The sequence below is a fragment of the Labrus bergylta genome, chromosome 12, assembly GCF_963930695.1.
Source record: "Labrus bergylta chromosome 12, fLabBer1.1, whole genome shotgun sequence".
NCBI classification, from domain to species: Eukaryota; Metazoa; Chordata; class Actinopteri; order Labriformes; family Labridae; genus Labrus; species Labrus bergylta.
The window spans coordinates 14,943,564-15,085,714 of NC_089206.1; the positions used below are offsets into that span (position 1 = coordinate 14,943,564).

A 142,151-nucleotide genomic window follows, 5' to 3' on the forward strand; every position below is an offset into this window, starting at 1 on the left:
GCCTGTTCCTGTCATTGTCTCCAACTTTAACTACTTCTACCACAGAGAGACAGAAGCAGAGGATAAGCTACCTCTGGCTGATGCAGTAGAAGAAGCCATGAAGGCTGAGGCCCGTAGCACACAGGGAAGCAACACCTCGCTTAATAAAGCTAATGGCATCTGACAAATTGACAAAGGGAAATAACTGTGGAAGGGGACAATATGGCACAAGAGACTTTGATACAAGGCAGGAAACACATTCTGTCTAGAAGAGTTTGCGGGAAATGAAATGTTTCGATTTCCCTCATGATAATGGAATCTATGACGTGTTTGTACCAAGTGAAACAAAAGTTTTCTAAGAATATGCAGAATGAACTGTATTAACCTTTCACGTGTCTATTATGAATTTGACACTTGATAACAGACAAACAGAATCATTTATTTAATGAATGTCCAAGACACATTTCGCTTTGTTTTAGTATGTATGTTTGAACGATGTATGACGATGACTATTTATCCTATTCACAACATTGTGAACACCACTTTCCTTTTTGACGTTTTTGGTAATAAGCTCTATTAACACAACTTTCACACTGTTTATTTCAAGGCCATGAAGGTTTAGACAAGTCAAATGTAATGAACGGTTAAGAAAAAGTTAAATGTCAACAATGTTTAGAAGATTGTTACTGTAAACTGCACTGGGGATATGCTACTTTGTAACTCAGCTTGTAGGAATTACCTTTCAAACAACTTTGTGTGCATTTACCACCCAATTCATTTTCTTACAAACACACAGGAAGGGACATTTATTGTAAAGCTAGACTTTTCTGTTATCTTAAAAACTGGTGCGGTTTCCAGGTAAAACCGTAATGGATAGGAAAAAGGTCAATCTGACACAAATTAGACAAAGATTGTACAAAGTAGCATCAACAAAAACACAAACACAATATCCCTGCAAGTGCGAATGAGTAACTTGTGAGTAGTGTCTAGAACACAGCTTTCCTCTATTTAATTATTTCAAATTGTATCATGATACTCTTGCATCTATTAATTTCTTTGATGAGTAGTGTTGGTTAGAACCCTTCACTGTTGTGAGCAGTCTGACTCCACAAAATTGACAATAATGGAGTGCCTTAAATAATGTATTGTTAAGAAACTGATGCATTTGCCATATTTAATCTTTCTGTGATATCTATGTTTTGTATCCATCTATGCTCAACTATTTTGATTCAGCTTGGTTGAAAATGCAGAAGTTGCACTCTCTCTGACCTTAACTTGTGCAAAGTTTGCTGGTCCCCCTATCTTTCTAAAGGTAGATATTATCCTTACAAGTTATGGATTTCTTTACAAATATCACACTTCTAGATTAGTAGCTTTTTTATCTTGTTGTTTGATTTAGGGAGACTAAACCTTTCAATGGCACTACATAAACTTTACCAAACCTACCTTCAAAGATTAAAAAACAGATGAATGAAGCCAAAGAATGATTGGTTAATGAGCAAATGTAATAAAGGTAACTGTTGCAGGCCCAGGGGACCCTATGTTCTGTGATCCATCGTACTTACTGAAGGTGTAATTGTAAATCATACTGTATCAGTGTAATGTTGTGATGGTATGGTTTTATCAGTATTTGGATCCAAGAATATGATGTTTGTAAGATAGATTTACAGTAGAACTGTGTCTGAATTTCTGGTAAATATATGGACAAGTAAAGATGTGCTGCCCAAGTGTTTGATCAGCCTTATGGTGATGATGACGATAAGGTATAATGTCTTTTTTTTTCAGTCCTTTGTCTCTGAAGTCACTATTGTAAAGTGACTTTAGAGACAGACTTGCCTGCATCATCATAGCTACAGCAGGTCAGAGTTAATAACCCCAACAAGACCATTACACTGTATTAGTATGTATGAAAATATTTCAGTATACAATTTACTGTAATGTATGCAATATATCCTGGGATTTGAAATCATATCTTCTCATGTTTTATATGCTTTAAGGTGTTTATAGAAAGACACGCATGTTGGCACGCATACACAGCGTGTGTGTGTGTGTGTGTGTGTGTGTGTGTGTGTGTGTGTGTGTGTGTGTGTGTGTGTGTGTGTGTGTGTGTGTGTGTGTGTCTGTAGGCTAGTGGGTGTGTCTTATGCCCTATGTACAGAGGCTATAGTCTGCATCACAGCAGCCGAGGGTACGAATGCAACTCCCTCCGCCCAACATTTCCTGCCTCTCTTCAGCTGTCCTATCTAATAAAGGCAAAAAGCCCTCAAATGTAACTTTAAAAAAATATTTACCTGCAAGTGCTCTCAGGGCAAAAACAATAATAAAACAACATAATAAGTAATATTGTGGTTAAAGACGTTGAAAGTATTTTCAACGTATTTTCTGTACTTACACTGACAAATGACCTGAAACACAGCTTTCACTGCTATGTGCATGCACACACACACACACACACACACAGTTAATAGAGGTCACATCAAAAACACGTGTCACATTGCAGGGAACATATATCTGGAAGTCTTCCAGACAGCAACAGGATGTCCGTGTCTGCTTGACAATGAAGTATCCAAACTCTTAATGCCCCGCCAGCTTCACCTGATACCTCTCTCTCTCTGTCTGTGCTCAGCTCAACACCTTGTCTCAGGCGGATAAAGCTTCTGTAAGCCTTATGGATTCAGTAAGTATCAGAAGCAATTAATTGCAGGGGAACTCATTTTATTAATCATGAGCTCTTTTCACATAATTATGCACTCCTGAGAATTTATGAAAGATTTCATGTAAATTGTTGGATGGGAGAGAGGGAGGGCGGGTCTGAGGAGGCAAGACATGTAAAAGGAAAGACGGACAGAGGAAGAGAGTCTGTTATAGAACGCTTTAATGAGAGGTGTTCTGTCTTTATATCAGTTCTACCTTTAGTTCAATACAATCACAATATAAACAAAAGAACAGAGATGGACACACTCGCCAAAATCTGTCTCTAATTCACATAGAACTGAATGTGACCATAATTTCGAGTCATCAGGACTGCTGGTTTATCTTCATAACTCAGGCTCAGGATGAAATCAGGCAGTGGGTTAAACTTCATGGGTTTTTGATGACACACACTTAACAATCCTAACTTTTTGTTTTGCAAGAAATGTCTCATTAGCAATGCAGATTAAGAATCTCAGTCAACTTTAGAGCTGAATCTCATTGTGTGTCACATCACAACTGTCGTGTTATTATTATTCAGGGTTGGGAACAATAACACAAAGTCGGTGATTCCTACAAGTAAGACTCCAAATGCTGCTGAAGAGAGCAGCTGACTTTTAGTAGATAAATCTTGCTCCCAAAATTGTTCCCTTACTTTTCATGTGAAAGCAGTTGCATTTCTCTGATAACCTGGTATCAGACATCCTAAACAGAGTATGCATGACCTAGATCACCGTATATAGGAAACGAGGGACATCCAAGGGCAAAGAGTGAAAACAGAGCTGCTGATGAAAAGAGAGAAAGGAGGGATGAATTACACTTTAGAGGAGATGAGAGCAGAGTTCACATGCTACCCGGTGTCTGCTCATCAGCTCTCAGCTGCAAAGACTTGGTTACAGTGTGTAAATGGGTCACGGTCATTGGTGGAGCAGGGGAAATGTGTGCTCATGCTTCAGACCTGATTAGTCTTATTTAAGCACTAATTGAAGGTTTTTAAAATAACTACAGCTCTGTGTTATTTACTTCAAGGCTCTTTGGAGAGAAAACACATTTTGTTTACTGGGGAATTATCACCATATTCAACCCTCAGCGATGTAGACCTATTGATAGGGAAGTAGGCGATAGGAGTCTTAAAGTGTCGTCTTGTTGTGTTGTGTGCCAAAACTGAAGGAGTAATAATAGTCATGTCTAAAAAACAGAATTTCTATCGTATTCCAGCTGACACTTGTCAACAACATGTAACATAACATAGCTTACATAACAAGCATATTAATATCCAAATGAAATGATTTAATCGAGGTAAAACCATAACAGTTCTGTCAGAGTTTCCAAGGTAATATAAGGTTTCTGGGGAGTGTATTGTATTTAAGTATCAACTTGGAACATTACATTAATCCCATAATTGTGTTGAAATCTTTAGTTTTATATTTCATGTTTGGCCTTCTTGTGAGGTTTATGAAGTCTGTTCAGTTCAGGTGTTAAAGCAGTAAACATCATTCTCTCATGAGTCTCTCATCTTTTACATTTAGACATATTTTATGTCATGTCTTTCTCTTCGTACCAAATAATGAAGATTAGAACTGACAAGAGTGTCAATAAGTATCAGAATCTATAACAGTTTCGATATTATCTTAACAATACAATAATTGTGATTCCTCTAAAAGGTAAAAAGGACTAATAGATTTAAAGAATACTTTCATACTTTTGTTTATTTGCAGATTTAATTTTTGTACCTGACAAAAAAATATTGGGTTGTTTACAAACCTTATCCTAAAAGACTTACCAACGTTAGTATATTTACAAGAATCATTGAATTTGTACAGAAAAGGAAAAAAATATGTTTCCTTTGAACAAGCTTGTAAGGATGAGGTATTGGGGAAAAAATAACATGTCTGCCCTTTGGCACACACATATAGGCCTATGTCTGTTTGCACACATTGAGACAAAAGCACACCACATATGCGGATCAAACTGATGTTCTAATGTGACGCCACAGCTGTGACTGGTGTAGTGTGAGGCAAAAGTAGGATAAGACTTGTTTGTTCGACATCCTCCCCTGAAAACATATAATAAGACGCACTGTTACATCAACTACTTTTAGAATATCCTTTCTCACAAATGATCTTAAATAGAATTTGAAATTGTGAAAAACTGAAATGGAAAATGTATTCAACTATTAAGATTGGGAATAACAAAAAGACGATATTATTTGAAGCAGTTTGAAGTAATACTTATTCTATTTATAGTCTGTAATACAAAATTATAAAATAATTATTTGCTTAATTTGTTTGTTTATTATTTATTTTTTCTTTGTGCCTTTGTACCTGTTATGTGCAACATTAAGTGTATTCTTCTTGATTTTTCCATTGAAGGCTTGTCTATAACAGAACCTCTACAGGGCTCATCTTAGTAAATACAGTAACTATACCATCTATTCTAAATATGCACCCAGCACCTCCAAACACATACCGCATGTTTAACAAACTGAAAGGCATTTATCCAAAGAAACCAAAGTTCTTTCTAGGCCAAAACACTAAAAGTCCCATTTTTTGTATGTGACAGTAGAAGTGTTATCTTGTGTATGCAGTGTGTGGAGTTGTTCTTGTTAGCATACCTGATGGCTTTCTTGCGACATAGACCCAGACATGTAGAGTGACGTATTCACAGCTACATAACTAATTAAAACTTCCAAACATGTACCGAAAGTGTGAACAAAGATTTTTAGCCCAAAAGTGTTTCCCCAAACTCTCACTTATAATACCTACTTCTTCAGTTTAGTTTACCTTTTTCATTATTATCCTTGGGCTCTTTGTTCAGATGAACAATGATTACATTATTCACTTTTTGAAAAGGTGTACAGGTGGGAATTCTTAGTTTAAAGTCAGAATGTTGCCTTTTTTCTCTATATATTGAGTCTTCTATGTCAGAATCCTATTTTTTTTTAAGAATGCTGATTTGAATCTCAGAATCATTTTTACAGAAACACTGTACTTTTTTATATTACATTGTCAACCTCGATTTAATTTGATATTACCTGATAGGTGCATTAGAACTGATATGTAAGAATGGTAAATGAACTTGAGCTAGTTTTTTTCTAAGTTCTCAAAGCGCTTATAACACGGCAGGTCACATTGACCACATTCACATTCCTAATGGCAGAGGCTGCTATGTAGTGTCCATCAGTATTAACAAATATTAATCATACATGTTCACAGGCGAGATATTGGGGGATCGAAATGTGACTGCAGGAGCTTGGGATCAAACCACTACGTACTGGTTGAAAATCCTACAACTGATCGACAGTGCCCCACACACCCCTGGCAATTACTTTAAGTAAGACGTGGAGTCAGAGTGGTCAATGTTCAAAGCCTCCAATGTGGAAGTGGCTGCTAGGAGTTGGTCAAAATACCATCGCTGCCTGTCATGGTGGCAACCTAAGAACCCGCTGGTGGACACCTGGGTGGCGGATGCCGTCAGGCTAAAGAAGGAGGCCTTTCCGGCTTGGTTGTTGAAGGGTTCTCTGGAAGCAGCTGACAGGTAGTTCTGAGGGCTGTGGCTTCAGTGGTTGCGGCTCCAAGGCTTTGGAGAAGGACGTTCGGTTGGCCTTCGCCAGGGTTGCCCCTTGTTACTGATTCTGTTTGTGATTAGAATGCCTCCTGGATGTCTCCCTTTGGAGATTTTTCTGGGATAGACCCAAAGTTAGCTAGAGGGTTTTTAATTCCTGTCTGGCTTTGGAACACCTCAGAATCCCCCAAGAGGAGCCAGAAAATATTACTGAGGAGAGGGAAGTCTGGGTTGACTTATTGCGCTTGCTGCCTCCACGACAGGACCTCGGATAAGAAGATGGATGGATGACTAGTAGCGCTGACGTTAATTTTTTACTTCACATTGGCTTAGCCGAAAATTCAATGTTTACAGCATAGGAAGGGCAGGGGGCTGGTGGTCCTACCTTCAACACCATAGATAAAGGCGTCAGTTCAGTTGATGTATCCTTTTTTTAATCCTTTTTTAATCCTAGAAAATGTAACAGCGCAACTTTGATATGTTTTCAGGAAAGCACTGGGACACAAATAACGTTTCTCATCCATTTAGCTAACTTTACGATTACACTGACACTGCTCAAACTTCCCATCCTGAGAGTGACATAACAGGAAATAGCCACTATGGGAATATGGTCTATTACCTTGGATGCCAAGATGATCTCCTCTTTTCCTATAATGAAGCTCAACTTAAAAAATAAAGGCCAAATGCCTTCTAAAAAAAAGAATTTGCCTCTTGTTTATATTGAGTACAAAATGTTGTTCTTAAAAGAGCTTATATCCACATCCTCACCACTGTGTTGTCCTTAGGCAAACACTTACCCCCCAAATACAGCACTGGAGCATCTGAGACAAATTAATCAGGCTGTGGTTGTTCTTGTAATTATTGTGTGAACTATGAAAGTACCTGTGTGAGCATGGTGTAAAAGGAAACATGTTTTTCTTTTCAAGCAGGGACACAATCATCCTAACTGTGCACTGAAGAAAATTTCCACCTAAAGCACTGATCAGCCTATCATGAGAAAGAAACATCATCATCAGTGTTGGTTAAACCATATGCTTGAACCAACAATTCAGAACAAAACAGTTTTTCATTGGAGCAAGTCATGGGATACATACCAGTGGTCTCATCTGAGAGGGTTCAAGACCAATATCTACTAGTCTAAAATAGTTATGTTTAACCTTTCCTTGGAGCCCAAGTTTATTCATGTACATAGTAAGCAAGTAGCAGATACTAAACATCACTAGTTAAGAATAAGGGCGGTGCCAGGGAGGGGCTAGGGGGCGCTGTAGCTACCCCTAGGATAATCATAGCATCCCCCTAGCACCCCCAAGAAATGTATGTGGTTTATTTCATATTTGTAATGTGTGAATACTGAATAATGAATAATGAATAATGAATAATGAATAAATACATGAATTAAAGATTTATATTGTAGACTAAAAACATATAACCAACATAGGTTATCTGGCCAATAGGCGGCATGCATTGAACTTTTGACCTTACTTTGCTCCACTTCCTCCTGTTAGCCAGAGCGCAATTTCACAGACGTTTGAAGAAATACTTAAGTAGAAGCAGTGGGGCATCTCGAACCTGTTACCTGGCACTTCTGGATAAAAACACTGAAAGAACAAGGACCCTGGACAGCGACAAAATAATCGTCCAAATGCTTTTTATTGAATACAATACTGGGTTCATATTGACAGCCACACTGTTTGATATGAGCTTTAATCATCATCATTGTATAATAATGCTCTAGAGAACTGATTTAATCCTGGACCATTGGGGATTACATTCTCAATCCTAATTTGAAGATACTCTCTAAACTGAGCTATAGTTAAAGTCTAATAAGAGCTAGTGATGATTTTAGTTGAGAAATTAGACCAATGGAGGCTACCAATTTGTTTTAATAGTTTTTCCTTATCATCAAGACAGTATTCCTTTATCGAATCCACTGGGCCCTACATTTGGAGAATGGCAGGGGAGGAGTAGTGAAGGATTAGAAACAGAAAACTGTCAATCTGTTGCTGTTTATCGCTCGGCTGGATCACATGGTCCTGCTGACAGTCTGAGAGAACCAAGGAGGACACTCACACACAAACACATCCATTCATTAAACATGCAAGTGAGTTATGCTCCCTAGTGAAACCTGGTAACATCTGTTTAGGTCTGTTGATTGAGTGGACAGAATTAATCTAAATGATCTCTCGTAGATTCCACAGATTACCTTTCGGCAAGACAGACAAACAAAGTCAGAATGATGGTTGGTTAAATGAGGCCTAAGTTTTCTAGAAATAACGAACCTTCTCAATATTTTTTGACATGTTCTTATCAATATGATGACTCAGGCCAGCTGCTTGTGCTGCTATCGTCAGAGCTGAGGCTGTACTAGTGCTTCGAGCCAAATGCAAACTTGCTTCAAACACGCCAAAGGTAAGCTTTTATAGTGTTTCTCATGTCCAATATTGCAGTTAGGCATTATGTCTTACATTAAATAATTTGCAACAAACCTAAAATGTGGCTTAGGCTATAAATTGAAATTTAAACTGCACAACAGGAAAAGTGAAGCGCACTCAGTGATCCTTCAACTCTAATGATATCTACCAAAATATCTTCCAAATTTCTTGAGATATTTTGGTCTCAATAAACAATGTGGTGAACCAATTGAACTCGGTGAAATTCCCCTCCAGCTTCTCGAAGAGACAATTGTGTAACGGATAAACCAAAATTGTCAGGAAAGAGAGGAGAGGAGATTAAATTTGCCTGTTTTTTTATTTTTTATTATTTAATTCAGAGAATCTGCTCTTTTTCTGCAAATCCTGATTGTATGAGCCCCCACATGTTTCCGCTGTGCAGACACCACTCTGTGTGTCTCCTCTCTGTTATTACAAAGCCAGCTGGTTGCCGGCTGACTGGCTGGATCAGTGGCTGGTGTAGGACAGCAGCAGATGTGTTTGTTATCCGTATGATCCATCCACCCCCGTTATATAAGAGGATCTGACCGCAGGTAACAGGCCATCTGCATGAAAGAGTACGTGGAGATCAAATGGTGTATTCAAGCTCTGTGATAACACATGCTAGTATCCGGGCAGGAGTGTGAAAGGTGGATAAGCACAAGTGAGTGTATTGTAAGTGGTGCACCTTTGGGATTAAAACACAAACCATGCCCTGTAGTGTCAGGAGTTCATGCTGGAGACCTGTGTTGTTGTAGGCAATCTGTGTACTGTCTGTGATTCACACGCTTTAATACACTTACAGCACATCCTGTTTTATCGATGAAAATGTTATCTAGATGACAGCTACACACACTAATGCAGAGAATACAAAATCTATATTCCCTCTTATCAGTTAACAACATTTTCATAACCGAAGTGACACTTCTGATTGAAGAGCTCATCATCATTTTTGTATCAATTTAAACGGTTTATTATTGTATTGTAGGAGTATATTTCAATAAGTGGATACAGCATATATTTTTGCAGAAGGTATAGGTTAAAAAATTTAACTTTTTGATTGAAGCTGTAAAACATCTGTATTTATCTTGACAGCAAATGAGAAGATTCACTGCACAAAAGAGGCTGAGGATAGTTTTGTATATTTATGATCTTGTGCATAATTATGTGCAATTATTGAGGTAATGTTTTTTCTACTTTAAAATAACTCTACCCTAGGTAGGGAGTAGAGAGGAAGGACACTCCCTCCCTGCCATCTCCTATACCCCTCTTTAGATATGTAGTAAGTACTCTTATATTAACTATTCATTTGTTTTTCTGGTTTTTATGAGCATAATCCGACATGTATTTTATGATTTTCTTTATATGGTGTCACTAATTAGTTAATGTTCGTTTCCTTTTTTTGACAGAAAATTAGACCAGGAGGAAGAAAGACACTCCCTCTTCCCCTCTCACTACCTTCCCTCACTTTCCCCTTTATTTAGGGATACATTGTTATCTTTTAAGGATGTGTTGGTGTGTAGAAATAAAATTATATTATATGAAATGTAATATTTGATGATTTCTAGTTGTATGCAAGAACTTCTGGCATGGAGAAATGACTGTATAGGGAAACTTAGAAAGCTGCTGCTGATTGGATTGAGTGCAGCTGCCCTGTTTAAAAACACCTGTGCATTCACAAACCTGATGAAGCCATGCGGAAACGTGCTGTTTGTTTGAGTATGTTATTAAATAAAAATAAATAATTCAACCCTCTTGTGTGTGGTGAATCAAGATGATGTTTTCTTCCATCACATTGCTTCACCAAGATATAAGGACTGACAGTGCTGTGCACAGGGCATCCACTTTATACATTCTCTTTAGACCCCTGTTAAGTTTAAAGATCAGGTAGACTTTTTATATCATCGCGCGTTAGTGTGCCAGAGAACCCAGTTGTACTGTGCTCCACCCTTGCGATCAGTGCTCCCTCTTGTGGCTGCTATAAGAATTGGCATTTCAGATGCCCGAACAATTATTGAACACATCCTGAAGACAGTTGACACAGTGCTAATATAGAAATAAAAACAGAATGGACACTTTTAATAAGGGACTGTGATCATTATTGTGTGGAGAAGATACTAAATCTTGTATTTAATAATAAAGAGGAAAACGATTTTTTTAGACCTTCACTTAAAATTTGAAAAAACAAGAATGTCATTCTACCCAGTAGGCTTATATCAAAAAAGTACAAAAAAGTTGGTGCTAAAAACTCTCAAATTGAAACTATATATCCAAGCAAAAGCCTGAAGGCATTCACACTTAATTTAATAGAAATGAAAATGCATTGTACAAACAAATAAGAGGAGCCAATTTTATTAATTAACATTAACAAAGTACAGCAAGACAAAGTGCCAAAAGTGCTTTCATGTTTTGTTACAATATGGAGCTAAAGGACATTTAAAGATTTTACAAACATCAAAAGCATCAGTAGATTTACACAGTAGACTTGATATTTTATAATATTTGTAAGACTTTCCAGCCAATCTGGACGAGGAAATAAAGAAATGCCAGAGGCCACTGAATCTACACGTCAAATCAATGAACATAAGTAGTGAAAGATGCTGTGAAATGGACTAGGACTGAAAGAGTGCAGTGTTCACACAGCACATCACAGGACCGGACGTCACCGCTCCTGTGGAAATTAAATTAGAGACACCCCAGTTCATCGCCCTGAAGCTAAACCATTACCTTGAATTTCAGTGTTTTTGGCAGCAATGTTCCACTAACACTTAAGATGACTAAGAAACTTAAAAACAATAATAAACTATGGCTGTCTTGGAAGGTCCTAAGTTGTTTTTTTCACATATGATAAGCCACATCAATCCAAACAAGCAGATCTCCTGACAACCACAAAATATTTGTATGTTTTCGCATACTGCAGGAATATAAATAGCTTTTTATAAGTCCATAATGTCATTCATTTATTCCACATTTAAACAAATATGTGATTTTCTTTTTTCATATGTGATATGGCTTGTTAATTTCATGTCTGTTTGGCAAGCTTCGTGTACGATTTTTACACTGCCATTGTTCGCTTCTAGCTCTGTATACAAGCTGTTATCTGTAAAGAGGCTTTATGTAAGGTTTGTCTTTGCCGTCTATGCTAGGTTTTCTTCTGGCACTAATCAGACTGGATATTTTCATCAATCAATTTAATTTGATCAGTCAATTTTATTTGTATTGTGCAAGTTCAGAACAGATGCTATCTCAAAGCACTTTACAAAAAGAGCATGTCTCGACCATAGTCTTTGTAAAATTATTATGATATTTGCATTATTTTTTTCTTCCACTCCTTGTGCTAATCTACTTTCATACATTAAAAGTCACATATCATCCTTCTTTTCAATGAGTTTAAATAAGTCTCAGAGGTCCTTGTCTGAGAAGTTTCTGAGAAGTTTCTTGCTAAAAATCCACTTCAATCCTGTATTTTAAAATGTCTATAAACCCTCTATTTCAGCCCTGCTCAGAACAGGCTGTTTCTGTGTCTGTAGCTTTAAATGCAAATGAGCTGTGTCTGACCACACCCCCTCTCTGGAAGGGCTTGGGTGACTCAGGCTTTTTTGCAACATGCCCGATTGTTAACAGTGAGAAGGCAGACTCAGAGGGCAGAACAAACACCTAGCTGTGGGAGTATCACCCACCTGGGGGAGGGGTTACTGCCCTGTATGATGTCACAAAGTGAAAACCTCCAAATGGCCTGTTTGAGCACAAATTTTCTGAAAAGCGGAGCAGGCAAAAGATGGAGAGGGACTTTTCTCATAAATGGAGGGGGGGGGGGGGTTGTACACAAATAAGAACACATATTAATGTTAGAAAAACATGGTAAAGTGTATTATGCATAATGTGACCTTTAACCTTAAACCTAGGTGAAGATCCAATTTTTTCCACACTTTTGGCCAAACATCAAAACACTGCTCTGATCTGACACCCTGAAGCGATTCCTGTTGCAACTTAGCCCTGCACTCTGATACAGGTTTACAATGAAGAATTCAAAAGATATACATATTAACCAAACAAGATTTTTTTAAAGCCACTGCCTTCAACTTTTCATTGCTGTTATGTGAACAGCTGAACAAAACCCACACTGGTTACATATCTTTCTGTTTTCCAAAGTTTAGAGGCTCTCTATACATACTCTGTATTCTTGTATTCCAGTGAAGACGTGATGAACTTTCAAAGTAAATTCCCATGTTTGTCACCTTCTGAATGGAGAAGAGGATGCAGAAGAGGGAAACCATTAGTCAGGCGTAGCATGGTTCTTTCCTGATCGTGCCTCATAACCGGCTTGATTTTTCAGCCACCGAAACAATAGGATGGTTGGTATTATCCTAAATCACAGGGATAAGTCGATTTCAGTTGAATGCAATCAAGTCCGGTCAGTTATGAGATGACAATTTACAAAGAGAAAGAAAAAATGTCAACAACTGATACCAAAAAAAGAGCTTATCAGGTCGGACTACTAGGGTCAAGTTCAAAGTTCATTATTTACAGAGGGGTTGAGGTAGAGAATGTTATAAAAATCAAAATGCTCCAGTAAAGTGCAAAAACATTGATTTTGTACACACGGTATAGAGTACAGTACTGTAACTCTCAAGAAATTATGACATTAAGGATGCAGTCTTACCGGTCTTCTATGTTCTTCTTGAGCGTATTGACAACTATTTCATAGAAGAACATTGTAAAGTGTCTCAGAGCATGCCAGAGCCAGTACAAAAACTCAGGCGCCTGTCTGAACAACAGCTCCAACCTGACAGAGAGAATCAAGACTCCGTTATTGTTCACAATACATTTCTCTTTTGTAAACAGATGTTGTTGTTTTTTAGTATAAGGATGTAAATCAACAAACACTACAACCGTAACATAACCATGATATACAATGTGATTTGACTCAGTCTGAGATAGTCATCATGTTGTGTTCTAGGTGTATTCATTACCTCGTTCTGCTCTGGAGTATGGCATAAAATGAAACCATGAGAGGTAGGAGCAGGTGGGATAAGATTCTCGCAGGAAGTCCAAACATGCTCAGATAGGTCACCATGTTGCTCAGCACAACTGAAATATAAATACAGACTACAGCAATTCTACCAAATACTTGTGTAAACATCTTTTTCTTTTGTGGGGAGGAAAGGAAGAAGGCATACTGTAAGTGTATACTGTGACATAGAAGCACATTTACGACACGTAGTACAGTCATTGCTTAAACTGATTGCTAGATCTATATCTACACATAATTTGAAAGACTTTGTGTGACAGACTTACCATGCTTCGAAATATCATAACGTTCAGCAGGTTTTTTAATTGGCTGATTTTGGGTTGATTCAGGCTCAGTAGGGCTGCCATTTGTAAGTCCAGTGTCTGTATAAGTGGTCAGTGTAATGGTCTCTTTTTCCTCCTTCACCTCCTCGTCTTGCTCCATGTTGTCATCCTGGTCCTTCTGGTCCTCCCCCTTTTTATCTTGGTTGTAGTAAAGTGGCCCATTTTGCGAAACTGTGTTTGAAATCGAATGATTGGCAAGATCTGCATGTGAGGAGGAGAAGACATGAAAGAAAAATGGATGAACATCTAGATTTTTTTCTCGAGCTCGTGATATGTTTTCTTGCAGACCCAGATTAACCCACTGTTGTTGAGAAGGTAGTTGAATGCATCTCTGTAACCGCTGTGAAAAGCTTCATCCAGAGTCTAAAGAGAGAGAAAAAACATTATGTAACATTATGCTGTAGGCAAGTGACCTTAATTTACACTGATTCATTCACAAGTGTATAGTAAACAGTCAATTTTTCTATACTCATTATACCATTTTTACCAGGTAGATTATATGAAAAATGTTAAGTGAGGAGCAGGTCTATTACTGATTACATGTAGCATTTTACTATCCAACATAAAACTTTCAAATTATATTCAAAAGAAAGTAAAAGTAGCTTCTGATTGTGTTTTATTGAGTCACAACCATTTTCAAAAATAAATCCAAATTCCTTTACCGCATTTCTCATAACTTAAAAAAGTAAGCTACGGGATTCATTTTGACCAACCTAGGCAGTAGCAAACATAGCACACATACAGACTAAAAACAAAAGTCAAAGGGAGAAGAGGTCTGACCTCTAAGGCCATGGGATACAGAGCATTGAGAATCCTGAAGCTGTTCGCCATGTTTCCCTTCAAGGTGGTTCCACTCACGACCATGTCCCACATGGACGGAGCATCCGAGGGACAGATGTCCACATCTCCAGAGAATGGACACACCGTCAAGATTGAGTTGTAGGTTACAGGCAAAGTGGGCTGCATGCTCCTGAAACCTCCATCCACGTAATGCTGTGAGATAAGATCACATATTTAATCAAACAGACTGGGTTATGTGCCCAAGTTTATATTGTGAATAGACAACCAAATACCCACTACTCCTTTGTAGGACGGAGGCAGCAGACCACAGTATCCGGGCACAAAGCAGCTGCAGAGCAAAGCCTGAGGACATAGTGGGAATAAATGTCAATTTAACACGCAGGACAACATTTCTTATAAACATTAGGATTTGAACTCACCTGAACCACATCCTCTTTGGAATGGAACTCCGAAATGATGGTGAGTTTGCCGTCAGTCAGACGGGTCATGGCCACAGCGAGACGCCCATTAGCCAGTATGTGCGCATCAGAAGTGAGATATTTGTTCAAAACACTCTCTAACCATTTTAAAACATTGATTGAGGGGTTCAGTGGTCCAAATGTAAAAGACTTCATCTGTTTGGCAAAGTTCAGCACTTCTTCCCGAATAGTAACTGCAGAATAAAAAACAAATTGAGTCAGAAAAAAGTGTAATCCCATTCTAGTAGGTACAAACAACTGTCACTTACCTGGGTTCATTTCACAGACAACAGCAGCAGCTACTAGAGAGCCAGCCGAGGCTCCTAGGACACAAGGTGCTGTACGAAGGATCCAGGGTGCATAGTTATGAAAGCACTGGGTGACCCCTAACTGGTAGGTGGACAGGAATCCAGATCCAGAGAAGGAGATGGAAGGAGGACTTTCTAGACAATGACAACTGGAAATCCCTGGAGCCATTGTGAAAGTGTCAAACGCTCCTCTCCGTCTTTAGTAAGCAGCCGTGGTTCAAGCAGGCTGAGAGGAGTTATGAAGTGGACGTTTCATGAAGAGTGTTATTTAACTAGTGTCAATTAGACATGCCATATTGGCCATGCCCATGTGACATAGCTTATGCGCTCTAAATGACTTTTTCTTTTGCCCTATTCCAAAAAGCTTACGTGATTTTCAGTTTTGTTGGCACCGGCTGTCTTCCATGTGACACTCCTAAATAAACAAGAAGACCCAGAATTTCATGAAGCTGAACAAATTAATCCAAAGTGTAAATCCACAAAAGTATACACCAATAAAAGCAAACTTAAAAAGGCTTTTCTCAGATGGTCTAAGCTCCAAGAAGTGTTTTGTCAGGATTTAAAAGTAACAATTCAGGGAATTCAAGGTAAACACTCTGGTTATAAAATTACACAAACACACAGATCTTTGAATTGTAATGCTGACACTTGCAAAAATGTTTGACTGCATCTTTTGTTAAACTTTCATATTGTTATGTTAGAGTTTGTCCCTCAAACTAGCCGAGGAAAGAAACATCTTCACTCTGACTAGTTTAATATAAAATATACCTAAAACAAGTTTAGGCTTCTTTGGGATATTTCTCTTGGAAATGTCCAAAACAGACTAACAAACATGTGGCCTGCTCTTCCACAGAAATATATCGGGTTTTTTTATCAAGCTAGTTTCTTTATACCTTTTTTCCATTATGTGTGTCCTTACAATCTATGGACAAAGTCAGCTGACTGTACAATTTTAGTCTCAGGGTTTCCGTTGTCTATGGCAAAGCTCCCAGACTTTGCCCTGCCAAGGACCCCCTTATAGAATCAGCCTCTTTTGGGGACCCCCCTCTTGCAAAATGTCTTCATTCCATATTATAATGGCAAATCTCCAAATTAAACATGTCTTTAAAATAATTGTATTATGTGTCTTTTCCAGTTTTGATGGCTTTAAAGACTTGTAGGTGAGGATCTCGAGGCAGAGAACACATCTGGGCACATCAGGACCATTCTTAACAGTAAAGTAATATATCTTTATACAGTACAGTATGCTGGCTCATACAGATGAGTTTTAGATACCCAGGTTTTAATATGTAGTTGTAGCTCTTTTGCAGCTCACGTCAGTCTGGTCGCCTGTGGTCTTCTGCTTTTGAGAAATGTTTCTATTTCAACAGCAGTTAGCTAGCTTGTTTTCACTGGCACTGCAACTTTGGGATCTATCAGTGTCTCTTAAAAAAGCTGCTCGAGTCAGATGGTTAGAGTGGTGTGTGTTCAATTGAAAGATTGTAGGAAAAGAACCCATTTCGATATGCAGGTTTTAATAACTTCGAAAAAGATATACATGTTAATGTCACAAATTGTTTTTTAGTTTCATTTGTTCCTTTCCCCCCAGTGTTGCCCTTGAGGCATAATATGGTTGGACTTTTATTTTGTTATTTTGAAGAGTCTTTTATTTTGACGTTTGTTGGTCATGCTTAGAGACCTATGCCCCTTCTTGTTAGCTATTTTTGAGGAAGCCTGCTCAATGTTTTATTTTTATAAAAGCCTGCTGAATGGGACCACATGCATCACATGCAATCCATACTGTAGACACCACAGAGGCAATGTTGTGAGTAAATTAATAAATATTTAATATTAACACTTATAAGTTCACGTTAAAAACACAATTTACATATAAAGCATTGCATTTGTTGTGATTAAAATACATTTATTTACATTTATTTACACAGCAAAAAAAACACCATGCTGTCATCAAAAAGGTTCAAATATTGTATTTTGTGTGTTACAGTTTTTACTTTGTCTTTGTATGTAGATGAGAAGAGCCACAGTAAACAAGTTAACTACAACTCAAGTCATCATTTTGCAAGGAATAGTATAGCTGGATTGATAGCCGCAGCTCCTACGCTGTAGTGAAGTCAACATAACCCCGTCATTCCTCCAAGTTTCCATGAACCCCCCCAGCAACCCCTGGTAACCTTCCCTTGGGGTCAGGACCCCCACTTTAAAAAAGGACTGGTCTAGGTCACAAGGCTTTTTCTCAGCAGCTGACACCCTGGTTACCATGATACCACAGCGCCCTCTGCTGGTTTAACTGCCAGCTTTGCTTGAGGCAAATGGATTCATGCAAAATGTGTTTGTCTGGAAGGTTGCTTATATTTTGTAAACTTGCTAATGCTCTGGGTTACTGTCAATACTGAGCATATCTGCAATACAACAATATTGTTGTAGTAACTTGTCTAACACTGCACCTAAAAATCGAATGAATTTAAATATATCTGTCTGACGTAAAAATATATGTTTATTTGACAAAGCAAAAAAAAACATTGACAATCAACATAGAACTTTACAGAATACCTCACCTTGAAGTTATTTTTAAAAGCAATTTTGACATATAGTGTACGATGTGTACAAACTGGCAATAAGCCTGCATCAATATACTTTTGTGAAAACATGAGAAATCACAAAACCAACTGAAACAATGTCACAGTAATCCCCAACACATGTGCAGGGCTTCTTATAAAGTCCTGTTTATATGTCAATAAGTGCATCTATTGCATTTGAATGATGTTAGCAAGCCAGAGATATGTAAGTTCTGATGATTATTTGGTTTTCCCATTAAATTAGTGTTCGTTATGATCAGTAATACACTTCGCAGTACTACGCAGTAATCCACACTTAAATTCACAGCAAACTGATTCCCAAAATTACGGTCAAACTGCAAACAATCTTTGCCTAATTATGTTATCATTTGTCTTGTTGGACGGCTTTTAAGGACATCTAGTGCAGTTTATTCTATGGAGGAGGCTGTGGAGAAGCACGATCAGGAGAAACCTCAAAATAGTCCTCGCTAGTCTTGTATGTAGGACTGCTGTCGGGAAATAATTTGTCATGAGGTGAAGTGCATTCTGGGAATTCTGCATGGTCCACCTGTGGTTTCTTCAAGTCCAGTGGGAGTTTCAGAAACCTGAGAGAAAAGAGTAATGATGATAAATGTGTGTTGGAAAAGACGGGAAGAGAATAACGTGAGTGAAAAGGACAGAGACCTGAAGAGGAGTTTCTGTCCTCGCTCCTTTTTAATGATGTTCAGCTTGTAGTAGTGACGGAGCGCACGGGACATTTTCTCATATGTCATATTGTCTCTGTTCTGTAAAAGGTACGACATCATTATTACTCTGATCCTATCTCCTTTGTACTTAATTCTTTTGCTCTCAATCTGTGTACGCCTGCTCACCTTGTGGTTTCCCCAGAGACGTGCCAGTCCGTTAGGGTCAACCACCCTGAACACATGGCTGTCCCGGTCTTCCCATCGGATGTATTCCTGGTACCGGTCGTCACACAGCAGCTGATACACATAGTCCCAAAGCAGTCTGCACTCTGGCAAATAGCAAAAAGGACACATGTTGACAAAACTTTTATGTCTATCAACATTTTGTCCATAGAAGAAACAGTACTGATAATGTATTAAAGGCTCTATGAAGTATCCAGAATATAATACAATAAATCTAAATACTTTCAAATACAACAACACAATGTAAAAGCCTTGTATAATCATGTGTATGCTAAACGATGCTTGACACTAAAAAATAAATAAAACATTTTCTATTGTTTATTACCCATTGCTTAGCCTCACAGACAAACCGGAGTGACATAGAGAACAGCAGAAGTAATAATGTGGCTGAAAGAAAATATTTCCGAAAGCCAAACGTGTATTTTTCAAAGCCTGGGGCTGTAGAGTGACTGAGTGAGTGATAATTGATTATTATTGAAAAGATATAAACACAACTTGATAAGCTAATTGCTTTCCAAGTTTTTCTGCCCCCTAGTGGTCTGATTTGCATGATACAGTTTTAGGAGTGACTATTTAACATATCCATGCATCCCCTCCAGAAAAAAGCCCCACATTTGTTAGTGTATACTTTCAGAGAAAATACTGCTGTGAAACTGTTGATTGTTAATCTAACGTCACCTGGGATGCGGCCATTGGCTTTGTGCAGTGAACTCTTAGTTTTCTCTCGGCTGGACAGGTTGAGAGGCTCATTTATGATGCTCTCTGCTTGTTTAGGACACTGAACTTGGTTGTGGGCCAACGCAAAGACAGCAGTTGATCCACCTAAGACAACAAAGAGGGATGAATTCAAAGACAGAGGGACAGAAAATCAGGCATCACAAAAACCGACAAAGGTGGGGCAATAAATGTATGTTTCTGTTTGGCACACTAACTCATTTCTGTGAGTGGAGAAGGGTAGATAATCAAGGGGCGATCTCTGGGAGGGGACACGGGCTCTGGCGTGTGGGTCACACTGGTTACAACAGCCGCCGACACTGCAGTTGTGAAGGCAAGGGAAACTACAGGAGAGACATATGAGGAACAAAGAGTAAACCGAAAGCAAAAGTGATTTTACAGCAACTCGAAGATATTCCTTTTTATTGGTTATACTATAACTATAAACAAATGCAATGTATAACACATAGAGGCAACGTTACTACTTTACTTTTATAGAGTATTCAGAACCAAGTTAATGTTTTGGACTTTGGAGTTGTAAGACCGTTGGTTTTCAAGTAATCAAGGCACACCCACTGGCACACATCCTACTTTCTACTATGGCAGGAGCAATGAAGTTTTTATTCAGGCTTCAGATAAAAAGAAGCAGAGAAACAACTAGTACTCAATACTAGGGAACTGTTTAAGACACTTGATATTAATTTAGACCTTAAATGAAAAAAAAAACTCCAATATCTATTTGATGAGTGCAGCTGTGAATAATGTTTTTACATACACAACATGTAAAACATGGTGGGTTGATTGTAAACTACATATCAGCCTAGGCTATATGATGTAGTGAGACCATTCAATCAGTCAATAAGCTTTCTTCTGTTTTATTCACATTTCTGAATGCAGGACTTTCACAAGTCATAAACTGTTGTTACTTCCTTATCTCCTGGTCCTCACATGTAAGGAGAAAGTAAAGGTTATTTTTTTATTATTTTTGATTAGCTAGGGTCAGACATGCATCAGTCATGGTTAAACTTAAGAGTTAGGGAAAAAGCAGCCAATAAACGTCTTCGCAGATACAGTGAAAAAAACAAAATGAGGTAAGAACACAAATTCCTGAGAGATGTGTTTGCACATGTACATGTGGATAATCAGGATGTGCCTGCAACAAATCTAACCAGGAAAAGCTCTGTTTTATTTGCTACGCAATAAACTCAACCAACTGTGTGTGTACACAGAGCATGCACATGTGTGTCTTAAGCACTGGCATTCACTCTTGCACTATCTGCACCTCTACCATGTGCACATAGCATGTCAAATCTGAACTTGCTTTCAGTAGATCATTGTCTCGATCCTTGCTGTACTGAATGCATTATGCTTTGTTTTTGGCGCTGTAGAAATAATGATTGATTGAGTCTGGGAGAGAGTCAAATCCTCAAGATAAAACTGATTCTATCTGTTTCTGTATGTGTCTGAAGTAACGTGTCATTATTACTAACCTGGGATGTCACAGACTGTGTGAGGCTGCAGCTCTTTTACAGTTTGACTGGGTATGGGATTTCTGACCGGGCACTGGACCTGGATGTGTCCAGTTGACAGGGAGGGAGATGTGGTCAGGGGTTCAAAGACAACATTCCTCCTTTGCTGTTTTACGCACTGGAGGATTTCATATAGAACATCACCTGTACAGGAAAGGGGCCACAAATGAAAATGCGGGATCAAAAACCAGTCATGACACTGAGTTTCTGCATGCACACAAATTTCTACCTGAGCTGGGACAGCGTCGTCTGAAGTCTTCTTTGGTGAGAAGGCATAGAGCTCGACCATTCATCTCGAAACGTCCTTTTTCAGGCCTTCGCAGTGAGTATTCCTTCTGAGCCCAGTGGAGCCAGTGTGCAACATCCTCCTTATCCCACAAAGATGGGTTTATTCCTAGAAAACAGTTGTAGATCATTCAAAAACATACGTTTACTGTGGTATTTATGATCTGTAGTATTTGCATCTTTGTTGTTACTTCCAGGTAAGCAAAGTCTTTATCAAAGAGAGAAGAGACTTACGTAGCTGTCCAGGTAGATGCCACAGGTCCTCCTGGGTGGGAGGACTGACAAGAGGAAGCTGGTTTGGGGAAGAACGAAGCACACTGGGAGACATGTTGACTTGCTCTACATGCATTTTAGTTGCGGGACTGTTTGCTCTGATTTCTTGCTGCAAAACATCGACAAGCAGTCAACACACTTCATGCCAAATTGAAAAAAGAAAAACAAACAAACAGTGCAGAGATTTTAAAAACTACCAATAAGATAATAAACCTTAAAAATGATCGTGTGCGCCCTCTTTGCTTTTAATTGTCCAAGTCTATTCTAAAGAAGACTTAACTTACCTTAACCACAAGTGACGAGGAAGTATTTTCCATGGGGACGTTCTTTACTTGTTTAATCACATGAGTAACCTGGATGATTTCCTTGTAATCCGATGGCCAATAAATGAAATAAACTGCAGGTCAAACCTCTGCGAACTCCATTTAAATAAGCTACAGAACTTTAAGTATAACCTTCGAAGAAATATAAGTTCACTACTTTCACATTCGACCTTTCCGGGAAATGAAAACGAAAGAAATATAATCCTTGCAGGAGGTGTGGGCGAAACAGGCTGATTGGAGGAAGCAACCTTAAAAATAAAAGTCTCCCTGCACAAGAGCGCAGTCCAGCGGCATGTTAATGGGCGCGTTGCATAAATGATCAAACATAGCCTACGGGAAAACTGTTGTGATTTTTTTTCCACACATTCGCAATATAAACAATTCAATGCAGAAAGCATTCGGAAGCTAGTTATTCAAAGCATTGGTAAAGAAGCGCACGAAAGACAACAAATGAGCCGCGCATGCACCTTGAAGTAGTTCTCGTAGCTCCTCCCCTTTAACTCACTTTACAGGAAGACCAAACACAAACGACAAGACTACACACAGTGCGAGGTAAGAAGTTTATCCAGGAGACGTAAAGTTTTGGCTTGTAGTTCACTGAATACAGCAAGCAGGCTACTATTCAGCAGGCTGTAAACATGTAATGCAGCCTGCTTTAGGCTACAACCGATAACCTGACAGTAGACCTATAGATTATAACCCGGTAAATGATTATGAGCATTATATTTCCAATAGCCTACTTACAGGTACTCGTCGTGCACACTGTTGCCTTCTTACTGTACAAAATAATTGCAATTTCAAAACTCTTTACCGATTGCAAACTTTAGAGTGCAAAAATGCAACGTTTGTTTCTTTTTTTTTCAGATCTATAGGCCAGGTAGAGTAGTAATTCCAATTATATTTAATATCTAAATATTATATATAAATCTATATACTGTGAAATGTTATGTTTGATATTTTTAGTTGTATACCTACAAGAACTACTGGCATGTAACCACGACCAGAAACAAGAAACTCAGCACTCTGCTCACTGCTAAAAAAAACAAAAAAAAACATGTGTGCATTGTCTTCTATCACAAATCCAATGACATGTCTTTTTTCCCCTCATTCTCTGCAGTGATGTGGGCTGAAAAACTGGGGAAGCAGTTGGGCAACCCGACACGATCAGTGGCAGGTTATCTGGTCAGCAGGTTTCTCGCAGTGCGTAACCGTCTCCTGGAGGAGAATGCTGTACGGCTGAGCGGGATCAAACCTGGGGACACAGTGCTCGAGCTGGGGCACGGCCCAGGACTCGGTCTGCAATCAGCAGCCAAACTCCTCACAGAGCCCTCAGGCCGCCTTATAGGGGTGGATTACTCAGAGTATATGCATAAGGTGAAGTATAAATACTAAGAGAATGGGATAAGTTGGAAATTCAATTGTAACAAAACCAGTGACTTAACATTTTTGATATTATAATTGTATAATATTAGTCTCTCTGGAGGGTCATTGATTCAGAAAAAGTGAATAAATAATTAGGAAACAGATGGACAAAAGGTGAGAACACCTTTCTACTCAGCAGCAGCAACAGCATTATTAGGTGGTTGCATTACTTGCTTTGGAATATTATTTTCCTATTTCTCTTCTCTCACAGATGGCAAGTGATCAGATGAAGGAACTTGTGGCGAGTGGGAAAGTGACCCTTCACCACTGCGATGTAGCAGCAATGCCTCTGCCAGACAGCTCTGTGGATAAAGTCTTTCACTGTAACTGCTACTACTTCTGGCCTGACCTCAGGAAAGCAGCGGCAGAGATATGCCGGGTAATGAAACCAGGTAAGGTACAAGGTTGTTTCTTTCTGTAAGTAAGACAAACTTTATTTTTAGTGCACATTTTGTCATCCAGTAGAAAAAAAAAACTTTTTGTAAACTGACTTTTAAATTTGAACTTTTCTTCTTCTTTTCACTCTCTTAGAAAAACACTGTGTTAAAACAATTATTGGGTACACAAGTCATTCTTTTTTTTCTCTCTTGAACCACACTAGGAGGCCTAATGGTGACCACACTGAGGCTCTCCATGGTGGCTACTATGGCAGCAAAGCGAGTGATGCCAGGTGAGAACTGGCGCCCGCAGAACTACATGGCTGCTCTCAGAGACGCTGGCTTCACTGATGTCAGAATGGAAGATAGACAGCACAAACACATTACTTTTCAGGTTATCTATGCCACTGCCTTAAAATGTCATGGAAATCAAATTAGAATTTAGAAACTGTATAGCCGTTTTCACATATGCACTCTGGATAATATCTAGATATTTACAGGAGGACTTTTCCGGAGATTCTCCTGAACTATATGTGTAATCCAATGGAATGACAACATACTGACGAACAGAAAACAGAATGCAGCCGTTTAATTACGTGCACGGAGATCGTAGTGGTCGCTTGCAGACACTTTAGCCGGTCACTATATAAACGTCATTCTCTTTCCATTGGCTCAAATTGAAAATCTGCGGAGTATATTCGGCCGCGTTCAGACATCAGCTCACTCGGATATTCTGCGGATAAAGTACTAGGGGTCTGGCCAGAGAAACTCTGGGTAAAGTCCGCGCAAAAAATGCGGCTGTTTGCGTTCACACATAGCCTAAAGACCCTCCGGGTAGCCAAATCTCCGGAGTTTTTCATGAGATTTCCGTATGTGTGAAAAGGGTTTATGTGTTCTATACCGTTTCTGTGATTGTAAGGACTACATTTATATGGACTGTATGGAAATGTTGTAATTTCTGATAATAAAAACAAATACCTGATCAGAAATGTTACTCTGCTGACCTTTTGGTACCAAGTTCATCAAGTTGAGCGTTTGAAATATAACAATGTTTTGATTTCTTGTTATCAAAAACAAATGCCTGATCTTTGAAGCTCTTCACTCTTTAAATAGGGAATGCTGTCACTTCATGTTGTAAGAATGCTGACCTGATCAGATATTTCTGAAAATACTGACTGAATACTGACTTTGTCTGGCTCTTGAGTAAAAAAACCATTAAAAAAAATACAATTCTGAGATTTTGATATTAAAGTTGTAATTTTACGTGCATAAAGTCGTAATAACCAGGCAATGATTTCCAATGGCCATTTAAAAAAGGTTTCATTCAGATGGTTTATTTTGATTATCTGTTGCGTGTATGCTCTTATTGGGTTATTGTAATTGTGACAGTTAAAAAAATATATTAATATCTTGAGTATCATTTATACTGAGTTACATGAAACATGGGTTTCTTTTGAACAATTCTAATTCTGGTATATGGCTGCTGTGGGCATTGTGGAGTCCTTGACTCAGTGTTACACATTCTCATGCAGTGTCCACTTTATTCTGGAGCAAGGAGGGAGTTATTCATTGCACTTTCAAAAATTGGCGTTAAGACCTTCTCTCTGAGAAAAATGTTAGGAAGTGAAGACTTGCAAAGAGAGAGAGCTAAGGCAGTACTTTGCTTCCTAAAAAAACACAGGTCTACATCCTAGGATATAGATCTGATAGTGGATCGATCACAGTCATCACACCGGTGGGTGGCAGCAATGCACAAGTGTGCCTAGTCTGCCGGGAGGGAACAAAAAACGAGAAGAAGAAGAAGCTATCGACGCTAGGTGGCGGTAGGCGACTGTCCGACTTGATAGAAGACGCGTTTCAAACCGTAGAAGAAGAAGTTAAACTCTGGCGGTTTGATGAAGCGAGGGAAAAGTGCAAACTAATCTCAAACCATTCTTTCGGACGCTCCTGTGGACCTTTTCATTGTGGATTTTAAGATCAACAGCGGTTTTGGAGTTGAAGACGTTTGTTAAAGTAAGAGAAAAGTAAGTGATTGTGGTTCTTTATCGAACACTAATGCTTCATTTTTTACTACAATGTTGTTATTGGACACTACACATACAACTCATGGCCTACTGACATTATTAAGCTTTAATGGATATTCACTGTTATGTCAGTATAAATTACACCAGCTCACTCCTTACTTCCAGGCGTCTCATCGCTTGACAGGATGCAGAGGGCTTCCCGTTTGAAGCGTGAACTTCAGATGCTCAGCACCGAGCCCCCTCCCGGGATAACATGCTGGCACACCGAGGAACAGATAGACGACCTTCGGGCACGTAAGTATTCTTGGCTTTTCTTTTCAGCTTTCAAAGTATATCAATTATCTGCATTTTTTTTTTCTTCCCCCAGAGAGAATCTATGACATGTATGTTGTGCTCCGTGTTTGTTGAACCTACCTTCATGTTTGTTTCCCTATCACCTTTTGGTTTACAGAGATTGTGGGTGGGACAGACACTCCATATGAAGGTGGACTCTTCTCCTTGGAGATCAAGGTCCCAGAGAGGTACATTTTCTCAAAAGTTAAATAGTGAACTTTTAGTCCCCCCCCCCATCATGATAACTTTCTGCTGTCATGTATAAGTGATGTGCTCTGTTTTCCTCTCATAGGTACCCGTTTGAGCCACCCAAAATTAGATTTCTGACCCCAATCTATCATCCAAACATTGACAATTCAGGCAGAATCTGTCATGATGCTCTAAAACTCCCTCCAAAGGTTGAAACATATTCTAATTGAATTAACATTGCTCTGTTACTCCTACTGTTTGGTTTTGTTTCTCTAATGTGAAATAACTGAGAAAATAACTGTAACGTGTGTTTTGAATGTATATTAATTAATTGTATTTCTTCTATGTATGCAGGGTGCCTGGAAGCCATCCCTTAACATCTCCACTGTCCTTACCTCCATTCAGCTTCTCATGGCTGAGCCCAATCCAGATGATCCACTCATGGCTGATATTGTGAGTCAGACAGTCTTCATAATTATCATAGTTTGTGTTAGGATCACAAAACTTTTAAAAAGGAAACACAATGTGGTAGGAAATATGGATGTTTATTCTTTCTCTTTTGGACGTTGGAATGATTGTGAGGTAAATAACTAAGCCTGAAGTGTGCACCAGAGAAGAAATTAAATGCACTCTTCAGATTCTGTTTTTCATAATGTTTTATTAATGCCAGAGTAACTGGTGTAGGCGTCCATTTGACACAACCTTTCATTTTGTTAAAAAGAAATCCCCGCCTCTTGCAATCTTAAAATTGCATTAGAGAGAATGTTAATTGTGATGCTGTGATCAATCAATAACTCTACTGCACTGTTCTATAAAGAGATGCTTATATAAGGTATTTTGAATGTAGTCATCAGAATTCAAATACAACAAGCAGCTGTTCATGGAGAAAGCCCAGAAGTGGACGCAAGAACATGCAGTTCAGAAGAATATGGTAAGTGGCTGTTGGAGTGTAACAGCTGTTGTTGTTTTCCTCCTAAACCTCTATGGTTTCCATGTGTGACCTTACTGACCGGCCTTCCAAAGTAGACTCCATTGCTATTATTATTTGTAAGTTCTTTTTTTTTTTTTCTTTTTTTTTTTACATTTACAGTATTTGAAGTAGCAGTAGTATACTTTTTGTAATAGCAGAAGTATTGTGCTCGGCTCTACAGTAAATCATTTTGTTTGTCTTTGTATTAACTTTGTTTAGTGATAAAGTTTGGCCACAAGGTGGTGCTATGCCCTTCAATAGAATTGTGTCTACTAATGTGATATCAGTTTGCAACAAGGTGAGGAGGACTGTTTGAGTCTCACCAAAAATGTGTCCTTGACATTTCAAACATTTGGATGTGAGTAGCATTGATAAGCAATGTTTTTTGGCATCAAGTAACCTTCTAAAGTAGTTTGAATCTGTCTGTGTTCAGGGAGTTGTGGATGGCAACAAAGAAAATAATCCAGATCAAAAAGCTTCATTCCGCAAAAGAGAGGCACAGCAGGAGGCAGAGGAGCCAGCAAAGAGGACCTGTCTGTAGTTTGTGTTTCACTTGGTAGAACCTCAAGTGTCTCCATTCTGTACTACCTTTCCGTTACACCGTTCTAATGTAAAGAATGACATTAAAATCCTTCTTTAGCTCTCCTAGCATCCATATACTCTGCATATATTCCTATTCCTAAACCAAACATTGAGACATATTTATTGTTGTGTATGATTGTGTGATGATATTAAAGTTTCTTCTGTGTCACATACAATGTCTTACTTTGTTTTTGTTGCAATGTTGTGTCACACTAGCAGTATAAGAAAAGTGATGTACTGTATCCATTAGGAAGATAATCATTTTATTCAAATATATGCTTACCAGTTGTATACAAAGTATTTACATCCTAAATAGCAAGTTGTTGTTTTTTACAAACTAAAGATTTATTTCTTAATATATAAAATTATATATTTGCTGTGTATCATATAAAAAAAAGGACACCATCATAGGGCTTTAGTGGGTCAATACCATGCTAGTTCAGAGGTAGTTACATTGTATGTACATATTGCTAGCCTACTTTAATGTCTGTAGAAAGATAGCTACACCAAATTCAGTCTGTATCTGCTTCTTTGAGACAAAACAACCTGACAAACCATATGAAACTATGTGCAATATGTTTTGTTTTGCATTTCCGCTACAACAAAATAAAACACATTTAATACCAGCTTTAACTCAGTTGGAAGAATATGACATTTCTGTGAATGGAGAATGTTAGCTTACTCTGGCCAGATGTCCTGGTGTGTGATTATCTTCTTTGAAACAGACATTTGCAATAGGATAGCACTCATATTTAAAAAATAGATAACTCCACTTAAAATATAACCAAACATTTTGTAACCACTAAGCTGCAAGTCTCATGATCACATTCCAGTATAAACAATTACATTTAATATTATGTGTTCTACCTAAATACCCCCTTGCTACACAATTGATTTGTCCGATGCGTAGATTTCCAGGTGGTAAACAACCTTTATTTAAGCTTTCTTATTGTCATGCAAGTCTCTGACTGAGGCAGTCCATTTAGTAGTTTCTAAAATGTTCCTTGATTTTTATGTCATGTTGGTCAGTGGTGTTTCCTTTTACTGTCTCTATCATGAAGGGAACTTTTTGTTACTCTCCGTTTTCATAGGCACTTTGTAGAGTCTAGTCTCTAGAGTACTCCGAAGTCTCTGTATCGTCTCATTCTGAGGTGCTTGAGGATTGATGACCCAGAGCTGGTCTTGCTGCTGCTGAACAATGATGAGTCCTTGAGTGTCCACAGTGTCCCAGCAATTCAGACAGCTAGCTTAAAGGTTCATGGATGTGAGTTGAGTGAGGGAATCATGGAAGAGTGATAGAGCAGGCAAGTGTTATGATTCACCTCTTGATCCAAACTCTTCTGACAATCATTGTTGCTTAAACTCCCTCGTTCTGCCACCCTGTCTCTATCTCTGGCAGTTGGAGTAGGTATCTGGCAAGGGATAAGGGGAACAGAAGACGTAGAGGAGCAATGGGAAAACCTTATTGGATCCACTTGGGATTGCAAAGGGGTCCCCCCACTGTATAGGATGTCAGCATCAGCAAGTGACACCTGTGTTGACGAATCAGAGCAGGAGCTCTTCTCTGTCTCCACAGAAACAAGTGAGTCCAGGGTTGGATCCCGGCGTAGCTGTGGACGTGCTTTAGGGTGAGGCCAGAAGAAAAACTGGGAGTGGTCCCTTGTGAAAAGGAGGAATAGTAGGGGGTTGAGGCAAGCAGGCAGGGGCTGAAGAAGCAGGAGAACTGATTTTAGCACCTCCTCCCCCAGAGAAAGGAGACCCAGGAGGGAGCAGAGGGAGAGGAAAGCTACCGGTACATAGAGCAGTCCATTGGTGAATATTAGCCATGCAATATGTTTGATCATAGCACAGTCCCACAGACCCTCACACTCTCCCCTAAGTAACTCCCAGTAAAGGCGGATGTAGGAACCTGTGACTATGAGCAAGCACAAAGTGTTCATCATAATGAGCGCCAATGGAAAGCCCAAAGAGGATGGGAGTTGAGAAGGTGAGGGTGGCAGGGGTGATGGGAGACAAAAAGGTGAGGACCCATACTCCCCAACGCCTACAAGTGGTAGAGAAGCAAGGCTGAGGGAGAGAGCGAGGCAGAAAAGTGCACATGTGCGTACACTCCCAAGGGATGGAGACTTCCCGTAGGCACGAGCACATGTCACACTCACGCCACACTGCACAGCTGCCAGAGTCAACAGCAGCACACTTGCCTCAGATGCAAACACCCAAACCCAACCTGTAGCCTGACAACCAGGACCCCCCTCCCAACGAGCACCGTGGTGACCAAACTCCCCCAGGGTTAGCGAGTCTACAAGAGCTAGGGTGCATGTACAAACACCCGTCAACAGGTTGGAAGCACCCATGCACGCCACGGTGAAGCGGAGCGGTGACAAGTATCCGGGTGAGCCAAAGAGGGACAGTAGCAGGAGGGAATTCCCCAGAAGAGACACCAAGGAGATGGACCACAAGCCCACTCGAACCAGCCAGCTGCCCAACAGTGAGTCGCAGGGACGGAAAGGACCTGAAAAAATAGAAATCATCAACTATGGATAAGAAGAAATTTAGGTTTGAAATGATGGCTCCTCCTCTACAATACTCTTAATAAGTACTAAACCATAATCACTTAAGATGTAACTTTGACTACCTGGTGATGGCGTGCATTGAACACTGGCTTGCAGTTTGGATTCCTCTATTTCGAGTTGGAACTCCTCCAGGTCAGGGTCATCTGGAATAAACCATTGTCAGGGTAAAACATTTGAGGTTCATTACCTGTGGGCAAATGTGTTTTACCAGTCCTGTCTAATTTGAGAAGGATTCTAACTAAAGCTTACTTTGAATGGATACATTGTATACAGTATTTGCACAGAACAGTATATGGGCCATTCTACTGAATTGGTTCAAAGTCAGGTTGGAAATATTTTGCATTTTTTTTTAGTTTTATTCCCTAATTTTTTTCCCTATATATATATATATTGTACCATATCTGAAGTACACATATCTAGCAAAATAACCGTCAAATTTGATATTGTATTTTTAGTTTGTTTTGGAATGTATTTCCTCTCCCCAAATTTGTCACTACGGAAACATATTAAACTATGATAAAAACAATATTATGTTAACCTGTTAGTATTATGTTTACTTCCCTTATGCAAAGATTATTTTTTACAAATTTTTATTGAAGGTTTTCACAATAAAATCAACAAATTTCAAATTTCTATTTTTAAAATTCTTGAAAACCTATGTGCAATCTTCCAGTGTTTCGGTAGTGACCAGTATTTTCTTTGTAGTGTTTTATCATATTACCTCAACCTTATTGCTTAATTTAAACTCATAACATGCCTGATGTTGGGAATATTACAAGCACGTATGTTTAGTGGTCAATAAAATAATTTATTTTTGAAGAAAAATGTTCATCCATGACCATATAGTACAAATATTACTTATCAATTTCTTATTTGCTGTAAATAGATGATTGAAATGATGATACTTATAGAAACTCACTGATTCTAAGACTTTGGAACACATTTATTTCAAAATGATGAGATTTAACTACTTACCATTCCATTTTGTCACTGCCGAAATGATAATGTCACTACCGAACTTGACCATATGATTCTCTAGTGACTGTTTCAGTAGTGACAATTCTAGCTAATTTTGAGCATAATTAAAGAATGTTAGCAAGCAAATGGAAAGCAAACACCTCTTTGAAGAGGTGTACACCCATAGAAACATAATAATTTGCATAAAACCCCAAAACGTTTACATAATTGAAGAGAATGTGTGTTCGGTAGTGAACATTTTTGAAGTTACACACTGATTTTCAGACTTTGGGAACACATTTATTTAAAAATTATGGGATTTAGCTGCTTATCATTCAGCCAGGGGGGGACAGGGATGCAACGTCACTTCCTGGTCAAAAATTCAGGGGTGTGGCTTAAATCTATGCTCAGCCAAGCCACTAGAGCTCTTGTGTTTCGGTAGTGACATGAAAACAAGGGACATGATTTTTTTGAGCATAGTTTTTTAATTTAAAAATGAAACCCACAATAAATCTAAGTCTTTCAACCTTTGTTTAAACTTAATCATAAAGATCTTTTAAATTACACAGTTGAAACAAATCAAAAAAATGTTTTAAGTGGTATTTACATAAATTGAAATTTAGGGGTCAGGATTGGGGACAGCTACTTCTTAAAGAGCCCATATTATGCCCTTTTTGGGGTTCCTATATTTAATCTATGTACCTACTTTTGTATGTTCACAATAGCTAAAGTCCGAAAAAAGTGTCTGTTTTCATGTACTGCTCCTCCTTGCTCCCTCTCCTCTCCGAGTCCATCAGCTACGCTCTGCTGAGCCCCCACTGTTAGACCCCACGTGGGCCAAGTCTGCTCTGATTGGTCTGCCGATCCGCTCTGTCGTTATTGGTCAGTTGCTCAGCACAGTTCTCGGAAATGTCGAGGGGGGCTAGAACCGAGCGTTACATGCGACTAATGCTACAGCTAACAGGAGGAGGTAGGAGAAGCCGCTTTTCTGCGGACTTTGAATTTTTGCAAGTACATGTACAGGACACTTGGAAAACACACTAAAGAGCATATAAACCCAGAAAAAGCATAATATGGGACCTTTAATAGAAAGTACCCTATAAATGATATTTTTATTTATTTATTTAGCTTATGACTATCTCATTTAATGCCCTGGGTTTAAATAGATCATAATATAATCTCAGTAAATATCCATATCTGAACACTTAATTGTGTTGTTAAACACTTTTTTTTTGTAATGGGACTGCACTTTGAACTAATTTGGTTGAATGCCCCATATAAGGAGAAGGTGAGGTGTTTGACATTATTTTGTTATGACATAAATTAAATTTCATCGACATGACTGTTTTCTCACAATGGGGAATAAATTATATGTCATGGTATAATCATCTGTTGTTTTTATTACCTTGTGGTACATGGGGCATTTTTTAGCTTACCGGTAATTTTGGTTTATTGGTGTTTATATTTCATCATGTCCAGATGAATGCCGTTTCAGAGACTCTTGTCATTTTTCAAGAGGGCTTGCGTCACTAATTCGGCAGTACATATGCTTGCATAAAGTAATCATACGTTTTCTTACAGTGTGTGTCAGCATGGATAGGGTACATGGCCACAGTCTTCTTGTGCAAGTCTTCATCAGTGTTGCTTTGCTCCGTGTCCCACTGGCTAGTGGGCTTGTAGTTATCACAGGCACCATACACACAGCACTGGTAGGCATAGGGCATTTCTATTACCCTATATCAAACAGAAATATTATTAGTTAGAGCATAACCAATAGATGCCCAAATGATAGTGAAACAAACAAAAAAAAATCATAAAAACTAAAGACTTGCTTATAACACTTGAGTACATCCAAAATTCATTTAAAAGTGTTGTTCTTCTTCAGAAACAACTATCAGATTTCTAAGTCTAGATGTGGATGGTTGTAAAATACAAACTTAAATGTACAGTACAATGCTTTTTCGATTATTTTCTGCAGTGAGTTCTTTTTTGGATGATGTTCTATTGTAATGCCAACATAGCCACTTGATCATTGGCCAGCTCTTATGAATTCACACTCCAGTACTGTACTGTGTACTTCAACACCTCTCCAGACATTCAGGGATCTTTGTAACAAGAATGAACCTGCTGCTGATAAATGCTTTTTATTGTTGAAGTTCCCAGATGGCTTGCAGGGATACACTGTAATTCGAGTATTGTCATTGTTGGCTGCTTTCATTAAATTAAAGATATATATTAGGAGAAAATTGCGAGTGGAAGGGTAATTGAAGGGATGGGAAGTGAAGCATTGTTCCTTAGAGCCAGAGGATACACACCTGGGTAAGTCGGCAATCTTGAATCAGTTTTTTTGTGTGTGTGTGTGTATGAAAAACCCAAATAAAAATGTCAGACTGGGTACAACATGAAGTAATAATGAATAAAAGAATGTGTGTGTGTGCGCATGTGTGTCTTACCTCATATGGGGGAAGTAATCAGGACTGAAGGCCTCAAACAGTTCTGTGTTTCCCCTCAGCTTGAGATGAGTGAGACCCCCCAAACCCACTACAGGCAAAGAGCTGAGACGGTTCTCAGTAAGGTCCCTAAGATAAATGCAGAAAGAAATTTAGAAATAAACGAAGGGGTTGGGGGTCAGACCAGGCCAAGTCAGTGTTTTAAAAAAAAAAAAGTGTTTTCATTTCAGATCTTGCCGAGGGTCATCTTTCAGGAACAAAAAGACCTTGTCTCTTAGATATTTTAAAACTGTTCAGACAAGGCTCTTTATCAAACGTTCACCAGATAACACTTTTCTTCAGATGTAGCATATCTGCTTGTTTAGACAGACATACTTTAATCAGTCTACACACAATGAAGCAGTTTATATTGGCATGAACCGAAATTAGTCTCCTTGCCACACAGAGGAGTTTTCATAACAACGAATGCAATTCAGTGTTCTCTGTAGACTCAGCCAAAGGCAACAGGTTTTCTGTGGCACACACAGTCAATTTAAACTTGTTTGTATAGGGCGGAGGCTCTGACATACAGCTAAACTTTAATTAAAGATGCTCAAATTCAGCATGCCTTCTTGGGAAGAAAGGTGACACAGCAGAAGGGTGAGATGGAGGGGGAAAGAGTTGAAGAGATGGTTATGTTTATGTGTTTACTCACAGTTTTGTCAAAGAGTGAAGGGCAGCGAAAGCATCCATGTGGATCCACTGTATCATATTCCAGCTTAGATCCCTGGAAGAAAGCAGAACCAAAGTGGACTAAGCTTGACTGGAAGGAATTACATTTCCACATTGAATCTTTTTTTTTTCTCAGTCACCACTAGATGTCAGTGATTGGTCATGCGTCTACATGACTTCATCCTGACCCATGTGTCCAAACCCTTTGATGGTCTCCGTAAGATACAATTTCAGTGATTTTTCCCTCCAAAGATTGATTCATTTTGATACTTTGAAAGCTGCCAAGAGGAAAAACATTTGAACCACAACACCCTCCACCCCCAACACAAATCTTCACCTGTTAATCAAATGCCAACACTATATCACACACATTGACACCTCTTTCTGGAGTAATGGCCCCAAGATTGAGCACCGCTTATCTAGAAAATGAGTTACCGTGAAAAATGTGACATGTGATACAAAGTGACAACTGGTGACTTACAGTGCTCTTAGAGAGGTGAGTTGCTGGAACGTGCTCGACTCTATCCTTCTGATTTGGTTATGCTGTAGCCCTCTGGTGAGAAACATAGACATACAATACTGCAATGGAATTTGTGTGGTGGAATACATAGAAAAATACAATAGTTTTGATACATGTTTGTGTGCCAGTGTGTTTGGGGTTGAACTAACATCTCTTGCAGAGCAGAGCAGTGGTAAAAGCTGGGCAAATCCTCTATCTCGTTGTAAGACAGCTCCCTAAAACAACATAAAAAGCACACACAGAAAGCAGAGATGAACACAGTGACCAGCTGTGAATTTGTTCATGGGAAATTATGAGGGTGACAGTATTATTTGGGTGAAGTCAGCTCTGTATGCAAGGCGATATAGCAGGACAATTTGGAGGGGGGATGATTGGATTTCATAGCTCCGTGATTGTACAAATGATTGCTTGGGGGCACAGCTCTCCATAGTAGGGTATCATTTTTTTTTGTACCTCTTACTCCCCCCTCCCTGTGTGTGTATATGTGTACTCACAGCACTCTTAGACGAGGCAGCTGCTCACATAGATCCAGAGGGAGAGCTGAGAGACCCGCTCGAGTCAGCGTCCTATAGAGAAAAAGAGAATCCTCTGATCATTGTTGAAGTGCAAGCAAGCGAAAGGATCCCCCAGTCCTGTGAGTCTAACTTGGTTGGACAGAGAGCTGTGTAGGTTCGCCAAACCTGTCAGCGGCTGGCATAACTAGCTTACCCCTTTCTTTCTTTTTTTCTGAGTCTCCTGTTCTCTCTCTTTCTCTCCTGGAATCCCAAAACACATACTCTCATCTTGTCTATAGTCTTTTTTTACGAGGGTCTACCTCACGCTTCTCCCTATGTTTCTCCATTCTTCTTCTGTCATAAACTCTGATTCCACTCTTCTTCATTCATCTACTTTGACTCCCAGGATCGTACTTTTTATTATATTTCTGTCGTTTCAAATTCGGTGTTGTGTGACAGTTAAAGGTGACACACTCACAAAATTTCCAGACTGGTGGTTCCTTTCAGATCTGGAAACTCTTGAATCTGGGTTGCTCCATTAAGGGAACTGTGGCCGAACAGAGAAAAGTGTCAGAAAATTCTCCTCCTTTACTTTCCCGCTCTCCCCATTTTTCCTCACACTCTGTCACACACACACACACACACACACACATACACAGACGCAGACACACATTTGTGTGCACACAGACTTTTTCTAACAGCTCATTTCAGCCATCAAACTTTTCCTCCAACATCAACACAAGCTGTTTTGGCTGTCTCACTAGACATCATAAGTCACACCATTCAACATGTTCTTACAACACACTTTCTCTTACCACATCAGCACGCAGCACAGCAATACTCTAACACAACATAATTCAGTAGGCCATTACACATGTCCACTCAACTCTCCCTGCGAGGGGCAGAGGGTGATTTAAACAGTGTTTGGGCTAACTCACTGGAATGGTTTCCACTGACCACATACTTACAGTGTGTGCAGCTTAGGTAAGAACTGGAAAGCGGATTTTCCCACAAACTGGATGGGGTTCTCATAGAAATGACTGCAAGAAATGAAAGGCAAATTGATTTTGACATATTTTGATGAATTTGTTTTGGGGAATGAGCTGTGTTATACATGATGTTGACATGAAACAGCCAGTATGTGTTTATCTAATACATTGTAGCATTAAGCTCACATGGTTTGAAGCTGTGGGTTTCCCACGAAGGCTCTCTCAGGGATGGCTTTGATATTGTTGTTATGAAAACCCCTGCAAAAAAATACTGTTAGTCAAAACGTCTATCAATATGGTTCTGATTTTTTTCTTTGCGAGTGTGTGTATTTAGAGGACAGACAGAGTGTGTTTATGTGCAGGAGTCAAGTCATATGTCCTCATGTTGCACCTGCCATTGCACAGCTGAAAAACATTTTTGGATAAATGAGATGTAAACATGCGCACACAGGCTGTATTAGTGACACATATACACGCTGCAGAACATCTGCTGAGGCTGAGGGAAAACATTTTTTTGTGTATGCGTGCATGCACGTCTGTGTGTATGTGCAGGCAAGCGGGTGCGTGGGAGGCAGCACCTGCTTAGGGCGAGAGAGATTGTATCCGAGTGCCACATTAAAATCACTTAACAGGATTACTTGGGATAACAGAACCATGATAGTCATGTCGGGCAGGTGTGTTTTTGTGTGTCTGTGTGTGTGCCTGTGTGTGTGTCTGTTAGAGGTGGGCGATATGACGATATGAAGATTCAAGGTATTTTTTCATGTGCTTTTTGCTATAAAGCAGTATAACGTCATTAAAAAAAGATCACGCATTAGAACAATTGTGTTGTTTCAGGACCAAAACATTGCCAATTGTAATTTTGCAAGTTAAAGTCATTCCAATAAATGGTTCAATAATTGATATTTATTTGTGTGATTTTGACCACACATACAGTAACACTTCAGGCCACCCCTGCAGAAGTCAGTGCCCCAGTTGGGCCACCCCAGTCAAACAATTCTGGACACGCACCTGCTGGTGTTTCCACTAATGTGTGTGTGTGTGTGTGTGTGTGTGTGTGTGAGATAGAGAGAGAGAGACGGATAGAGTGTGTAGACTCACAGTTCTTGAAGCTTACTCAGTGTCCTAATGGCCACAGGGAACTCCTTCAGATCATTGTAGTTCAAATCCCTGAGAGAAACACAGTAAGATACAGTTTCAAACTCCAGGTCCAGGGCATCTTGGAGGTTTTATCTCCCAGGTTTTTATATCTTAATCAACCATATGCTGATACTTTGTGTTTCTCCGTGTGAGAAAGTGTTTCTGGATGCATATGTAAAAGAAGCAATTTCCTCTCCACTCAAAGAGCCTGACAGCTGTTGAGTGCGAAGTTTGGATCTGACCCTTGCCCTTTGCTGCACTGAAACTATTCTTTATGTCTGTCTCTGATTAGTTTCCCAGGAAACGCTGTATCAAAACAAGTGTTGCTGTAGATGAGAAAGCTCATATTCCGCTCTCAGGAAAAGAGATTTCATTGAATCTCTTGTCTGTATATCAGTACTGCAGATGTGCTTGTTTGCATACTGTGGTAAAAGTCTTGTATGTTGCTTGCCATGTTAAGACCTCTCTCTGCACTGCATGTGTGCATGTTTGTGTGCTGCTTTTGAAGATCCTAAGTTATTTGTCTCCCAGGACAGAAGATATCTGATAGTACTACGTCAAACAGATTTATTTGACTCTTTTCAAGTTCAGGACAACACAAATGCTTTTGTGAAGTACTTTGAGATATTTCCCATGAATCAGTGGATATTGTGAAATATCTCTCCGTCTTTTATGCGTGCTGAGTTTTCTGACCATATCCTGGCCGGCTTTTCTTAGTAATGATTTTATAATACGCACTAGGGGTTGGGGAGGGTGGCGGTGATGCAGATGGTGGCGATACAGATGGTCTCTCGTATTTCTCATGTGCGAGGCCGTTGTGGGGGATTAACCCCTCATACCAGCTCATTCCCCACGTCAGTGACACCTGTCATCTTATCCCGCTGAATTGTTTGTGTCCTGTAGCCGCTGACGACCTGAACACTTTAACACACACTATTCTGGTCCAGTGAGCTCCATCGCTCTTTTTCTCTTTCTCTAGTTTCAATTCATCCCCTTAACCATGGCTCTGACTTACATCCTCTTCCCTCACAATTCCTTGCATGGATGATAGCTTTAAAGTTTCCTGCTAAGCTTGCCATATGCCTGTGTGTGCAAAATGCACAGACAGAAGTACTCGTTTATTTGCACACTCATGCATGTGCCCACACACATGCTCATAAAAAGGAACGCATAATATTTTACACTTCAACAGGTTGTTAAGCAGCGTGCCAGAAACTGTGTTTTCATCAGACCACCATGAAATTTTGCAGGAGGAACAGTTGCACTGTCTTTGTTTCTCTTGCTTTCTTGCTCCATCCCTTTCTAAAGACTTGGGAAGTTTCTTGAGGTTTCCACATTTAGTTTGTGGTAAGGACCTAGTCATGGAAGCTACGGCGCATATATGCCCCAACATCTCTCCTGTAGCCTTTCCGAGCCATATTTGCCCTCAGTACGGCTTGGCAGTCACTTCTACAAAACACAAGAATCGTTTGATGTTGCTTCAAGGTAATCAAAGAGGAATTTATTGGTTGTCGTCTTGAGAAACGTCCAAGCACCTGCTAAAATTACCGGGATATTAATCATTATGACTGAACAATTTAGCACCACACTTTATTATTCTTTGGCACACTTGGTTTATATGATCTTTAAAAACATTGATTTCAAGTGTTCCGAGTACCACCAAAGACTTCAACACACGATTTGCAAACAATATCATAATGACTGAATGTTTAATGCTAATACTTCTCATTACAAAGCTTATATCAATATTTGGGGAAATAATGAAGGAACTCATTTGCAGCTTTAGGGTGTGTGTATATGAGGCTGTGTGTGTGTGTAATATAGGGAACATGTACAGTATTAACCACTGTCATGTTGGGGTGTGTGTGTGTGTGTGTGTGTGTGTGTGTGTGTGTGTGTGTGTGTGTGTGTGTGTGTGTGTGTGTGTGTGTTACTTACAGTGTCTCCAGACTGTGTAAACCTTCAAAACATCTTTCACCCATGCTCTTGATCTGGTTGTTATGGAGATGCCTGTAAAGAGGTTTAAAAAATGTTTTAAAAAAAAATCCAAAGTAACTCTTTCCAAAACATTTCGTCACTGCAATCACTGTTCTCACAGAAACAATCATATCTGTTGAAAATTATGAAAACCAGACTCGAGAGTTTTAAGTAAACATATCAGTATTTCACTCACAGTACAACAAGGGCAGAGAGGTTGGTAAACGCATAATCGGGGATGTGTGTGATTTGGTTGAGGGCCAGCGTCATGGCCTGAAGGGAGGGCAGAGAGTCCAGGGCTGTCACTGGAATCTCAGTCAGGGAGTTATCGTCCAACCACAGGTGTCTTAGAGCGCAAACCCCTCGAAAGGCCCCAGCCGGAACCTCAGACAACAGGTTAGCATCAAGACGCCTGCAGGGTTAGAGGGATTGAGTTTAGCAAGGTAATCATCAAGTCTAGGCACAGTAGTTTTTCGCATGTGTATTATGCTTGGGCGTGCTTACAGGTTAGCGTTGTTGCATTGAAACACTTTGGCTTACAGGAAGGTTATTATGAGAATTATGAATCCTTAATTCTCCCTCTTTCATCTTTGCTGCAGCGTCTTAGAAGTGGCTCGTTATGATTTATTCCCATGCTAAATAAGCCATGTCTAGCGTTACCAGCACAGACATGTATGAAATGTAAGATGAGAAAAACAGACACAAGCGTGTAGGATTGGTTGTGGCAGGCCTTTTTAATTCTAACATGCTTTATTAATGTCTTATAAAGTCCACCTCCTTGAAGTCTTGAAAACAGGGACGCCTGAGAGAAGGACATTAAGATGCATATTCAAATCTTCCCAACTCTTTCTTTTGGATTCTCACTGCGACCATCATTCCCTGACATTTTCAGGAACTGATAGCGGCACACATGCTCTCATTAATACATTTTCATCCCTGCAACCACACCAAACTTAATAAACCCCTCTTTACTCCAAACCCCCTCAAACCTCAGGCTCGGAGGATTGGACTGTGACACATAAGCACACCCATGTAAATGGTTCTGTCCACAGTGATGAATGATCCCTTCGGGGCAGAGTTGACAAGCTTTAACCACTTCCTCCTTCTATTCTTCTTCCTGTGGCCCTTCACACTCATTCATTAATCTCCTTTTCCACCCTCCAGCCCCTCTCAGGCACACATTTTGTTTTTTTACATCGTCACTGATGCACTCCCAACTGCTTGAAACCCCAATGAGTCTCACTCTCTAAATCTTGTTTGTCTTTCAAACATTCTCCCTTATCAATCTTTACCCGTGGCTCTTCCATTCTTGTGCTACAGCTTCTCCTAAGCATCCTTACCCCTCGGAGGCTTCACCAAACAAACAGCATCATCAAAGTGAAATCTGAACTTGAACTCTGAACTCTGAGCTCTTCTCCCGAGGGAAATTTTCCATCAGGAGAGGCAACTGTATACACTGGCAGATGCTCACACACATGCACACAGGAAAACACTCTTTGGCTCATATGTAAATACACAGGAGTGTGCGCGAGTGCACACACTAACAGCCTCAAGAAATTTTCTTCTTGTCCATTTCCTGAGCACACATTTATTCCATTGCTAAACACCATCCTTGTGCATCCTGTGCTCTACAACTGTGGACATTGTTTGTCCCTGAACCAAATCGTAGGATGAAAGCTACGGAAGACCCTTCAACTTTCTGGTCTGTTCTCCAGGGCAAAATAATAATTGCTCCTTTGGGTGGACCTGCCAGGTCTCCAGAAGGTCCAGACAGAACCAGGAATGTTCCACAGAAGCCAATAAAGCAACAACTATTTCCTGTCCATCACATCAAAGTCTGAGGTACAATTACAGGAGAGTGAAATAAACGGGAGAAAAAAAGAAAGTTCTCTTAAATGATCCAGGAGATCTGTGGAAGTGCCTCCACTGGTTCAGTTCTCCAGATGGCCAAAGCTTTACTTAGAGAAGGGAACTTAAAGAAAATGTTTTACTTCCAGCGAATCAAATCTAAAAACATGGGTCATGTTGATTAACGTAGCTTCTGGAGCTCATCAGTGTTGATTATCTTTCTTTTTCGGGACCCAGATCACATCTGTCTGCTCAAGATGGCACCAAACTAAGCAACAGCACTCGCAGTGTGTGTTGTAATTAGCCTGTTCCAAATACCGAGACAAATTTGTTGACTCAGTTTCAGTTCTCTGCTGACAAAGGATTCATGTCGTAGATTAAGACATGATTCATTTTGTTTGAAAGCCTCCTTTGTACATTTATATCAATTTAAAACCCATGTGTAGTCTGAGATGCAGCGTGTCTTTTTTTTTTTACCTGGTGTGTTTTATGTCGGTGAGAGGCGCCGACAAGCTTCACTCTCCAAAGCCTTTCCAGTAATCTTTCTCCGCTGGGCTTATCATTACTGTAATGACAAGGTGCGTCTCTATACACTGGCTGAGCTAGTGTGTGTTTTTTCAGTACTTGAGACCATCACTGTGTGAAAAGACCACACACACCCACACTAAGGCACACCAAGATATAGATGGAAGACAGACAGAGACATCATGATTGTGAGGTTAAAGGTACACATACACATCCTTAGCTTAGGTGCGTGTTAAATGAGAGAAGGCCTGTTTCATACCAGAAAGGGAAAAGTTGTAGGGTAGGTGTAGTGTTTAGTGTATTTATCAATTGGAGTGTATGTGATGAAGAATGAATGTGATGAATGTTTATGGATATTTACAGAGGAGTATTAATTTGGAACAGGTGGATGTTGAGTACGTTTGCTGAACAGAGTCCGGAAGGATGAAATTACAGATGAGGTGGTCTACATGCATCCGCCCAAACATAGATGCTGTTAAACACACACACAACACACATGCACTCAAACAATGACCCTACAGATGAGTTAATTATGCCACCAAACACTCTTAATCGCCAGGGGGATAGCGGTTTGGGTGGTGGGAGAAGAGCAGAGGAGGAAGAGAGGGAATTGATGGAAAATGGGGTTGTTTCACAGCTCATTGGAGATGCTCTCCCTGGCCTGCAGTGTCTGCTGTTTCCCTCATGGCTTCCAGATGCTACCATGAACTGCACTGACACAGTCAGGCTGTGGTTCCTCCATCAGGGAGTAGAGCGCTAAATGTAGAACTATTGGTTTATGATCTATAATATGTGGTACTCTATACCTTTTATTGAGGTTAGAGTTTAGAAGTGTGACATCCTACTCTACCTCTGGGTGAGTTAGAGTAGCATGTCTAATTTGGTTCTGCATGTATATCGCACAAAAGAGAGAAACTCACAGGGACAGTAGGTTGGGTAGGTCCCATGGAGCATCATCAGGAAGTCTCTCCAGTTGGTTATTTTGTAGCATCCTGAAAGAGAAAAAAAGATAATTCAGTTAAAAGTAATACATCTATTTGTAGTAGAGTGTATGCGCTGTGCGTGAGGGCACATCAAGCAGAACAAATAATTACAACATGAGGGAAATCTGACTCAAGGAAGGAATGGGCCAGTGAAAGCTTGAAGAGAAGCAGAGAATGAAGGCTAGAAGGAAAGAGGAGCTCCTTGGGTGGGCTGCTGATGTCATCCTCAGAAGAATGGAGCAAAAAGCAAAGGAGGAAGTGTAGAGCACAATTGCCCTCTTTCTTCCCCTTACCTTCTTCCCTTTCTCTGTCTTTCTTTTCCCTTTTTTCTAAAAGTTGTTTCATTTGTTTAAATAACTCTGTGTCGCATGCTCTCAGTGTTTTTCCCAAATCTCTGTAAGATATGATTGGTTCAGTGTTGAAAAAATGCTGCTCAGGTTTGAGAGAATCAGGGGAACGTTACCTGTAATGATACCATGATATATACGTCAACCTTTGCTGTGTAACTCTGAGTTTGTAATCTTCTCTGCATGTGAGTGTGTGTGACTTTATGAGAATCAGAAGGGACCTGCAGTCACCCCACACAAAATCTGCGGTTCATTTGTTTCTTGACATAGCCTGACTTAAACTTATAACTCTAGGAAGGAAACCAACAGCTTTGTTGCTCTAAGGTCAAAGAGACTGTCCAAAGTTTGAAGGGGTGTTATTGTATGAAGCATGAATGCTTGCAGGCTTGTATGAATTCAGGATACTTTTGTCCTTCAGCTTTAATGACATAATAGTGTCTTCCAAGGCTGGTTTATTAAGATGTTCTCTGTTTGATTCACAACACAAGGTAAGAATAAATTGTATCCTGGTAATCCTCCAAATTCCCTCAAATTACAGACCACAATGCTCAAGCTAAGTTTATATTCAATGGCAAGGCCCTTCAAACTTTTTCTCAGCAAGGGTGCAAAATGACTTGAGTTGATTGCCAAGGCTCATGAAAATGTCCTTTTCCCTTCTCTTGCAACGACTAGAATCAGGGTCACAATTCATTAGACGCAGCTCTCACAATTCAGGAAGAACCATCGCTTTTATGGTTGCTTTGCAGTTCTTGCGATTTTCATAACTGCACAGAATTGCCAACAGTTGGTGGCCATGGATCATATGGCTATGAACACCCAATGAAAAATAGGGTGTTTGAAAATCAATTTAAGTGTTTTTTTTTTTTGTCACTTGCTGTAATCTTGGTGGGTGGTGTGACTGGGAGGTCCCTGCATTACACCTGTGTTTGTGTGTATGTGTGTGTGCGCATGCTTGCAACTGAAACAGGGCTTTTTCGGGAATGAAGGAACTGCAAGCAGAGCAGGTCTCCCCCTAGCCCATAAACTTTAACTGCAGTTAATGATGCGTGGCCTGTGTGTTTTATTCAAGGCAGGAGCACAACTCTATCACCCCAGAATGCAGCATTGGAATAACCCGCCTGGGATGGACCAGAGTGGGATTGGGTGGGTGGGGTTGAGAAGGAGGTTACTTACAGAACTTTAAGGTTGTGGAGACCCTGGAGAGCATGGCCAGAGATATACCTCAGCTGGTTTCCTGAGATACGCCTAGGAAAGAAACAGAGATCAAAAAGAGAAATCACTATACAAAAGTGAAAAATGAAATATAAGAACACACATATAAAAAGTTACAGGTCTCATAAGGGAAATATTGCCTTTTGCTTTATTCTACGCTCTTGGATTGAGCTGTGATATGACCTCATCCTCAAGTTCCTGCTTTGGGGTTATTGTTGGGGCAGTATGCAAATAACATTATTCTATTCCCTTCAATGTGGTTGTTATTGGCCCAAAGCACAGCCTGAAACCTTAACCAATCCTGGGAGCTCTGATGAGTGAGCAAAGACTGAATTGAATGAGACTGCGACTGGGTCAACAAGTGCAGCGTGAAAGTATATTTGCTTACGCGCATGTGAGCGTGTTTATGGGTGTGTATAAAGAGGAGTTATACTATGTATGTAGACATGAGAGCGTGCATGTTTTCAGTGTGAATGTGTGTGCTATTTTCCATGTCCTTGAGGTAAATTGGCCCGTTCTGAGGGGCCTTGAGGACAGCGAGGGAGAAAAACCACACACATTCGCACAAGCAATCCAATCAGTTTGTTTATCAAACACACCACCTAATGGTCATTTGTGAGTGTGTATAAGGAGTCCAAATAAATAACATTCTGTCCAACAGAGGAACTCTCAAGGTCACGAGCTGGAAGCACACTTTAAACACAGATTTGGGCTACACACTCTCAGACCACCCACTTCTATTAAACACAGGAGTTAAAAGTTACTCAATGGCATCCTCCTTTTCACACCATTGCTTAACAGGTGACATTGTACTCTTTTTTTCTAAGCAGTCTGCCTCTGGTTGAGTTGTTCCATCGGTGCCAGGATATTGAAATATAGTTCTGCCTGCCCTTTCCAAGCCTCTATCATCTAGATGGTAATGGATGACAGCTCTCACATACTCCCTCCGACATCTGATATTCATGTCAATGTGTCTCATTCTTCTTACTGTGCAGTGGCAAACCACACAAAACTACACGCCTGCCAAATCTCACACTGAGCCCAGTTTATAAGTCCTACAGAGTTTGTTTTTGAAAAACACACATAGATACAAAGACACACACTCATATCAGCATTCTAGAACACATAAGGACTGATCGTTATCCAAGGCATTGTGGAGCCATTAAGTCATGCGTCTCAAACCACAGTCAAAACTCATTCAAACTTCAACTAGGCCACATGTCTTAATAAAGAAATTCACAGAGATGGAAGACTGACTACAGTTTTGACCCAACAAATTCCAATGACAAAAGACAAAAGAGTTCAGGCCCGATTTAGACACTAAGTTTTAAGTCGGTTGAATTTCAGCTCTATGGCAAGTCATTAGTTGTGCAGTGTAAACTAAGGCACAACAGCCGATGACGGCCCGATGTGCTGCTCCCATTTGGTCCGATGATTTTTTTGACATGTTTGATATTTTGTTTGTACAACTTTACACACTCGCACAGTGAGAGGAGAGCCTCGTGCTGATCCCCGACTATGGGACTTCTGTTTCTGATTGTGCCTGCACAAACTGTAAGACAGCATCCAAAATCACCATGGCAACAGCAGGTATGCCTTTTAATCTGTCTTCCCCCTCCTATCATGGAAAGAAATGTTGGCAGGAAAAATCTGCAGACCTCCAGCTGGCAGGGAATATTTATGATTTAGCTGCTAGTTAGCTTGTGTATATTGGTGATGAAGATTGTTTGTGTGTGAGAGAGAGAGTGAGGGCGTTTTTTGCTGATGTGTGTATTTGAGCAAACCCCCGGCACAAATCAGACTTCAACCTCTGTGGAAATGTTCTTTCTCAATTTAACTTGTATGAGCTCTTAGGTCGTGTCTGACATTCGGACTGTGCAGTGTGAGCACATAAACTCTGAGCTTTGTGCGTTGTAATCTAAACTAGTTGAAGAGTGTGCGCTGACATTCCATCACGACTTGTTGACAATCATACAGTGTATGCCAGGCGTTACAATGGAACCTGCCCATTTGTCATCTCCAAGAGCACGATAGCTATATTGCCATTTCAGTTTTGACCACTGCACTCAAGCAGGTCAAGGGACCATTTTGCTAGAGGTAACTGATTCGATAGGCCTTGTTGAGGTCCTGATATCAGTAAAAATAGATCGAAGCCTCTTGCTACAAAGACCCCCAAGTTTTTGTTCTTTGGTTCATGTTCAAATGCAGTGATCAGTTACGGGCCCATTGCACAGAAAAAAAGATATAGGTAGCACTAAAATGATAAATAAAATAAATGGCTTTTCACTTGGGATATTAAGGCGAGCAGTAAAATAGAGTTTTAGAAAACAAACAGTTAAGGCCATGGTATTATGTTCATGTCCTATTGCCAATCAGCCTTTCTCCATTATCCGCACCACGCCAGCCAAAAAAGCATTAAAAAGGAATCATGCCTCTTTTTGCCGACTTCATTTGTCAAATGGATATTTATGCCAAAGAGAAGATGGATATTAAAAAAGGAGAAAATAATCAGTGCTTTTTGAAAGACATCTACTGAACACCAGCAGTTGCCATTGACCGACTGTTTCCATGATATCAGTGAGTGTTTATGGGTGAGTGTGTGTGTAAATGATGTACGTATGAGTGAGCGTTCAGCACTTAGCCTCCTAGTTGTTCCACATCAATCTCGCTCTGATGAAAGGCGCCTTGCTCTTGTCAAACCCTGGCTCCAACTGTTTTTTCTTTTAATTTGATTTGGGGGTTGGTTACAAATTCTTCTTGGCTCCTGTACTGTGCAGATAAAAATTCCACCTCAGTATTTCTCAGCTCTGTTGAAATAATTCATATATAGACTAAAAGAGGCCAAGTTCAAATGTATGGGAGAGAAGTGGGAGGGAAGAGACAACACTGCTATCAGAGCTGATCAGTAAGGGCTTTAGTGAAGCATACCAACTGCAGATTATCATATGTATCACCATGTCTTATTGCTCAAGATGATAAACAAAAAGAAGGATTAAAGACCTAGACAGCAAACAGCATCGCATTTTGGAATACTATATCAGGTAGTGATAGGACATCATGGTGGTAGCAGAACCAGGATGGTAGATAAAAGTGGATGATGAAAGAACAAGGAGAGGATAAACAGGCCTTATCAGAGAGAGAGAGCGCTTTGTGTGTGGGTGTGTCTGTATTTTACATGTGCATGTATGACCTTGTTCACCCTCAGTCCATCAATAGAAATGTTCTCCCTCCTTCTGTTCAGAGGTCCAGCCTGAGGGTCAGCCACTTAACCTGACATTAACCTCTGAAATTATTGTAATAAGATACAAACATAGAAGAGTGTGGGTGTGTGTGTAGATACATGTGGGTACGTGTTTATGGGAGAGAAAGAGACTAGCAGACAAAATCAATGTTGGCAAAGCTAAAAGGAAAAGTTTTTAATTGATAGTCCCAGCTGTAAGATGCACCTGGAGCATCAAGAAAGCCAACTTAGTAACCCCTTAACCTTCGCCTGCATCATACTCCTGGCCTATCAGCAGACAATCTTATCGTGAAGTGGAAGACAAGCAGGGCAGCTCTGGCCTCTGATCACCACTTCTCTCCTTGCACATTTGGATAACATATTTGTGATAGTCAAAGAGCACCTGGGTGTACCTTCACAGAGTTGCAGAAGCCTAGGCTAGAGGGATATTCAAGGTTTGATACTGCAAAAGACCAGATAACAGTTACTTTCAGGAATTTTGAAGGGGTCTAATTTCAACTCTGTATTTTGCAGGTTGGGGATGAGTACAGAAAATGATAAGATGAGCGTTAGAGACTCGGATAATTAACCCAAACAGCTGGTTATGAATTAGGAAAGAAGAAAAAGGCAAAGTGAAACATGATCTCCTGAAATACAAACAGCATGTACTTTGACACTGATGATAGGCAGGAAGCACTGTCGCCATTAAAGTGGTTTTCAGGAAAGGCTTCTAGGTTTCACCTCAAACCCTCTGCCAAGTCATAATTAGATCCAGAATATATGCCACATCTTTGATATTAGAGCATTTGATTCGAAAAAAAAAAAAAAAGTGGCTGTCTTTGATATGTCAGGTAAATGAGTAACCAGTCTTAATCGGTACCAGAAAGTGAGCATTACTGCCTTCTAATTAATCCATAGACATGCAGTCTGACTCTTTATGCTCGTCTGACTGACAGTTGCGTGCAGGTATTTTTGTTTTAATGAACAGAAATTTCACTGATCAAAGCACCAAATGAGAGGGATCAGGGATCAATAGATTACGATTCAAAAATGAAAAGTCAACAGGTAGAGAAAGGGCTGGAGGGCGGGGCGATTTCACCTACATCTTTCCTTTATTAATATTAATGCCGCAGTGAATCAAAGAAAGGTACGCTGCATGCTTTGAGAATCAATTTAATCACTTCATACAAGATTCAAAGAGATAATCTGTTTGCCTTTTTAAACTTTAGAGCTGAGCAGTAAATCGATAGGAGGCAGAATGAGATGGATTCAAAAGCAGTGCTTCTTAAGGATATGCTGTAAGTGGCTCATGAGATTTTATTTCCTCTCCTTCGCATCGTGCAAAGATGGATGAAAGGTGAAAATCTTGTCATGAGCAGATTTGTTTTGGTTTTTAAGAACGTGGCCAATAAGAGGAAAAAAATAACTCAAAGGCAGTGAGTGCAGCTTGCAATAGCCTGAAGTAAAATGGAGATTGGGGTCTGTAGGAATGAATTGGATACGAGGGAAACAGGTACAGCGAGAGAGACACAGGGAGGTAGAGCCCAACATCAAACAATTTATCACTCTACCAGTCACAACCTGCCTGGCCCTTGCTTCTTCTCCCTGTGGTACCAACAAGTGCTGTAGATCCACATCAAACGCTCTCAAACCAACCATGTTTGTGTTTCGGAGTCTCAGTTGGTTTTGTAAGCGCTTTAAACTGTTATAATTATAATGTGTTTACCATAACCTGCTATGCGTCATCCCACTAAACCGTCCTGACAGGAGTGAATGTAAGAAATGTGCTTCTCCCTGTCTTGGAACAGCATTATCATCTCAGCGTGTTTCCAGAAATGGTCAGCGGGCTATAAAAATTGGCTTTGGGGCAGGAACATCCTCTTTGGATGAGTTACAAAGCTACAGAACATCTCCATAAAGTGTCAGCACATGAGCGCAATACAGAGGAAGCAAGATCAACAGGGCTGTAAAAAATCGGAGGATTGAATCTGGACAAGCACTGTAGTAGGAGCTGTGCAAGACCCCCAGTAGCCTTTTCCCCATCGCAGGCAAATGTTGGCATTGCTGTTCAGCATGATTCTGCAACATAGTTCCCATAACCATGCCATCTGAAATATCTAACATATACGCCTTTTATGACGAGAAACATTCAGGTCAACAGTTTTATAAAAGAATACAACTCCTAGTCTCCCAAAACAAAATCGTTCAGCTTTGGCCTGTTCTTCAAACCAAATTTGATTGTGACTCAAAAACAACTGAATTGTTATCCAGCTGACCTTTTACTTTCATCATCATTAGCCCATGCCTCACTGGCTACAGCTGCAAGAATTAGCAAGGAAAACAGCGGACTGTTCAAACACCCCATGCACACACACAAAGACTCACATACACACAAAAAAAAAAAGAAGTAAAGAATCAGGTGAGGGCTGACATACACACATAAGCCCCCATGAGTTTCTACACGCTTACGCACACATTCTTACCCTGAGGCGAAATTTCATGGCAGCCTTTTGTCAAACCAAGACTTAGGGTAGTTCTGCTGAGTGGTCGAATCAGATATCAGCCCGGTGGACCAAGAACATGTTGTAAAGAAAAGTTTGTGGTTTTGCTGCTGCGTGCATGTTTTCATCAGCCTTGTGCAAATGAAACCAATACCTTCTACTTTGTGAAGCACTGACCAAAGTGTCAAGGCACGAAAATCAGAGGCTGAGTCATATTACTTGGATTTGTTTTTTTCTTTTCTTAATTTAACAAATTGTGAAAAAGTATTTCCAGCCAAGAGAAGTGTATTGAATCCCATTTGTCTTGGCATTTAATTCATTACGTTTCTTGGCACCGAAACATTTCTAACGATATCCTACCTTACCGGTACTTAAAGTGATAAAAGAGAATATAAACCCCATAATTCTATCCTGATGTCTCCTATTGTGTGTTGCTTGTCTTGGCAAAGGCTTTCATCTATGTGTGTATTGCTCCTGCTGTGCTGTCCAGCTGAACCAAAGTCAAAGAGGGCAAGAAAGCATGCGGCTTGGATGCTGAGCACAGAACCTGCTCTCGAAATGCTTTAAGGACTATATATCCCCTCTCTGAGCAAGTATTAAATTCGCTTCACCTCCCTCTTTTGTGCAGCCATCTCAAGATCTACTAGCCTATTGCTGCAGGCAGTTTCTTGGTAGGAGAGATCAGAGGCAGGCCAGAGTCATCAATCCCCATTGCCGAGTTCTGCTCATATCAGCGGCTCGGCGATTCACTGTTTTTTTTTTTTGTCATGTGCGTTGTGACGTCAAAGCTTTATTAATTGGATGTGAAGTGAATGATTTTTGTACTCACAGTTCTGATAACAGGTGCAGTCGGTGGAAAGCTCTGGGCTGGATCTCACTGATGTTGTTCATGCTCAGATCCCTGGAGAGAAAAAAATGGGGACCATCAGTAACAAGAAGTATCAATCTGTGTGTATGTTGTCGATGGTCTTTGAAGATACTCCGGACATGTAAAATGGCAAATGTTAAGAGCACATTTTTCACTCTTCCATCCATCATTGGGACTAGGGAAAAGTACGCACAGTGAGGTTAGAGGGTAAGGTAGAGAGATTGGAGGACAAGAGGGAGGAGAGGGAGATGTAGAGAAGAATTTTCCCCAATGAATCATTGTTGGGCAGCTGTAATTTCCTCTTCGTCCCAGTTACTCTTTCTCTTTTCCAGATGTCTCACTCTACCTTCTCTAGGATCTGACCCTTTGTGTCCCTTCATATCTATCTTTCTTTCTCTCATCATCTCTCCTCTTCTTTTTTTTTTTCTTCCTCAGGTTTCCCTGGAGACCAGCTCCCCTCCTTCTTTATTCATTGCCATAACATAGAAGCACTCCATTTCTCTGCATCTCTGACACACTCTGACGTGATGGGGTGTGTTATGGGTTGAGTGTTGATGCAGCTGCATTGGGTCAAAGAGGGAGAGGTGCAGGATGCTGAAATACACGCACACATTCAACACACACACACACACACGTATCACTTTTCTTTTTTTGTAACACTTTGGATAATATGAGCACAACTTGTGTGTCAGCCTCTGGTAGAAAACATATCTAACCTTGTGGCCCCAGTCATGTAAGGTCATATCTTTGATAAACTCAATGAAAGGAAGGAGGTGTTACGTCACCTCTTCTTTGCTTTCATAGCCCTTGGGGTCTTGCATGAGTCTTTAACAGTGAGGCTCGGTTGTGCGTGTGTCCATGTGTGTGTATGACACTAACCATTGCTTATGAAGCCAGACCACCGGGCTTGCAAGTGTAAACTGTGCTCTCAGAAGCCCGTTGCAGTGTGCAGTTTTGACACACTGGTTGTTTGTTTGTAAAGTCAGCCAAGCCGACAGGGGGCTGGATGAATTTATCCGCAGGCATGATCCATATTCAGCTTTCAGGGAGATGTGGAAAAAAAAAAGCTACATGGCAGTATTCTGGTGCACCAATTTGGGTCTATTTAGTAGATGTTACAAGATGAATTAAGTGAACCAATAGTTTGGGACCCTGTCAAGGATAACATTTAACATGTTGTGCTTGCAATGTTAAGTGTGTCCTTTCCTCATGAGAATTTGTAGGTCAGATAATTGTGGAGTTTTTTTCTTTTTGCAGCCTCTGCTGACATTGAATATTTTCCCTATGAAAACATAATTATAGCATGTTAGTTTCCCTGCATGGGAATTTCTTTTTACAGATGCTGAGGTCTGACTACAGAGAGCTGGGTTCAAGGTGTTACACAGGGACACACTGAGGTCATTGTTGAGGTAAGAGAGAGATAAAGATATCTGAACAACTCTAACTGCAATCTTAGTATATAATGGAGATGTCTGAAACTTTCAAAAAGACTTAGCAAATATTTTTCTAAACAAAGGGCTTTGAGGATAATGCAGTTAGGTGTTAAGCATTAAGTGTAACAATGTTTGTTCACAATGAAACCCCCACATGGTACCTTTAAATATTGTTGCCTCATTGGATGGACGTCTGTAAAATTTCAATTGTATTTTCCAGCAATATATATGAAATATTAGATTATTGTACAATACATGTGTAAAAAGAAAATACAGCCTAAGTAATTGTTTTTCATAATTAAAACAAGTTTTTTGTTTAGATAGATTTTAAGCAAATTAACCAATATCTGCGGACAAGGGTATCCTCATGGGACCTCCTGCTCAACAAAATGACTTTAATTATGTCATGTGAACTATGTACTGCACGTTTGTCCCGTTTCCGCTCTGGGCAAAAACTTGTGAATGATCATACCCAGTGTAATGCACTATTGCTTGATTAAAGTCAGAGGGAAATGATAACAAAGTTGCCATAGAGATAAAACAGCCGGCAGTAATAGCGAACCAGTTGACATAATCAAGAGTGGGTTACATCATTTACAAAACAAGGAGCACATCATCACCTCATACTGCCTCCTGAATACTACAAATACACCTTAATCCTTTTTCATTGTCTGTGCACTAATAATCTTTGGAAGAAATATTTGATAAGCAATTATGTTGGGATTCTTGTAGCAGCACACAAACACACTCAAAAATCATCCAGCTTCTGGGGATGCGCCCAGGGATTGAGACGAACTCTGCATTATCTGGTCCTGATTAAAGAAGCCATAAACAAACGTTGTGTGAAGTCCATAACAGCGGACTCACTCAGACAGAATAAACACGCAGACATGGAGAGAGAAAATGTTTAAAAATAAAGACACAGTGGTGAGTCATAGGGAAAGGTTGAATGCAGCTCAGCTCGACTGTGCTCTCCAACCAACTTATTGGGAAGCTGGAGAGAGAGAGAGAGAGAGAGACATTTCTGCTGCGCAGGCCAAGGCCTCCGCTGACAACTTGACATATCGTTGGAAGGCACTGTGCTATGGCTTGTTTTTAAAATCAAATAACAGCTGTGGCTTTTTTAAACCATGATAATTATGATTGATGACTACCACATGTGCATTGTGTTGGCTGGCGTGGTGACGTGCAGATATTTTCAGCGCAAATAAATGGTCGCAAAAGAAATGAGAAGGAGAGCGCCTAAAGCTCCTGCGGGCTGTGCAGTGTATGAGAGTTTCACAATCAGAATTTTGGTTTTGTCCTCGTTTTATGATCAACTCTAACGTGAGTGCATGCGCTTTTTTGAGACAGAAGGGAGACTATGTGCAAGTGTGTGTGCGTGTGTCTGTTAGTGTCTATGCCTTTGTGTGCAGTACAATCCTTTTTCCATTTATAGGTGCCTGCGGTGTGTGTGGTAAGATGTCTGTCGCTCATTTTCACACCCCTATTGTTTCCCAGTGAGCCTGCAGATGTGGTGGGTACAGATCTTGGTCGGGCTGTCACCACATCATACATGGTCGCTGCCGGGGCATGGAAATGAATTGCTGTGTGGGTCTTTGTGTGTGTGTGAGAGAATGTAAGCTCATTTGGTTCCTTTTTTTTTTTTTTTTTTTTACTCATGAGAATATAGTAGTAGTAGGTCGATTCCTGCCCTATTCTGGCCATAGCAGACCAGAAAGTAGCCAGACAACACGCCTCTCATCTGACAGGGGCAGAGGGCTTCTCCTCCCCTCAGATCTGCCTGCTGCTGAATGACAAACTAATACTTTTGAGCAGTACTGGAGCAGAGGATGCAGTCACAGAGACCCATGCTCATCCCTCAACAAACACACTCACAAATGTGCCTCTTAACCGTTCCTTTTTATCTCTGTCTGCTGTGAACCTGCAGGATGACTGACAAAGCCCCCGGTGATCTCTTTTCTGCTTCCCTAGAGGGTAATTAGATCTTCATGTGCGTGCATGTAATTTTATGTTCATGCACAGTAGCATTTGAGGATTTGTGGCCATTAATGCAGCAAGTGAAGAAGTCAAAAGAAATTGACATTTTCCCATTCCAATTCCCTTTGTTGCTCTGTAATATGCAGGAACACAATGCACTCTGATGGATCGTCTGGTCTGTCCTCTTCAAAGTGTGTACAAGTTTATGTGCATGTGAATGTGTAAGAGAAGAAGGTTTGGCACAGGAAGAAAGGTAGAGTACTGGATATTTGACTGCTTTATTCTGTGATTGATAGAGTAACCATGGCAAAGAGCTTGTCTTAAGGGGGGAACGGAAGCATGAAGAAGCAGAGGTACATTTCCATTCATTGGCCTTGGCCCTTTCTCTCTCTCTCACTCTTATGCCACTCCATCGCTCACACTCTTTTTCTCTACACCTCTGCTTCAGATTTCAACTGGAGCATGGAGTTACACAGTCCGGTAGTAACAATAATGTGATTTATCATATTTCCTTGTTGCCGTCAACAGAACTACTGAAGTATGTTATCGCCTCTTTGATCAAAGGCAGTGTGTGTGTGTGTGTCGGTGTGTGTCGGTGTGTCAATGTACCCCTAGCGCCATTGTAGCAATTTTCAAACTGAAAGTATTTCTCACAAGAGCTGGTGATATAGCGCTCCAAAACAAGTGGCCACATCTTATGAGAAACACCCCTGTTTACGTTCATGAGCGTACACACCCACCCCACGCTACACACTCACACACACTCCATGCTCTGGGTGGCGATTGTTTGGTAGATGGTGGACCACCCTGGTGATTGAATATACCCTCAGAGCAGGGCAGATGCGATCAACAGTCAGGTGTGTTTTTCTGCCATGAATGGTGAAATGAGCTAGTCAGACAAAGCTGCACAGGAGCAGACTGAGGAGAGATGACTTGATACATTTCACTACGGAGGATTCCATTGTCTCAAAGTAAAAGAAAAAAAAAAGCTCTATGGAAAAAGTTTCTGGCCTGTTGCTGGAGCATGAAATTGCATGCAGGTACACAGTGCATAACCATGCAGGGAAAGGCATGTAAACAAACATTGTTGCTCTTGAGAGGGGTGTTTTTAAAGAATCTCTCCTTTACATATACACTCACAGACACACAAAAATCTATCCACAAAAAAACGTACCCTGAGATCCCCACCCCCCAACTTCCTCCTTGGCTCTGTCTCTCTATCTCTCTTTCACTCGCCTGCCAATCCCTTTGTACCTCTCTCAGATTGAGACGCTTACCAAACAAACAGCCAATAATGGCGGTAAGCTCTGCACCTTTGAAGGTGGCTTATCTGTGAGCAGCATTAGAGTAATAGATCTTTAGTGGAAATCAACAACCATAGCCTTGCCCAGAGGGCAGGACTTGTGCATTAGTGCTGCTTGAGCCACACCTTGGCTGTCTTTTACAGTAACTATCACAGTAATGTCTTCAGTTGGATTCAGCCAGTCTGATCCTCTCCGCTTAGCTCTTTGAAACAGTTAAGGCCATGATGAAAGGTGATCTTTTATCCAACACAATACAACTGGTAGTCAAAGCTCGGGCACCGCCTTGAAGAGGGTCTAAATGGTTGTGTGCTGTAGAGTGTGTGAGCAGAGTGTGTGTTTGTGTACGGTGTGCTATAGGCTCAGGTCTAAGTGTGTTCGCTTTTTCCCTCTACATTGACAGACTGCTTTCTCATGCAGTCACACATGAGCTTACACACACCCACACACACACACACACACACACACACACACAGACATGCACACACTCACAAACATACACAAAGAGTCAGGAAGGAGGGTACAATGCTGTCCTCCCCTCCTCCTTCCTCTAAAGATGTGTTTTTTTTTCCTCCCTCTTGCCCAGACTTCCTGGGAGGGGTACACTGCCCTTTGTGTCCTAAGGCACTCTCTCTTTATCATTCCCTCTCTTGTTCTCTCTTTCACTCATTCATGGGGCACAAAGAGGGAGGGAGAGGGCGAGGAGAAGTCTTTCACCTGGACAAGGAGGGCCACGGGGAGGACCCCGGCTACAAAAGAGCCGAGAGGGAGGGAGGGAGAGAGGGAGGAAGAGAAAGGAGGAGATAGTGAGGCAGAAAAGGGAGATGCGTCTGTGTATTTGTGTTCCCAATGTTTTGTACTCTTTTCCGCTCGCTGCGGTTTGAGGGAGAATGACAGGCGGATGTCTGGGTGGAGAGAGCGGCTGTTTTGTCTGAGGCCATGTCATGGGAAACATATTCGTGCCCTCTGGGACTTATTCATGCCCTAGAATACCATGCACACACATACACGCCTGCACATACACACTCTGCGTCCGCTCCTTTTCCTCCCACACACACACACACCCTGTCATGAGACAGAGGGGAGGGGGGTGAAAGGTCAAGCACTTCAGTAATGGAACAGGAAGTGTTGGAACAGTCGGTGCTATACAACATACAGCTAACTGCCTGCAACATGTGGACAGGGCTGACAGGCAGCTGTTGTGGGTAGCACATAGCTGTGGAAGGCAGAAAGGCTTTAATAGCCCTGCCCAAAGTCCACTTATCAGTTTTTTTTTTTTCTTATTTTGTCTGACTCAGATGTGTCTGTTACATGACATGTGCCAGAGAGCAACCTTTGTTTCCTTCTACATCAAAGCTCAAAAGTAATTCTATAGGAAGGAAATGTTTCAGAAATCTGCTGAAATAAGACGTGGAAAAGGGTTACAAATGTCCCGACTCTTCCACACATCCTGAAAAGATAGAAAAGAAAAGGTGCTCTTCCTGCACAATGATTTAGAGGCAGTGAATGCAACAGTAAATGAAACCTCATGAGTATAAGTGTAAGGCTCTATTATGACTTCATTTGGTTGAATGGCAGAAACAGCAGGAAACGGGATCTAGTTAGAGGTATTTTCGAATCCAATTCTGGCTCCCTCCGTCTTTACTGCTCTACTCACAGATCTACGATCAGCTCATCTGCTCCGTATATATTTAACAGTACCCAAGGATAACATCTAGACCTGAACTTAGATCTGCGCTCGATGAAATCTTACCCTATACAGATGAGGACATGTGGCTGCAGTTGGTTTAAAGAGATTTAGTTTGGCCTCTTGCCATGCATGTAAAAAGTCCAGATTTCCTCTTTTGCTCCTTCTCAGACATGTAATAGAGACGTGAGTGAGCCATGGCTACAGATGCGGACGCTCTACAGAGGAAGAGTTCCCTCCAGCTTCCCTTTACGGCAGATTGAAAATACACCTGTGAAGTCCAGTCTTAGAAAGAATGACACCACTGCCTCATGCCATCATCCCGACCTGACTGCTGTTTCTCCGTTCAGATCAGGTCACTTTACCCTCCAAAATAAAGAGTACAGAAAAAAGATTTTATTAAATTCACTAATGTATCTACCTTCTGTTTTCTTCATTCCCCCTTCCACTTTTTTTTATCTGCTTTACCCCTAACTTTGTTGTTGCGTGTGTCTGTGTGTCTGTGTGTCTGTGTGTGTGTGTGTGTGTGTGTGTGTGTGTGTGTGTGTGTGTGTGTGTGTGTGTGTGTGTTTTCCCTGAGGTGCGTGCACATGTGTGTGACATTTAAGTGTGTCTGTGATTGCTTCTTTGTTCTCTTTAGCTAACTCCCGTCCCAGTGGTCTATTCTCACAACCTAATCCCTGTTAGCATCGCTGTATCAGCACCGCTCTGTGGGACTCTTTGATGCTGCACAGGGGGATTGGATAGGGCATTAACCATCATTAAGTCAGTGTGTTTGCGTATGTGTGTGTGTGTGTGTGTGTGTGTGTGTGTGTGTGTGTGTGTGTGTGTGTGTGTGTGTGTGTGTGTGTGTGTGTGTGTGTGTGTGTGTGTGTGTGTGTGGGTGTTGACTTGCTCACTTGCTCAAGCGTTGTGTTTCTCTGTCTCTAATGCGCATATGAGGGTCTTGTGGGAATGTGTGTGTGTGTGTGTGTGTGTGTGTTGTCTGATAGGGCATTAAGTATCATTACCTCTTACTAGTCATCACCTGCACAGTGCCAGCCCCACATGAGCCACTTTAGTTGGCAGGCCTGGCCAGCGATCACAGATAGGCAGACAGAAGCAGAGAGACCCATTTTTTGTAGTTTAATCACGTGTGAACATTCTCTTTTTGTCAAGAAAAAATTGACAGTTTCATTTGTATCTTCTTAATATTAAAAAGGGTCCCCTTTTGCAACATCTAAAGATTATTTTGTTTACCTCAAACTGCGGTAAAGCAGGCCTTTTTGCAACAGTAAAACAAATGACTCCCGAGTAAGAGTGTGTAGGCATAAACAAACAAAAAAAAAAAAACTTTCCTCTTATGTGATATCTGACCGCAAGCTCATACACATACACAAATGCCAGTGTTCAAGTCCATGTGTACGTGTCCTCACTAGGCATGGACATGCAACAGAGCAGTAAGGGACATTTGTCGTGGCCTGGCCCAAGATTAGACAATGCCTGCTCTGTAGTGGAAGAGAGAGGGCTACTGCACTTGCACAAATCCATGCACACACACTCATACACACACACACACATACACACACACACACACACACACACACACACACACACACACACACACACACACACACACACACACACACACACACACACACAAACATCCAAACATTCCCATGGATTCCCAGGGTTGGATAGGGTCTGAATAGGAATCTGGGCCATGCAGGCATTCTGAATACTTTCAATCAGAGGCAGCCCTTAACCCCTCAATCACACGTCACAGGGAGCACATTCCTCGCCCCCTGAGACACACTTGCGTTACACTTCTATCACACGGAACATACAGATTTACATATTCGGCCAGTGGCAATAGGTCTGACCCCAACAAATACAAACAACTGCTGTGATCAGTCCACATGCAGGGCTCATGTGCCATATGCCTCTAACACATTCTCCACTATACTGCCCTGATCTCCAGCTCCTCCACTCTTGTTCCCCTCAAGATCTTGTCTCGTGATTGCTTTCTACTTGTTTCTAAAGGACAGGATATGGAGTGGCAGAGCACACTATGGCCTCTGTGTCTTCTCTGCCTGCCACTCCTGAGGGAATTGTCATTGTTTCCATTGTTGTACTTCTACCTGCCTACCTGCCGTCTGTCCCTGAGGAAGATTTAAAAGCCTCCCAGGTTGATCTCAGGAAACCACAAACCAAGGCACTTTCCGGCACTAACTGCCTTTCCGTTCTCTCCAACACCCTTCTGGCATAAATATCACTTCTGTAGCAGGCTCAAGTGGCTTTTTCTTCTGGGGTTCACTGGAGAGAGCAAAATAATGGACACTTTGAGGCAAACATTTCAAATGTGTATGAAGGAAGGAAGAAGGGAGTAAAGGAAGAGCAGACAAAATTAAGAATGGACTGGGAAATGTGCTGTTAATTTCCCGTTTTTGTGTTTTCTTAAGCAGAACAGATTACCTATGACAAATGTCAACGTTTTCTTCCTCTGTGAAATCAGAGGTACACTGCTCTTTTACCCGGACTCTGATCGCCCCTGACAGTTAGTTGGCTTGTAGCCAAAGCACCTCTTCAAACTGACACACACCCATACACACGCACCTTGAAAAATTGTGAACACACCCTTCACTTCCTCACTTTGCCCTGAGCTAGATGCATTTAGTTTGATTTTCCAAGAAACACATTGCACATCAGTGATCATACATTTACACTTAGTGCTGCATGAATGGCTACAACACCTGCTTTGAATACAAATACACACACTCGCACTCACACTCACACACAGGCATGCTCGCTCAAGCTCTTAAAGTATACAGAGTATAAAGAGACTTGTTCTATCCTAAGGAGGGCAGAGGAAACAGGTGAGGAAAGGAGAATAGCTAGCTGAGAGAAGATAGAAAGACTGTGCTATGGGAGGGAAGTATAGTTGAGGTGGGGGGCAACCATAGACGTCTGGAGCCAGAACACTGATGCTGGAGCTGATAACTGCTCTATAGAGGACCCTCCGCTGACAGCACACACACACACACACACACACACACACACACACACACACACACACACACACACACACACACACACACACACACACACACACACACACACACTGTTCATTTTTCCTTTGCAGTGCTTTTATTTTTATCATTTTACGCCTCAGACGCCCGCCTCCGCATCTTTTACAATTTCTCTCTCTCTCAAGCATGATGTTTACAGTGTGACCCCCGGTCGCTTATGATAGGAATCATTCCATCAACATAATGGCTAAATGACACGCACACAACTGTTACAGTCGTGCCCACCATACAGGGGCAGGATGTTTTCTCTTGCATGTGTATGTACGTGTAAGTAGGTGTGTGTGTAGGTGTGTGTATGTGTTGATCTGTGTCTATGCCCACTCAGCTAAAAATATTCATTTTATCTCACACCAATTTCGAATCCTTGGAATCTTTGACCCTATTCTTGTATCCTCCATGTTTTCATTTTTTTTTTTTTTTTTAACTTCATCGCTTCAACTCCAGTGGCTAGAAAAAAAAAAACCTCAACACACTGGGTGGTCTTCGCACACACACACACACACACATCACCAGTGTGCACACTCACACACTCCTTGGTTTTCCTCTGTCTGGTAATGCGCTAGCTGTGGTTTCCTGGCCTTGGCAAAAAAAAAAAAAAAAAGACAAAACGCTGCTCACCGCTACCACAAAGCATCACCTAATCACCGCTCAACTCCAGTCACAGACCAGCCCCGGACACACACACACACACACACACACACACACACACACACAATTCTCATATGCACTTTTCCCACTTCTCCGCACACCCAAGACCACTGTAGGAAGTGTGAGATGTTCGAAGCACCTGACAACGTAAGAAATATATGTGCACATATATCATACCAGCTAAATCATGAACATATTAGTTGTTTGTTTTAAATATGTAGAGGTCAAGGCCTTAGCTCACTGATCCAAATGCTCCCAACTCCACAAGCTACTTATTGTCAATGTGAAGCCATATTTTATGACAAGTAACCTCACATGAAGCAACACATAAAATAGCACCTGCCCCTGATGCGCATACTGTACTCAGTGTTCTGAATCTTAACACACATTTACACACTTTTACACACTTTTACACACACACACACACACACACACACACACACACACACACACACACACACACACACACACACACACACACACACACACACACACACACACACACAGGCACACACCCTTGGGCACTGTCTTTCCTCTCTAATCTGATATCAAAGAGAAGGTCTTTTCAAAGCGTCTCACATGACAGCTCATTTCATGTGTTGCCCACGGAAACGATTATTGTCATAAATCTCTACCTACTCTCTGCAGAGTTGCTCTAAGCACCTTTACCTCTGAATGAGATGAATTCCTTTGCGGAGTCAGCCTCTATTCACCTCAGCGTTATTATACACAAGCGTAGGTAATTAGTATTCACTTGTGCATTCACCTATACGACATGGGATCGTTGAAATGTGTATTTAAATCCTACAATAATGAGTGAATCATGCATAGCCTGGATTGCCCTCTCGGTCACTACAGCACATACAGTTTCGCTCACTTTGAAGAGTTCTCCGATGACACTGATGGATGATGTCATATACTTTCACAGCACTGTGCGGACGTGGTTTGTAATGTGGACTGTTCCCAAGCAAATCCGTGTGACCTCGGCAGTCTAATCCACCCTTCATAGCACAGCAGGGAGTGCTGGATGGTTCAACAGATCCTGGTGGGGATTGTACTGGATCTCTGCTGTTGTAACCTTTCATACTCCAAGACAAAATGAGACATTGTAGCAAGCTGTGTTCAATTTGGGGTAATGTGTGTATGTGTGCGAGTGTGCGAGTGTGCAAGTGTGTGTGTGTGTGTGTGGGTGTACGTGTGTACAGGCATGCATATGTGCAGGGTTAGGTAGGGAGGTTATTATGATTGTTTTTTCAGAAGGCCATCAGACAAATTTGTGATTTTCTATCATATCTAAATTTTCTGCAGTCAGGGGTAGAAAGTATCAAATTACATTTACTCATATCACCTTAAGTGAGTGGCTGTTTTGTGTACTTGTACTATTTTGAGTAGTTTTTAATATCTGTAATTTTATTTATATAGTATATTTTGTGTATTGCGTATTGTACAAGGCATTCGTTACTGAGTAAAAACTCCATTGAAAAGAATGAAACTGGCCAGTTGTTTGGCTAATGTCCACCACGACTGTCAGGTTTACAGACATCTCACGGAGGAGAAGCACATGCATGCTCACACCTATCACAACGAGAAAGACGGGACAGGACGACTCACACCAAAATGTGCGCCTATAGCTGAAAGCATCAGATCGAGTTGAAGATGAACTCGAAGAACACTGAAGCGACCAGTTCAGCTTCAAGTGCAAGAATGACCAGCAGCTTTTCAAACTTTACGACAAGTTCAGAGTGAACTGCTCAGAAAGTGGACACAACACATAGGGAATACTTTTTAGGATTTAATGCTACAGAGCAAGGTTTATGACTCATCATTACAGCCAACATTTGCTGTTGCCTTGCACTTTGTTGTAAGTGTGTTCATTTAAATCAAACAACCTGGTTTGACATTCATACCCTCTTTTCACCACACAGAAAGGAAAGATATCTTGTTGTTTATTTCTACCCCCTCATGATAAAAGTAAGTACTCATTAATCAAAGCATTTCAAGTGAAGCACTTTTGACTTCTACTTGAGTGGATTCAAAGACTGGTCATTGTACTTGAACTTGAGTAAAACATTTTTTTATCAAAGTACTCTTTTTGAGTAGACTACATCAGTACTATTTCCAGCCCTGGCTGCAGCATCTCTCCTGCCTGTATACCCTTCTTCTCCCCACTGCAGCAACTTGTGTTTCTGTGTGTGTGCGGTTGGTCGCTGAGTATATTTATCTTATTCTTAATCAGCCCTCAAACTCACTAATTGGTCCAGTTCCACTGTTAGGTAAGAAGGGGAAATGAGCAATTACTCTTGTGTTTGTAGGGAGTGATGTGTGTTTGTGTGTGTATATCTGTGCGAGTGCGGCTGTGGTGGAGCAGTTAGGAGGAGTGGCGGCTTTCACAGAGGGACTCTCAGGTCATCACTCTTTTCATTTTAGCGGAGAACTGAGAGCTCAACATTCTCCGATACACCTCTCCCTGTGTGCAAGAGTGTTAGTGAGTGTTCTGGCTTGGTTGTGTGATGTTGCCTCATTGTTGAGTAAACCGCCTGATACTCTCATAGAGTGATTCCTGGACGGAGTTGGGGTCCAAATTTCCCCTCCATAAACTCTTCATGTTTTTTAACTTCAAAATGAACACTCTTAGATCTAGCAAGCAGGCTTCCCATGACAGCCAAAGTCCAGCATCACTCAAGTAGGGTTGTCTTTTATGTGTGTTTTTTAGCCTCGTTTCTTACATAAACTGTTGATCTTTGCGTACTCCCGTCTGAATTCTGTCCCTCCTCTCTTGTAATACTTGTAGAGCCCCTAGTGAGCAACTGCTCTATCACACCCTGTTTCCTGGATTTGACTTCTATCACTTCAATATCAGTTATCGCAAAGTGTTTCTAATCTGTCCTCAGAGGCAGTGAAGCAATCGGTTGGGTCTGGCTGTAAGCCACAGCAGGGTGGTGTAAGAAACTCCTCAGATCGCCATTTATTTCAATGACTAAAAGTTTCTCTTATAGCCGCTTAAAATTCATGGCTTAGGTGGAATTTATTCTCTGAAACTATGCATGCTAAAAACTGATTATTATGTTTGTAATTTGGATTTAAACTCTGGGCCACTTATAGCCAGCCTGTAAAACTGAAGGAAAAAAAACATTTTATTCAATCAATGCAAGTCCTTAAAATAGATAACTATATTAGATTATCAATTAAAAGAAAATAGACCATTAGAACACTTCCCCTTGCCACAGTGGACCAATGTCTACCTCTTTAACCATTCACTTTTAGTGTCCAAGAACAATGGCACAGATTGAAGGCATTAAACAGGTGATTAACTCACACACTTTGATACATCATACGCACAAAAACATATGCCTGTCATGTGCTTGCAGCTTACAGACTCACATGCATGTACACAAGAGGCATACACATGCGCACACCCGGTCTCTCTCACGCTGAGTCTCCAGTTGGCGCTGGGAAACCTGATACTAAAAGAAGTGGTCCAATCATTTTTGCCATATTGTTCAACACACAAACACAAACACACACAAACACATGCTCCTGATCGACCCTGCTGTTTCTATCTTCATCCAGGTTGTGGTGCTGCTTCCAGGACGCATGTAATTAAAATTTGTTTTAAAAGAGGAACCTCTGATACCATTCAATGACATTAAATTGAGGCATTTGGACAATATATAAAAATGATAAAGATTGATAAGTTGAAACTCAAGACTGGTGGGCAAATTTAAGGACCTAAGAGAAGTTCAGGGGTTTCGGTAGAATGATGAAGTAATGCAATACAAAGTAGGAATGCAAGAAAAAGTATAATTAAGGTCAAAGACACTTTAATGACACAGTGAGAGGCGTGGAGGTTGAATGGTTAGTGTGAAATGGGACAGGAAGTGCGTTACTCACAGGTAAGTGGTGAGAGGGCTGAGCTCAGTTGGCACAGACGATAGTCCCAACTCGGAGCAGTCCACCATGACAAAGATCCCATCTTCCTCACATTGGCACGGAGACGGGCACAGCGCTTTGGCCGGCTCCTGCCTGTTCGGGGTCTCTCCATACCCCCACACTTCAGGTGCAGAACCCCAAACTCCTGGAGCCATGCAGAGAAGCAGAAGTGCAGAAAGCATATCTGACCGATCACCTGTCTGCATCTACACCTGTTGGGATTTCTGTCTCACAGCGGCTTCTTTATCCTCCTGATGTTTAAAGAGGCAGCTCTTATGAAGTGAGGAAGCTCCAATGTTTCTTTCCCAAATCGTCCTCTCCTGAAGTCCCTTTACTGCCTTTTTTTCCCCCTGTGCAGGTTGTCCACACAAAAAAAAAACTGCCCCTGTCCCAAGTTCTATCGCTTCATCACTTCTTCATCCCTGGAGGTTAACTTAACTCAAACTTCTTTTTTCCCCCCTTTCCTTGTCTTCCCTTTCTCTGCCTTCTCCTTTCTCACTGTCTTTCTCACCCAGACGCACTCACTCCTTCTCCCTCTTCTGTCTCTCTGTCCTTGTATATATCTCTTGCCCTCTCTGTCTCTCTCTCCTTACCTATTGAAGAAGGAGCGCATGAGTTGTGAATGAGCCACCCTCATTGGCCCGCAATTTAGGGATGGGCTGGAGCATCTCCGGAAAGTGGGAGTGGTCTGTGATTCTCAAAACTCTTCCCTCTCTTTTCCCCTCTCTTCCCTTTTCCCCTTGTTTTACTGTGTGCCTGGAAGCTCCGTGTGAAGAGAGAGAGTAAAGGGTTGAGTTTGAGGAATCGAAGAGAAGAGAAGAGAAGAGGAGGACGGGGTGGCACCGGGAAATGGTGGAAGACAAGATTCCTCCTTGTGAGAATTAATGAATGGAATTGTGAGAAATATAAAGCTGAGAGAAAAGAGAAAAAAGGGAGATCTTGAGGATAAGAGTGAAGGCAGAGGAGTGTGTTTGGCTGTATTAGAGAGATGCAGAGGGTCAGAGTGTGTGACTATGAGTGACTATTTGGAGGAAATTGGAATTCTGACACTTCAGCACCCCTCAGTCCCCAGAAAGAGCAGAATCCAGTGTCTCGTAAGTCACACCTTCTCAGGTTTCTGTTGCTGGAATGTCGCGATCGCACACGCGGAGACACACGCACTTGCCTGCACACACACACATGGACACCCATAGCAAATAACAGATTACTCACATACGAGCACTCGCGTATCCATTTCACATACACACACACTCCGGTCTATAGAGGGAGAAGTGTGGATTTGTGAAGAAGTGTCAGCTGCCCCGGGCCAAAGCCTATCTGTATTTCACAGTCTATCTGTGCTCACTTGCAATTTTTCCACCCAATCTTGAAAATAGGCGCCCTTCTGAGCCTCTTTGCTTATATTGCAACACACAGTTCATGTTTATGTAGAATGAAATATGAAAACCCAGCTTGTGTGACATTAAGGAAAAATGAGGTCAGCAAACAGCTGGACAAGAATACCCATATAATGTGACTGTTTTCATATCTTTCCCGGCTAACCTATACATGCTTTGCACCTGTAAGTACAATCCACCTACTGATGAACTGTAATTATATCAAATCAAAGACAGAAAATCTGGCTTCCCATTTAAAGCAGTGCCGACTTCATTCTGTCTTGAGTCCTGCTTTTATTTCAGGCGTAACTCCCGGCAGCACAAGTACAAAGCAATAAAAAAGCTGCAGTAGGAGACCATGAGTCTTTCCAATTGAAGGTGATATAACAATAGTGCCCTGCATTCACTGATGCTAGCAATATATTTGAGAAATCCCTAATGGAGTTAGCTTGAAATTACACCCCATAAGTCGAGTGATTTTCATGTTTTAGTAGAGGGATTACATGGTCCTGATAAAATCTGACAGCCATTTGGGCTCATAAAAATATTTTCAAACCCCACTGGATTAACTCAAAAGTGCCTGTGGGTTGATTTGGGAAAACAAGGCTGTTCTCTTAGTTCTTGGAAAGCAAGGCATGAGGAACTGAGGCTTTCTATTGCAGCAGCAGAATGATTCAAGCACCCAAAAAGGCACATTCAAAGCCAAGAACAAAGATGCCAAATGTACATTTAAGACAAACAAATTCCCTTAAAATACTTTAGAAATACACAGTTGAAGAAAAAAAGAAAGAAATACCAGAATGTGGGCTCACTATGCTATTTGACATGTTAAAACTGCACAGTTCTTAAAGTCTTTGCACCCAGCATGAGTTTGACTACCTTTCTGGTTTGTATGTTAGTCTCTGTACTTCCCTGTCTTTTTCTTTCTACACCATTCTCTGTAGGCTGAATAGTTTCTCATTAATTAATTAACATTCCTATGCCACTGTGTTTTCTGAGGGGCCTTTGTTATGGCCCCACAAAAACTCTTTCAGAGCTGTTCTTCACATAGTATCTCTCTCGCTCTCCCTCTCTCTGTTCTTCACATAGTATCTCTCTCTCCCTCTCTCTCTCTTTCTCTCGTGTGCTCTCTCGTGTGCTCTCTCGTGTGCTCTCTCCCTCCTCTTTGTAGTGGAATGTCCTATGCTGCACTCTCTGTCTATTGTCAGAGCAAAAATGTTGCGTGAATTGTTTTCAAGTGATTAGTTATTTTTTTCCCTTGCACCGGGTTTCCCTACCTCAGACTCACGCAAGCAAATGTTCAGACTCTCCAGACAAATACCTTGCATGATCCTTTCATACACCTACATAAAGTGGAAAGATACACTAATTCCCATGGGCACATATACACACATACAAAACTGTGCACATGCTCTTCATACACCTGCAAACTCCACCTCTCCCCTTTCTTAGTTGCTGAGCTCTGTCATCTTTTTAAACGCTTTTTAATTGTCTGGCCCCAGGGGAGCCCTAAAACACACACTGTAAAAAAAACAACTTGCATGTCTGGTCTTCTGTCTTTCTCTTTAAATCTTTTTCCCTTTTAGGTCTGTCAATCTTCATGTCATTTATTCTTTTACCCTTTTATCCCAATAATGCAGATAACCATACATGGCGCTGCTTGCTGTAATAAAAAAGTTTTTTGTTTTTTTTCAACATGCATCTGTTCTAAGAGTCCTGATAAATGGGTGTACAGTTAAAGGTTATTGTATTATCCACATTTCACCATAGGAGGAGAAATAGTTCCAATATCAATCTAACACTGAAGCAGCAGATCTTTCTCAAAATGAATTTTGAAACTCGCTTCTGTAAAATAAGTTAATCAAGCAGATATACAAATTACAAAGACATGGTGATGATATGTTTATATAGTACATATATGTATGTATTTGTAAAACTGTTTAAATGTGTTAGAACTAGTGCAAACAAAGCAGTGGATGTGTATTTTTGTGCATAAGTACTATTGATCCCTTAGCGTCAGTTATTAGTGTAAAATAAGGTTATCTCAGCACAGCAAACTGAAACCAGAAACACGATGATATGATATTTAAATAAGTTGGCCTTCTTAAAAAAACAGAGTAAAAGTAATTAACATTGGTTAAATATCTTCAAAATGCTGTGTGGGAACACTTCCCATTTTTACACACTAGCTGCTGTGGCATGATGTCTGTTAGTTTGATATGATTTTGTTGTGATGTGTTGATCTTTTTTCTATACTATGTTTAATCTTTTTTTGCTTAACTGTTGATAAAAGGCTGTTATACACGTGTAGTTGACAACACAGTTTGGTAGGTTAGAATCACTTCCTGTATAATTATGCTACACTGTTTATGCCAGAGGTGACGCATCTCAGGTACTCTGCAACTACTTGTTTTTGTACTCATCATTATCCCTTTGGATGTGTAACGTGATTACTGACTTCATTGACAGGAATGCCTCAAAAATTATTATTTTAGATTGAAGAGGGGATCAAAATCAATTGATTGGACGAATGGCCCGAACAAACACGCTCACAGTTATCAGACATTTTGACATGCCACTGACTGAAAGTATGCATGCACTCGTATTCTCCATCGCTCTCTCTGCCTTTCTCAACTCGCTCGCTCGCTCACTCAAACACGCTATCAAACAGTCTGCATCAGATCAAAGACAAGCGCTCTCTCCCCTCTCCTTCCCCCTCTCTGCTATGCTCTCTGAGCTGTAAACATTATCCAAGCATCGGCAGCCTTGAAGACACAAAGACAAGTAGCTACCTGACACCTGACACTAACTTGAGAGCACTCACCGTGGTCTACCTGGGAATAAAACACACACCAACACACACACACACATACACACTCACAAGGCTACCTGAGCTCCTTGCAGCAAGGAGAGTCCATTCAGCGGGAGAAAAGACAAAGTAGCCGTGCAATCAACCTACCCAATACATACAACTACTCCCAAAAGCTCCTTTCCACCTTACCACTGGACATCCAACACAACCAGTAACCCTACAATCAATTAGGGGAACCAAACTTCAACAGAAGTGTGTGTTTATTTCTACACACTTGAACAGAAATACAGATGAAATGCCTTGTTAATATTTGTGCATACTTGGCAATAAATATGGATTTTCCGATTTGGGCTGCACAGAAGCAACCCAAGGCTAACTCAGGTATTCTCAGTGGAAGCAAGTGAGACGACTTGGGTCACCAGCGGCGGTAACCTAGGTGTGTACTCTGGCTTTTCATGTGAAACCACCTGAAAGCCAACAAAAGGTCCCTCTCCTACCCTCCCACCGTCCCTCTCTTCCTCTCTGCATCTCACAGTACAAAGGAAAAGAATGAATGAAAGAGCAGCAGAGGAAGGGGGATGAGGTAAGGGGATGAGGATGCAAGGGTGGGGCAGGGTGGCCTGGGTGGAGGGGTGCTGGCGAGTGGGCAAAACAAGCATAGAGGTATTTTCCCTTGTGCTTCGGGACAAAAGCAGGCCTAGGGATATAGGCTATTAGTCATAGAGGTCTGCAAAGCAATCCATCACAGGCTGGTCAAGCTCCTCACCTGAACCTGAACGATGCTGTTGAGCCACTATTTGTAAAGTTCATTCTAAAATTACATTGATTTTTTTCTTTTAAATGATAACTGTTAAATAACAGGATGTTTGTTTCAGTAGTTAGAACAATTACTTGGTGTATTGAATTTAATTTGAAAGGGGTTTTGCTAAATTGAATACAAATTCCCATTTGAGGTACTACAGCTTGTTACTGCGAGGCTTTACTTTGGCTTGAGTGAAATGCTAACATTAATATGCTAACTCACAATGACAATGCTAGCATGCTTGTATTAACAAGTACAATGTTTTTTTGAATAAAAATAATACTATTCAAAGAGCCTAGCATGGCTTAAAAAAAATCAATCAGTGATTAAGGAGGAAAACAACATAAAAGCAAGCCCCACGCCCATTGTACATTAGCTTAGAAAATATTCAGTTTTGCAAAAAGTTAAGAAATTTTTGTTTCTTGCAACGTCTCCTCAAACAATGAATGCTGAGTTTTCAAATCCAGTGTCCAAAAAATTTAATCTCAGACAAGATTGTACAGGATTTAAGTTTTTTTAGTATAAACTTCAATTCTAAAGGTTCAGTTATTCAGATAGTTTTAAAAATTGAAGATGTTTAATATGAAATTTTGTAAAAATTACACTTGAAGAAATTTTAAAGGTTAAAACCACTCAACTAAAGATATGTGACCCGAACTATAAAACAAAAAGTAATAACCAAGAGTAAACACATTCTTCATTACTTCTTTTGTTAGGTGCAATAACTAACAATAAACATAAGAGGGAGCCCCCACACACACTGCACACTGAGGACTGAACATAGCAACAGATACTGTACATGAGGCTGTTTCAAGAAGTTTTACTGCTAAGAATAAAGAAAGTAAAATTTGAATCTGCAGATGAAAGGTAGCAGCCATACAGAAGAAGTAGATGACTATGTAACCACAAATTGCACTCGCTCTTTGTGTTCTATTGTTGTTGAAGGAATTTCATCTGAATTTATTAAACATTAAGATAATATTTTTCACTGAGATAGTGTCAGCAAAGATTATTTGACTGTGACATAATAGATTCCTTTCATACTGTTATCTGTGTATGATAATAAGTCTCAACAATAGACAAACACAGTCTGCTTAAACTAATACCACACAAACAATTATATGTGTTCATGTTTTTGTTGAACACAACATGTAAACATTCACAGTGCAGGGTGGAAAAAGTATGTGAGCCCCTAGGCTAATGACTTCTCCAAGAGCTAATTGGAGTCAGGAGTCAGCCAACCTGGAGTCCAATCAATGAGACGAGATTGGAGGTGTTAGTTAAAGCTGCCCTGCCCTATAAAAAACACACTTCAGCTTTGAGTTTGCTACTCTTAAGAAGCATTGCCTGATGTGAACCATGCCTTGCAATTAAAGAGCTCTCAGAAGACCTACGATTCAGAATTGTTGACTTGCATAAAGCTGGAAAGGGTTACAAAAGAATCTCTAAAAGCCTTGATTTTCATCAGTCCACGGTAAGACAAATTGTCTATAAATGGAGAAAGTTCAGCACTGTTGCTACTCTCCCTAGAAGTGGCCGTCCTGTAAAGATGGCTGCAAGAGCACAGTGCAGAATGCTCAATGAGGTGAAGAAGAATCCTAGAGTGTCAGCTAAAGACTTGCATAAATCTCTGGCACATGCTAACATCTCTGGTGACGAATCTACGATACGTAAAACACTAAACAAGAATGGAGTTCATGGGAGGACACCACAGAGAAAGCCACTGCTGTCTAAAAAAACATTGCTGCACATTTGAAGTTTGCAAAAGAGCACCTGGATGTTCCACAGCACTACTGGCAAAACATCCTGTGGACAGATGAAACCAAAGTTGAGTTGTTTGGAACTAATACACAACACTATGTGTGGAGAAAGAAAGGCACAGCACACCAACATCAAAACCTCATCCCAACTGTGAAGTATGGTGGAGGGGGCATCATGGTTTGGGGCTGCTTTGCTGCATCAGGGCCTGGACAGATTGCTATCATCGACGGAAAAATGAATTCCCAAGTTTATCAAGACATTTTGCAGGAAAACTTAAGGCCATCTGTCCACCAATTGAAGCTCAACAGAAGATGGGTGATGCAACAGGACAACAACCCAAATCACAGAAGTAAATCAACAACAGAAGAAAATACGCCTTCTGGAGTGGACCTGTCAGAGTCCTGTCCTCAACCTGATAGAGATGCTGTGGCATGACCTCGAGAGCGATTCACACCAGACACCCCAAGAATATTGCTGAACTGAAAAAGTTTTGTAAAGAGGAATGGTCCAAAATTCCTCCTGACCGTTGTGCAGGTCTGATCTGCAACTACAGGAAACGTTTGGTTGAGGTTATTGCTGCCACAGGAGGGTCAACCAGTTATTAAATCCAAGGGTTCACATACTTTTTCCACCCTGCACTGTGAATGTTTACATTTTGTGTTCAACAAAAACATGAAAACATGTAATTGTTTGTGTGGTATTAGTTTAAGCAGACTGTGTTTGTCTATTGTTGTGACTTAGATGAAGATCAGAACACATTTTATGACCAATTTATGCAGAAAACTAGGAAATTCCAAAGGGTTCGCATACTTTTTCTTGCAACTGTATATACATATATATATATATATATATATAAACATTTAAAAAGTGGATCAATTACTTCAAAGGTACACAAACACTTTACATAAGAGGAATATGTAACTGTTAGACCAGGACAAAGCTTTCTTGTGTTTGGATCTCCTCTCTGCTTGTTTTCTCTGTAGTGTCAGTGTGATATACGAGGGTTAATATGGTGAAATAGGCTGACTAAAGCAGACAGGTCTGCACCTGCATACAGCCAAAGAGAGAGACGCTCCACTCTGTTTGATGCTATTCCGAGCGACGCCAGTGGCGCTGCAATCAGAGGGTGTCTACTTTGAAGGGAGTTTGTAGTTGTGCGAGTTTGTATTACTTTTGCACCTATAAATACAAAAAAATAAGAAGTTGATTGACCTAGGAATAAAGTAGTGATGACTTTGCTGAAGGCTGCCAAGTGAGGCCTCTGTATTCTTTTTACAAGTTTGTAGTTGTGTGTGTGTTTTTGTTTGCATGTGTAAATGTTGAATGTTTGTGCTGTCGTATTCAGTTCTGCATGATACTATCAGCCGTGTCAGTGCGGAGGGAGATTGATGTGGAATGTTAACAGTGACGGAAAGTATTGGACTGTCTCCATAGAGTCCCATTCATGCAGAACTGAGATAGGACGAGCAGGAGACTCAACACAATACAGAGAGGGATGAAGAAAGGGAGCCTTATTATTGCAGGTTTCACACTCGCCTCCGAGAACTCCAGTCATCTGAAAAGAACATTACAGTTATAAAAACAACATTAAAGCACCTGAGAAGTATGAAGCGTATCATCACTGAACCACAGATCACAATAATCATACTCAATCGTACCATTATACTTTGGGAACTATTCATTACGGGCTCTAGAGTCTGCTCTGGGATTAGCTGATGATGTGGCGCCATCTTCAGCCAGAAGACAAGAACTGCAGCAGGACAGAAACAGAAACCACAAGCTGATGGTGACAGCTCACTCTTTGAAAATCTTTTGATAAACCAAAGCCTCCATTGACTATATCTCTATGACTCTTTTGTTGCATATTTAGTAGTCTTATTATTGAAATGCCTGTTCAACAAGTATGTTGTTACTGAAAAATGTAAACTGTTAATAATACAAAATAAGCTGTAGCAAAACGGCTCATTTTGTTACACTTTCAACACATTATTTTTAGATAACTGTTACATTTCCAAAATGACCCCTTTAAGAAAAAATCTGGTTACACTTTTAATTATTTAAGACAAATAAAAAAAATGCTTCTCAATATAGGAGATGTCTTTTGAAGATTTGGTCTCATCCATCTCTTCAGTCAACAGCTGAGCTGGTGTACATTTAACGTGATTTTCCTCTGGTCAGAATTCTCCCTGCCTTATTCTGATTCTCTTTCTGCTTAGACAGCATTTTATTGTGAAGTGTTAGCCAGGAATTTCCTTTCAGTACATCTCAGTAAGAAATTGATGCAATCAGCAGCGTGAGAGCCCTTTCCACTTCCAAGTGTCTGAGATTGAAGTCGATGTTGCAGATTTCGTCAGAAAAACTTCAACAAATGTTATATACATAATCATAATAATTGTGCTCTTTTATATTGTTCTTTTGCTAAAACTACATTCACTTAAACGTAAGGTTTAAAATAATGAAATGAATAAGCACTACAGTTACTCCCAGAGCTCTGACGCTTTGTTTCTTTGACTGGACTTTTAGCTCTGAATCTCAAACCACAAACTGCTGCGTTGTGTATTTTGCTCTGGTCATTGAAGATTTTTTGCAAAGCAGAAGTGATATCCGACTGTCACTCAAATATAACGTGGTGTTCTGTGGAAAGAGGAAGGCTTCTCCTGCCGAGATATTGCAAGCTCTTTTCAGAGTTTTCCGACTATCAAAAAGGGGATTATACTCAAGCTGACACTATCCAGACTCCGCTGGATACTCCTAAAGGTGCAGAAATCCCAGCAGAACAAAAACCCATCTAGATGTAGTTTCCATGGATTCAACATTGAACAAATAATACTGTGAAGTGCATTGTTGTGATATGTTCCTTTTGGAAGATGTTCTTCCCTTTCTGATCATGTTTTCTCATGACCTTTGTGTTTTTGTGTAAGGGCTGTTAAATTTGTCTGCTGAGCGTGAGACCATGATACTGCAGATTTAAAGCTGTTGTCAGGCCTAAACAAAATGTTAACAAACGAATAAACTAATGCACCTCCACTTGTAATAGCAAACATATCTCATATCTCACTGTTTACAGTTGCAAGAAAAAGAATGTGAACCCTTTGGAATTTCTTAGTTTTCTGATTAAATTGGTCATAAAATGTGTTCTGATCTTCATCTAAGTCACAACAATAGACAAACACAGTCTGCTTAAACTAATACCACACAAACAATTACATGTTTTCATGTTTTTGTTTAACACAACATGTAAACATTCACAGTGCAGGGTGGAAAAAGTGTGAACCCTTGGATTTAAAACCGGTTGACCCTCCTGTGGCAGCAATAACCTCAACCAAACGTTTCCTGTAGTTGCAGATCAGACCTGCACAACAGTCAGGAGGAATTTTGGACCATTCCTCTTTACAAAACTTTTTCAGTTCAGCAATATTCTTGGGATGTCTGGTGTGAATCGCTCTCTTGAGGTCATGCCACAGCATCTCTATCAGGTTGAGGACAGGACTCTGACAGGTCCACTCCAGAAGGCGTATTTTCTTCTGTTGAAGCCATTCTGTTGTTGATTTACTTCTGTGCTTTGGGTCGTTGTTCTGTTGCATCACCCATCTTCTGTTGAGCTTCAACTGGTGGACAGATGGCCTTAAGTTTTCCTGCAAAATGTCTTGATAAACTTGGGAATTCATTTTTCCGTCGATGATAGCAATCTGTCCAGGCCCTGATGCAGCAAAGCCCCAAACCATGATGCCCCCTCCACCATACTTCACAGTTGGGATGAGGTTTTGATGTTGGTGTGCTGTGCCTTTCTTTCTCCACACATAGTGTTGTGTGTTCCTTCCAAACAACTCAACTTTGGTTTCATTTGTCCACAGGATGTTTTGCCAGTAGTGCTGTGGAACATCCAGGTGCTCTTTTGCAAACTTCAAACATGCAGCAATGTTTTTTTAGACAGCAGTGGCTTTCTCTGTGGTGTCCTCCCATGAACTCCATTCTTGTTTAGTGTTTTACGTATCGTAGATTCGTCAACAGAGATGTTAGCATGTGCCAGAGATTTATGCAAGTCTTTAGCTGACACTCTAGGATTCTTCTTCACCTCATTGAGCATTCTGCACTGTGCTCTTGCAGCCATCTTTACAGGACGGCCACTTCTAGGGAGAGTAGCAACAGTGCTGAATTTTCTCCATTTACAGACAATTTGTCTTACCCTGATGAACATCAAGGCTTTTAGAGATTCTTTTGTAACCCTTTCCAGCTTTATGTAAGTCAACAATTCTTAATCGTCGGTCTTCTGAGCGCTCTTTTGTGCGAGGCATAGTTCATATCAGGCAATGCTTCTTAAGAGTAGCAAACTCAAAGCTGAAGTGTGTTTTTTATAGGGCAGGGCAACTTTAACTAACACCTCCAATCTCGTCTCATTGATTGGACTCCAGGTTGGCTGACTCCTGACTCCAATTAGCTCTTGGAGAAGTCATTAGCCTAGGGGTTCACATACTTTTTCCACATTGCACTGTGAATGTTTACATGTTGTGTTCAACAAAAACATGTAATTGTTTGTGTGGTATTAGTTTAAGCAGACTGTGTTTGTCTATTGTTGACACTTAGATTAAGATCAGAACACATTTTATGACCAATTTAATCAGAAAACTAAGAAATTCCAAAGGGTTCACATACTTTTTCTTGCAACTGTATGTAGGCCTGAGGATGCTCAGTGCAGAACAGACTTTTTAAGAAAATATTGGATATTTTCAGTCTGTTTGACATGAGAGTGGCCCAAGTCGCTCATTGCAAGTCTAAGTCAAGTCTTTCAGGGCAGCCGCAAGTCCAAGTCAAGTATCTTATGGCTTATGGTTTTAATATTTATATTTGGATAACATAGATAAAAACTAATGTTTCTCAGGGTTACAGAGAAATACTTCTACCATTATTAGTCATGCAGTTCTAAACATCTGGTGAAAGTTGGTGAAGACCTGATGACATGTTCTCCTGGTTGAAAGCTGCAGTCACAACAAGTGACTGAAGGTGCAGGCATTTTGATGTATCCTATAATATAATTAAGTTTATTTATAAAGCACATTTTAGCAAAAAGGCTATTCAATTCTTCACCCAAGGCTTTAAAAAGAAAAATAAACATTGAAATAGAACATTTTAAGACAAACCAAGAGACTGTACTGTATAGTTACACTGGGTCCCGACAGCTTATTATCTATATGTTAATGAACAAACCCCTCTAGTCTCTCAAAGGCATTGTAATGGTAACCTAATAAGCCAGTGATGTTACCTTTACGTGGTCAACTATGCACCTGTAACCTTGACTTTACTTAAGCAGCTGTGAATAAATATAAATAGTATTATTATTGGTAGTAGTAGCAGTGGTTGGCCTATTAGTTGTTGTGGAAGTGGTTACTCACGTTTTCAGAAACAGTTTAAGCAGAGCATTGTGCCACTGTTGAGCTCTGATCAACTGTCACTGTGTATAATTAATCTCTCTCCATCAAACGCTGCTGCCTGCCTGTCTGCCTGTCTGTTTGTCTGTCTGTCTGTCTGTCTGTCTGTCTGCCTGCCTGTCTGTCTGTCTGTCTGTCTGTCTGTCTTTCTGCCTGCCTGTCTGTCTGTCTGTCTGTCTGTCTGTAAAAAAGGAACGCAGCAGGATCAGACACATATTGGCCCGTTAATTAAACTACAGAACTCTCAATGAAGGTGTAAATCACATTATAAATCTGCCTTTAATGAAAAGTAACCACTTTCAAACACTAAACCCCATAGAGCAGATAAAGCATCATCAATCTTAAGGAGGGCAATCTCGGAATTTGGATGGATGATGCACCCAATAAAAAAAGCATATACATATTACTCAGGCAGATTCTCAACTTACAACAGATTGGATTATTTTTTCATGTACAAAATAGACATAGAGTTATTAGAAACATGCTTAATAGGCACAAGAGACTTATCAGATCATGCCATAGTGACATTAAATTTAAAACTTAACTTAAAGGAAGGGGAAAAATTATGGAGGTTTAATAACTCCCTCTTGCTGGATCAAATATTTGTAGGGAAAATGAAAAATGTGCTTAAAGAATATTTATGATACTGGGGAGGTGAGTCCAATGACTTTATGGGAAGGAGCTAAAGCGGTGTTACATGGACATATAATTTCATATGCAACGTTTCAAAAAAAGATTATAACAGAGGACATTAGAGCAACAAATACAATGTTTGGAAGAAAAATTTAAAAAATACTAACGAACTTAAGTTAAAAATTGAGTTAAAAAAGAAATATAAAGAGTTAGATAGGATCCGAACAGAGGAAGTGGAGAAATTAATGACGTGCAAAACAGAAAAATGATGACGTGGTCCAAATTCCTTAAAACTTCTAGCATATAGACTTAAGAAGCAGAGTAAGACAGCATATGTAACTAAATTGAAAAGTGGGTTAGAACTTGTAACAGAAAAAGACAAAATAGCTGAAGAATTTGCTAAATATTACGAAAGACTCTATAAAGAGGAACCACAAGATACAGAGTTGGAACAAATGAAAACATTTCTAGATAAACTCAATTTAAAACAGGTTAGAGATGAAAATGATGAGCTATCACAACAAATGAAAAAACTAAAAACGGGCAAAACACCAGGAGATGATAGATACACTAATGAATTCTATAAAACATTTAAAATGCAGCTGACACCATTACTTCTCCGGCCCTATAATTTTGCACTACAAACTGGTACATGGGCAACTACTTGGAATTCATCTCTAATAAAAGTTATTCATAAAGATGGTAAAGATGCTACAGAATGCTCCTTATACAGACCAATATCATTATTGAATACTGACCATAAAATATTAACATCAATTATAGCCAATAAATTAAAGGATCTTGTACCGGATTTTATAGACAACGATCAATGTGGTTTTATCCCTGGTAGGTTGCTGTCAGATAATATCAGACGGACTTTGAATGTTATAGACTATGCAAAGAAAAATGACATCAATCTCTTAATCTTGACATTGGATACTGAGAAAACATTTGACCAAGTTCTCTGGCCATTTATGTTCGATATTGTGCATAGTTTTGGGTTTCGTGAAAGATTTATTAAGTGGCTTCAATGAAAATTATAACATTAAAGGAGTTCGTATAAAGGAAGAACAGCATAAATTGGCATTATATGCAGATGATGTCATTGTTTATCTAACCTCCCCAGACCAATCTTTACCACACTTAATGGAAACAATATAAGAATACAGTAAGCACTCAGGCTACAAGTTAAATGAAAGTAAATGTGAAGTACTGACTTTTAAAAAACAGATATCTGTAGAACTCAAAAATAAACATAAACTGAAATGGGATTCAAAAAAAATTAAATATTTAGGAATCTACCTTACTGGAGACATATAAACTCTATATACAGATAATTATCAAGTTTTAGAAGATAAATTAAAACAAGACTTAAGTAGATGGAAAACGGTACCAGAATCAATACTGAATAGACTAGATATAGTGAAGATGATGATTCTACCACAATTTCTGTTCTTATTTCAGGCTTTACCAATACCCATCCCACTAAGCAGTTTTAAAAAATGGAATAGAATGCTCTCAAATTATATCTGGAACTACAAAAGGAAAAGGAAAAAACTTAGTATGTTAACTCAACCTAAAGAGAAGGGTGGACTTAATTTTCCAGATCTAATGACCTACTTTCATGCTACTCAAGTAGACATTGTAATGAAATGGATGAATATAGTCAAAACTAAATGGAAACTAATAGAAAAACAATCAACACTAATATCAATTGGAACAATACCACACTTATGGTTAAATGAAATGCAAAAATATAATATAAATAATAGTTGTGTGGAAAACACATTGATAAATTGGAGATATATTCGTAAAAAGTATAAATGTGATAAAGACTGCATTTATTTGAGACAGATGGCGAATGATCCTGATTTTCTTCCAAATAAAATTGATAGAATGCTGGAAGAATGGGCATGCAAGGGATTAAAAATCTACCAACAAATGATAACAAATAATAGGACTGATACATTTGAAACATTGTATCTGAACGCTCTGTCGTCTCTCTTGCTGCAATCGTGTGCGTTTGTGCAGAGGGTTGAGCGAGACGGAGATGAGTGTGATGAAGCAGAAGAGAGTTGTAAGTTGCTTGTACTGTTTGTAACATCATATTCATGGCTTCTTCAAAACAGCACCCCTTCTGAAAGTTGCGCTCCAGGCACCCACCTAAATCACTTATGCCTTGATCTGGCTCAGACTGAAGCAGCAGCAAGTGATCGATTGATACATGGATTGATTACATTTAACTAGATATACCTTTTCACCAGGAATCAGTTTATTCCCTGCATCTTTTTTTTTATTTTTTTTCATGAAAAGCCATGCTTGAGGTATATAGACTGTATAAAAAGTGGACCTAGTCTCAAGGATGTCACCTATTTGTTACTGAAGTGGAATTTTGAAGCCCAAAGATGGTCAGTAGCCATATCTCAAGTATCTCAAGCTAACATTAGGTAACAGGAAAAGAGGTGGAGTTAAGGTGGGCCTTTAGTCTCCTAGCAAACAGCTACAACCTGCCTACTTTTAGTTATATCAGTCACATCCCTAATTATGCATGACTCTGGTCTTTCATGAAATAAAAAGACATGATCTACTCAGACCAAAATCACTCTTTGAAACCATGGTGTACACATGTTTAATTCTGCTGTAAAAATGGACATCTTAACATGGGCCTGTATGTGACTTCCAGGCTTTTGGACACTTGAAGAACTGCACTTTTTGTTGCACTTCCACATTGGCTTCATTTTTCAACAGAGGTTGTCGCTGGCTTTAGCAGTCAGCTTCAGGTGGACATTTGAGTAACTGCAGCTTATAACGGACAGCTTATATGTTTATCTGAAGTCTGAACATTATAAAGAGATCAAGCAACATCCCCTCCTGACAGATTAATTTACCATGTAAAGCATGACAACTGACAGATGTTACGTGTGAGTTTTTTCGCTAATGAGCTGACAAGTTCAGATGTGGGAGGTTGATATAGAAGAAAGCCATTGTTGTTATCCACCCTCCCTTCATGACAACAGCTGTGGAGTGGAGGTGCGGGCCTCCATTGGGAGAAAACAAAATGGTCTGGTCGAGCTGTGTTTAACAGGAAAGTATGCATGTTTTCAGTTTGTGTTGTGTGTGGGCTTTCTTTAATGCAACAGGGACTTAATTTTAAAATAGCTCATCAACGACCCGCAGGCCCTTTATTGTGTGATTTAGAAGTGAGATGGAAAATCTCATGGAAATATTTTTTTTAATCCTCAGAGCTCTAATAAAAAGGACACTCTCTTGTCCTAGCTCTCTTTGTGCTTATCTCGCTGTGAAAACAAAAGATTTATGCACAGTCTTCATACTCCAGTTTATATGTTATTCTGATAAGACCGGCGAGGTTTGTGTGCGTCTGTGTGCTTTATGAGTGTTTATTGAGGCCACAGAGTGTAGTGCTGCTCACTGGAGGACACGAACACTCTTCCGTGGGAATGCAAAGTCCCACCAGTTCCCAATCCCATTCCTTATCTCCAGCATTCCCATATGAATGATGCATATCCCCTGAACTGAGACCACTTGACCGCTGTGCTACATGAAACCATATGCAAATAACATGTGTTCATGTGCACACTGTAGGGACCTGAAGTTAATGAAGTAAGGGTGAATATTTAAAGATAAAGAAAGTCATGCAAAATTTAAAATGAATATTAACTTAAACATGCATGAAAAAGAAAAGTAATGAAGTAGAAAAGGAAATGAGAACTTTGAAATAACAAAACAGCATAAATAATGACTGCATAGGTTACATTTCAGTTTAACTCTGAATAAGTGAGAGGTGTAAGTGTGTGAGAGCGATAGAAAGGTGGTAGCGGCGGTGATGTTGGGGGGTCAACCTCAGGTTTTGCATACTTGCCAGTGTCTCTAACACATGGTCTGTATGCCAACATCACTGCGTGTCCAACTGTCTTCCCACCTGCCAGACTGTTCACCTGACTAACCTGGACTGCACCGGGTGCCTGCCCATGGGTGTGAACATCAAACAGAGACTGTTACTCATTACAAATCATAGAAAACATAATCAGGTGTACCTGAAAAATGAATTCAAAAACAAAACAAAAAAGTGCTTGAACCATATGTTCGCTAATGTAGTGTGATTCATGAATATGGTAGGAAAGTTGGCCTCTGCTTCATTAACATAGTATAAGTTTAATTGCTGCAGAGCATACATGTCTGTGTTGGAGGAGATTATGTCTTTGTCACTTATCACTAGACTCAAATACAAACATGCATACACACCTTCTAGTCTAGGAGTTATGGGGAATTCCCGAAAAGCTGCATGTGTACAGGTGATTTGCGTATGTTCACTAATCTAGGTGGTTTGGCTGTAACTGTAAACCCACCACACCTGGACAATCACACTAACACATCCACACACACACACACACACACACACACACACACACACACACACACGCACGCACTTACAGTCCCTTACTCATCAGCAACTGATGCCTGTGTTGATAAGCCAGTGACCTCACGTTCTAATGGTCAACATTGTTTGCATCTGTGGCCGTTAAACACAACATGTGACTCAGGTGTTATATTGGCAAATGATTAAATCCCTGTCACTATTACACACAGATGTGCACGAACACACACACACACACACACACACACACACATACACATTATGGCCCTGAAATAATGTTATATATAGTATGCAGAATTTGTCATGTCACTCTTATGGTAGTGGATCTTATCTTTTTTTTATTGTTACACATTTACTATTAAATATCTGCCCCTCTGTAAATCCTTTCAGCCTATTCTTAGATTTTTATTTTTCGCCTAATTCACTTATTTATATTTGACAAGATTTAAAGACAGTCCCAAAAGAACAGCTCAGACAAGCATATCCCCTGGATATCCTCGTAAAACCACCAGTAATCAGGTGTCACCTGCCGCACTCATTGTCTTTCTAAATTCAAGGGTCTGATGTCTCTTTGTCCTTATCACCTTGGCTCAGTCCTCCAGGTGCAAGGGGAGTTATAGGAATCCAAACCGTCACACATTTCACTGAATGATGAGGGTTTTTCCGCAACATGTTTATCAAGTTGTTTTTATAAAGCGGCTTTTAAGTGTCATTCTGATGGTTCTGATGTAACTTTTGTTGACATTCATACTGTGCTGCTAATACTTCTTCCATTACAATGAATGGCTATTTTGTGAAGCCCCCAACTCAAAATTTAAACCCATCTACTTCTGTTTTCATGAATTAATGCATTGTTTTTATTAAAGAGAGATTTTTGCTCTGACTGTAACTGAACAGTTGAACACTTGAGGAAATGCACTTGCTGTCTTTACAAGAGGACTGATGTCTTCAAAATGAGGACTTAAGTCTGAATTCAGTTTAAGCCCCCTTACTGCCTGACCGTTAAATCAATGAACATTGCTCTCGGCACACCCTGAGTCTATCATGCACACATCGAGGCAGATTGCCATGTGGACAATATCACTTCAAACTGTAAAGCTTGAATTGTTTTTTTGTTTAAAAATGTTCAATTTTAAGTTTGTATAAGTTTAAAAATGTATGGACGAGAGGACAAGTGTCTCCAATACTGTCTTTTGATTGAACTTAGATCAACCATGACCTGGATGATCATAAACCTTCAAAGAGATTAATCCTTAAAAGTATTGAATGTAATAATTATTACCATGATGATCTGTTACCTAAGTAAACTAAAAGTGATTTTAAAAATGGTTGTAAAGATCATTAATAGCTTGACCAGACAAATTGTTAGATGTCAAAGTATAGGTTTACTAGTCATTAAGTATTTATGCATTAAACCCACAACAATATGTATTTTGCACAATGCAGTTTCATCCAACAGAAACCTATTGTGGCTGTGCTGTTTGCATCGCTGACTGCTTCAGGTCATAAAAACTGAGTTATGATATGTGGCTGGTGGTGTGGTAACGGATGATTGTGTCTACATTCATGGCCATTACATCCATAACTTTTGCTGTGTAAGCAAAAAACAAGATACACTAACTGGTGTCATAACATCATAAAGATTATGACCACTCCGCAGTTTGATTTGCGACATATGGATTCTCTGTCATCCGTTGTACATGCAACTAGCATCTTCAGGGTTAAATAGCATCTGTGACATCATGAGCATCAAGTACGGGAAATTCTCCTGATATTTCACGGAAGCTAAATCTCCACCTTGCACGACAGGTTTCTCAACGTTTACTTACTTGAAAAACCACCGCTGTAAAATGGCATGAACAAAACATTTGAGTGCAGCAATCAATGCACGATTGTACTGCCAATCAAACCAATATCAAATGTAAGTATGGGTTTGTCTTGTTTGTTGCTGCACATGAGAATATATGAATAAGGTAAAAAAAACTTTGCATCCAAGAAAGACAGGAACATTTAAAGTGCATGGCAGTTTATTCATGTGCATGTTAGCGTGTGTGTCTGCGTTAGTGTCAGTTGTATTTCTGTCTATTTGTGATTGCGTCACTGACAGAGGTTCAAAAGACTGGATTATCCCAGACGGTAAGCCTTTCCCACTTGGGGATATTACCGGCACTATGTGCTCACCTGTTGCACTGTGTCAATCCATTTTTCTGACAGTTTAACTTATAACTACGTTTGAGTGGACAAATGCACAGGTACATGCCCATATCTGAATATTTTTATGTGTAAAAAAAAACATACCATGTTTTCCTCAAGTCCAGAAACAAATCTGAACAACTTTGACATATTAACCTTCCTTGGCCCTCAACAGATTGACAGAGTACACGGTTGTTACATTTCAGTGTGATGAATTTGTACACTAAAACTTTCCAAGTTATAAAGTTACTGATGACATTTCTGGAAGCTCAGTTTGACTTTTGATCATGTAGAGATGATAGCACAGTGTTTAAATACACCTCTCCCTTACAACACGTTATATATCATCAACCCAAGGAGGTCAAGGACTGATGGCACTTTTATTTTGACACAGCTTATCTGGCCAAGGGTTCATGTGCAACAGACAGTACTTGCTACATTTTACTTTACAGTGTATTTCTTAAGGTTAAATATATATTTATCAATATTCCCCTGACATCACTCTGCACATATTTGAACAGTTGGGTTTAGAGCTGAGCAGATTTGCACGTCCTAGGGCTGTTTCAGGAAACTAACTTGGAAACCCCAAAGACAGGGAACCAGTTTTCAGGAAACTACTGGTTCAAACCCTCATCTTTCATAATTTTACTAACAATAGTATGTTCTCATCTAGAGGAGGTTCCTTTTTGTGTTTACACACAAAAAGGAACCTCCCCCATCCAACTCAGAAAATAGCATTATCGAAGTAAACTATGAATGATGTCATGTGTTCTTAGTGTGGACTCTGATGCGGCTCTTAGGGCTGTTCGCCTCCAGACCAAGGTTTAAGAAGAACGTCATTTTCATTTAGTGGCATTAGAAAGTAAGTTTAAAAGAATTCTGAATGTAAGAAGTTATATTCACATATTGAGCCTGGTAAGGTTTAAGGGGGCGGGGGTTACTGTATTTCAATTTCATTCACTAACTAGTCAGTAAGTGTAGCAATTGTCCAAAACAATATTGTCCAATTACCATTACACAGTCATCCTTTACCTAAAATACTAAATTACTTCATTGGAAATATGGTAGCTGCAGAAAATACAGCCAGTTACGTACACACTTAAAAAGTTCCTAACATCTACTGGTACGTATAACAGCATCACTATGTCAAATAAATAATTGTATGTTTATATACTGTTCATAGAGCATAAATTAGTGGGTTGGTACCAACTTAAATTTAAAGGTCCATATAAGAGGGCGTCAAATAGCTTAGCGGTTATACCTTGTGCACCATGACGTCTATAGTCCTCGTCACAGCAGCCATGGGTTTGAATCCAACCCCAGCCCTTTGCTGCATGTCATATCCCTCTCTCTTCTCCCAGCATTTCCTGTGGCCCAAAAAAAAAACAAGCTAAAAAAAAAAAAAAGGAAAAAATTAACGTGTAAGAAACATGGTCCCTGTTTGGTCTTGAAGAACTCTTTCCTATCAAGTAATAGGAAATTTAGCCAACTTCAAAATTAAAGGAATTCTCACTTTTAGGTCATACATACCAATTTGAAACAAAACAACTTGAGAGTGGTGTTAACATGCATTTAAATGGATTGTAAGATGCATACAAATGTGATGGAAAAATGTGTAGGATTTTTGATTAATATGCATTCCAAATGTAACCATCCATCTTTCATTACAACACAGGGGCAGTTATCCCAATTATCCTATACGTTCCCTTTCTGCTCCATCTTCTCCATCTCCCGGTTTTAATTATCACTGTATTGTTCTGTCTGCAACACTGTGGCATGTTTGAATCCACTTTCAACGTGAAGCCAAAGCGAAAAAAAAAAAAAAAATTACTTCATAATCTTCCCCTGCTGCAGAAGAGAAAACGATAAGAAACCACAGACAAGTTTTGATTCCATGGAATAAAACCTTTAACTCCATATTGGAGCTGTTATATGGAATAGACAAACCCTCTGTCAAGAAGATTTTTAGTAAAAACCACTCCCACTCTAACTTGTCTCACGGCCAAAGTGGGCTGGCCAAAAGTGTACAAAGACTATAAGAGAGGTGCTATCCAGGTGGAGCATCATCATGCAGGTGAGCTTTCACATTCTCATATCTCCACCTGCCTGATGATAACACTTCACTGGACCAGAAACAGGAGTACACACCGCCGACTAAACAAGGTACAGAAATCTGCTTTCTAGAGCTCAATCAATGAACTTCTCACTTTGTGTGTTTGCTTTGAGTTGTCACATGACTCCATATCCGACTGTAATAAGTTAGAGAAGTATGTGTGTCAGAGTCTTTTCACTTCTCTGTTCATTATGTGAGTGTTAAGCCTTGATTCTGGTGTCTCACACGAGTGTTTTTTCTTTCCAGATTGTTCTTTAAATTAAATATGATGGAAGAGATGGAGACGGTGAGTCTGATGTTATTTTAACGTATTTTGTCTATTTGTATTCAGCATGTTAATGATAAAGAAAGTTTACATTTTTAAAATAATCTACATATTTCAGTCACAGTTTGCTTTAATAATCTTTTTGCACTGTAACTTGTTTGTGTCGCCTAATCGTAAAAGGTCATGAATAAGAATAGCAGCTCAGCCACACATCACTGTTACCTGAATGTTACCTTTGCTGCTGAGTGCACAAGCACTTGCATAAATTTGCCAGTCAAACTAAAAGACACTGTCACAGTGTGGACTCATTTTCAAAAACACAAACACAGCACACACATCACGTTCAGTATCAGACAGTTCACAGCTGAATATGAGCGCCATAAGTGTGTGTGTGTGTGTGTGTGTATGTTTGTGAGTGTGTGTGTCATTTATTTAATGTTTTACTTGTGATCGAAAAATGTAATCTTATTTTAAGAGAAATCACTGCTGCTCACATGCAAAATTTCAGAGACGATTCAAAGCTCATGGAACATTTCTGAATGAGTGCCACTCTCATATTAAGACCTATGCGCACAAAAGTGCATCCCAGGTGGAACAATAATGGGTTATCATGAGGGGAAAAAAACAGCAGGTGGTCATAAACCTTAGGCTATGACTGACACAGGAAAGAGGACACATGTCACTCATCACACTTCAAACTCAAATGGGTATTGCTTCTGAAAGCTGGCGTTCTCCTCTGTGTTTCTCAGATGGCTTACATGGCCGAGAGGCTGAGCGGAGAGCGTGTCGCCTGGAGCGGAGGAGCTCCTTCCTCCTGCTCAGAGGTGGACCTGGAGGTCATCGAGGAGTACCTACAGGAGCACTCACAGGAGGTCCAGCGTGTTCACACAGCTGCATCGCCTCAGAACACCATGGGGCAACCAACACACTCCTACCCCCACCAGGGCCTCAGGATCATAGGTTAGTGAGGTTTTTGGCAGAAATGACAAAGGACAGATTAATTTTTTTCTTTTTGTTTTCTTTTTGTTTGTATTGTTATTTTTTTATGTGTGTATCTCTTTAATTTACTGTATCTTTTGCCTGACTTTATATAGAGAATAGCTGGTCAGGTCAGCATCCCTATGAGTGGGACTGTGGCTCTCATACCCCAAATGAAGAATATGAAGATCGAGTCCTGGCCCCAGTCTGGACTAGTCCCCATGAAAACCAGTGGGTGAGTTCAAGAACCTCAACCTTTCATTGAATTGGAGCTTTTGACATCGATCATAGCTTAATGTACTGTAACAACACACTACTGTGTGAGACATTTTGGAATTTGACTTGTATTGACTCTTTTCTTCATTCATGAAAAAGCTAAATAATTGTCTTGTTTTATTTAATGATCAGGTGTATTCTTACGAGGTCCCGGCATACATTGACTCAGACTCACAGTCCAGTTGCTCCCAGTACCAGGACTACCAAGATTCATCATCACCTTCCTCTGACAGGGGAGCAAGGAAGGACTCCATGAATCTTGCCCCCCTTTCAGGTACGCACACAGCACCACCCACACTCCATATATACCCATGCACTCACACACACACCTTAGCCTAAGTCTTTTAACACTGTAGAACTTCCAACATATCAACACCGCAAACCCTTGTGTGTATAAAGATAATAAATATCATGATTTCTACTGGGGCAACAACATGCAAGTTCCCACATACGCACATAGTATGAGTCATTGCGACCTCATATCAGTTTTACATCCCCTTACTCCTTTGCAGGAAAGAGGAAGGAGCGGTTGTTCCAGTTTCTATTCGAAATGCTCCAGACGCCATCAATGCGGAGCTGCATCTGGTGGGTCCAGTCCTCTGCCGGCACATTTCAGTTCTCCTCCCAAAACAAGGAGCGCCTGGCTCAGCTGTGGGGACGAAGAAAGGGCAATCGCAAGCCCATGACCTACCAGAAGATGGCCCGGGCGCTGAGGAACTACTCTCGCACTGGCGAGATTCAGAAGGTGAAGAAAAAGCTCACCTACCGGTTTGATGACAAGACGCTGAGGGGGCTACAAGGAAACTCTAATATGGTATAGGAAGCATAAAGGAGGTGTAAAAAAAGAATAGGAATAAAATAAGCCAAACGGCTATTCAGGGAACACCATGGGTTGGGGGATGAATCTCCTTCCTGCTTATTGTATTTATATGGCATGCAGATATGAGATATGATATAAATATGTGAATACTGAGTATTTGTTACAGTAGTGTATGAAAAATGTAAATTAGAGGTTTCTCTCCAATAAGACCACATTCAAGGTGGTATAATAGTGAACTGGAAATCTTTGTTTGGGATGCTGGCATTAAAAGTATGTAAATCTTAAAGGTTATCACTCATATCTACTTTATAAGTAGAACTTAAATCATTCTAAAAAAAAATGTAAGTTGTGCTTTTCTGTTAGATGTGATTTTGTTTTGCAGATTTTCAACAGATTTTCTTTTACTTTTATGTGTTGACATGTCTTTTTGAAGATAAAAATACATCTCTCTAACTCTCTGTCCATATTTATTTGAACAAAGTAATGTGCTGCTCTTATCACCTAATCAAACACAGATGTGCTTACACACCAGTGTAAACAGACACCTCGCAGACACACAAAAATCCACTCGTAGCCAAAATTGTATGCAAAGTAAGCATGCATTAAAAAAACCGCCATTAAAAAAACAGATCTGTTAATCATTACCATCTACAAAGTCCACTGACACAGGACAGAAGTGCCCTCGCAAAAACATATTGATGGTGTTGACTGTTACCTTGTGCTATGTAGTTGCTATGGTGAAACAATTTCATTTTCATAGGCAAATCTCGAGGTCACAGACACATACTGAAAACAAATGACATCCAGATATAATATCCAGCGCATATATGGACTATCATTCTTGACTCTGCAGGAGAGTCTTTACTTTAGATATTTGTTTCTGCGTCTTGTCACAAACTTTTACAGTTTTAAATAAAACACAGTAACAGGCAATTCTCTACATTTACTCAATTATTTATGTTTGATTTTGAGTATTTTTTATTCTACTTTATTCTAAACACATTTGTAACTTGTTTCACAAACTTGCTAGATGATTCGCGGATTTAGATATCACATATAAAACATGATCAACTTCTAAAATGTGACGCAATAGGACAATTAAAACGACACAAAGCATAGAGTATAAAGTAGTTCGAATGACTTTGTAAAGTTAAAACATTCAAATTCTACTTTCAAACACATGCAGTAGTGATACCATACATGTGAAAATCTAATATTCTTAAAGGGGTCATTTTAATATTTTGAGTACATCAAGCTGTATTATTATATCACATTAAAATGTGACATTGCTCAATCAGAAGAGACCACTCCTCTAAGCGCACTGAGGCACATTCATCAGTGAGGAGAGGATTTTCACTCCCTGATTCAATACAGATGGCCTCTCTCAGTGGAGTGCACGCCTGTTGTTGTGTGCGTGTGCACAGAGACGCGCGTGCGTGTTTGCATATAAAAAGCATCTGTTCAATTCTTTTTTTGGGATGTATAAAGCCAAGAGCTGGAGGCAGGAACAATATCTCAACAGCAAACCCAAGATTATGTTGGACTGCTGTGGAATTCATCCTACCTGCAAAGAAACCTGCTTCATCAAACTTAAAAGCGTCTCCGTCTTCACTGGTCTTCAGTGATGGCTGAATGGAGCTGGGTGGTCTACACGGTACTCGAAGTGCTGATTGCTGTGACCTGTTGCCTTGGCAATGTGTTGGTGGTGTGTGCGGTGTGTGTTGGCATCAGGGATTTCCTCCACGAGCCAACTTTTTGCTTCCTGGTGTCCCTTGCGGTAGCTGACCTGCTTGTGGGCGTGGCCGCTGTGCCCCTGGCTGTGCTATTGGACGGCTGGGTGAGCCTGACCCCTGACCTCTGCCTACTACTCAGCTGCGTCGTGCTCGTGCTGACTCAGGCCTCGGTGCTCTCACTGCTTGCTATCGCTGTGGACAGATACCTACGCCTTCACACCCCGCTCAGGTGAGGCACACATACTGAAACGCTGCTCCACAGGTAGAGGAGCTTTGCTGTCTAACATGCTTCCCTCATGATTTGTAGATACAAAGCCTTGGCTACGCAGAAGCATACATGGATTGCAGTTTCTCTGTGTTGGACTCTTTCCTGTCTCCTGGGATTCACCCCTCTGTTTGGCTGGAACAACTCCTCCTCCAAAGCACCTGGCTCCACCAATTCCTCTTCCCTCTCTTCTCCTCCCTGCAACTTCCTCTCAGTAATCTCCCTCCCCTTTATGGTCTACTTTAACTTCCTGGGATGTGTAATGGCACCCCTGCTGGTCATGACCCTCCTCTACACTCGAATCTTCTGGAGTCTGCAGGGCCGTCTTAAGGAGAGCTGTGCCCAGGCTCAGGCCTCTCTGCTCAGGGAGAAGAGGCTAGCCTGCTCGCTGGCTCTGGTTCTCATTTTGTTTGCTGTCTGCTGGATTCCTCTGCACCTGATGAACTGTCTGCTGCTGTTTCAAGGTCCTCAAGCTGTGACACAGGAGACACTCTATGCAGGCAGGTCTTTTCCTCTTTCACATGTGTTTGCAAGTGTTTTCTTCATGTATCAGGCACTAATGGATCAAAAATACTCACCAACAGTTATCATGAGAACTAATTAGCGAATGCATTTCCAGGTATTCTCCTATCTCATGCCAACTCAGCAGTCAACCCTGTGGTCTACGCCTATCGCATCCCAAAGATCCAGCAGGCCTACAATCAAATATGGAGGCACTTCCTTGTGAACATAAACAGTTTAAATGGGGATAAACAGGTTTGTCGACCAAGAACAAGCAGCCAGGCCAATCACACGGAGACGTGTGCATCGAGAGAGCAGAGCTAACAACAAAGGACGAAAGTGTTATTTTAAGTCCAATGTGGTTGAGTTCATGGGACTTGTTTTTATAAAGAGTTTTTTTTTTTTAAAGAAACAACAGAAAACATAGATATAACTGTGTTAAAAAGTCTTTATTACAAATGACCAGCTGAGAAGAATATAGGCAGCGGAGTTTTTTAAAATGTCAGACTCCAAATTGCAGTGTTCTGTTTGAATGAAACTTTAACTTTAAATACTTTAAATTTAGTCCGCCATTGCATTCAGTTGTCCCTTGTCTGCAAACTTCATCTAATCAAAGCTGTATCATGAGTCTCCATTAGAGGGTGCTCTAAACTAACAGACTTATTAGCTGCTGTTGTACACAAACCAAGATGACAAAATGACATTAGGAGAGCAACAATTTCAGGATGTCAGTCATTTATTGTTGGACAAATTTGAGACAAGTGTGACTTTATTCGGATGTCCACATTTTAAATGCATTACTACATTTCTGCTTCTACGATTAAAGGTGAAACCCGGCCATGAGAGCGTGTCGAACATTCATGAGTGTTCAGTGAGCTCCTCCGGGAAGGCAATAGACTGTATAGTTATCACCTGAGCAGGTTGCTATCCCACCCACCAAACTATACAACCTACTACCTCACCCTGAGAGAGCCCAAAACAAACACGCCACACGTTCACATCCATTTGGTGAACAAGACGTCCTTATTTCGCTGCTCTAGAATTGAAAAAAGAACAAACAACAATTCTTGTCAGAGCGGATTATGTTGATGGCTGCAAGCGTATGCTTTGATTGGACAGCATGTTGCCTGATTGGAGACGACAGTCGGCGAGCAGCTGACTTTGCTGTCTCCTTGGGAAAGACAGTAGATTGTATAGTTATCTCAAAGAGGTTACACAACCCCACAACTATTCAATCTACTACCTCAGCCCCAAGGACAGCATCCACGTTGCTTCAGCACCAAAGATCCACAAAGGTAACGCTCCTGTAACGGTACAAAGAAAGAGACAGAGAGGGTTATCTTACTTAGATATTTGATTCTGTGAAATACAGGCAAGATAAACTGGGTAGGACTGTACATTTTGATGTTTATCCTTGTGTTGTATTTATATATATATATATATCGTGTTTCAATTCAATCCCAGAAAAAAAAGGAGTGTGTTCGTACTTCTCAGCTAAGTCTGTGTCATATTCTTTGATTTTCGTTCCTGGAAATGGTTCAAAATCACGACTTATGTCTCAAAAGCCGCTCGTCCTTTACTGCCAAGATTTTGAGAAAATGTATCATTTCTTAACAATAGAGGACTGTCTGAGATTTTGCATATTGGCACATCCTCACCGATCAACCGAGCTTTTTTTTTTTTTTTTTTTTTTTGGTGCGGCGCTGAATGTCTTTCTAAAACCTGTTCCATGAAGAAGAAGAAAAAAATCAAAGACAAATAATTTAACGGTAAGCAGACATTGGAAAGTGAGAGCGCTAATGTGTGAAAGCCCAACAAACAACTCACTGGCTTCCTGAGACTCTGGCATGTGATCGAAAGAGGGGAGAAAAAAAAAAAAAAAAGAGCTGCTCGACTCTGTGCCAGGAATTCGTTTCCGTTTTTGCCAAAATCTGAGCTCATTCCAGTGGGCTATTCCTGTGTAGGCTGGCTGCTGCTTCTCAGACGGAGGTACACACACAGATGCCTGCAAATATGGCTTCAACCAGCTGCCTCTGATTGAATACAAGGCTGGTATTCTGCCCCCCAAAACACAACAAGGAAACACAAAATGGCGTCTCGTACATCCGCCATTTTAGGTCTGCCTAAAGCACTATAGGGTCTACCTTTTAGTGTTTTCTTTCCCAGGTCTTACTTTTCCAGGATTCCGTGTGCTCCATTGTGAGGTATGGAGAATCAATCCTGTGCCAAGAGCAGAGATGAAGCCAGCAGACCCAGACTACTCACGAACTGTCACGAGTACAAGTGAGATAGCACTCACAATGGATATCGGACAGCCGAAAGTTCACCGAGACAAAGATCCATCCCTTCAGCATTTTTACATTCCTGTGATTGTCTTGCTCTATTAAAAGCTTGGGCTTAAAGTTTAATCATTTAACATTGCACTTTTTATTTCAGGGCAAAACAGAATTGTTTGTTTTCGATGCTTTTTTTCCCCTCCAAACTGTTGCGTTAAAAGAAAATTGGGATGTGCCAGCAGGTCAACATGGCAGCAGTCGAAGGGTTAACGAGAACCAGACTGAATACCATACCCGGGCCTCAGATACACAGGGTTAGGAGTTGAACTGCTTGCATAAATTAGAATACAGCCTCATCCCCAGAGACTTGGTTCAGACCGGCCTATAGTTAGCATGCAGTAGACCCCGCTAGTCTGATTACTGAACACCAGACAGACAGACATGGGGGGGTGGGGGGGGGGGGGTGTTGGCATGACGCCCGACTCTTCCTCTGTGCCAGTGACAGATCCACAAGCTCTGTTTGGTCGCCAAGAAACGTTTACTGACTAGAGGGCAAGGGGAGCAGACTTAAAGCGATATGACACAGTTTACTGAGGGAATCGGGTCAAATTGATAAAGATTTAACAGGAAATCTGCGCCTGGCCCGCCATGACAAAAAAAAAAAAAGAAAAGCTTGAAACATTGAATTGCTTATGAGGAGGACTCTGCTGTTATGTTTCAAAAACGCCAAGACCGAACATGATCAGTTATGTGAGCTCTATTGGGGGCTGTTGTCTGTGATTATGGAGTTGGGCGATAGCGACTAAAAGGGCCACCCCTTGGCACGGCTGGGTCCAATCATTTTCATTTTCAACAACTTCCAAATTAATCAGAGGCCCTTGTGAAAAGATGACAAACAACAAACAATCTTTTTAGCTCCTCACAATCCCTGTCTGTGAATCTGTCACATGTGGACTATACTTGTATGGCAGTAAATTCATATTAATAGCATACAAGGGGCGCCGGTGGGTTAGTGGTTAGATAATGCGCCCCACGTACAGAGGCTGTAGTCCTCGAGTCAGGCGGCCTGGGTTTGAATCTGACCTGTGTCTCCTTTCCCGCATGTCATTCCAAACTCTCTCTCACCAATTTCCAACTCTATCCACTGCCCTGTCTCTCTATAAAGTCAGAAAATGCCCCAAAATAAATCTGAAAAAAATAATAAAACAGGATACTAAAAATAAGCCACGAGACAGACCTTGTCCTCTGTTGCCCTCTGTTCACGCTGCTATGCAGTGCACAGTCAGGATATGTTTTTCTGGAAACAATTTCCTGTTTAAGTGTGTTAATCTTCCTTTGAGTGAAGGTTGCACATGTTTTTTTAAGGTTTTCCATAGCCCTACGCCAGTTGTACTGTCACACTTGTATTTTATCCCTTTCAATAAGTGTGGAACATATCTTCATAAACAGCAGGTATAGAGCACATGTCACATTCAAGGTAACAATTAGTTTAAATGAATTCATTTTTATAGAAGTGCCACAACAATAGAGCCTGTTACCTATCAATTATTTAACCTATTGTTCATTTTTGTGGATGTAATTCAAAGAACAAAAGGTCAATAAGCTTTGTTTACGCAAAATATTTTTACCACTTTGTCACACTGACCTGCAAAACTCAACAAAATGACCAAAACGCGCCATCTTTCACAAATCAAAACCAGTGCAAGACTATCATGAAAACAATGCAACCCTAAGCTTCATTTTCTTTGTTGCTAAAGGACACAGGATTCGCCTGAATTTTTTTCACAAACAACATAAAACGCAGAAATTAATCAGCAAATCCCCAAAACACACACACAGCACACTCAGTTGCCAACAAAACTCCTCAGAATTGGATCAGATTTTCACAGGAAGCAGAGGCAGGGAAATACCTATTGGATTTCCTGGTCCCTTGGTCCGCGAGACAGGATGAATGCTTGGCAGACACAACGTACGGGGCACCAGACAAATGGTACAGGTTCTTGTGTGTTTCTCCTTCTCTCTCTCTCTCTCTCTCTCTCTCCCCCTGAGCTTTGTGCCAAGAATGGGCAGTGTCTGTGTGCCAGGAAGAATTTCAATGAGGGAGGAAGGAGGTGGTGATGGTGGGCAAGGAGGAGGAGCGGTGGGGGACCTGGAGTTGGCAGGGGAAGTATGCCACACAATAAACGGCAGAATGCAGAATTCCCACAGTTAAAAAGAGGCAAACGGATGTCTTGCCTTACACGTGTCCTGTCTTAATCTAGAGAAAATGTGTGCCCGGGCATCTGGAAGATACAAAAAAAAAAGAGGACTGATCCTCAACGGAGAGCAAGAGCGATTTTATCGTACCTGCTGCTTTTTTCATCCTCCCCACTCCCTGAGGAATGTCTGATTCCAACATTAAAGGACGAAGGACGGGTGCGCTGAGCCTCTTCCGTGCCCACTTGGCAAGGTGCCCGCTCTGATGTTCTGTATATCCTCATTAACCAAGCGCAAACACACAAGGCTCATGCGAACACTTATGCATGTATACAGAAACACACTTCCATATGCATGTGCTTAGACAAAACCAACGCAGACACAACACAGAACAGTTGGCTGACCTCCTGTACAAGAAAGGAGCTCATTCCATCTGATCCTGATAGACTTAATTAAATAGAATGCTTACCATGAACTCCTCTGTTGTGCAAGCTAGTGGGCTACACATATACATATGCGTGACTCGCAGGCATTACAGCTAGGTAAACCTGTCAGGCAGCATGTTTGATGAAAAGATAGCATGACCCAGATAAGGGAGGAATATAAGGGAGCTATTGTGTGACTCACAGTAGCCCACAATCATTTTAACCCTAAAGTTAAACAGACGTTGGCCCAAGTATAAATATTAAATATTAAAAAAAAAAAGTGGCAGGGAGCTCAGACGTATTCCATTTTTTAAAAACTATTCTCTTTAGATTCATATCCATCACTTAGGATTTTTAAAACATCAAAAATGCATGGAAGCAATATGTATGTAGGTTGCCTTTCCAAGAGATTGCATTTAAACTGAAAAAGAACATTTAAAATCAGGCCATGTGAAATTCTAAAATCTCTGAATGAAGGAAAATACACTAAAGGTTTCTGTCCTCCTCTTCATTTACTCTCTCTGTCCCCCCTCTCCTCCTTTCCACTTGTCTTTGCTTTTGCTAATGTGCTGATGAGCTGTGTGGTTACCATGGTTTCGAATGTTTCTGATAGCTCAGATGCCTTGCCTGGCATGTTGCTACACGCCCACATGTTACAGCGTTCACTTGTGCCACACAGCGCGGGGCTGTACACAAACGAGCACATGCACACACACATGCAGATACACAAACAGAGTGTGCGTGCAGGAGTGCAAAGTGCTGTCTGTCAGGACAGAGCAGCTGCTGCTTCCTGCATGAGAGGAGAAACTTCCTGTTGCCTCGCTGCAAACCGCGGCCGGTCAGCCAAGATATCAGCCAATCAGCTCTGTTGAGGCTGTATGCAGGAAGTTAGCATGACTGCCTCTAGGAGAAAAACTCAGAAACATTATGAGGCAACACGATAAGTTCATCTGAGGATAAGAGAGGGGCGGGGAAAAGAGCTCTCCCACTCCTATCTCTCTTTCTGTCTCTGTAACCCTTGTTCTCTCTCGTTTTCTACGGCTTCTTTCTTAATATTTCTGTCCTCATTAGTGTTGCATGACAATATACTTAAAGTAAGGTTCTTTCGCTTCTTTTTTCTTTTTAAATTAGAAGCCCTTGAATGTGACTGCAGAGCAACTGGAAAGACAGATGCTGATGCAGAGAGTACACCTACAAACTGTGAGGGGTATGTTGAAAGGGTCTGCCCTTCCACACTGCTTTTTTAAACACGTGGCACGAAGGCGCCATCTTAACACCGACCTGTATTTAGATCAATATAAAAATTAGCAGCCCAGACTGATTTCTTACTCAATAATCAATGTGCGTATAGCTCATCAAATTAATCGTTAGTTTTAGAAGTAATATGAAATGGGGTCTGAACCAGTTATCACATCCTGTTTTATCTCGTTTATTTTTTATATCTGTTTGATGGAATTCTGGCGACTGGAATGAGATCGTAATGACAAAATGCCCTTTAAATGAATAGTATGCTTGTTTACTTGCAGCAGAGTAAGATCGACTTTAATCAGACAAACACGTCTGTTTATGTTTAAATATTTTTTTTCCCTTTTTGAAATGACATAGAACTACTGTAGAGCACGGGAAAACAATTGTGATTCGTGCTGTGCAATCTGCCCGTTTTCTTTACATCACCTGACCTGACCTCAGTTTCATTTCTGCATCAGTTTCCTCTGAAGTGCAAAGTATCATATTCACCCTAGCCTTTGGCATGGTGTGACAAGACAAAAAACCGCAGAATTGCACCTTTAACGACCTGTCACACCTCTTGATCATTGATCACACACACACTGACACGCTTGATCGTGTGAAACAACAGCCGCCTATCTGTGCTCTTACAGGGGCACAAAGTGCAAACATTCGACGAAAGGGGAAGGAGGAGCAAACAACATTGCCCTTTTATTAGCTATAATGCGTGATAACAGAACCGGACTGTCTCTCGTGTCTGGTTTAAGCAGCTCTTCGACACTGTTCGGAAGCAAAACTGGCACTGACCTCGACACAACAGCCAGCTCTCTGGCTCTGTCGACCCTCTGAGGTCAGAAAGAAGCCTTGAAGGCCTTTCGTTCCTCCTGCAAGCCTACAAAAAGACACCTGTTCAAAACAAAATGCCACAGAAAGACTGTTCACCACCCTGTCAGACCCTGCTGTCCTGAAGCAGAGACGGGGAGAGGAAGAGGGCGACAGAGACAGAGAAAAAAAAGAGTTACTGGAGGCAAGAGAAAGGAGATGGTCAGCAGGGATTCGAGGAGTCCCTCAAAGCTGGAGAAAAGTTTCTCCTGCTATATCTATTGAGCCAAAATGGCGGCGAGCGGAGTGCAGCGTGGCAACAAACGACGATAGACACATTTACAGGATGAAGACCATGATGGAGGACAGAGGAAGAGGGCGAGAGGAACCCGAGGAGAAAGATTATAGGGCAGTGAAAACGACTTGGAAGAGGTGTCGCAGGATAAAAAAGAAAAATACCTGGAGCTTGAACATGAGCGGCGGGCTGGGCCGGAGGACTGGAGGAGAAGAGGGCCGTGATGGCGGGAAGAAGGGAAAAGAGAGGAGTAGAGCACACCCTCTGAGTGCTACACCCCTTTCCCACAATCCCCTCCTACTGGCGTGAGTGCGTCTGTCGGCACACAGGGGTGACAGAGGGACGTCTGCTCACACTCAGCCCTACAGGATGCACACAAGCCGAGATATGAAACACACTGTGCACAGCAGAAACGAGAAGAGCTACACAACAGACTCAGAACAGACTCACATTACTTGCAGATGCGTATGACAAAAAAAAAAAAAAAAAAAAAAAAAAAACCACAGAGACACGCAGAGAGAGGACACTTTAAAACACGAGCACACATATAATCAATTCGCCAGCCTTTGGATCGCCCTCTGCTCTGCCCTGTGCTGTGTTTGCCTCGGTCTGCCTGCCCACTTTGGCACTGCTGCCAAGAGGGAAGGGGAGGAAAAGGGAGGGGGGGGGGGGGGGGCATCAGGGGAGTGTAGAGACATAGAAAAGAGGAAGGGAGGAACAGGCTGTAGCGAGAGAGGCGGAACAGAGAGAGGAGGAGTCAGAGAAAAGGAGTTAAGACACAGAAAGAAAAGAGAAGAAGTGTAAACTGTCACGGTGACACAGAACAGTGTCACAGTCTGATTCCACACTAATTCTGTAACATCCAAAATGAAACTCTCACCTCGTACTTCTACTATCCTGCAACTGAGACACTGCGAGAGACATAAGTAAATCCAAAACACTTCTGCCATATTGTTCCGTCTCACCATATTTTTTTTTTTTTACAGTAGGTCAGAAAAGCGAGCTTGCAATTTGGACTCAACTCTGATGGACTTATGTTCTCTCGCTCTTGAAGGGGTTAAAGTTTCTTTCGACATCTCAATTCTGCCTCCTTTTCTCCGCGTCGCCCTTTATCCCTCTGTCAATTCATGCTCTCACTCTATCAGGGGATGATATCTGCCCTCCTCGGTGGGAGGGGTTTGGAGACTTCAGCTAAATGAATCAATGAGCGAGGAGGGTGGACATTTCAGAGAATGTCACTTTTTTTTTCACCCCCCCCCCCCCCCTCCGGTCATTGGCATCTTTCCCAGGTCTCCCTCTGCTTTCTCACACCAGCAAGACAGTTGGACAGCAATGCAGATCTTGGATCAGCGAGCTGTCGCCTCTAGATGACCTCAATCATTAGAAGAGAAAACATAAATCCATCTGTTCATAAATGGCCGACCTTCTCTATAGCCCACTTGGGGGCCAATCACTGGCGTTTGAGCGGGTATCCCAAGTCGAGCCAGCCAATCGGAGCTCACTCCTGAGCTGACGTAATTTTCAAATAAAAAAAAACAGGAATGATGTTCACCCTTACAGAGCAAAACAAAATAGTTTATCTCTTTTTTAAACTTACATCAAAAACTTGAAGACAAAATCAAAGCTTGTTCTTTCTTTGGGGATTGAAAAAGTCAGTTCCTCGTCGAAGCTGCTGTAATACCTGAGTTATTGAGCACACATTTCTTGAGGGCTCTCCCGGTCTTCGAACTCTCACCGCGGAGACCAAACAGACCACAAAAGTCCAGCTTCCCTGCTTAAACTCCACGTGAATCTGTTCTCGAAGTTAGGACAATGGACGCACACACACACACACACACACACACACACACACACACACACACACACACACATTCATACTGTACATACACACAAACACACATGTGGTGCGAACAATCCGGTTCTTCCATGGAGGCTCACATTCAGCCAGCAGGTTGGACAGCCCCTAAAATCTGACGTCACGTCTCCTTTGTTGTTTATGCATTTATTTCTCTCCTCAGCTGAACTCTCTGAACCCAAAGTCTCTCTCCCCCCACTCCCCCCCCTCCTCCTCCTCTCTCGTCCTGTCCTCCAGCCCTACACTTACCCCCTGCCACCAAAGGCGGGCAAATACAGTATGGCTTTAAAAAGGAATAAGAAAAGACAGAGAGACAGACAGACACAGAGAGGAGAAAGAGAGGGAGAAAGGGGGGGAAAAAAAAAGCTTTAGACGTCTCTCTCACTTTTTCTTTTGCTCCTTTTCTTCTTTGATCGCTCCCTGTGTCTCTTCCTGCTTGGCTTGTAAAAGTTTCAGCTGCACGGCGGGCCGGCCTCTTTTGGCAGCCGTCCAACTCTTGACGCTCCTGTCCCCTTGCAAGAGAGAGAGAGAGAGAGAGAGAGAGAGAGAGAGAGAGAGAGAGAGAGGGAGGACAAATATAGTCACACAGCTAGACTGTTCCGTACAGTTGTAGAGGCAGACGTCCTCTAAATGCACGGCAACCATATTCATTTCCTACCAAAATACACAGGAAGAGAGAAGTTAGTGACCTTTCTTCAGCATTCAAAATAAGCAACAGTGAAGGGTTTTAAAGTGTCATGTCAAACACGAGCTTATGATTGCTGGAGATGTTGTGGATCGTTTAAAAAATGCCTCTGACATAGATGCAATGTTATTTTTGCCTTTAACCGAGTGTGACGACTTATCTGATAGCAGTGTTTTGCTGCTCACACCCAGTTCACACAGGGACACTCTTCTCCTGGTATCAATAACATGAGCATCTCAGTTTCTTGAGATTTGATACACTTCACATTGATAAACATATAGCTATGGTGGCCTTGGTTTTACACATATCTACACATGTAAACATACAGACTAAAGACATGCTTTAAGTACTGTATGTTCAGTTTTTCTCAAAGGTTTTATTTCATCCATTTTCCTGAATATAACGTAAATGATATGCATTTTTGATCACCCTGTCTCAACCAGTCTTCTAAATAATAAAGTGGTGTATTTCCTTATTGCAATACTCTGAATGAATAATAAAGGTAATCAGGGCCAGTTTATGAGCTACATTTTGTGAAAGAATGGTAAAGTAACAGGGGATAAAATAACCCAAGAAATGTATGCTCAGTGGATAAAAAATAACAGTAATCTGATTTACGACAACAAAACAGGCCACAGTAGTATTTCCATTGAGTTATTAATAAACTGCAGATTACCAAAATATGTTTCAATTATGATTTCTTGAGAACAATGAAGACACACTGTAAGACATTTTGCAGTTTTTGTTCAGAAATTGTGTCAAGCACTTGATAAATTATCCTTTTTTTTAACTCACTAATTCCTATATTAAAAAAAAAGAAAAAAAAAAGTGGTTTCATAATATGTAAACAGCTGGTGCACATTTGATTTCAGAGTTCAGTCACACCTGTAAGTGTCTAAATGTCCTGCACTGTTTATTATAACATTTATAGAATATGGTTTTAAACTACTAGCTTAAAGCCAATAACTGTTAGCTAACCCCTAGCATAAACGCTTTTAACTTGTGTTTTTAAATAATTTTATCAGGGGTTTTTTTTATTTTTTTTATCTCAACTGGAATACAAAGTTTAAAATGTGTTAGAGTTACTTAAATGCCAAAGTAAAAAAAACTAAAAGTACAATAAAACAAAAATAACAGTCTACTTACTCACGTGACAGAGATGGTGTGCATTCAACAGGCGCGCTAGTGTGGCAGTCTGTATTTAACATACAGGTTATGTTCATATAGGCCTAACAGTGTAAACATTTAGGCCCTACACCTATGAATATTTTCATTTGTTGGTGATAAGAAAGATTGATGCAGGGCTTGCTTTTTCTGATTCGATCATGAACAGAGAACAGAGATTAAACGAGACTTGGCTGGATCAAGGCTCACCTGAACAATTTATAACTTTAACTATTACAGTTTTGATATTTTAAATCCACTGAAACCAAACATATGCCTACAAATAGATGTAGTAGCCCTACATACAAGTCATGATAGATAAGTCCACTGGGACTGGCTCTGATTCTCTTTCATGAAGAGTTTTTTTACTGTAAGATGAGACGCACCATCTAGTGGCTGACTTCTTTAAATGCATTTTGTGTGCATCATGCCTTTATTCTTACACAACACACACCTTTATCATTTCTGTCTATACCTGTTATAGGTTCTGTATCAGCTTTAATTATCTGTGTTAATTTCAAATAAAGGATACCAGAAAGTTTTAACAATATAGCCTGTGTATGTAGCTTTATTTGTATTCAGTTGCTTCCAACATATTGCGAGGGACGGCCTTACTTAGGCTATTGTATTTTAACAGGACAACGACAAAAAATAAAGGAGTTGACCTGACTGACAGTGAATTAAAAAATTACACTTTTTGTCTTCTATGTACCAAACAGAAAATGATTTAACCTGATCGCCCGTGTTGTTGCAGGCTAAATTGGGAAGGGAGAAGGTGTAGCATATGCCAAACAGAAACCATCCCTGTCATACAACATTACCTAAACATCAGTATGGTGACGTTCATCACAAGAGTTCATCTTGTTTTGTTTTTGCATATTTCAAATGCATACTAGAATACAGTAAAACTATTGTTGTTTTATATCTTAATCTAACTAACAGCTTCTTCTGATATGTCCTGAGCACATATACAGAGCTTAAACAAATTGATTGACAAAAAGCTTGCTTTTTGGCTGTAAATGTGAATTTTATTCATTAACTAGTGCCATGCCTTGGCCTTTGAAATACCCATGGCCCTGGTAATACTGCCCTCTAGTGGCTGTATGCAAGCAAGAACAAGCCCAGATTTCTGCTTCTGTTCCATACAAGTCCTATGACTTTTGACCTGGCTAGTTTGATTGTGCCACTTTCATATATTATTTATTTTCATTTAATTCAATCAATTGGACATTTAATAAATGTAAGAAGATGTGGATAGGACATGCATGTCATAAAAATAAAAGGTGGGCGGTGTATGAAATGTTCTGCTTTAAACTTCACCGATCAGTATTGATCTGACTCCAGCTGCTGAAAATAGGAGAAGCCCTGCAAAGTTGCTGATCGGATGCCAGCACTTAATCTCTACTTTTAAACAGAAGCTTATTGTCAGAAGTTAAGGGGCCTGTTAAGAATAAGAGGGTTTAAGCCCCTTGTCCGTCTCGTGGTTTTTCTCTCAGAGGCCGATCTCTCCTTTTACAATAGAATTACTGTTGGTAATGTCAGCTGCATGAGTAGAGCCTTTCTTCCAATTACTCTCACCTTGTCTATGTGAGGGGAGGGTGAGACTGTAGGTGATGTAAATCATTAACCACAGCTGAAACAAGTCTATTTGAGTCCCTGACTAGCTTTGACAGCCCTTTCCCCGGTGTTCCAGCACATCACTATGAGTCGTGTGTGTCATGATTATAGATGACTTCATCACAGAAAGTAAAAAAGAAAATCTATACTTCCCATTAACTTGCAACCAGCAGAACATAACTCTCCGTGTTTATAAGTGTAGTGCATTGCTTTAGGGTTTGTAGTAAGTCATTCATTCATACTACAAGGTTAAAGCAGCATACTGTAAATAAACTATCTTTGGCAGAGACACTGTTTTCGCATGTTTGCACACATAGATGTCCCCAGATACCCGAGACATGCAATAGACATTACCTTTGCCATTGCCAGAATAACTAGTGATAAGGAAAAAAAGTGTCCCTGAGCACCATTAATCCCTCTTTTATCAGTGCACTGTGTGTGTGTGTGTGTGTGTGTGTGTGTGTGTGTGTGTGTGTGTGTGTGTGTGTGTGTGTGTGTGTGTGTGTGTGTGTGTGTGTGTGTGTGTGTGTGTAGCAATTACCCACTCTTCATCAAACTGAAAACACTGAAACTTAAGGACTTGGTTGACTTTAAAACCACTCAAATCATGTACATTTACATGATCATGTAAATCATGTACACACAAAGTTAAAAATGATCAGATGCCGAACATTATCCAAAAGTTTTTTTCAGCAGAGGGACAGTAAACACAATCTCAGAGGAATATTTATGTAAAAAAAAAAAAACAGCAGTAAGGACCAACATGAAACTACACTGTATTACAACGAAGGGTGTTAATTTATGGAACAGCTGCAGTGATGAAATGAAAACATGTAAAACATTAGGACAGTTTAAACACATTTTCAAGAATAACACATTTAACAAATATAAAATTGAGCAGTCAATGGGGAAAATTGAATCAATATCAGCTGTAAGGTCTGTACCCGCTACCAATTAATGTGTGTAATACATTATATCTGTTACTTCGTTATCTGTATTATTCAACTTTATTTTTGAAAGCTTAGTATTGGATTAATTTATTAAGCTAAAAAGATAAAAGGGGTAGGACTGGATAAGTTATTTAACTTCATCTTACACCCTTTTCGAACATGGACTGGTTAAGGAAAAATAATCGAGCCACTACAGAAAGTATGCTTTGATTGCTGTTTGCTTTGTTTGTAATGTATATTTTATTTTATTTTAAAACATGTTCAAAATAAAAAAAAATGAAATGAAATTATTCTGAACCTCGATTTCTGCCTTGAAAATGGAGGTATAGAGCATATCAGAGTCAAGCATTTTGCAAGACATTAACAATACTTGTGCTATTTCAACAAAAACTGAACTTTAACAATGAAGGAATTAAGAGGATATCTATTAATTTAACATACAGTATAGCCTACCACAAGCTAGAAGGCTATCATTAGGGCATTTTTATTCTGCCTAATGATGTGTTTACTGGCATGCATTTTGCTGATAGTCCTACTAAATAACGTTTAGAAGTTAACACTTAAATTCGTAATTAAATTATGTTACATAAATGATCAGAACAATTATTCGACCACTGTTATACAGTCATCAACGCCAGTTCATGTAGCCTTATTTTGTGAAGGTGACAATTACCTGTTTCACATTCACTATAAGTCATACAGGAGCAGAATCCATCCTAAAGACTTATTATCATCGTACTAACAGATCAATATTCAACATCAATTGAATTCAAGATCAATATATACTATTCTATGGAAGCCCATTTCCGCCAGTAAAAATAAAAATAAAAATAAAAATAATAAAGTCTCATAATTCCAACTTTTTATCTCATTATTTTGACTTTTTATCTCATTATCTCATTATTTTGACTTTTTATCTCATTATTATGACTTTATATCTTATAATTTCGACTTTATATCTCATAATTTTGACTTTTTATCTCATTATTATGACTTTTTATCTCATTATTATGACTTTTTATCTCATTATTATGACTTTATTATTTTCATTTTTATTTTTTTTAACTGGCGGAAATGGGCTTCCATACTATTCCCTCAGGGATTAATAAAGGATATAAAACAAATATATGTTAACACTCCCACTTTTCCTGTCCCTGTTTTCTCTTTACCAAGGAGTGTGATGTCGGGGGGGGGGGGGAGGAGTTTGCTTTGGGACCCACCAAACTTTTGCGTGTGCGCGTGTTCCGACGCCACGCCTCTGTAGAGTTTTCCTCCGCGCGTTGATTTCATACCAAACTCTCATACTTGGCATTCCGCCTTTTTTTCCCCTGTCAAACACTATTGTTTTAGGTCGAGTAAATACCTACTATTGAGAAAAGTAAATCTGCCGTGGAAACCAAAGTGTAACGAGGGGAGAGCGTGGCTGAAGGAGTCAAGCAGGAGATCCATTGTAAGGTGAGTGCGCTCCCGGATAGTTCTTTGTTGTGTGCTGCAACTTTTATGCTGCTGCAGCTGCTTCGCTTCGTGTGTGCTTGAAGTTTTGGGATATTTGACATTTTTTTTTTGCATTTTCCCGCGGCTGCTTGCTGATTCAGGGCTTCGTGTATTTAACAATGGTTTCTTTTTTTCACATTCACTCCGTCTTCTGTTGTAATTACCATTACTTTTTCTTTTTTTTTGTCGTCCCTCCGTCTTAGTTTGGATTTTGTTGGGGGTATTATTAGCCCTCAAGCTAACCTAGCATGCCAGCTACAGTGTGTTATCAAGTGGCTCGTCTTGTTCACTCACGGAAATAAAACAAAGTAAACACATTCCCTACACTTGGGAAGTTTTCGTAACGTGATTTAACACCCACATGGCACAGTTACATAAAGTTTGTGTCCACTTTGGACAATGGCAAAGATTGCTAACTCCCAGCTGACTAGACTGCTCACAGCAGATGATCCGAGATTTTAGTTTTCCCCTCTTTACGTTTCATGCTAGCAGATGGGATTCATTTCTTCTCATTGTGAAAGTGTCACCAACGCGTGAGACTGGTCTTACTGGTTGAACAGAAGACAGATATCACATTCAGTCTGTGACACAACTTCCCTGAGTGAATTATCGATTTGGTATATGGAGGGACACTGAAGGATACAAAGTTGAATCAAGCACTTAAAGCACCTTCATGAAATACACAAAGCTCTGTATTGGTAGTAGTAGTAGTAGTAGAATTAGTAGTTATCTTATGTGGCAAAGGGAAGTACTGTGATGAAATCTTGCCTGGTTAATTATAATGCCAGTGCTGCTCCCGTTGAAGCAGAAGGGAGCCTGTAATGTGCATGTGTTTGCTGAGCTCATAGCTTTATTTAGCTCAATGCTCTACTGGCTACTCGCTGCACTAAACACCTGACCTTAAGGCCTCTGGGAGCTAAATTGAAACTCCTGCCTGCAGTGCATAATGGTCTAACTTTGCATCACCACTATGGGAAATCACAAAACTGAGACCACAGTGGCTAAGTAAACACGAGTTCCCAAATCTTAGCTGTGGTGACAGTCTTGATAAACATGTAAAATGAAGGTGGAGGTAATTTGATGTATATATTATTAGGCCATGGTTAGTGGATCTGTTGTTCTGATCTGTAAATCAATTGAAATGTTCTTAAAATCTTCTACCATCATTTTAGACATGATGGGCAAAATATTAGACGCACCTCAATATAATGTGGTTGATTTCAAACCAGTGCAAACCAAAACCCAAATAATACATGTATTGTTTTTTTATTTTTTTTATTTGGCTATCATAGTCAATACAATGGAACATTATAATCTTTAAGTATACATACATGGTTTAGGATACACACCATACAAAAAGCCAGCTTGATATAAAACAACGGCTGCTCTACGATCTGTAAGCCGGACTATAGACTGAAAGACGAGTATGTTGTCGTCAACGTGCTTCATATCAACAGCTGAGTCTGTTGCTTTTAGTAATCGGTAAAATACCTACACCCTGTCTATTCTGCCACAGCAGATAATAGTAACTGTAACTAGTTACTAATTTTCAGTAACTTGCCAAACACTGTTGCTAATAAGAAAAAAAAAAATCACAACTTCTACCTTGAAGTTATGGTAATAACTTAATAGGTGTAACTTTATACTGCCAAAGAGGCCTGATCACCTTCCCTGATACTTAGCAGACCTTTCCACTTTCAGTCTTTCCTTCCATAGCAAGGGAACAGCTAGTTTCTATACATTGTGTCTCCCGAATTTGCTCAAAAATGCTAACTAGCTTTTGCAGCTCAGGTGAAGTGCTGTAAATAATGGTTGTCGTAAGGTTGCATAAAAAAACAGGTTTGTTCACTTTATTCATTCACTACAGCGAACACAAAACTCCTTCAGTGTACCTCCAGGTTTGGAACCTCTGTTTTTTAGTATTTAGTAGCATTACCCATGTTTGGCTCAATAGTTCCCAAGGCAGGAGCGCCTGTGGCCGTGTGGTTGCGGTAGTTTGCGCGGGCCAATGTAAAGAGGCTGTAGTCCTCGAAGCAGGCAGCCTTGGTTTGAATCCAACCTGTGGCTACCTTCCCGCATGTCATTCCCCACTCTCTCTACCTCTCCTGGATTTCCAACTCTATCCACTGTCTTGTCTCTCAAATAAGGGACCAAAAAAGGCGCAGGCATAAATCTTAAAAAGGTCCAGGATAGGTTTAGCTGATATGGTAAATACAAATAACATAAGTTGTAAGTGTTGGAACTATGTGTTTCTTAACTAGTGAAAGGCCAAGTTGCTCTCCAGGACCCACGATAGAACCTGAAGGGTTGAAGTTCATGACATTCGTAAGAATATTAACTTTTTCTCAAAATAGTACTAACTCCATCTCCTGCGTTTGAATATCAAAATGTTCTTTTAGGCTTTGCTCTTTCCTAACCATCTCACCAGGGTCTGTCTGATCACTATGGCAACAGCACAGTCCCTTCAGCAGAGATTGAGAGTGGGAAGGCCCTATGCAGAGTGTGTCCAATAAGCCCACCACAGCAGGGGAAGCTGTGCGACCACACTGATCCTCTGTGGTTTTTCTGTGGCTGGGGCCATGTTAGCCACACTCTGGAAAACATTACACTCCAGGCAGCTTTTATGTTGCATATGTGTGCCTGTGTTTGAGGAGACTTGGAGCATCCTCAACAATAACAAAAGAATTTGTAATTTCCTCATTCAGGAAAAAACTGCAGGTTTCTGGGAACTACATATGGCTCAAGTTTAACCATTTAACTAGTTTCTCTTGGATGAGTAACATACAGGACTTACTAACTGGTCTCAACATTACTGACAGTGGTCAACTGTCTGAAACCATCTTTCATGCACTAGTGTAAGCCAAACAGCAAAACCAGCTGGTAGTTTCTTTGGTGACCTTGATCAGTTATAGATTTACAAGCTCTTAATATTTTGACATCTTTCTTGTCAGGTCTTTAACCCTGAATACCCTTGGCTATAAATACCCCCTGTACCAGAGGAAACCGAAAACAACTTCAGATGAATCTGATCCTGCTCTTGGTGAAGTGTGGAGACATTTTGAGTTTAAGAAATCTGCCACCTTCCTCAGCAGGCCCAGAGTTAGTCTCTATCCTGTCCCTCCTTCATAATGTGCCAGATTTGTATTTCCTTGGCATGCCTGTTGTTGGGTGTCATAAATAAAAGGCACGCAAAATTTGTCTTGCGTTCATAAGCATGTGCATGCTAAGGAAAGCAGATGGATTCAGTAATATTCTGGAAAATCTGACTCTCATCTAAAGCCAATGGCTGCAACAAATGATTATTAATGCTATTTTCAAAATCTAACAATAGTTTTCTCTATTGTTGATGTTTGATAATTGCACACAGACTTAGCTATACAATGTAACTATGGCTATATAAACAAAGACTCTGCTAGTAATTTGGAGAAATGAAATCAGACCTTTATTAAAAGGTAAAAAAACTAAATGGTTTAGCTCTGAATTACTTTCCCCTTCAAAGTGTAAAATCGCCAGAAAAATGGATGTCAGGCCCTGGCCTTTTCTTTATTGCACACAACTACACCCTTGCTGGTAAGCGTTTTTAGATTGTTGCTTTAATGTATGATTCTATAGCAGTTGTTGCATTTATTTCTTAAACACCGCTGATTGTGGCACCTTTTCGTCTAAGTTAATCAGCTGTAAAAACAAATACTCCAATCTGCCTCCACATTGTGGTGCGCATTTCGTTTTAATGCTTTTATAATGTGGAAGAAAAACTGAGTTCAGGCCTTGCCTTGGATAGATGTTACCTTGATGATTAATGATTTGTATACTACAAGTAGCAGTAACCAGTCAAAGGAATTTTTAAATGCGACTTAAGTCTAGCAATTGGATTTGTGTTGCTTTCTATCTTTAGGGCCTAGTGTTTAACCAATGTTTACAGCTCTATCCTGATCATCAGAGTTCACTTCTCTAGTCCTTAAAGCACGTTCACTGTTTTTTTTAAATCAAATATCTGCCTGTGTTCTCGTTGTACACTGCATGATGTGTCAGAACTGACATATTGACTAGCAAGACTACCCAAGAGGTGAGGGTGTTGTGATTTTCTTAAAGTTGTCTTGTCCTGTGTACTCCAGGTGTGTTGTGGCAGGAGCCGTCATCATTGCTTCGGAGTGGAGTTGCCGTGGCAGCCCTGATGGGGCGCAGGAGGATAGTGGCGATGGAGAAGCGATGGGAGATGGACCGGACCGTGGATTGGACGGGGACCCAGAGGGAGTGTGGAGTCCAGACATTGAGCAGAGCTTTCAAGAAGCTCTGGCCATCTATCCTCCCTGCGGCAGGAGGAAGATCATACTTTCAGATGAGGGGAAGATGTACGGTGAGGAAGAGAAGATTTCTGTCCCAACATAAGGATTTTCATCCACCCTATCCACCATTTCCTTCCATTAGTATATTTAGATTATGATAATCTAAAGCCCTTGTTTAGAAGTGAAGCCTTGAGCTTGCAGGAATAACCAGGTTTACAGCATGAAGCTTTTTTTATTGTGATGTCTGGCTCTCTTTTGAATAACTATACATATCAATCATTCCAGCAGTATCATTAGGTAATCTATAGTACGCTAAGATACTTTCAATTGTAAACTAAACATTGTGTCTACATGAACATGGTGTATTTAGTTTCAATTCTGGATAAATGCTTCAGTTTACTTTTTTGAATTATAGTTGTTAAACCTGTGTTAGTCCTAAGTCTACAAGCAATACAGTGACACTTTCTGACAGTTCAACGCAAACTTTGGAGCCTAGTTGGTTATTGATCAGTTTTGTGAAGACCTCTTAGTTTGTGTCCAGCTGATTTGCTTGCATGTATTTTGGGAGAGGGCTTTTTCGCTGCGAGGTCAAAGGGCAGCCAGCACTGATGCAGTCAAAGGATAGAGTAGTTAGATATATCAGGTCAGGTTGAGGTGAGCATATGAAGTTGTTCCATTGTTGATTTTCCTGAGCACTAACAACTTAACGCTCATTGGTATCTTGGACTTAACTGCATATGTATTTGTCTCCTTTTGTTAATATCTGGAAAAGATGCAGCCTGTGTGCAGAGCTTTGATGTTTGTTGACCATTTCTTTCCCCCGTATTCACGTCTTTGGCTGGCTTCCAACATTCCTAACATTTTTCTTCCTGAGTGAGCTGGCATTCCTGCTTGCAGCAGTGTCATTCATGTGTGAGTGTGTGTTGTGGGGGATACAGGAAATGTGATCCGATGCTACAGAAAGGGAACGTTTGTTTTATCATTGAGGCCTTTTTCTCCTTTCATGGAGGTGTGACCCACTGTGTTGGAACAGTATAAATTCTTCTAAACAACTGCTAAGACCACGGATAGATTGTGTTTAAATTCAAAGTAGAATCCCACAATCCACATGTGAGTATTTTCCTTCTGCTACAATAGGTCAATAGTAATGAAGCTCCAGTCTCTATGCTGTCTTTGACCTCAGTCATACGCTACTACCATGATGTCACCCTGGATGGTGTCATGGAGTTTTCCCAAATAAGGATGATCAGCAGACAGATCACTTGCTCTTGCACTCAAGAGGTGACACAGAAAAAAACAGGCTACTTGTTTTAATGACATTTGAGGGAAGGGCAAGTAATATGTACTAATCTGTTTAGACTGCTATAGAGTTGTTGTTGTTGTTGTTGTTGTTTTTTTAAATTTTAAATATTGGTTATTTTTGATTCTACATGTGAAGAAATGAGCATTTGTTTGCATTTTTGATTAAATTTCTTTTCCATTACACAAATAGGTAGGGGGGGGGATCTAAATTCAATCAACATTTCATATTGCTTGCAAATAAGGCACCTTAAATGAAGAAAATTACATGAGAATTTTATGGAACAGTCTTAATAAAAACTATCCTTTTATCATTTTAATTAATAGATGGCCTGGGTTGATATAGTGATACTCTGGTAAATATCATCTGGTGGGAATTTCTTGCTGTATCTGTTTATTAATCTTCATTTCTTTGACACTGCCGCCCGTATGAAGTCCAACTCTGTCTCTCTCTTTTCAACATTATTCAAAATTATATTATAATGGGGGGGGTGCCTTTTGTTCTCTTGTTATAAAGTATACGACGCAGCACAGCTAATGGGACATGGGTTGATTTGGCTGTTGGTGGAGTAGCATTAGACTGCAGGAAAGCACATGTGTCCTGTTTAGGGAATTGGAGAAGACTGCTGGGTCTGACTCAGCCCCTTCTGCTGATTTTGGGGAATTCTGTTTTCTGGTAAATCTAAGGAGCCAATGTGACTCAGCCTGATGTGACCTAAGCCCCTGCTGCATCACACCACTTCCCAGAAACAAAGATGGTGATGATGATGATGATGTTAGCTCATGTTTATAAATCATCACTTGTAACATTTACAAACAAACTGGTTTGGAGCTGGGGGGTTCAGAAAAATAGTGCTGAGCAAGTAGTCTGTAGTGACCACACTTTAGAAGTCTATTAACTAAAGATCACTTTGGTGATCTACCATCAATCAATGCCCGATCTGACTAAAGAAACACTTCTCTTAATGATAATATCATACAGTCACTGTAAAATAAACAGAAATCTTGTCCGTAACGTAATTTCTTGTACAGGGATGCAGTAGATCATGTGTGGGGTCTCACAGTTTTGTCCTAGTAGTGTGTTGCGTGTACAACGAGATGGCCAACTCAACACACCACACACTAACAGATTCATTCACCAACAGTCTCGTCTCTCAAAACTTGTAATCTCGCAGAGTAAAACAAACACGGCGGACGTCGAGCTGCAAGAATTGATGGTGTTATGTTATGATGGTCAAACTAAATGTGGCAACCTGTTAGCTACCTTGTACATCCATTGCCGTAACAATTTGTGTCCAACTCCTTTTCCTTGTTAGTTTGATTGTGGTTTGTTCTACAGGACACGTTGTATAAACACTTGTGTTGTTGCCACATATCAAGAAGTTGGTGCACCATTTCTGACTTATATACCGAACTATATGCTTTACGTTTTCTGTCATTGCCATGGCTGTGTTTGTTGTGCTTCCTGCTTCAGACAGCTTGCTTCCTGATTGGCTATATTGTTCCATTCCACGTGACAATCAACAGAGTGCGTGCTCGGCCATCCTCAGTGTTCTCCCCTATACGACAGGATAATCTTCCGAGCAGATCGGGGAGGGTAAAATCAGTCTTAAGATACCTCACACCACAGGAAAATCTGGCACAATAATATTTAGAACAATGATGTAACTGACCTTTACTGACTTTAGTCTGAAGGGGGGAATCAGGACCAATATCATCCCGATTATCTTGTAGTGTGTACCCGATTTAAGAACAAAATCTTAGAACACTCAAGATCATTCTTAAGCGCATTTGGGTGCTGATGTGTTCTGTGAAAAATCAAATGTAGTTTTATGTTTCTTAATTGAGCACTTTATATTATTAGAGATCATGTATATCAGCATGATTAAATTGAGTCAACTTTTAATTCAACCATGCAGTGTTTGATCTTAACTGCAAAATGTGCAGGATATAAACAAAGCACTCAGGTAAGATTTCTTTTTAAAATAAAACCCTTCTTCTCAACATTAAAAACCTACCTCCACACACAGGTATTCATATAACAGATCTGTCACTTTCAAGCATCAGCTTTCAGAATCAATGCAGGCTTCAGTCGTATTAATTTTGAAATAATGAGATTACCAGTGTCTTTCACAGATTTAACTATTTGCCTAAATCTGATGTGCATCCTTTACTGATATCTGTCTGAACTAATCATATAATCTGATGAATGGTGTATCAAACATTTTGTGTCCAGTACTGAGGCTACTGAATATCATGTAATCAAATCAGCCTATTCAGGTTTAATATTGAGCAGCACTACATTCACGACTACAGAACCACAGTCAAACACCAAGGCAGGGCAGTCTGACATTGATTCATTCAACTTCAAGTATCATTGTTAGTTTATTTTTTTCTAAAGAACTGGCTGTCATCATGGTATTTGACAGGTTTTTTTGCTAACAGTAGTGATGTAGTCAAGACCAGAGTGTCCCGAGACCGAGTCAGGACCAGGCCAGGGGGAGACTGAGAAAAGACCAAGACCATAAATATCACTTAAAATTCATCCTCTTCTGTGCAGGGGGCGTGTCACTCACTTAGACCAACGGGAAGGTTGTGGCCGTAACCGGGGGATACAAATCAAATGATGAATGGATTGAAGTTATTCGTTCTTTTCGAAAAGGGCGTTTTCCTTTCAATCAGAGTAATGACGTGCAAGAATAGCCTATCAGTGGTGGTATTGATTCCGAGACCAAGACCGATTTGGAGTGCTATAACACTATTTAACGGTTTGTTCATGGTAAAAAAAACACCAGGAATTTGCTCACAATTGCTCGAGATTTGAACACTCAAAGAAGTATTACATCACTGTTTGCCTAAAGATTTAACAAAGAGATAACTTAGTGGCTAGTCAAGTTAGAGAAGAAGCAGTGTGTTTTTTGTTATTCAGAAGTATTTAAGAAAACCTTTCATCTTTCAGCCTTATCTTCCCCCGAATGTGGAGTCATGGATAAATAAGTCAAGTCAATGTTCATTTTATAGACACATTTAAAACAACCTCACTTGACCAAAGCACTGTACATATAAAACAAGCAGAACTGGGTAGAGCTTTGAAAAAAGTTGCCCTGTTATAAACTATAAAAGGACTATGAAAAGCTGCAACTCCGTATGCATTTTTGGTCGAGTGCATGCACAATCAATCACTGGGACTGAATCTAAATTTTGAATGTTAAATAATAATAATAACCATATTGATTGTTTTGCTCAAAAGGTTTTTTCCCCACAGCCACTCCTTTTCAAATGAAAGAGCATGAGAAAACTAGTTTACATACCTGTTATTGTCACAGAATTTGCAACAACCCACATTGTCAATAAATCTAAATCACTTCACTGTGCTGCTCTTAACCTTTGACTTTCTCAATTTTAGGTCGGAATGAGCTGATAGCACGCTACATCAAGCTAAGGACAGGGAAGACGCGCACACGGAAGCAGGTATGTATAAACTATGACGTCTACATGATTTTTAAGTAAAAAGGATTGGCTCACTCACATTTACTTTGTTAGCTTGATGAATAATGGACTATGGTCATTCAAAATAACAAAATGGTTCTGTGAATGTATGTTTTCTTTTCATGGGATGATTTGGCCCAATAGGTGTCTAGTCACATTCAGGTTCTGGCACGTAAGAGGGTACGAGAATACCAGACAAGCATCAAGGTGGGTGCCCACTCCGTTATCACTCCCTTCTCTCTAGTCACATCCCCTCTTCTTTTCCTTTCCTATCCCTTTTTCCTCCCATCCTCTTTCCTTCATCCTGTCTTTCGTCAGGTCTCTAGTCACCTGCAAGTTTTGGCCAAGAGAAAGTCACGTGACATTCAGTCTAAGCTCAAGGTACATGTGCTGATGTACTTGCTTTACAATGCTAGCTGCTTCGCTCTGCATGTGGCCCAAGTATGCTTGTCAGTTCAAACACCAGATGTGAATGTGATGCTTTTATAAGGTCTTTGTAGATATAATAATATATATATAATGCATGACAGTGGCTGGCAGTACTGTTGACCTAGTCTTAATCATTCAATAAATGTTTGGTTGTACGGTACAAAATAACAACAAAGTCACCTCCCAACACTTCACACATAGAGCAGGTCTGTATCATACTCTTAACAAACATTAAACAGACCATCAAATTCCACTATATGTAAACTCTAGGTAATGGCAGTCTGGAACCTAGAACAGAACCACATTGATAAGTGGATCAGCATCTGCCCTGACTGCTCAGAGAGTGGGAGGGATAGATGAAAAGACAGAAAGCAACAAGATACATCAGTGATAGAAACGGGTTCTGATCTCATCTTTAAATATGATGGAACAATAAAGTTTGTTACTTTTTTTTAAATGGTAGATGGCTTAATGAAAATGATGCCTGAAAATTGAAGGCTCTGCCTCCCATACTATTTTTGGAGACTTACTCCAATCAAGCCTGAGCGCTGATTGTTCTAGAGGGGTAAAAAGTCAATAGACGCTCTTTAATATGTTATGGTTCCTGTCAATGCTGGGCTTCATAAAAGAGAATCAATCGTGATTTATTTTTAACTGCGGCATTTTAGCCATGAGTTAGAAACCTGTAAGGGCAGCCTCATGAAAACAAATATTCAGTCAAACAAACAATTTAAAAAAAAAAAGCTGAAAAGCTTGTTAATCTTTGTCAGAGTATTAGCATGATTTTAAAAACGTAATGTAGCTGGAAACACGATAGTTGCAATATCTGTTTTACATAGGAGTGGATGGACATGTACTGATCAAAGATAACCTCTCCTAGTTTACTCACAGTGTTTCTTAAGCATGGTTATGCTACTTAGCATTCCTTCATCAGAAGATATTTTCTTAATTAATTGTTAAGAGGAACAAACAAGAAGTTCAGTTTATCTGACATAAGCAGCAGAAGAATGCGGGTCATCCAGGACTTTAGGTCACTACGGCATATTTTTAACTGATTGATTTCATATCATTGATAAGTACCACTGTGAGTCATCTGCTTAACATCGAAAGAAAGGATTGGTCTTGGGGATCTCTGTTACTAACTTTGGCATGCATGAGCATTCGTTGTTTACATTTACAAGAGGTTCAAGAGGCATGTGGCATTTGACAGATAGGTGCATACTGTAATCTTTGTTGACCTAAGCATGTGCTATGTGGCTATAGTAATTGATATGAATGCATGCATACACACACACATATAACAGGATCATTGAATGCGCCCCTCTATGAACATATGAACAATTTCAGGTTTTCTCTTTTTAAATCATTTCTGTTTTTCGACGTTCTTGCTCTTAAGACACTTCCCTCAGTCCTTTAAATCTTTTCTGTTTAAGGTGTTTTCATGTGGTTTTAACATGCCTTGTAATAAAGTTTCCTTCTGATATAATTGTATGTCAAAGACAGAGGTTGTCTTGACACCACATTTAGACAGTGCAACTTTGTCATATTTCCAGGCCAGTATATATTCTGGATAAACATCAGTACAGGTTAAGTGAATGTTGCTGTCATTGTTGTTTCAGGATGTAGTCAGAGTAAGCCAAGTGTTTTCCCTCATTACCCTAACAGTAAATCATTGACCTGCTTTCATTTTGAATGTATTGAAGGTAATTAATAATGTGTCTTCTCTGCCATAGGCCATGAACTTGGTAAGTTTTGGTTAATCAACTACAGTTTTCTGCTTCAGGCTTTGTGCTTTGTGGTTGGCATCACATTACTGCTATTCCACACTGCAGTTCCACTGCCAGACTTGAACAATCCTGCTCATTACTCTTTTTTTATAGTGGCTTTAGTTGAATACTGGTGATGGCTCCTGTTAGCTCTGTTAGCCTGCTAGCTTGGTGTGCCTCCTGCTTTGGCATCCCCCTTTATCTGCTTTGCCCTCTATGCTGTCTTCCCTCATAGTCACTGCATCATGCTGAAATACTGTATAATATGTTGGCTGGCTTGCTGTCTAAACTGGCCTTGGAGGTTGGCTGACTCTCGAATATTAACCTAGATTTTACTTTATTTTTTCTTTGTTTTAAGATAGAGCATTTTCATGGTGAATTTCTCTGTCTTATCAGGACCAGGTATCCAAAGACAAGGCTCTGCAGACGGTAGCCAACCTCTCATCTGCTCAGATTGTGTCTGCTAGTGTGATGAAAGCCCAGACTCCGTTTCCTCCACCAGTTAGAGTGAGACACACACAAAAACACCCACACATCTGTTCTTTTCTCCCCTGTGTGGCGATGTCTGAGTATGACAATCTGAACTGCTTCCCTTCTTTCCTTTTTCCTAGTTTTGGCCCGGCCCTTTGCCAGGACAGCCTGGACATTCTCAGGAGTAAGTATTAATGGTTATATGTTTGTTTAAATATAAGAGTATACTTCAACTGGTAAAGTTGCTGATTATTGGTTCCTACTCTTCCTATTTACAGCATCAAGCCCTTCGCACAGCCGCCTTTCACTACAATACCAGCCCCTGTCCCTGCACCTATCAGTATGTATGAACGCCATTTTGAGTATCTTTTATTGGTTATGCTTCATTAATTATGTTCTGAATGTTTGGCAGGTTACGAGGCCCTGCCTCCCCCTCGCCCTGCAGCAATAGCGGCGCCTGTATGGCAAGACAGAACCATTGCCTCTGCAAAACTCCGGCTACTGGAGTTCTCAGCTTTTATGGAGAGACAGAGAGACCGGGAAACGGTAAAAAATCTAGACATCTCAACAGCATGTGAAACAACATTTTATGTTGTCAAATTGTCATCCCTTTTCCTTCCTTCTTACAGTATAAACACCTTTTTGTACACATCGGCCCATCGAATCCAGGCTACAATGACCCTGTGTTGGAGTCCATAGATGTGAGACAGATTTATGACAAGTTCTCTGAGAAAAAAGGAGGCCTGAAGGAGCTGTATGAGAAAGGGCCACACAACGCTTTCTTCCTCGTTAAGTTCTGGGTCAGTAAACATTACCAGTGTTCTTATTGTTCGGGAATTTTTGTAACATGTGGAGTTTATCTGTCTTTGGTACTGGCTAGTGGCTACCTCATTATTTTTCTTTAGTTCTTTCAACACACATTTTCTCATAGTCAACCATTGTGTCTTGTGTTTTAGGCGGACCTGAGTAGTGACATTGAGGAAGGTTCTGGCGTGTTCTACGGAGTGAGCAGCCAGTACAGTGGAAGTGAAAACATCACCATCAGTGTCTCAACAAAGGTCTGCTCCTTTGGCAAACAGGTGGTAGAGAAGGTTGAGGTAAGAATCATTTTTTAGGTGCTTAAAAGGTTTCATCTCTGTATTTTGTATATATGGTTTAATTTTGATGTTAATGTTTGGTTAACCCCTTTTCAGACTGAATATGCACATTTGGAAGGAGGAAAGTATATGTTCCGCATCCATCGCTCCCCCATGTGTGAATATATGATCAACTTCATCCACAAACTCAAACACCTGCCTGAGAATTACATGATGAACAGTGTACTGGAGAATTTCACCATCCTACAGGTATGTGTGCCTCTGTGTGCACTCCCATGCACTTTTATCATTTCCCACTGTTCTTTTTCTTGACTGTTGTCATTTTGTATGATTAGATTTTTGAAACCTTATTTCCAAATGTTGACGTCTTCTCTCTCCTCTTGTTAGGTGGTGTCTAACAGAGAAACTCAGGAGACTCTACTGTGCATCGCCTTTGTCTTTGAAGTGTCCACTAGTGAACACGGAGCACAGTACCACGTGTACCGACTAGTTAACGACTAGCAGCACTTGACGTGCATGCAGAGACTCTCCAAAAACTTCTTTTTTTACAGCATGAACACTATTTTAAGCTCAAACACACAGAATCCTTACGTTTCTACTATAAACACATATTTGTTTTCACAGACCAACAGTCACACTGTAGTCACACCTTATTGGAAGTGTATGCCTTTCCATCACTATTTTGAACCACCCCATGACTTAAACATTTTAAACCTATCTACATAGATTTTGATCATGAAGCAGTGTTATTGCTGCTGCGCACACAGTCTCAGTGTCCACAGGGGCAACATGTCAGCTGCAACACTGCTGGGGAGCAAGTACTTCAAGCCTGTTCACTTCACATTAAATTTGCCATTATTACCTTAGATAATCACAGGGTGTGACCTGTTTCATACAAATTGTATTGTATATTTGGTTAGGAAAGAAACCTGAAACAGAGGCACTTTTGAGTATGTTTATTTCTTGGACATATTCTACAGGTTAAGACGTATAAACAGCACTAACAGGCGTAATAATGCTGTTAATCTGTCTATTGGACTAACTGCACGTGATTATATTTTTTAAACCTAGAACTGCACACAGCTTGTTGATAGGTGTTGATAAAGTTTAGGTGATATCTCCAATAGAAGTATGTTTTAGAAAGGAACTTAAGAAATTGCTGACTCAGTTGATTGGATTTTCTTTGACAGATTGTCTTAAGAGTCTTAAAGACTCGGACAACAAATGCTTGGTCTGCTGTAGTTTTCAGTCTGACACTTTGAACAGACAAAGACCTCGACCAGAGGATCTCAATTTAATGTTGAAGTTCGTAATGGTACTCCAGATGTGTGGCGTAGCAACAGTGTGTGATGGAGCTCAAATTAAGTTCACTGACACAAGTCTAAAGTAGTAACCAGCAAAATGGCTAAATTTAATGTACTCAAGTGAATCTGTCTACTTCCATCTTTTATAATGGAAATGCAGCTGTTTACAAAAAAAACAAGAAAAGTTATGTTTTCACAAGCATATGCATTTAAGTCATAGGTGTGACTAATGTGAGACGAGTTTGAAGATAGGTTGGCAAACAAATCAATCAGTGTTAATGTAACTCTCTCTTCTACAGTTTGTAGCATCTCTGTTAGCTATGAATTGAATGAGCCAATAATGGCGTATCCTCTTTCACTGCTTACTGTGCTATCACGATGTCCAGCTGCTCTAATCTCAGCTCCTTGTGATCACATGACGGAACATACGAGTGTGCCTCTATTAGGGAATGTAATGCACTACATGTAAAGACGTTAAAGCCGTATTTATGTTTAATACACTACGTCAGAGTGTTAAAAAAAAAAAAAAAGATCCATTATTTGGGTGCATTTGCTGTTTTTAAAGGGTTTCAGTGGTACAGAGCGTGGAGGGAAAGATCCAAATCTCAAGGAGGTGTTTATTAATTCGGCTCACTTGTATTTAGAAACAAAAATGGTCCACAACCTGATTCAGTTTACACTTGGGTCTCAGCAGCATATTGAATGAAAGAATGATCTTTACTGTTCATCAACACAATACTGTTATTACTGTGTGGGCTTGCTGCAGTATTTCTACCTCCACGTGAGCTGGGATAAGAATGTGCTTTGGCTCATAAAGCCTTAACCTTTGGAGCACTGATGTATAGGATGTGTACACTACACTTGTGATGGTACTGTTTATAAGCCAAAACAAGTTAAATGGATTCATTTTTTTGTAAAGATTGACTATTATTTTGTATTTCCACCACAGCTAGAAGTGTTACTCTAAATGTCACACATGATAGTGTTTCTGTTTTTATCATTTTAGTATGCTAAATAATGTATGGTACGGATTACACTACGGTCGCCCACAGTGCACTGGGGGACATTTTCGCCTGATAACACTAGCAAATTATCCAGCTTACTCTTTTTTTTCCTCTCTCTATTGTTCTTTGTAATGATTGTGCATACTGATACACATGTCTGCCAGTGTGTCATTTTTTATAGAAATTTTTATGCGACTATTACACCTTCTTCTGGCAGGATTATGTTAAACCATGTAGAAGGTGACAATGATTGATGTAAACCAAGCACCAGCTGGTAGAATTTAAATAATATTCACTGTGTGGTCTGACAAGATTTGTATTCTTTTTTTTTTTTTGTTTGTCTTTGTATCCTGGATGGCGGTGTCTCATCACTCCTTTGGTCAAGTATACTCAGTGGATTAAATCTGTGCCTTTATGCTGTACCAATAAAATCACATGGTGTTTGCAGAAACATGGAGCCTTTAGACTTTTCATAGTAACACTTTGACAGCTCCACAAAGAGGAGATCACCGTCTAAAAAAAAACAACAACTTATAACCACCATATTTTCCCAGACCAAAATTGACAGACTTGAGTTTAAGGTTGTCAGATAAAAAATAGTTCATTATGAGTATTGTACGAAGACTGTCCAGGATTAATTATATTTTTGATCTAGTAAAGCTTTTTTAACAGGTCCTATGTAGAAGAAGCAACACTTCCCCAATTTGTTAGTAAAAATATATCTTTTAATTGTCACTATAGCACCACTATTAATATAAAACCCTAGTCCTGATAGGATTTCAACAGCTGACGTGTTGCCATGTCCTACCTTGCAGAAATAAATGACTTAATTTCCCATTTAAGTGCCTCTTTACTCTCAGAATTAACACTCCAGTGGGTCAACTTTTCCATAGTGTTACATCCACCTGTCAGTTTAATTAACTTTTTATGTTGAATATAAGTTATAAACACTTGCCTCATTTCTTATAGTCTGCAGTTCTCATTTCACCTGCTAGGTGGTGGTGTCACCTCAGTTTTACAGTTAAAGTTTATCTTTGAGTTCTGAGAGGTGAGTGACATCAAAAGCGCCGTCAAGTTAAAGCTCTGCCCTTCTTTTCATACATAATACAGGCGTCCAATCAGTATGCTCCTTTCTTAGTCACACACATACATACCATATAGTTACATAATAATATACTACATATAATTATTACATGCCATGCGGTGTAGTTGTAAAATCTCTCACTATCAAATTACACAGATCTGTTGACATCTGATTAGAGTTTGAAAGAAGTCACTGGTATAGGCGGTACATTGACATAAAAATTATGTTGTAGGTATAAGCATGTTTGTGTCAACCTCTACTACAGTATACGCTCTGTATACCCTATATATACTATACTGTGTAGCTTCTCTGGCAGAGGTTTACATTTATCAACAGGGCTTGTCCTTGTCAATCCAGATCACATGAAGTGTTTGTCCTTCCACTACTTTAATATTCAATCATGTTCCTCCAATACAGTACCCATACATTGTGCTAGCAGTGTGGGCAAGTACACCTGGAAGTTCCCAATGAAACTTCCAACTTCTTGATCTTTTATGAGATATATTGTTTGTGGAAGATGTTTTGGCAACCATCCAAGGCACACACAGCAAAATGTAAGCGATAAGAGTGCTTTTCCTGATGTGTGACTTCACATACATTCATATGTTAGTCAATTCAATGTTCGCTCTCCGTGCCTTCTGCTTGAAACTTTGAGGTGTTTTTTCAGCACTGACAACTCAAAGTGTTGAGTGTTCACAGGTGATTTACATCAGTAGAAAATGTTTTAACCTTTTAAGAACTATTGGATATTACTTTGTATGTAACTTTATCTAAGAGTTACCTACACTGTTAGAAAAAAGTCAGAGTTTTATCTGTCTGCTCATCAACACCATGCTGGCGAAATTGCAAGTTGTGAACAGTGACACATACACAAAGCCCTCGGGCTGGGTGTGGTACTTACCCTGTAAGCTTGCCAACATCACATCAGTACAAAAATACAGCAAATATATTTAACAGGTTGCTAATGACTGCATCTCATTTTTAAAAGTTGGTAATTTATTGGGTCATAGACTAACGCTGACACTTTTTTAATTCATGTAGTGATCAGTAAAATGTGATACAAGCTACTTCTCATTTGTTTATTTTTAATCAGCAACTCCTATCAAGCAACAGTTTATTTTTCTGTTGATATAATCTCTTCTGCTTGGATTGTTTTCCTCGGTCAGTTTACAAAACACATGTTTACTCATGTTCTTCTCTTTGTCAGATATTTTATTCAAGATGTAGTCATCTGGATGAGTTTCTCTACACACACACACACCCCCACCCCCACACACACATTAACTTATGTTGCTGTAAACGCACACACTTCACAGGAACATTACACACATGATTTTCATTATTAGCTTAGTGTTAGGGCGAAGGGTGTGGTGGGAAAATGTCACCTGCAGAAACTTAGCCAAAACAATCCGGTTATGCAGAAAGCACAATCTTGTATAATCTCCTCCTTCTCTCTCTCTGTATTTTCTTCACGTCACTTATCACTCTACTTCTCGCTCTGATTATTTTTTTTTTGCCCGTTTTTTTTGTCATCCCCTTGACTTATAACAACTCTTCTCTGACCTCTATCTCCTCTTGAAAAAAAGGCAATTATTTAAAGGTAAATTGGATGTTTCGAGTGGAGAGTGAGGTCAGTAATGATGGTGATGATGGGGATTAGGGATGAGGGGTGGGGCTGGGTGGGGGGGGCGGTGTAGTTCACCAAACCTTGCTTGTTAAACTAAAACAGTAAGCAACTCATTCAGGTCATATGCTATGTCAGTGAGAGTGAATCATTTTAATTCATTTTGTTGTGCAGGTAAGCAGTAAATACTGTGATAGCTTTGGCAAAAAAAAGAATTTGCAATCCAAGAATTTAAGTAAACGTCAAGGCAGTATTGTTTAAAAACATGGTGGAAACTGAAATGAAATGACGGTGGGATAAGACTTAATAAAAGGAAAACAGACTTGAATAAATATGCAAAATACAGGTACATTGCTTAATTATTACAATGCAGTATTAAGTTGCCCTAAGTCAAAATCAAAAGCACAAGGGCCGTCCGTGGGTTCTGATCCAACCCCAGCCCTTTGCTGCATGTCATCCCCCTCTCTCTTTATCACTATATCCTGTCTCCCTTCAGTTATCCTATTAAATAAAGGCAAAAGTAATACATTCAAATAAATATATCACAGTACGGGCCATTTGAAGATGGCTTGTTTGGGGCCCTTTAACGAATAGAAGTTGTTTACAGCAATGTAACTAATGTAGCATAGTATCTTTGCAACCTGTGTTTATTTGGCCGAAGGTAATTTGACATTATTTGGGCCTTTTTTAGAACACAATATGGAATGTCAAAGTGGGAAAAACATGTACTGTATATGTACAATTTTATGATGTCTGAATTTAATGTAGGCCATTGAGTTTAAATGGTAGGCCTACTTTAACTGGTAGGCAATATTCTATTATGATGTACAAAGTATTCATGTTAATTATTTCTTGCAGCACAGTTGTGCAGCAATTGCACACCCTGCTGTAAGCGTCAATGCAGGCTCTGCTTGTCTGCCTCCACCCAACCCTTCCCTCAGCACCTGTATGTGACCTCTCTTCGGTCCCACCTCGATGGGGCGCGGTCCCTAGGGTGGAGCTCACCGCCTCTACTCTGGGAACACTTTTAGCTTATCTGCATACTTGGCACGTTCGCTGAGTCCGTTGCGCTGAGTCGAGCCCGAGCTCCTCCTACTCCTCCTCCAGGTCTGAACTTCTTTTTTGATAACTCTTTTAAATCAAGTCGTTCACGGGTCGGGCACCAAGCTGGGAAGACGATGGCTCACGAGCCACTGCGGTCGGCGATGAGCATGAGGAGCCGCGAGGACACGTCGCTCGCGCTGCCAAACGATCACAAACTGCGCTCGGGACAGCAGCGCGTGCTGGACCAGGTGCACACCATCAAGAGGACCAAGTCGAAGCCTGGGACGAACGGCACACTGTCGCCCTCTCCAACAAGTACGGAAAACTCAAACACAATCTCATAGTGTTAAGAATTATAATGTTACAGTAGGTTATGTGCTTCCATGAAGATTTCAGGCTCTCGACATTCAGGCAGCCCAACATGTAACTTGTTATTTAGCCTTGTTAAATCGCTGATAATGCGCCTTGGGAAATGCGTCACAAAACTTTATCCAGATCCTTGCAGTTATTCATCTACAGCGTTTTTTTGGCTAGATATGGTGTAGCGTAAAAAAAAAAAACAATTTAATATTTGATAGATATAGACCCACCCAGCAAAAAAAAGATTGATATTGACCTGTTATATAAGAAGAAAAGCAAGTAGCGGTGTTAAACAAGCAGTGTTAAGGTGTGAAACAGGATCCCGGACAGGTTTTGTTTGAGTGAACGTTCAGAGACACGATACTCTGAAAAACATCCTCATCAATCCCAGTTTTTTTTTTTTCCTCACTGAGTTAGGAATGCAACCCACGGGCTCTCGAAAGCCAACACAGATTTTGAAACGTTCATTTTAGTCTTTCAAAACAACTCTGGTGTTTGGCATCATCGCAACAAGAAACATGGAGATCCAGCAACATTGGGAAACAACATACTTTTGGCTTGTGTAATGTTCGCAGGTCTTCCTTTTAGAGTAGTAGTAGCCTACAGGCTGCAGTGTTGTCAGATGGAAACAGGAACATCTATCAGAAGATCTGGTTAATAATCTGTTAAAATAAGATAAGATAATCCTTTATTTATCCCACAACGTGGACATTTACATTGTTACAGCAGCAAAGAGCAAAGATTGCAAACAAAAAGTGAACACAGTACAATTTAAATATGAAAAAGAAAAATTAAGAATGTACAAAAAAATAGATGGATAGATACTAAAAAATAGAGTTAAGTAGGATATCCTATCTGTGTTACAGTATGCTGTTTTACTGACAGTTTAAGTGATAGTCAAATGTGTTGCGTACATGATAAGAACTTAATCTGGCCTGTTTAACATTGCTTTCTATCATGATGATTGTTATTTATTTCAGAAATTGAAAAATAAGTCCATATGGAAGGTATACAGCTAAACCCGTACATTGTGAAAAGTTTGAACAAACAGCGTTCCTGTGTGTTCCTAAAGTCTTACATTAGATTATTTAATTTAAGGCCATAACATTTCATTAAAAGTCTTATTTTACTTTCAGAGGTCCTAAATTGTAGATGGTTATTTGACCGGGACATGTCTGAATACTTCTCACATCGACACTCTCTAGTCAGTGTTTTTTTATTATTCTTTTTTTGTGGATTTTCTTTTTCATGTGAAAATGTATTGCAGAATTTAAGGAACGCATTCATAAACCGTGAACAGAAGAGAACTCGAGAAATAGAAATGCAGGTTTGAGAAAATTCATGCAAATAATAAACATCAGCATTTAAGTCGTGGGACATTGGGAATCAAAGCCATTGAGTCATCGAGTAAAACTGGGGACATTTGTTTTGGATTAAATTAACAATTTTTTTGTCCCTTTTAAGAAACGTAGAAGTCTGCAAGTAAAACAAACCTTTAGAAAGAAGAATAGCTGAACAAACAGTATATTTTGCTCAGGGCAAAGGTCCACAAACACATAATCGTAGACAAACACAGAATAATAAGAAACACAACCATAAGGTCAGAGTCGCACATGACCCCTGAGGCTTTGTGGCTGCTCAATTTATTTTTTCTGAAAAATATTTTCAAACAAACATATTATTTTCTTTAGATGCTTATTTGCTGACAAAGTATGCAAAAGCTATAGTGTCAGGATTTTAGGTGGACGTTTACCACTGGGCTTGCAGTTAAATGCCAAGATCAATATTGTTCGGTCAAATTTAGAAAGGGGAAGGTCAATTAAATCATAAAATTATATATATCCCTTCATTCCAAGTACTATCAAGCCATTCAGCTAGGATTTGGTTTAATGTGCAGTCATTTTGAGATGTCCGCCCATGACACTAATGCTGCTACCCGGAAATGTGAAAAACTCTAAGGCAGCAAGTTGTCCAAAAAGAAGAGATGCTTATTCAAATTCATAACAACATTATTGAAAAACTTTTTTCCAAATTTTACAAAATGAGGTGAAATGCACACTTAATTCTGTTGTGCTGTCTTCACTGTGCATTACAACCTTTACTGATTTCTACCACCAAACTGAACTCCATAAACTGATCATGGAGAAAACTCTGAATCCTCCAGAGTAAGTGGTCCCCCGATGCAAGAAAGAACAATTAATGTAGCAGAGGTTTCAGAGAAAGCAAATAGACATACATATCAGATTGAGATACATACGTCATACATTTAGACATATTGATCAAGTTTGCTTTTCTAGCTAGGAGTCGGCCAAAAGAGAAAAGCCATTGGAATAGAATCATATTCTTTCCTGCAAACATTCGAAAACAGGCATATTGCATAGAAGATTTGGTCATAAAAAAATCGGCTGATGAGTAAGTAAAAAATAATAAATATAGGACACTAAGGACGGTGTAATTTATCTGTCCAAAAGCTGCATTTATGTAAATGTATCAGACCAGGTAGAAATGATAACCTTATAATGAAATGATTATGTGTAGTTTACATTAACCGTGATGATTTTGTTAATGTTTTGACAAGCATAATCCTGTAATGATGAAGTCAATGTCCCTCTGAATCATCAGACAAGAGGCACAAGTGCACAGCATGTTGGCTTTGGTGAAGACTGGATTCACCAACCGAACTGTGACTGACATGATGTCATGTCTGTCTTTCTGTCTGACTCAGAGATTTGCAGATGTGTTTGTGCAAAGGTCTTAGAAGATACTTTTGATAACAAAATAGCTTAAAAAAATAATATAAATGTATTACTTGATGGTAAGGGAACTAAATGATGGTTCATGAATGACTTTACAAGTGAATGATGTTATATATAAAGCTCACATTACTACTTTTTAGTCATTGATATTTTGTCAGATAATTGGCAGAATGACCAAAGTATTGCCAGTAAGGCCAACCAGTGTCAAGTTTGAGTAATAGCACACTTTACAAATAGAAAACACAGGGCTTAGTCTTTAAATGAGTTGTAAGACTTTTTTGGGTTTGGCTATTGGTTTCTTTTTTGAGGGTAATGTTATCAATTTTCTAAACCTTTCATTTGGATTTTCAATATTTCTAAAATAGAATACTGCTTCATGAGAGATAGCTAGTCAAATTTCAGTACAATAGTGATTTATGTTCATGAGTTACTTTATTTATTGGTAAACGATTCCTTCTACTAATGTTCAATTGAATGCCAATTTATGAATAACTTTTATTTAAATTCAGAAATCTAACTTTTGAATACATTCTTTACAGTGATAAAATAATACAATTTTTAGTCAATGAATAGTAAGTGAGAAACACATTTTGAAACAGATCCATTTTCAGTGGAGATCTGAAGACCTAAAAACAACCGTGACAGTTTTTGAAAGACATCCTCATCTTGGGTTGTGTTATATTTTCATTGAACATCTTATCTACCTCAAAAATTCATGTACACTTGTGTTTCAGATTTGTTTCTTTGTCATCCTGCCGCTAGCGAAATGTTGAGAGTGAAAAAGTCAGAGTGGATTTATTCTGACAGCCCATCTTACATTCTTTTTTTAAATCATTCCTAACACGTCTCCTCTTTCAACAGGTATGATAAGTCCGCTGTCTTGGACAACAAACGAGTTCGGAGCGTTTAAATTTACTCCATCCAAAGCAAATGGAAACTTCAGTCGCACCAACTCCACCTTGTCAACAGGATACAACAAATCGGTAATTGTTTCTGTAACATTCCTTTTTTGAATACAAATCCATTTACATATCACACCACTGCAGGTAGGTTGTCATGTTTTAGGTTCTTCATTATGTAAAGTCTTTTTTTACTGTGTAAAATTGCAGTTATACATCAAAGGTCATGGTTATGTTATATGTATATAGTAATGACTGATTTTTCTTTAGTCTAGTTTGGAGACAAATATACTTTGGTGTGGTAACACAAGTTAGTCTTCACCATTTGAGCAACAATAAGAGAATAAACGATACTTACTGAAGAGAAATATAGAACAATTTAAAGGAATATTAATTGTTTCTGTTATTAACAACCCATGCCATAGAGACTGTAAATTAAAAACACCTAGCTAAGCTTTCTCAAAAGGTTAGAAAATCTGCCTCACAGCACCTTTCAAACACACTAACAGACACTTGTAATCTTGTTAGTTTCATCCATACAAAGAATGAAGTGTAGTGTTGAAAAGTTGTGGTTTTAGAAGGAGTTACTATGAGCAGGACTTTATCCTTAGATTGAACTCGAGCATCAATTAGAGACTTCAGAAAAGCTTAGAAATAGTCTGGGCTCGTCATTACCCTCAGACAGAACCATGTCTGCTGTTTATGCCTGTTTACACTCGGCTGTTTACAATCTATCTGAACTAACTCTGGGTAACAAAGCAAATAGCTAACCTCAAGATATTGAGGCTTCCCTTAAAGGAAATGTGAAACTCTGGAGTCGTATCTGAAAGGTTGTTGTGCTTTAAAAAAATGTGTTTTGAATTGGCCAAACATGCAAAAAAGTTGATATGGTCCCTAAGTAAGACACTCCCTGAGATGCCTGGTAGCTCCCATACATTCCACAACTCCCTCCCAGATCTCTTTGGATGTTTTACATCACATCACATCTGTGGGATGTTTGGTTTTTTGGTGACGTAATTATATACAAAAACAGAATCACAGAGGCTATTGAAAGGTCTACTTCAGTATTAAAACCTAATGGGAGGATCCTCTCAGTAACAGATGATTAATGATGCGGTTTTTTGAAATATTACACCATACTCAAACTGGTTAAGCTCATGGTGTCACCACATCGCTTGTGTAGCAATTCTGTTGTCACATTAATTGATCTTGTGTGTACCACAGCCAGTTTGACTTTTGTGCTTGTGTCTCACCACTTTTTAAATTGATTACCTCTAAATACATTACAGGGAGTCCTGTTCTTCTCTTTGTTTTCATACATATCATTTTCAGTATTATCTGCAATTAACAAATCATTCTATGATTTAACAGCCATGTGTGATTTCCTGATGTGGAAATTGGACACATTCAGTGTTTAAAAGTCATTTAATCTCCGTTGGTGCTTCTCAGAGTCGGGTTGAGTTCAGTTCATTTGCAACGATGGACTAATCCAAATATCTCGGAGGACTAATGTTGACTTCATCACTGTGGTTTCGAGTGTATGGGTGTGTACGTGTGTGTTATTATGAATTTGCTCTGGGTTGGCCTGACTCGACCTACTAACAGTGAACTGAGGCATGTCAAGGGAGTGTGGGAATTGATACGTTTTCATTGCTGATGAATGCCAACAATCATTATGTCATGAAATATGTGCAACCCTGTTCGTCACTTGGTGGTTGTTGTTGTAGTTTTTTGTGATACTCATCACTTTATCTTAACTCCAAAAGCAAACTGAGACTCCAACTACCTGGCAAAAAAAAACTTGCAGAGTTGGTTGTCATAGTACTCCGTTTATTTAATGTAATGAACTTTTCTTCACCTCTCATGGATAAAATCATGTATTTGCACTGCTGTTTTAAAAGAAAGTTATAACTTTTAATATTTCTTAAGTTGAAGAAAACAAAAACAACTATTATGACAAAACAAGCAACACAAGGCAAAGCTATTCTCAGAAATGTTTCAAAAAGAGCTTTGATGTTCACGTTATGTTGATGTTGAATTGTTCAAATGATGCCATTCTACATTAAGTGACACGCCTGACAGCTGTTACATTTTCAATTTGGTAAAAATACAGTCATGGGACACAAATCACAAATGGGAACACAAATGGGAAGTAGAACAAACTGTATGATTTTATTTCGTCAATGCAAAAAAAAAAAAAATAGTGTAAACAACAATACCCTGACACAGTCCTGTGAACCAGTACTCCATCTAAAGTTCAGTAGTATGAAAGTTACTGAAAATACCTCAGATAAAGTCAGGAAAACAAGCAAATCATATGCCATCCTGTGTAATGTTTCGGTGATGTAGTTTTGTTTTTGACTTGATCATACAATACTTCAAGTTTGTTTGTTTTTATCTCGACCCTCTGCTGAATTTGTATCCAAGTTACCTTTCAAGCCTGAAATGTAAAACGTAAGAGGGCCCAGTTGGCTTGGTCAGGCTATACTCAAATGAACTAAGCATGCAGCACTTTGAGAGCAAACACACACTGTCAGTGTTTATCAAACGTGTTGGTAACAGATTGCTCCACCATCATGCTTTGCTGCCAAAGTAAAGGGCAAAAGTATGGCTGGTAACTGAGCAACCATTCCGGTTGGAAACAGGAGGAGGGAGGGGCATTATAGATTATTATATGTGTGTGTGTGTGTGTGTGTATGTGTGTGTGTTTCCTTGTTTGCAATATCTCTTCCTGAAAAATCCCACAAATCAAAACATCAACATCTGTGTTCCAGTGATTGTGTTTTAACAGTTTAATTTACTTTAAGATGAAGTGTTTATTATTTTTTAGGTATCACAAATGGTAAAGTTTTTCCTATCATTGTATGAGTGCTGCACACTTCCCTCCTTACTACTGTCAATGTGTTCAAAGACATGGGAGTGTTTCCCTCTGCCAGATTTGTGATTCTTTTTTAATAGGTCAATACTAGACCAGTGTTTAATTTCAAGAGTGACTAATCATTAAAGCATTTATAAAACATGTTCTGTAATTTTGCTCAGGTTGTGACAAGTATTGTTTCTAGGTTACAATTTGGAAAGCTTGAATAGTGTGTTTTGCGCACACACACCCTAACACAAGGACAAGCAGACAAAGCCAAAATAGTTTATTCCCCTTAAATTGATACGAAAACACAAAGTTATTATGAGAGATTAAGCTTCAAGAGATCAGGATTTTGCGTACAGGTTTAACGGATGCTGTGTCTGACTTGCACACAAAGATCCTCTGTGTGAAACTGCTCAGCTGTCACCAATGCAACCGCTTGAGCTGGTGTCCAGTGACAGATATAAAGTTACTTTGGTTTGTGTGATTGTTTGGTACTCTCTTTTGCTTTCAACACAAAAACTATGTGAAAAAAAGAGGTATGCAGGCTTTGTGTCAGGTCAGATTCCTCTGGCTTGGATTCTCAGGGGATTTCTTTCAGAACCTGCGAGGTGCCCTTCTTTATTTTTGCCTGACTTATAGTGCAACTAAGGAGAAACCTAAGGTGATGCAGATATTTAGCAAATAGTCCAACCATTATATTATCTTGCGCCTATATGAAAAAAAATGTCACTGTGTGAACCATAAAACAACATTTTGGTGATTTTGAAATGGTGTCATCATGTAGTCTGCCTTGCAAAGAAGTGGCACTTTTTAAGGTAATCACAGGATTTCTCCTCATAATCTGTATGTCTATGTTGGTCTCCAAAAAAACATGAGTCACTTTTTATTCTGTAGATACGTGCTAAGCAGAAAAGTAGATTCCAATATATTTGTTGTGTGTATTTTTTTTATCTGATCTGAATCAAATGCTGTGCAAATGCTGCATGTTATATGTAAGGAGCCCATCGAGTAATTAATTCTTTTTTTTTTTTTTTAGGTTAATGCTCAGAGGAGTCGCACTCTGTCCAGTAAAACCATGGGGACAAGAAATGTCAGCACCTCAGGAATATGGGAACAACAAATGAACAATTCCAACTGGCCCAGGAGTCAAAACGGACTGAAACCCAGTCGGAGTGATCCTGCCTTGGCTCCTACATATGCTGCTGCTCCTGCATCTATTATGGTGATCACTTATTTTCTTCTTAAATTGTTTTGCAATTTAAATACTTATCATTTCTGTGTGTTCTCTGTTAAACCAATTCTACTTCACATTGGCGTACTGTTAAAGCAATGTCAAATCCTCTTTTGTTTTTAGAGAGCCAAAGGGCAGACTGTCCAGAACCAGCAAACCCTCCAGACTCGGGTCAATAGACACAGCACCTATTCCATTCCAAATGGCATTTCGTTGACCAACAGCCAGACACGCATGGTCCGACCAATCTCTGCCCAATCACAAACCGAGGGCAAGATGGGAACCCTCAAACCAATCAAATTAGGGCAGATGTCAGGGTAAGTTGTCTCTCTTTTAGGGTTCATTTCAGGACACAAAAGAGACATGTAACATTATTCTTAAACAGGAAGAGCTTGATACATGTAATTGTTAACATCATGAATGCACAAACATATATTGTTGTATACATATATTTGTTTATTGCAGTTCTATGATCACGATTACGTTCCCCAACATTTGTAGTCCCTTTAAATCAATCTTTGTTAATTTGTTTGGCTGCAGCCCTTTCCATGAGATTGCGTCTTCAGCAGAAAGTGTTTAAATGGTTATTCATCCTGAACTTTAGGGTTTTCTGAGACTTGCTTTCATACAATTTAATCAATGCTGTTTCCTGAACTTGTGTTGGTGGTAGAATTATTAAGTGTCTGATTTCCAACATGTTTATTTTCCATTTCTGTTTCTGTTAATGCAGTGTGACCAGTACAGCGACCATGTCAGACCTTACCCTTAAAGAGGCTGTCGAGTTTCTGTCTCACCCTGATGAAAATTACCAACAGTGTGGAGCGACCTACATCCAGCACACCACCTATAAGGAGGAGCATGCCAAACAGGAGGTCAGAACACTTGCACGATAATATACAATAGTTTTCTGCAAACATGCACTACAGTGTCGTGTGTTTTCACATGAAACATGTGTGTGAGGATCATTTTGTAGTGGTGATACAATTTGTGGGACGCTCTGTGAAGACCTTTGTGTAACCTGCCTCGCGGGATAGGGAGGAGAAACCATTCATCATCACACTTGGCTGCTAGTTCAGTGAAGTCAGTTACTGGTAGTTACCACACCTTATCACCCTCACATTTTCAACACCTATGTTCCCACATTTCTGTGTCACAGGTTTATCAGCTAGACGGTATACCAACTCTGGTGGCCCTGCTGCGGAGCCCCCACGTTGGGGTGAGCCAGGCTGCTGCAGGGGCTCTGAGGAACCTGGTGTTCAGAGACCAAGACAACAAGCTGGAGGTTCAGCACTGTGGCGGTATAGGAAAGGCCCTGCAGCTGCTAAAAGAGACAGACTCAACTGAGACCCAGAAACAAGTCACTGGTACAGCATTTTTATACGAACAGAACTTCAAAATAGAGGGTAGAAGGGCGGCTTAGTGGACCTTCACAAAAATCCACAACAAAATGCAAAATATATCCCACACTTACTCATAATAAATCATGAAATGAATTAACAGAGCAGGTGAACAGTGGCAGAAGTCCAAACAGTGGTAAAGTAACCAGTAGCTTTAGCAATATTTCACATGGGAATTTGTGTTCTATGAAGTTTTAAATTAGAATCTTTTATCTAGTTTATAAGTGGAATTTTAAAAAAAATCTATTATTAAGAACCTAGTTAACCTCCGAGGGCAACAAGATGATTCACGAGTGAAATGACTAAAAATACAACAAGAAATGCACATGAGGAGTTATTAATGTAAGAACATTCACTTCTTTCATCATGTAGGCCTGCTGTGGAACCTGTCCTCTGCTGATGAGCTGAAGGGCGAACTTATAGCGACAGCCCTGCCCGCTCTCACTGAGAATGTGGTGGTACCATTCACCTGCTGGTCAGACAACAGCGCCAACAACAACATTCACCCTGATGTCTTTCACAGTGCCACAGGATGCCTGCGGTGAGAACTTTGAATTAAGATCAGAGCTTCTGTGCCTTTAATTAGATACCTTTCATCTTTTGAAGGCAGAGATCAAACAAATGACTTGCAAACTTCACGTTTAGTCATCACATTACATTGCAGTAATTTAATTAAAGGATAACATTCCTATTAAGATTAATTAGACAAGAGGGCTGTCTCCTAAATCCACAATTACCTGTAAAGGTGTTTTGATAAATGGTTATTTCAATGCAGTGTTATAATCTCGAAATGTGTTTCTCTGTGGATTTAAATAAATGATTGAACTGTGTCTAGGAACCTGAGCTGTGCCAAGCAGAAGGAGAGGCAGGCAATGAGAGAGTGTCCTGGCCTCATTGACTCCCTCATGAGTTACGTTCAGTCCTGTGTTGCAGAGGAAAACCCTGACGACAAGGTCACATCTCTCATCTTTCTTAATTTGATTGACAGAACAGAACAACTTGTGTGTTGAAAGGCTAATTTTTTCAGGGTTAGTCTAGAGCACATTTTCTCTATTGAAAAGAGAAATCTATTCAAATGATGAAGTTATTTATCAGTGAACAGTACTGATAGAATCTATTCTATATTCTTGTTTTTTTAACCCCATTCATTTCCCTCTACACCAACGTGAGTGAAATTAAAGCGGTCAACTTATCAATATTACAGATACTTTGACCAGCTTTTCTCTTTTATTTGATCATTTATAGGACAGTTCAGGAAATAACTATTGGATGGAGCCTAACTATGACGATTCAAGACAATGAATTAGCTTTAATTGCAATATCGATTTTTTTTTTTTTATCTCAAGTTCTCATTTCATCATCATGTTGTTTTGTTCCACATTGTCCCTCTAACAGTTCACTTTGAATGTGAAAAAGCTTTTGTTTGTGTTCCTGCCTACGTATACACACTGGCATGCTTACACACACATCTCTAAACATTCATCTTTAAAATGGTAACCAAGGCAGGCAGAGTCAGATTGAGTTTGTATTTAGTTTGTATGCATACCCCCTCATTTGTGTAGATTCTGGGTGTGGGTGGGTGCTTAATTGCATATCTGTGACAGTTCGGTTTTTTACACAGGCTTCTTTTAATGCAGTATGGTTTGGTGTCATTTGGTTGTCTGCTCTGTGTTTGAGAAATTGAGGTAGGAATAATATCTCCTTACAGCTGTCTCTTTTAGTTCGATCAAAGGTTTCCTGTGGTTATCGGGGAGGTCAGGTTCCTCAAACTTGTTTTCCTTTGTCAACATGGCAGTGTATTTATTTCGTTTTAGAACAAATCATCTATGTAAGGTTTATTTTGGAACTTTTATTCCTTTATTTAGAGCCGGACAGTGGATAGAGTTAGAAATCGTGGGGGTGAGAGAGAGAGAGAGTGAGGAGTGACATGTAGGAAAGGAGCCACAGGTCTTTATCATGTATTTTCAGTGAATGAAAAGAGATTGTTGAGTCATGTTATTTTATTCAAACAGGAAAATTGGACACATGTTTTAAAACTGTTTTGGCTTTTTAAAAATCTGCTGACGTGAATTTGGCAGGAATTTTCGAAAGTATATCTGCAATGCTACTAAATTATGAAGCTAATATCCTAGAATATGAGAGTAAGCCCTGTAATGAACCATATGAGAAAATGATGACAAAAGTTAAGAGTCTAGTTTCCTCTCCTTTCTCGTAGTCTGTGGAGAACTGCGCATGCATCCTCCATAACTTGACCTACCAACTGGAGGCCGAGTCCCCTCAGTGCTTCAGCAAGTTCAAGAGTCAGATAGCGAGCCAATCCGAGGATAGGAAAAGCCCCACGATTGGATGTTTCAGCCCCAGGAGCAACAGGGCTCAAAAGGAGGTGGGTATCAGTCTCCTAAACTCCAATGCTGTTTGTTTGCTCAATCACATTAAGCTTAAAGTCCTTAACTTTTCTCTCTCATCCACTCTCAGCAGTTTTCATTCGACATGACTCGGGGAATGATGGATGACAGCACACCATCGGGTGTGAAGTGGTTGTGCCACCCAAGAGCCATGCAGACCTACCTGTCTTTGCTGGGATCGTCCCGGAAAGACGCCACACTGGAGGCTTGCTGTGGTGCCCTGCAGAACCTCACTGCCAGCAAGGGGCTGGTGTGTACACAAAGATGATTATTAGACTAACCGTTTGGATATTGAGGATTATCTCAGATTGATATTAGAAAGAAGAAAAGGAGCAGAGTGACACACAAAGTAGTAATAATGACTCATAAGCACAATTCACAAGAAGAGCTGGCTTGTTTTGTGAGAAAGGGTGGAGTTACCTCGCCAGAGATTAAGTGGTAATTATAATTAGAGAGGACAGAATAAACTAGAATAAAAGAAAGTGAGAGGCATTTTCAAGGCTGGTTGCACAATGTAAATGGAATATTAATACGGACAGTAGAGTAGAGGCTAATGTGGTTTCCTTCTTCTGTACTATGTTTGCTTCTCTTGCAGGGCTCCAGTGCCATGAGCCAAATTCTGGTTCATAAGTTGGGGGCTCTGATGCACTTATCCCCTCTTTTAAAGTCTCCTAACCGGAGCCTGCAGAAGACTGCCATGTCCCTGCTGGGGAACATTTCCCGTACCGACAGTTTGCAGACTTCAATCGGTAAAGAAAAGCATTCAATAAGTGTTGCAGATAACATAAATGTCTAGTTATAATACTGATATATTGTTTCCTGGGTCTCCTCTTTAGCAAAGCAGATTTTACCGGAGCTCACCGGCATCCTTTCCTCCACTCCCAGAGAAATGGGAAACTCTGATGAAACTATAGCATCAACTTGCAACACAGTACGGAGTCTGATCATGGCCGAACCCGAGGTCAGCAAGAAGGTCGTTAATAGTGAACTGGTGACATCACTGGCTGACCTCAGTGAGAATGGGTATGTTTTTAAGTATTTATCTCAGTGTCTAACTTGCTTGTCTTAGAAGAGGTCAAAAAGCTCCAGCAACACTTGTAGTAAGAAGATCAACTTTAAGAACAGATCTTCTTACTACAAGTGTTGCTGGAGCATTTTGACCTCTTCTAAGCATTTCACTCTTCATGCACCTTGTCAGTTGGTGAAGTTTGTGCCAGAAAATCCTCTTTTTTTTCTTCAGTAACTTGCTTGTCTTGCAGTGTTCACCGCACTTTGAAAGCTGCCTCTGTGTTTTAAATATATTTTCACTGTTGTTTTATGTGGCTCTGAATCTAGCTCTGTAGGTAGATCTGAGTTTTATCTACCCCTGTTTTCAATTCTGTCTAATATATGACAGTTTTTCAAACAATGGCAAATACATAGATTTTTTGTTTGGTGCTTGCAGCTCTTCAAACATTTTAAATGTCATCAGCAACAATCTCTTCAGAAACAGCTTTCCTGTTACTTTGGATAATTAACAGAAAAATGCTGTTTACATTTGCAATTACATGTACTGTCTGTTCAAGAAATCCTGATGTTAACCATTGAACAAATGGTCCATAGACACTTGATCTGAAATGAGAACAGTGAATCAGTCCTTCAAATCAGTGTAAACAGCTCTTAATTATGCACCAAAACTACCAAATTTGCTGACATTTATACTGTTTTACATTGAATGTACATCAATGAACCTTTAAATATCAACACTGCAGTTGCTATTGCAGCTGAGTTTTCAAAGGTTATTCAAACACAACAATTGAATCCAACCACATTTCTTAGGCTGTCAAATAATTGATGACACAATTACTGCTGGTGACATCTTTAGTTCCTGTATTGATTCTTTTCCACATAGACTTTGCTTGAGTTTGACATTTGTTGTTCTACTTGCCCTCTTAATGCATGTCCATGTGCTTCCTTAATTATGTCTCTCTTTCTGTCCCAGATCTTTTCCCAAAGGCAGCAAAGCAGCTTCCCTGCTGCTCTACAGCTTATGGAACGAGAAGAATTTTCAAGGAGTTGTTAAAAAGGTACATTTGAAAGACTCACTGACTGCATGTTTCGTTCTCTATGGCAGACACAACACAAAGCTGATGTATCCGTGTGTCAGGTTGAAGTTTAGCACATGCTCACAATGCCATGCACAAGCAGTAGGAGGGCCCAGATGAAACTGGATATATTATTATACCTCTGGCTCACACCGTCACTTTCCCTTCCCTCCTGCCCCACCCAAGAGTTCAGTGAATACAGAAACAGTCACAGAGGAATCCAGGCAGACTGGTTTTTTCAGAGCCCACTGTCTATTATGAGAGGACTAATACATGCAACATGGGAAAGAGAGGAAGAAGAGGCAGAGTAAGAAGTTAGAGATGGATGTAGTGAAAGATAGAAACATTTAATAAAAAAGTAATCTATGAAGGGATTTCAAATGTGCATGTTGTATAAACAGTAGCAATGCTTATACCTGCGGTATAAAAAAACTGGCTCAGACCTGGCAAGAGAGAGAAAACTATCCTGTTCCTAACTGCCATTTAATGCCTGAAGCGCCTCTAAATTGCCAACACGGTACATTTCCTCTCACAATTGGAGCAAGGAGTGTTATATAACTTGTGTATTTGTGTGTGGATCTATTACTGTGTTGTATAACTTGTGTTTTTGTGTGTGTGTGTGGATGCATCACTGTGCGACACTATCTGATATCTTAAAATGCTTTGATTCACAGCTGGGATTCAGCAAATCTCTTTTTGTTAATGACACCACCACAGCAGTGCACAGGTTGGCACAAGTAATCGAGTGAATGTGACGGACGAGTCGAACGGCACCACGTCCAATGAGAGGTATAGTTTGCTCCTGTGTGTTTGTATCTGCATGTATTCTGATTTATAGGCACATTGGGGCCAAAATCAACCCAACTGTTTCATGAGGATTCAATGTTCTGTCTCTCTGCCTCTTTTTCCTCCATGCCTGTGTGTGTGCTTGTAGATGGAAGCCAACATGTTTAGACACTGCTGTGGCCCCACCCTTGCAACACGGAGAGTATAATTACATTCTTCACAAAATTATCTTGTTGAGAGAGCAACCAGTTAAGAGGCAATCATGTGTAGTGCGTACTAGAGATCGCTTTTAGTTTCATAAATAATCCTGCTGTGTCCTAATGAGGATATTTCATGTTTGTGTATATAAAGGGGTGAGTGTTTTAGCTGCAGTGTGTGTGAGATTAAACCCGTTTTTAAGGCGAGAGTCCCAAAACAACAGTCAATGTGGTAAGACAAAGTTATCTGCAGTGAAAGTCACTGAAGTTGTGCGATTGTTTAATCAGTGTGTCCATTTACGGTTTAAAGATAAAATATCTGTTGTGGCCTTGAGGGAACTGAGCAGACTAATATGAAACAATAACCCAATTATTAAACTGTTGCTTTCAGACACTTGCTCCATAAATACAGATGGTGGCAGTAACACAATAACCTGGGTTTTTGTGTGAGTTTTGCTTGCTTTCATGAAGTTAATAGATTATTTTGAATGTGCACATAGTACATAAAGGATTTATAAAAAAATAAATAGCAAACTCAGTCAAATAAAACTTAGCTCTCCCAAAATGATTGCTACATTTGTAAAGTTGAAATATTTCGTTACTTTGTTCTGTTGTTTTTTTTTCTGCCGAGGTTTGTTTGATAAGAAATTGACATTAACAGCTTTGAAAAGAGGGCCTTGATTGTCATAACTGTCACGTTTGCTGGATGTCTTTTCAAAGTTTGATGATAAGACTGATACTACTCTCATGTTTGTATGATCTAAATAAAGGCTACAACTAGTTGCTAATTAGCTTAGCTTTGAACAAAGACTGGAAATATGAGGGAACAGCTAGCCCGACTCTGTCAAAAGAGAACACAATTGCAAACTAATATCTCAACAGAGCTCACTAGTCAACATGTTAGATATTGTTTGTCCAATCCATCAGCACAACAACACCCTGAGGGTCCTTTGAACACTTGCTGGATGGGTGTGAATAAATATTATCTTAACCTTTTTGACAGAGCCAGCTAGCTGTTCCCTCCTGTTATCAGTCACTATGCTAAGCTATTCTAAGCACATCTGACAGAAGTGTCATATGAACCAGACGGATATGAGAACTGTGTTAAACTTTTCATCTAATTTATGACAAAAAAAAGTGTATCTGACAAAATATGAAACCATTGTCACAAAGTGCTCTTCTAAGAACATAGTTCCTTCTGTTGATTTGTCATTACATTGCATATTATAACTTACACATTGTATGTTATATTTTGTTTTTGATAACATGTTTTCCACACTTTTTTTTTTATTGCATAACCTGAGGAGTTGGAGACAGAAGTATTACAAAATAGATTCTCAACATGCAGAGTCCATTCTCTATAACAAACTTTAGGAATTAGGAGCTGTATTCATAATCACTCTTTCTCTGGGAAACTCTTTAAGGTTACTGACACTTTTCGCTGATCCATACAAACTTGTGAATATGT

General features: G+C 40.0%; 10 protein-coding genes and 1 long non-coding RNA gene across 20 annotated transcripts in view; 7 read left to right on the plus strand and 4 right to left on the minus strand.

Annotated features, from left to right (window-relative positions):
* Positions 1-2,320, plus strand: part of kcna10a (potassium voltage-gated channel, shaker-related subfamily, member 10a) — a 13,951-nt gene extending 11,631 nt beyond the window's left edge. The window contains exon 2 of the mRNA XM_020635066.3: positions 1-2,320. This exon is cut by the window's left edge and continues 1,753 nt beyond it. Within this exon, the coding sequence (XP_020490722.2) occupies positions 1-163 (163 nt within the window). The 3' untranslated portion in view covers positions 164-2,320.
* An 8,644-nt stretch (positions 2,321-10,964) lies between these two features.
* On the minus strand, positions 10,965-15,805 carry pnpla1 (patatin-like phospholipase domain containing 1). Its single transcript, XM_065961312.1, has 9 exons — positions 15,547-15,805; positions 15,239-15,471; positions 15,096-15,161; positions 14,799-15,011; positions 14,321-14,381; positions 13,962-14,219; positions 13,637-13,754; positions 13,327-13,449; positions 10,965-13,030 (listed from the first exon to the last, which is right to left on the minus strand). The coding sequence occupies exons 1-9, from the start codon at positions 15,752-15,754 to the stop codon at positions 12,940-12,942; spliced, it is 1,371 nt and encodes a 456-aa protein (XP_065817384.1). The 5' UTR covers positions 15,755-15,805; the 3' UTR covers positions 10,965-12,939.
* A 2,256-nt stretch (positions 15,806-18,061) lies between these two features.
* On the minus strand, positions 18,062-22,294 carry etv7 (ETS variant transcription factor 7). 2 transcript variants are annotated; one of them, XM_020635075.3, is made up of 9 exons: positions 22,155-22,294; positions 21,832-21,889; positions 21,542-21,706; positions 21,274-21,456; positions 20,002-20,127; positions 19,748-19,891; positions 19,013-19,155; positions 18,825-18,925; positions 18,062-18,745 (listed from the first exon to the last, which is right to left on the minus strand). In XM_020635075.3, the coding sequence occupies exons 1-9, from the start codon at positions 22,185-22,187 to the stop codon at positions 18,574-18,576; spliced, it is 1,125 nt and encodes a 374-aa protein (XP_020490731.1). In that variant the 5' UTR covers positions 22,188-22,294; the 3' UTR covers positions 18,062-18,573. The 2 variants fall into 2 exon arrangements, with proteins under 2 accessions (XP_020490731.1, XP_020490730.1); XM_020635074.3 differs by having other exon boundaries at positions 21,832-21,979.
* A 300-nt stretch (positions 22,295-22,594) lies between these two features.
* On the plus strand, positions 22,595-25,228 carry zgc:194242 (uncharacterized protein LOC100005854 homolog). Of its 2 annotated transcripts, none has more exons than XM_020635090.3 (4): positions 22,595-22,745; positions 23,311-23,567; positions 23,827-24,007; positions 24,217-25,228. In XM_020635090.3, exons 2-4 carry the CDS (start codon positions 23,313-23,315, stop codon positions 24,435-24,437), a joined length of 657 nt encoding a protein of 218 aa, XP_020490746.1. In that variant the 5' UTR covers positions 22,595-22,745; positions 23,311-23,312; the 3' UTR covers positions 24,438-25,228. The 2 variants fall into 2 exon arrangements, with proteins under 2 accessions (XP_020490746.1, XP_029133412.1); XM_029277579.2 differs by lacking the exon at positions 22,595-22,745 and adding an exon at positions 22,758-22,896.
* A 615-nt stretch (positions 25,229-25,843) lies between these two features.
* On the plus strand, positions 25,844-28,266 carry ube2t (ubiquitin-conjugating enzyme E2T (putative)). 2 transcript variants are annotated; one of them, XM_020635095.3, is made up of 7 exons: positions 25,844-26,016; positions 26,182-26,310; positions 26,468-26,537; positions 26,642-26,747; positions 26,893-26,991; positions 27,386-27,469; positions 27,942-28,266. In XM_020635095.3, the coding sequence occupies exons 2-7, from the start codon at positions 26,202-26,204 to the stop codon at positions 28,047-28,049; spliced, it is 576 nt and encodes a 191-aa protein (XP_020490751.1). In that variant the 5' UTR covers positions 25,844-26,016; positions 26,182-26,201; the 3' UTR covers positions 28,050-28,266. The 2 variants fall into 2 exon arrangements, with proteins under 2 accessions (XP_020490751.1, XP_020490752.1); XM_020635096.3 differs by having other exon boundaries at positions 25,845-26,005.
* Positions 28,267-28,332: 66 nt separating this feature from the next.
* On the minus strand, positions 28,333-66,085 carry LOC109984923 (leucine-rich repeat-containing G-protein coupled receptor 6). Its single transcript, XM_020635099.3, has 18 exons — positions 65,414-66,085; positions 51,367-51,438; positions 44,778-44,849; positions 43,195-43,266; positions 40,098-40,313; positions 39,863-39,934; positions 37,886-37,954; positions 36,971-37,042; positions 36,764-36,835; positions 36,274-36,342; positions 35,796-35,867; positions 35,451-35,516; positions 35,263-35,334; positions 34,765-34,836; positions 34,074-34,199; positions 33,200-33,354; positions 30,726-30,806; positions 28,333-30,602 (listed from the first exon to the last, which is right to left on the minus strand). Exons 1-18 carry the CDS (start codon positions 65,656-65,658, stop codon positions 29,347-29,349), a joined length of 2,931 nt encoding a protein of 976 aa, XP_020490755.2. The 5' UTR covers positions 65,659-66,085; the 3' UTR covers positions 28,333-29,346.
* Positions 66,086-86,902: 20,817 nt separating this feature from the next.
* LOC109984911 (transcription factor Spi-B) lies at positions 86,903-89,756 on the plus strand. Its single transcript, XM_020635086.3, has 6 exons — positions 86,903-87,014; positions 87,211-87,250; positions 87,979-88,189; positions 88,324-88,442; positions 88,616-88,757; positions 88,996-89,756. Exons 2-6 carry the CDS (start codon positions 87,230-87,232, stop codon positions 89,301-89,303), a joined length of 801 nt encoding a protein of 266 aa, XP_020490742.1. The 5' UTR covers positions 86,903-87,014; positions 87,211-87,229; the 3' UTR covers positions 89,304-89,756.
* A 1,040-nt stretch (positions 89,757-90,796) lies between these two features.
* On the plus strand, positions 90,797-92,392 carry LOC109984874 (adenosine receptor A3-like). Its single transcript, XM_020635028.3, has 3 exons — positions 90,797-91,265; positions 91,344-91,801; positions 91,921-92,392. The coding sequence occupies exons 1-3, from the start codon at positions 90,928-90,930 to the stop codon at positions 92,124-92,126; spliced, it is 1,002 nt and encodes a 333-aa protein (XP_020490684.1). The 5' UTR covers positions 90,797-90,927; the 3' UTR covers positions 92,127-92,392.
* Positions 92,393-92,520: 128 nt separating this feature from the next.
* LOC109984925 (uncharacterized) lies at positions 92,521-100,956 on the minus strand. The gene is made up of 3 exons (XR_010667565.1): positions 100,641-100,956; positions 99,208-99,405; positions 92,521-93,106 (listed from the first exon to the last, which is right to left on the minus strand). It is a non-coding gene; the product is annotated as an uncharacterized lncRNA (long non-coding RNA).
* A 5,681-nt stretch (positions 100,957-106,637) lies between these two features.
* tead3a (TEA domain family member 3 a) lies at positions 106,638-122,406 on the plus strand. Of its 6 annotated transcripts, XM_065961409.1 has the most exons (14): positions 106,638-106,769; positions 110,924-111,165; positions 115,800-115,864; positions 116,027-116,089; positions 116,201-116,263; positions 118,045-118,056; positions 118,474-118,584; positions 118,689-118,732; positions 118,827-118,888; positions 118,961-119,094; positions 119,178-119,348; positions 119,505-119,645; positions 119,742-119,894; positions 120,033-122,406. In XM_065961409.1, exons 2-14 carry the CDS (start codon positions 111,018-111,020, stop codon positions 120,144-120,146), a joined length of 1,281 nt encoding a protein of 426 aa, XP_065817481.1. In that variant the 5' UTR covers positions 106,638-106,769; positions 110,924-111,017; the 3' UTR covers positions 120,147-122,406. The 6 variants fall into 6 exon arrangements, with proteins under 6 accessions (XP_065817481.1, XP_065817482.1, XP_029133407.1 ...); XM_065961410.1 differs by lacking the exon at positions 118,045-118,056; XM_029277574.2 differs by lacking the exon at positions 116,201-116,263.
* A 3,279-nt stretch (positions 122,407-125,685) lies between these two features.
* The window catches only part of LOC109984895 (plakophilin-1), a 16,903-nt gene continuing 437 nt past the window's right edge, over positions 125,686-142,151 (plus strand). Inside the window, exons 1-15 of one of the 2 annotated variants that reach the window (XM_065961012.1) lie at positions 125,686-126,020; positions 129,683-129,804; positions 133,620-133,805; positions 133,938-134,131; positions 134,545-134,686; positions 134,971-135,178; positions 135,584-135,752; positions 136,047-136,164; positions 137,427-137,594; positions 137,690-137,866; positions 138,212-138,365; positions 138,453-138,639; positions 139,598-139,682; positions 140,375-140,489; positions 140,635-142,151. The exon at positions 140,635-142,151 is cut by the window's right edge and continues 437 nt beyond it. In XM_065961012.1, the coding sequence (XP_065817084.1) occupies positions 125,840-126,020; positions 129,683-129,804; positions 133,620-133,805; positions 133,938-134,131; positions 134,545-134,686; positions 134,971-135,178; positions 135,584-135,752; positions 136,047-136,164; positions 137,427-137,594; positions 137,690-137,866; positions 138,212-138,365; positions 138,453-138,639; positions 139,598-139,682; positions 140,375-140,449 (2,166 nt within the window). In that variant the 5' untranslated portion in view covers positions 125,686-125,839 and the 3' untranslated portion in view covers positions 140,450-140,489; positions 140,635-142,151. Of the gene's footprint in view, positions 126,021-129,682; positions 129,805-133,619; positions 133,806-133,937; positions 134,132-134,544; positions 134,687-134,970; positions 135,179-135,583; positions 135,753-136,046; positions 136,165-137,426; positions 137,595-137,686; positions 137,867-138,211; positions 138,366-138,452; positions 138,640-139,597; positions 139,683-140,374; positions 140,490-140,634 lie in introns of both variants that reach the window. The other variant, XM_020635058.3, reaches the window with a different exon arrangement.

Coding starts and splice junctions, on each gene's coding strand:
- pnpla1 (XM_065961312.1), bottom strand. CDS start 15,754: ATGGCTCCAGGGATTTCCAGTTGTCATTGTCTAGAAAGTCCTCCTTCC. Junction 15,162..15,238: donor CCAAAGAGGATGTGGTTCAG/GTGAGTTCAAAT, acceptor CTATGTCCTCAG/GCTTTGCTCTGCAGCTGCTT. Junction 14,382..14,798: donor TGTATCCCATGGCCTTAGAG/GTCAGACCTCTT, acceptor CTCTCTCTTTAG/ACTCTGGATGAAGCTTTTCA.
- tead3a (XM_065961409.1), top strand. CDS start 111,018: ATGGGAGATGGACCGGACCGTGGATTGGACGGGGACCCAGAGGGAGTG. Junction 118,585..118,688: donor CGTTTCCTCCACCAGTTAGA/GTGAGACACACA, acceptor CCTTTTTCCTAG/TTTTGGCCCGGCCCTTTGCC. Junction 119,895..120,032: donor AGAATTTCACCATCCTACAG/GTATGTGTGCCT, acceptor TCCTCTTGTTAG/GTGGTGTCTAACAGAGAAAC.
- LOC109984923 (XM_020635099.3), bottom strand. CDS start 65,658: ATGCAGACAGGTGATCGGTCAGATATGCTTTCTGCACTTCTGCTTCTC. Junction 34,837..35,262: donor CTCACCTCTCTAAGAGCACT/GTAAGTCACCAG, acceptor GCTTTCTTCCAG/GGATCTAAGCTGGAATATGA. Junction 30,807..33,199: donor TATCCATGCTGACACACACT/GTAAGAAAACGT, acceptor GGTTTATTCCAG/ATGACCCTGACCTGGAGGAG.
- ube2t (XM_020635095.3), top strand. CDS start 26,202: ATGCAGAGGGCTTCCCGTTTGAAGCGTGAACTTCAGATGCTCAGCACC. Junction 26,538..26,641: donor GAGATCAAGGTCCCAGAGAG/GTACATTTTCTC, acceptor TTCCTCTCATAG/GTACCCGTTTGAGCCACCCA. Junction 26,748..26,892: donor CTCTAAAACTCCCTCCAAAG/GTTGAAACATAT, acceptor CTATGTATGCAG/GGTGCCTGGAAGCCATCCCT.
- zgc:194242 (XM_020635090.3), top strand. CDS start 23,313: ATGTGGGCTGAAAAACTGGGGAAGCAGTTGGGCAACCCGACACGATCA. Junction 23,568..23,826: donor ACTCAGAGTATATGCATAAG/GTGAAGTATAAA, acceptor CTTCTCTCACAG/ATGGCAAGTGATCAGATGAA. Junction 24,008..24,216: donor ATGCCGGGTAATGAAACCAG/GTAAGGTACAAG, acceptor GAACCACACTAG/GAGGCCTAATGGTGACCACA.
- LOC109984874 (XM_020635028.3), top strand. CDS start 90,928: ATGGCTGAATGGAGCTGGGTGGTCTACACGGTACTCGAAGTGCTGATT. Junction 91,266..91,343: donor CGCCTTCACACCCCGCTCAG/GTGAGGCACACA, acceptor CATGATTTGTAG/ATACAAAGCCTTGGCTACGC. Junction 91,802..91,920: donor ACAGGAGACACTCTATGCAG/GCAGGTCTTTTC, acceptor ATGCATTTCCAG/GTATTCTCCTATCTCATGCC.
- LOC109984911 (XM_020635086.3), top strand. CDS start 87,230: ATGATGGAAGAGATGGAGACG. Junction 87,251..87,978: donor TGATGGAAGAGATGGAGACG/GTGAGTCTGATG, acceptor TGTGTTTCTCAG/ATGGCTTACATGGCCGAGAG. Junction 88,758..88,995: donor GAATCTTGCCCCCCTTTCAG/GTACGCACACAG, acceptor ACTCCTTTGCAG/GAAAGAGGAAGGAGCGGTTG.
- etv7 (XM_020635074.3), bottom strand. CDS start 22,187: ATGGAAAATACTTCCTCGTCACTTGTGGTTAAG. Junction 21,980..22,154: donor CCTCGTCACTTGTGGTTAAG/GTAAGTTAAGTC, acceptor GATGTTTTGCAG/CAAGAAATCAGAGCAAACAG. Junction 18,746..18,824: donor GGACAGAAACTCCTCTTCAG/GTCTCTGTCCTT, acceptor CTTTTCTCTCAG/GTTTCTGAAACTCCCACTGG.